Source organism: Ranitomeya imitator, chromosome 9 (genome assembly GCF_032444005.1).
Source record: "Ranitomeya imitator isolate aRanImi1 chromosome 9, aRanImi1.pri, whole genome shotgun sequence".
Lineage (NCBI taxonomy): Eukaryota > Metazoa > Chordata > Amphibia > Anura > Dendrobatidae > Ranitomeya > Ranitomeya imitator.
Window position 1 is genome coordinate 50,586,815 of NC_091290.1, and position 144,179 is coordinate 50,730,993.

Here is a 144,179-nt window from a genome sequence, read left to right on the forward strand (position 1 = left end):
TGGCACTCGGATCAAATTCTGTCACAGTTTGAGCCAAGTATCATCTTATTTTCTCGCATGAGAGAAGCGCAGCACAGGTGCGGGGAAGTTTGAGTAAAAAATTTCTCCATCTTCCCCTTTGACTCAGACTGCACTTGATGACATCCGAGTGAGGGGAACGTGTCAGAAAATGCAATGACATCCCTTCCTCGAAACAACTGCACCTGGCTAAGTGAAGGAAGCAGGCGGAAAGCTCCTGAATTAAAAAAAAAATATGCATGGCACCTACAGTGAAACATGGTGGTGGCAGTGTCTTTATATGGGGCTGTATGAGAGCTGAAGGTGTCAGGGAGCTACATATCATTCATGGTGTCATGAATTCACAAATGTACTGCTCTATATTGAAAGAGAAAATGCTGCCATCACTCCGTGCCCTTGGAAGACATGCACTTTTCCAACATGACAATGATCCAAAATACAGATCTGTTGCATTTCTGAAGAAGGACAAGGTAAAAGAGATTAAGTGGCCAAGTGTCTCCTGATCTGAACCCAACCGAACATCTATGGGAAAGTCTGAAGAGACAAGATGAGCCTCACTGTGCATCCAGCATCCAGGTGTAATGGTGGTGGACAGTGCTGTCATGTTCTTACCCCTGAAGACACCAATCGCCTTATGTGTTGTACTGTAACGTAAATAATGTCTTGCGTCTTTTGTAAATGCAGCGCCCCAGAGACCTGGTCGTTGCAGTATGGCGCTCTGCCGCTAAGGGGAGCAGCGGTACGTCCGATGGCACTAAGGAGTTCTCCTGACCAGGTATCACTAGAACACATTACATTTCACACTCCAGCCACTAGGGGGAGAAAAAGGCTTTATTTATTGGGCCACTCCTCACACTGGTAAAACTAGGGGCTGGGGAAGAAGTTAGTCAGAAGCTGACTGGGTTGGATCCAGGCAACATCCCGTGGCAGGGGGTGTTGCAGGGAGAAGGCACAGGGGGGTCCCTGTCAGGCGTGGGAACCTGGCAGGTGCCTAGCGAACAGAACAGAACGTTACGGAACCACGCCTGCACACCCTGCGGCGGTATCCTAAGAAAGAGACACGAAGGGAAGGATATTGTGGAACCGTGTAAACGAGATCAAGCACAAAGGAGAGCCAGTAAGAGTCGTGCCGAGAGAGAGAGAGAGAGAGGCAACATCTTACTGAGGCGCGTAGTCGGTGGCCGGAACACCGTAGGAGTAACTGACTTCAGGCCTTACTTCAAACTCCGCTGGACAGTTAATCATAGGTTGGCTGTCTACCTTACTACACCTACGAAGACATAGGGGGCAACATTGGGAGAGGGGCGTCTCTAGGGTCCCGGAAGACCTCCAAGTCTTCCCGTCATACGGGTGGCGTCCTAGCCATAACATACCTGGGGGACGTTAGAAACTAGTAACATCTGGAACCAAAGAACGAGAGAGAGAGCTGTAGAGAACGAACGAATGAGAACAGCAGTTGTGAGGACTATTCCGAATGCTCAGCAGGATAGGACTACAACACACAGGCGCTATTGGTGGGCAACGATTTCCATCTGCGAGGGAAACTCTGGAAGTGCCATCGGACCGGCCGGTCTCTGAGAGCCCTTTTAAACGTGCTCTGGATTGAGGATCCTGAAGCCTTCAGTAAAGAGGTAAAGAGACTGCAACCCTGTGTCCTCATTATTGACTGTACCTCACACCATCACCATCCACCTTACTGGGAAGCCCTGGGGACATACTTCACCTGTGGGAAGGTACACCATCCAGCTGCCATTCCATCGTCCCAGTGGACCCCATAGCAGCGTCGGTCACCCTGACCGAACACCACAGGTGGCGTCACGAACCACTGACAGACTGTTTCACCACTTTCATTGGACGCCCCTTAGCAGGGTCGCGGACCGGGTCTAGCCACCGTGACAGCCTCAGAACCGAACCAGAGAGGCCCGGTACCGAAATGCGTGGCCCTGTGTCTGGGGGCGCTCCATAAATACTATGTCATGTGAATAGTGTTATAATGTATAGAGTGTGATAGGGAATTTTGGTAATGTACATTGTAGGATGTGATAACGTATAGTGTTATGAGATAGATAATGTCGGGACTATCCCACAGTGGGAGGGGTTGGTGTTAGGAGAATGGACTGGTTTCCAGTTAGTTGGGGAGATAGGGTTTGGAGTGCATAATGGGCACAGGTACATAAAGAGTGACCCTGAATGAGAGGAGACTAAGAAGAAGGTATAGCGTGATCCTAAAAAAAAAGCGACAAAAGAGACAGTGTGGCCTTCCTTCATAGGACAGGACACTTAGCCTCGAGACCTAGAGCTTGTAACGCAGAAGGTAACAGGTGCTAGCCGGACTGAGAGACGGGGACTAGTGAAGGGTCCCGAGCGGTACATCCAGGGCGCCAGTAATGAGAGAAATAAACCGTGGAACCACTGAGCAAGTAAAGGAGACTGGTTAATCAGGACTGTAGCATTAAAGCTGGATTGCTGTGTAGTGGGGAGAAACAGTGTCCTCAGCGAGCCCCGGAACATATTACAGAGGAAGAATGCTGTGTGAAATGATGCTTCATACTATAAAGGAAACGTCCATAAGACTTTGTACCCACTATCCCTTAGGCCACGTTCACACATTCAGTATTCGGTCAGTATTTTACCTCAGTATTTGTAAGCCAAAACCAGGAGAGGAACAATCAGAGGAAAAGTATACAAAATTATGGAGTCACCGGCCTTGGAGGATGTTCATTCAGTTGTTTAATTTTGTAGAAAAATAGCAGATCCCAGACATGGCACAAAACTAAAGTCATTTCAAATGGCAACTTTCTGCCTTTAAGAAACACTAAAATAAATCAAGAACAAAAAATGTGGTAGTCAGTAATGGTTACTTTTTTTAACCAAGCATAGGGGAAAAATTATGGAGTCACTCAATTCTGAGGAAAAAATTATGGAATCTGAACACCCCCCCTTAAAAAAAACAAAAACAAACAAACACTCCAACACATCACTAGTATTTTGTTGCACCACCTCTGGCTTTTATAACAGCTTGCAGTCTCTGAGGCATGGACTTAATGAGTGTCACACAGGACTCTTCATCAATCTGGCTCCAACTTTCTCTGATTGCTGTTGCCAGATCAGCTTTGCAGGTTGGAGCCTTGTCTTGGACCATTTTCTTCAACTTCCACCAAAGATTTTCAATTGGATTGAGATCCGGACTATTTGCAGGCCATGACATTGACCTTATGTGTCTTTTTTCATGGAATGTTTTCACAGATTTTGCTCTATGGCAGGATGCATTATCATCTTGAAAAATGATTTCATCATCCCCAAACATCCTTTCAATTGATGGGATAAGAAAAGTGTCCAAAATATCAACATAAACTTGTGCATTTATTGAAGATGTAATGACAGCCATCTCCCCAGTGTCTTTACCTGACATGCAGCCCCATATCATCAATGGCTGTGGAAACTTGCATGTTCTCTTCAGGCAGTCATCTTTATAAATCTCATTGGAACAACGCCAAACAAACGTTCCAGCATCATCACCTTGACCAATGCAGATATACGATTCATCACGGAATATGACTTTCATCCAGTCATCCACAGTCCACGATTGCTTTTCCTTAGCCCATTGTAACCTTGTTTTTTCTGTTTAGGTGTTAATGATGGCTTTCGTTTAGCTTTTCTGTAGGTAAATCCCATTTCCTTTAGGCGGTTTCTTACAGTTTGGTCACAGACGTTGACTCCAGTTTCCACCCATTCGTTCCTCATTTGTTTTGTTGTGCATTTCCTGTTTTGGAGACATATTGCATTAAGTTTCCGGTCTTGACACTTTGATGTCTTCCTTGGTCTACCAGTATGTTTGCCTTTAACAACCTTCCCATGTTGTTTGTATTTGGTCCAGATTTTAGACACAGCTGACTGAACAACCAACATCTTTTGCAACATTGTGTGATGATTTACCCTCTTGTAAGAGTTTGATAATCCTCTCCTTTGTTTCAATTGACATCTCTGGTGTTGGAGCCATGATTCATGTCAGTCCACTTGGTGCAACAGCTCTCCAAGATGTGATCACTCATTTTTAGATGCAGACTAACAAGCAGATCTAATTTGATGCAGGTGTTATTTTTCTGTATGAAAATTTACAGGGCGATTCCACAATTTTTTCCTCAAAATTGAGTGATTCCATAATTTTTCCCTTATGCTTGGTTAAAAAAAGTAACCATTACTGACGACCACATTTTTTGTTCTTGATTTCTTTTAGTGTTTCTTAAAGCCAGAAAGTTGTAATTTGAAATGACTTTAGTTTTGTGCCATGTCTGTGATCTGCTTTTTTTCTACCAAATTAAACAACTGAATGAACATCCTCCAAAGCCGGTGATTCCATAATTTTTGCCAGGGGTTGTAATAGAAACACATCACCACTTCTGTATTTATCACCACTTCTGGTTTTGGCTTACAAATTCTGATGGAAAATACCATCCAAATATTGAATATGAGAAAGTGGTCTTACCAAGTTACCATTTAGCGACAACTATTTTGGGAAGCTGGACTCTTTCATTGAACTGCGAAACGTCTGGTCCTGACAAGCCTGCCACATCAGTTATATGCCGCCTGCATGGATGTAATGCTCGCATACCACAAGTCCAGCCAGAACCCACACTTTCATGTAAGGTGCCTCGCCCACGTCTACCGCCCAGTGCCACGTTACATAGGATCTAACAGAGCTCGTTCTTGAAGAATGGAAAAAGATAGATTTTGTCATATGTCACCAATTTGTTCATCCCGTGGCTAGAAGACTTGATGCTCTCCTTAAATGGAATCTGTCATCTTTTTTTTGCCACTTAATCTGAGAGCAGCATAATGTAGAGACAGAGACCCTGATTCCAGTGATTTGTCACTTACTAGGCTGCTTGCTGTAGTTTTGATAAAATCACTGTTTTATCAGCAGGAGATTACCTGTTGCCAGGCAGTCAGGGTATGGAAGTACTATTATATGGGGAGACAGAGACCCTGATTCCAGTGATGTGTCACTTACTAGGCTGCTTGCTGTAGTTTTGATAAAATCACTGTTTTATCAGCAGGAGATTACCTGTTGCCAGGCAGTCAGGGTATGGAAGTACTATTATATGGAGACACAAAGGAGGCAACATAGATGCATGAAGGCATGAGGGGGCATTAATAATGTATGGTAGAAAAAGGGGGAATTAATAATACTTAAAATTACAAAGGGGGCATTAATAATACTTAGTGACAAAATGGGCATTAATAATATATGAGAGCACAAGGTTGCATTAAAAATATATGGTAGCACAAGGGGGCATAATTAATATATGGAGAGTAGAGACACAAAGGGATCTTAAAATATCCTAACAGAGAATCAGGGACTATTACTATATGGAGGGACAAAAAGGACATTTTATTGTGTAGAGGTTATGTTATGTCACTTTAGAAAAATGTGGTGCAATTTATGCCATTTTCACAGATTTCGAAATTTAGGCATCTTACTGCAAGGACCATTTTGATATGTATTTAATATAAGAACCATTACCTGGTATTTTGGTATCTGGCCTGAAGACGATGAGAACGAACTATAATGTGCAGTGTCTGCGGTTCTCTTGCCACAGCTGCTTCTCATGTGATATGGTCATATGTGGGATGAGCACAATGTATTTTGTCCTTTGACTCTCAGGTGGAGCAGTGAAGAACAGGTGAAATGAAAATTATTCAATCTCCTTTGGATATTAGGTTTATTAAACACAATTTACAAACTTTCTGCCATTTGCAATAAACAAATCAAACAAGAACAATTTCAATTGCTCAACACAGCTATTAACAAAGAGCATTTGTTCTCATTTTTATATCTGTTTCTACGTTTACGTGAGGCAAAGATCTTTTCTTTTTAGGGCTCATTCATACGTCTGTGTCATGACTCTGTTGTCGGGTTTCCCTGGATCAAAGGCTCCTTCCCCCGTCCGAAACGCTAGGGGCACCCTAGCTCGCCCTGTTCCTCAAATTACTTCTGATGGAGAAGACGCCGGGGCCACATACCTTGCCTTAGCTCCTGAATCCACCTCAGTCTGTACTCTTCCCCCACCCAGGGAAGAGGGGAGTAGTAGTGTACCGTAATACACCAACCAGACTAACAAGGTAATATGAACAGGGGCAAAAGAAAATACCAATCACACAAATATAAACACATAAACAACAGAGGTAACACCAGAGAGTGATGGTTGGGGTCAAACCAAAGTAGGAGAAGAAGAAGAATTAGCACACAACCAAAACTTAGCAACAGTCTCAAACAAATCCACCAAACGCCTGCTCAAACAACAACCAGAAACCACCATTTATTAACCATGCAGCATGATCTAGCTCTGACAATGAATGCTTGCTAGGGCCCAGATGATATAGGAAATGGGAGGGGCTAACAGTGAACAGCTGAGAGCATTAAGGCAGGAAAGATTCCAAGAGCTCTCACCTGAGCAGATTAGCCCCTGTACTGTTAAAAGAAACCTACACCGTTTAATATGAATGTGAAGTGTTTCAAATCAGTGCAGGAGTAGGAGAAATCAGACGATGCGGTCTTCTGGCTCCTCTCTGTGGCTGTTAACCCCTGACAGTCTGATTTCACATACAAGTGCTATGCGCAATTTTTCTATGCATTAAAGAACAGCAGCACAATGGTGGAAATACAGTATAGCATGAAGGGGACCTGTATAAGAGACATATACCAGGATTGGGGATATATGTTCCAAGTTAGGGCCCAGAATAAGAGACATATACCAGGATGGGGGATATACAGTGGCATGTAAAAGTTTTGGCACCCCTGGAAAAAATTACTGTTATTGTGAACAGTTAAGCAAGTTGAAGATTATATGATCCCCTAAAAGGCCTATAGCTTAAGATGACACTTTTCATTTTGTATTTTAGTAAAAAAAATATTGTCATTTTTTACATTTTAAAAATTACAGAAAAGAAAATGGCCCAATACAAAAGTTTGGACACCCTTGAAGATTTGTGTGCTCAAATAACTTGGACCAAGGTTTCAGACCTTAATTCGCCTGTTAGGGTTATGGCTTGTTCACTATCATGGTTAGTAATGGCCAGGTGATGCAAATTTCCCAGCTGTATAAAAACCCAGCCTCGTCTAACCTTGTGCCAAACAACAGCAGCCATGGGTTCGTCTAAGCAGCTGCTTAGCACTCTGAAAATGAAAATGGTGGCAGCCCACAAAGTAGGAGAAAGCTATAAGAAGATAGTAAAGTGTTTTCAAGTTGCCCTTTCCTCAGTTCGAAATGTACCGTATATACTCGAGTATAAGCCGAGATTTTCAGCCCAAATTTTTGGGCTGAAAGTGCCCCTCTCGGCTTATACTCGAGTCAGGGTGGGTGGCAGGGTCGGCGGGTGAGGGGCTGAGGTCGCTGAGGTATACTTACCTAGTCCCAGCGATCCTCGCGCTGTCCCTGCCGTCCCATGGTCTTCGGTGCTGCAGCTTCTTCCCCTCTTCAGCGGTCACGTGGGACCGCTCATTAGAGAAATGAATAGGCGGCTCCACCTCCCATAGGGTGGAGCCGCATATTCAATTCTCTAATCAGCGGTAACGGTGACCGCTGATAGAGGAAGAAGCTGCGGCACCGAAGACAGCTGTCCGGGAGAAGGAGCCGGACGACGGGACCAGGTAAGTATGTCATATTCACCTGTCCGCGTTCCGGGCGCCGCTCCATCTTCCCAGCGTCTCTGCTCTGACTGTGCAGGTCAGAGGGCGCAATGATGCATATAGTGTGCGCGGCGCCCTCTGCCTGATCAGTCAGAGCAGAGACGCCGGGAAGATGGAGGCGCCGGGACCGGACGCGGGGAGCTGCAATCAAGGGAGGTGAGTATGTGTGTTTTTTTTTTTAATTGCAGCAGCGGCACAGATTTATGTGGAGCATCTATGGGGCTATATGAACGGTGCAGAGCACTGTATGGGGCTATATGAACGGTGCAGAGCACTGTATGGGGCTATATGAACGGTGCAGAGCACTGTATGGGGCTATATGAACGGTGCAGAGCACTGTATGGGGCTATATGAACGGTGCAGAGCACTGTATGGGGCTATATGAACGGTGCAGAGCACTGTATGGGGCTATATGAACGGTGCAAAGCACTGTATGGGGCAATATGAACGGTGCAGAGCACTGTATGGGGCAATATGAACGGTGCAGAGCACTGTATGGGGCAATATGAACGGTGCAGAGCACTGTATGGGGCAATATGAACGGTGCAGAGCACTGTATGGGGCAATATGAACGGTGCAGAGCACAGTATGGGGCAATATGAACGGTGCAGAGCACTGTATGGGGCAATATGAACGGTGCAGAGCACTGTATGGGGCAATATGAACGGTGCAGAGCACTGTATGGGGCAATATGAACGGTGCAGAGCACTGTATGGGGCAATATGAACGGTGCAGAGCACAGTATGGGGCAATATGAACGGTGCAGAGCACTGTATGGGGCAATATGAACGGTGCAGAGCACTGTATGGGGCAATATGAACGGTGCAGAGCACAGTATGGGGCAATATGAACGGTGCAGAGCACAGTATGGGGCAATATGAACGGTGCAGAGCACTGTATGGGGCAATATGAACGGTGCAGAGCACTGTATGGGGCAATATGAACGGTGCAGAGCACAGTATGGGGCAATATGAACGGTGCAGAGCACTGTATGGGGCAATATGAACGGTGCAGAGCACTGTATGGGGCAATATGAACGGTGCAGAGCACTATATGGCACAGCTATGTGGCAATAATGAACGGTGCAGAGCACTATATTTCACCGGTAAATGCTGCATTTCCACCCTAGGCTTATACTCGAGTCAATAAGTTTTCCCATTTTTTTGTGGCAAAATTAGGGGGGTCGGCTTATACTCGGGTCGGCTTATACTCGAGTATATACGGTAATTAAGACATGGCTGTAAACAGGAACAGTGGAGGTCAAGATAAGGTCTGGAAGACCAAGCAAAATTTCAATGAAAGCTGCTCGTAGGATTGCTAGAGAGGCAAATCAGAACCCCCGTTTGACTGCAAAATACCACCAGAAAGATTTAGCAGACATCGCCGGTGTAAACTATTATCACTATTAGTGATCGTTCTGTCCCATCATTATTCCTCAGCTGGTGGAAAGAGGCCGGGAAACAAGTGTTGAACAACTTCACTATTGTCGATCAAACTCATTTAGCGGCCTGAACTCAGCGCTTGTAAATACAACCAAAATGCTTTTGTGTGATGTGCAATATGTTAGCATTTGGGGCCCCATTATAAACTTTGCCTAGGACCCCACTTTGCCTAAAACCGGCCCTGCCTACAAATGTACAAAGATATTATACAGTCACCATGTGACAAGTGGGCCTGTGTAACCTCAAATGCCAGGGCTGAATTTTAGTCCCAGTCCGGCCCTGCCTTACTGGAAGAGTCATCAGAAGAAATCTCTCCTGATTCCTCAACATAAAATTCAGCATCAGAAGTATGCAAAAGAACATCTAAACAAGCCTGATGCATTTTGGAAACAAGCCCTGCGGTATGTGTGGAGAAAAAAGGCCACAGAATTTCAGCAAAATAACATCTGGCCAAGCATTAAGCATGGTGGTGGATCAATAACGCTTTAGAGTTGTGTTGCAGCGAATGGCACCGGAAACATTTCACAGGTAGAGGGAAGAATAGATTCAATTAAATTTTAACAAATTCTTGATGCAAACATAACACCATCTGTAAGAAAGCCGAAGTTGAAAAAAGGATGGCTTCTACAAATAGATAACGATCAAAAACACACTTCAAAATCTACAATCAATAGCCTACCTCAAAAGGCACAAGCTGAAGGTTTTACAATGGCCCTCACAGTCCCGATCTGAACATCATTGAAAATCTGTGGCTAGAACTCAAAATAGCAGAGGATGCAAGACGACCCAGGAGTCTAACAGGACTGGAAGAATTTTTCAAGGAAGAATGGCTGAAAATCACTCAAACAAAAATTGAAAGACTCATCTCTGACTACAAATAGTGTTTACAAGCTGTGATACTTGCAAAAGGGGGTTCTACTAGGTACTAACTATGCAGGGTGGCCAGACTTTTGCATCGCCCCATTATCCATTTTGTAATTCTTAAAATGTAAAAATTGACAATAAATATAAATATTTTGTTTGCCTAAAATACAAAGGAAATGCCTCATCTTTAACTTTAGGCTTTTTAGAAATCATTTCATCTTCAACTCGGTTAACAGTTCACAATAACGGTAATTTACCCAAACTTTTACATGCCACGGTATATATCAGGATGGGGCCCAGCATTAGAGACCAGGATGGGAGATATATACCAAGATGGGGCCAAGAAGGGGAATGATGGGGGATGTATATATACCAGGATAAGGAACATATATGCCAGGATGGGGGACACATGTGTCAAGATGGACAGGGCCAAGTCCAAATCTTGCACCGGGGCCCATTAGACCCTACTTACGCCAATGTTTGTTACTATTGACGATACTACTAAAAGAGAATTCTTTGGATGTGCCTGGATTATTGTGAATGTATATCTTTTTTTTTTCTTGTGCAGTCTTTCTAAAATATATTTTTACATGGCGACCACCTAGCCTTTTCTTTCAAGGCTGCGCTGTATAACCAATACATATAACTAGCCTTTATTTTCATTTTTTCTCTTAAATGTAGACCCTTTTTGTGATCCCAAACAAACCCTCAATGTCACATTGCCATTATACGATATCTATTAATGAACTGGGTTGTCCAGGTACATTGCACCGTCTGATCAGACCACAGTAGCCACGCTGGACAACTGTCCGAGGCCTACGGAGTATCACACATGGGTCCCAATCTAGGTAACCCAGGCACAGTCTTGCTAGGTGTCGGATGGTTGTATTGGTAACTGTACTGTCCACGCCCATTGGCAGATAGGCAGGGAGAGTAAGTCAGAAAAATCCAAATAAAAGGAACCTGCTACCTACAAAAATGCTATTACCTGCAGATACAGTGGTAAACTACAGGCAAATAGCATTGAAATCATGTTTGGCATCATTGCTGGAAGCACGGCTACAAGGAGAAAATGAGGTTATATGTTTCCTGTAGCCACCGGCTTCCAGTCAAAGGGGCGGTGCCAGGGGCTGCAACAGTCATTGTTCACCATACAGTGAGTGCATGGTAATCAGTCCCTGACACACTGATTGACAGCGGGCTCTGCGAGCAGGTTGTCACTTATGGTGCGGGGGGAGTGATAACAATGAACTGACAGTATAGTGAGTGGCGACTGTTACAGTCCCTGGCACCGCCTTGATAACTGGTAGAGAGAGGCTGCAGGGAGGATATAACTTTCTTTTCTCCCTGTAGCCGCCGCTCCAGTAAACCATCCTAACATGATTGAGTTGCTATTCACCTGCATATTACCGCTGTATCTGCAGGGAAATAGTGTTTTCTTTAGGCGACAGGTTCCCCTTAATGCTGTCACTTTTCCTTTGTGTCAATAAAGCCTCACCTGCAACTGATTTTTAAAAAAGTCCCCAAAAACTTTAGGCAATATGAAAACTCTTCAAATCCAAATATACATAGCTGCACCGGCGCTTCCATCCTGTTACACACAGCTGCAGTAAGTGGCACACTACCTGATCTAACTTGGCGAACTAGTGATGAGCGAATGAGCTCGGATGAGGTGTTATCTGGGCATGCTCTGGTGCTCACCGAGTGACTGCGCCATGCTCGACAAATGTGTTCGAATTCCCGCGGCTGCATGTCTTGAAGCTGCAGCACATGCAGGGACTGTCTAACAAACAGGCATGTTTTGAGGCTGTTGAATAGCTGCGAGACATGCAGCCATGGGGATTCCACTTTTTTTTTTTCGAGCACAGTCACTCGGCTAGCACTCGAGCATGCTCAGATAACACCTTATCCCAGCACGTTCACTTATGACTAAGCAGTACTGGTCCCATAATCACTTGAAGTAACACACACCTCTACAAGATCATCGGATCATCACTAGAGATGTAAGAACGACATTGGAACTGATATTTTGGCTCACAGGAGCAAGTGACATCAGTGACATTACACTGTTTTGAGTGGTGGCTCTCTTGATTGTGGTTTACCCAACTCAGCGCCACCGGCCGGGGCCCTTTGGCAAGAACCACATAAGCCACGTTTTATTTATAGGGTAATAAAATGCCAAAGTCAGGATGCAGAAGATATCATAACAAGGTTCATCCAAAACCAGGATAAATCCACAAGACTGTCACATAGTCTCCATGTAGGTTGCATGTCACACAATGCAGAAGATTCTGAGACAGGAGTGTAGGATGCAACAGCTGCAGGCTTATACTGTGGACAGTAGACTTTGTTACCGTACGGTGTGACCTCTTTGGTTTGTGTGTGTCATTTCCTTTCTTGTAATCCTCCATACGTTAGTAATGAATATAGTGGATACTGTATGTCCCAATTTACACAGTTTATTCTCCCCCAATGTGCTGAAATCTGCAACAAGGAGAATCAGATGTCCTCTTTAAAGTTACTTTAACCCCCGTAACCCCCGGAGCTTTTTTCGGTTTCGCGTTTTTGTTTTTCGCTCCCCTCCTTTCCAGAGCCATAACTTTTTTTTTTCAGTCCATAAGGCCATGTGAGGGCATGTTTTTTTCTCGGACGAGTTGTACTTTTGAACGACATCATTGGTTTTACCATGTCGTGTACTAGCAAACGGGAAAAAACTTCCAAGTGCGTTGAAATTGCAAAGAAACTGCAATCCCACACTTGTTTTTTGCTTTTTTGCTAGGTTCACTAAATGCTAAAACTAACCTGCCATTATGATTCTCCAGGTCATTACGAGTTCATAGACACCAAACATGTCTAGGTTCTTTTTATCTAAGTGGTGCAAAAAAATTCCAAACTTTGTTAAATAAAAAAATTGCGCAAATTTTCTGATACCCGTGGCGTCTCCATTTTTCGTGATCTCGGGTTGGGTGAGGGCTTATTTTTTTCGTGATGAGCTGGCGTTTTTAATGACACCATTTTTGGTGCAGATACGATCTTTTGATCGCTCGTTATTACATTTTAATACATTCTTGTGGTGACCAAAAAAATGTAACTTTGGCGTTTTTCCTTTTTTTTCTCGCTACACCGTTTAGTGATCAAATTAATCCTTTTTTTATTGATAGATCGGGCGATTCTGAACGCGGCGATACCAAATACCTGTAGGTTTGATTTTATTTTTATTGCTTTATCTTGAATGGGGCGAAAGGGGGGTGATTTGAACTTTTATTTTTTTTTATTTTTTTTTTATATTTGTAAAAAAATTTTTTTACTTTTGCCATGTTTCAATAGCCTCTATGGGAGACAAGAAGCTGCCACAACTTGATCGGCTCTGCTACATAGAGGCGATGCTCAGATCGCCTCTATATAGCAGAATTACAGCACTGCTATGAGCGCTGACCACTGGGTGGCGCTCACAGCAAGCTGGCACTGACAACCATAGATGTCTCAAGGAGACCTCAGGTTGTCATACCAATGACCCGCAATCACGTGACGGGGGTCACCGGTGCGCGTATTTTGAGCCCGATGGCCGGCATTTCACTGGTTAATATCCGCGGGTGAATCGCGATTCTACCCACAGCTATTGTGGGCACATGTCAGCTGTTCAAAACAGCTGAAATGTCTCCGGAAAGATGTGGGCTCACTGCCGGAGCCCACATCAAAGGGAGGGACCCCGACATTGACGCACTATTACGCACGATGTCGGTTAGGGGTTAATGGTAGAACAAAAGTTTCAACGTTTCAGCTGCGCAGAGCCATCCATTAAAAATGAGAGATATACAATATTTTTTTATGGTTTCATAAATGCCGAAATGTGATTTTTTGGTAAGTAGGACGTCTGGTGCCCTGGTATCTGGTTAATTTTTGTATTGCTACAACCTCAGGCAGGTTGTAACAATGCACTTACCTGCGTGGTCGGTGTCCGATGGCGTCAGCCACGGGGAATGACAGGTGGTGGGCGGCACAGGCAAGGCTGATGAAGCACATGGGCTGCGGGTGAAAGGCTATCTATATATACTCACAGGAACACTGCCCCAGTATCCCTGACGAAGCTATACGCGAAACGCGCGTCGGGGTAGTGGGCAGTGTGGCTCCAAATACATGATCTGTATTAGCAATGATCCTGGTGTATTCACACTGGCGTTTTAAGTGTGTAGGGGACTATTCCTGAGGATAGCTAATGGATACTCTTGCATTTAGCATCACTCTGATCTTTTTCTAGCTACATGGCGATGTCTTACTGACAATACCTTTATTATAAATGCTACTCGTATGTGTATTCCTTACAATTGTGCAATCATGTCTGTTAACATATAACGCATAACGTGCTATATTCACTGGTAACTCCATCATGAGCCCCAATGCCCTAAACATTGGTAAAGGGTTTTTAGGGGTTTGATTTTGCATTTAGTCTCTTGTCTGTGTGATGTGTAATAAAATCATTGTTATATAGTAAAATGCAATATATGCATGATTGATTATGACTTTAATTACTCCTAAGTGGTGGTAATGGTCAGAAAAGGTCGCACCGCGGACCTGATACCTGCAATAGAGGAATCCTGTGCACGCATTAGAGCGGTGCACGGGATCCATCCACTGCGACTATCAGCTCCAAAGTCATTTATTCCTGCTACTCCCCGGAGGATGTGATTTTAATTTTTTTTAATCCACTGTATGGTCCCAAAGATATTTTTTATTTAAAGGGGTGTGGCTCACAGGGTCCTCGGGGGCGTGTCTTTAGGCTGTTCTGCATAATTACCCTATAAGCCACGCCCCCTGGAAAATATAATTGGAATTAAATGAAAAGGCCCGTATCTCTGGAACTGTATAGCAGATTTAATATATCTATATATTTAGGGGAGCAGCGGGAATAAAATAAAAGCAAAAATTGCTCACTGGGGCCGGATCGGCCTAATAAAAGGAGGGTTGTTCCCTTGCAGGGTGACATTGCAATCATCACAGGTGGGGCTGACAGGACACTCTGCAGTCCTGACTTATTTCTCTATATTTCCCATTACTTATTCTGTGTGTGTATATATATATATATATATATATATATATATATATATATATATACAGTGGGGCAAAAAAGTATTTAGTCAGTCAGCAATAGTGCAAGTTCCACCACTTAAAAAGATGAGAGGCGTCTGTAATTTACATCATAGGTAGACCTCAACTATGGGAGACAAACTGAGAAAAAAAAATCCAGAAAATCACATTGTCTGTTTTTTTAACATTTTATTTGCATATTATGGTGGAAAATAAGTATTTGGTCAGAAACAAAATTTCATCTCAATACTTTGTAATATATCCTTTGTTGGCAATGACAGAGGTGAAACGTTTTCTGTAAGTCTTCACAAGGTTGCCACACACTGTTGTTGGTATGTTGGCCCATTCCTCCATGCAGATCTCCTCTTTTTTTTTTTTTTTGATTGCAAACATACAGAGAAGGACCTTAAATGTAAAATCATAGATGCTGTCCCGATACAGAGAAGAGGTGGTGATAGAGAGTTGTTGTTAAAGAAGAAAGAACTTATGTGGATTTATGAACTGAAAACTTTGAGACCGGCAGGACTTAATGCTGACTTTAAAATTCATACAATAATATAATATATGTATTAATTTCGTTGTATATCATATAGAGTCCCTATGAGTTAGTCATGTGACTTTTTGTTTTTAAATTTGGAGAATATTATGTAACGTATGTAACTATATTTCTCTAATTTTAGATATCGTCTGATGCTTTAAAAATGGCGGAAGACCAAGTGGAGATATGCTTGATAGGCATGGAGGATTCATGTATAATAAATATATATAAAAAAATATATTTAAAGGGGAATATAAAAATTTTTTTTCATACTGTGTTGGACCATGTATCAATAAATAAAGCAGTTGAAACATGATATACTAGTGGCTTACTAATTCTAATTGTGATAGAGTGTACATGCCGGGACGTCTACGCTATCGCTGATACAGTCTGAACCTGGGGTGGTTTGACCTGGAAGGGTTAACCCGACCCAAGGTGTGTGAGTGTATGACCTGCGGACATCGGCTAAAATATGGTTGAGCCCGCAGCGTCAGAGCGGCATCTAGCGTTGGAATGCCCATGGGGCACGATTTAATTATAATACGGTTAAGTGAAGTAATGCCCACAATTCTATATACACTATGGTCCCATAGTAACAGAATGCTTTGTTGGCATATGAAGGGTGGATTCAGCGTTGAATAGCGCTTTATGCGCAGGCGCTGTTACCTGAATGAGAATTTGACCTTCTTATATTTGATGCCACTACTAAGATGGTGGTACTTAGCATTACTGCGCAGGCGCCGTAGGCGCTGATTGGTCCGAGGTCGAACACAGGATGATGATGTAACGGACATGCGCAGTTGCGCATAGAGAACGCCGATATGGGCGCTGTTGTCCTCCATTGCCGGTAAGCAGCTCCACTTGTTTAGTAATACACAGTTTACACAGCGATATTTGCACAGGAGATATGCACTATGGCACCTTATGATATTGATTAGAATATGTATAGGAAATATTGAAGCACATGTACTACTTATTATTGGCTAATTAAGGCTTGTTATGGTGTGAAATGTATATATATGCACTCAAATGGTTCACTCACTGCTTGAGAAAGGCTCAGTCTGAGCCGAAACGTTGCTATGAAGACATGTGGGTCTGATTAAACTGCACCAAGATTTTCAAGACTATGGAGTGCTGCCTATTTTTTGGTATTTATATATATATATATATATATACAGTGGGGCAAAAAAGTATTTAGTCAGTCAGCAATAGTGCAAGTTCCACCACTTAAAAAGATGAGAGGCGTCTGTAATTTACATCATAGGTAGACCTCAACTATGGGAGACAAACTGAGAAAAAAAATCCAGAAAATCACATTGTCTGTTTTTTTAACATTTTATTTGCATATTATGGTGGAAAATAAGTATTTGGTCAGAAACAAAATTTCATCTCAATACTTTGTAATATATCCTTTGTTGGCAATGACAGAGGTCAAACGTTTTCTGTAAGTCTTCACAAGGTTGCCACACACTGTTGTTGGTATGTTGGCCCATTCCTCCATGCAGATCTCCTCTAGAGCAGTGATGTTTTTGGCTTTTCGCTTGGCAACAAGGACTTTCAACTCCCTCCAAAGGTTTTCTATAGGGTTGAGATCTGGAGACTGGCTAGGCCACTCCAGGACCTTGAAATGCTTCTTACGAAGCCACTCCTTCGTTGCCCTGGCGGTGTGCTTTGGATCATTGTCATGTTGAAAGACCCAGCCACGTTTCATCTTCAATGCCCTTGCTGATGGAAGGAGGTTTGCACTCAAAATCTCACGATACATGGCCCCATTCATTCTTTCATGTACCCGGATCAGTCGTCCTGGCCCCTTTGCAGAGAAACAGCCCCAAAGCATGATGTTTCCACCACCATGCTTTACAGTAGGTATGGTGTTTGATGGATGCAACTCAGTATTCTTTTTCCTCCAAACACGACAAGTTGTGTTTCTACCAAACAGTTCCAGTTTGGTTTCATCAGACCATAGGACATTCTCCCAAAACTCCTCTGGATCATCCAAATGCTCTCTAGCAAACTTCAGACGGGCCCGGACATGTACTGGCTTAAGCAGTGGGACACGTCTGGCACTGCAGGATCTGAGTCCATGGTGGCGTAGTGTGTTACTTATGGTAGGCCTTGTTACATTGGTCCCAGCTCTCTGCAGTTCATTCACTAGGTCCCCCCGCATGGTTCTGGGATTTTTGCTCACCGTTCTTGTGATCATTCTGACCCCACGGGGTGGGATTTTGCGTGGAGCCCCAGATCGAGGGAGATTATCAGTGGTCTTGTATGTCTTCCATTTTCTAATTATTGCTCCCACTGTTGATTTCTTCACTCCAAGCTGGTTGGCTATTGCAGATTCAGTCTTCCCAGCCTGGTGCAGGGCTACAATTTTGTTTCTGGTGTCCTTTGACAGCTCTTTGGTCTTCACCATAGTGGAGTTTGGAGTCAGACTGTTTGAGGGTGTGCACAGGTGTCTTTTTATACTGATAACAAGTTTAAACAGGTGCCATTACTACAGGTAATGAGTGGAGGAAAGAGGAGACTCTTAAAGAAGAAGTTACAGGTCTGTGAGAGCCAGAAATCTTGATTGTTTGTTTCTGACCAAATACTTATTTTCCACCATAAAATGCAAAAAAAATGATAAAAAAAAGACAATGTGATTTTCTGGATTTTTTTTTCTCAGTTTGTCTCCCATAGTTGAGGTCTACCTATGATGTAAATTACAGACGCCTCTCATCTTTTTAAGTGGTGGAACTTGCACTATTGCTGACTGGCTAAATACTTTTTTGCCCCACTGTATGTATATATATATATATATATATATATATATATATATATATATATATATACCAATGTTTTACTATTGCTGCTCCTCAATCACACACATCTTCACTGATATTATGTAACCAGCTCCCATTCTCCATCCCCATTCCCTATAAATGCTGCTTTTATTTCCAAAGTACACAATGCTGCATCCTGGATCAGCTCTTAGCATCACTGCAAACCACAAAGGCTCCTCTCATCAACTCGGACCCTACCATCCTATCTCACAGGGGGGATGTTTTGTCGTGTCTATTAGACTGCAGCTCAACTATCCACTTGTATTAACTATAACCCATGTTATTTCAATAGAAATCATTTTTTAAATGTAAAATGAAAAAGATTTGTAGAAAATTATACGGATGGCGACATATGTAAAAAAGCAATATTGCTTACGACACCCCCGGATACAGAATGGTTTCGCCCGCAAGGTGTGCGCGCGTTGGCGTGGAGATGGACGCCGGGTGCAACCTACCTCTCTGTGGTCCCGTTAGCCTAGGCGTTCGATTGGTCAGCCTCTAAATCGAAGGCGTTTGATTGGATGGCGCATGGCAGTGTTCAGAGTGGTCCCGTTTCAGGGTTGGTTGCTCTGCAGCGTTGATGCTCTCTCTGTAGAGGAGACGGAGAAACGGGGAGAGACAGCGGCAGAAGAAAGAGACGGCTGACAGACTGAGGCTGGGAACGGGAACCTGCGTGACAGGAGCCGGAGAAGAAGAGCTGAAGTTCTCGGAATAAAGAGACCGCGACCAATGAGTGAAGAGAGGATGCGAGGAAAAATAGACAGTCGCTGGTAGGAACCAAAAAAAGAGACTCCCCGGCATCGAGACACCTGTGGAATGAGATGGGAATCATGTGAAGAGCGCGAAGGGCACCCAGACCGGAGAGCTCGGTGAGAGGGGAGGGGGCGAGCTCACATGGGCCTGTGGGTAGTAATGCAGGGTGAGTGGGGGGCCCTGGGCTGTGTGCGTCCCCCTGGGCGGTGTGCGTCCCCCCTGGACGACGGTGTGCGTCCCCCCTGGACGACGGTGTGCGTCCCCCCTGGACTGTGTGCGTCCCCCCCCTGGACGACGGTGTGCGTCCCCCCCCTGGACGACGGTGTGCGTCCCCCCCCTGGACGACGGTGTGCGTCCCCCCCCTGGACGACGGTGTGCGTCCCCCCCCTGGACGACGGTGTGCGTCCCCCCCCCTGGACGACGGTGTGCGTCCCCCCCCCTGGACGACGGTGTGCGTCCCCCCCCCTGGACGACGGTGTGCGTCCCCCCCCCTGGACGACGGTGTGCGTCCCCCCCCTGGACGACGGTGTGCGTCCCCCCCCTGGACGACGGTGTGCGTCCCCCCCCTGGACGACGGTGTGCGTCCCCCCCCTGGACGACGGTGTGCGTCCCCCCCCCTGGACGACGGTGTGCGTCCCCCCCCTGGACGACGGTGTGCGTCCCCCCCCTGGACGACGGTGTGCGTCCCCCCCCTGGACGACGGTGTGCGTCCCGGGTCACCCCTCAGGGTGGTGGCTTCTGTGTACTATGTGGCCATAGATGGGAGGATTTGTCAGAGGATTGGCCCAGTGTCCTCCTGCTCAGCCTCCAGTCCCTGCAGATTGTGTCCATTGCAGCCAGGACTCACCCTATAGACACATGCAGGTCTCGCTTGTCTGATCGCTTGATGAAAGCCCTGCATGGCCGAAACGTTGTCGTTTTTCTGTATCAGAGGAGGACGTCTGGTTCCAGGATTTCTCCAACAGATCCAGTCATATTGTTTTGACCATGGCGCAGCTGAGGGGCACAGCTAGGGCATATGTCATGGGTGATGACTGCCGGGGGTCGCCACTCTGCATCGGCCAAGGGATTTGTATGCAGAGGGCACCAACCTGGGACCCTGCACTGATAAAAGAAAGCACGGCTACGGCCCCAGTATGACCAATAAATAATGGATTACATTTTCCTTGTGTAAGGGTGAGTTGTTTTTTTTTCCTGTTTTTGGTGCAGAAAGTTAACCAAAAAAAACAGGAGTTAAAAAAAAATATATATACAAACTAGTTTGGATTGGAGCGTTGGGGTATGTGCACACAAAGTCTTATTGTGGTGAGTTTTTGGATTGGAAATGCTAAGTTTTCAGGGAGAATGTGGAGTTTCCACTCAGTTTTTGCTCCCAAATGACTCAGTGTGAACACACCCTTTGGCCATGTGCACGTTGAGGGTTTTTTTTTTTTTTAGGAGGTTTTGAAGCAGATACTTAGTAGAATCTCCAACTAGTGCACAAAAATGCTCCAAAAACTTGGGGTTTGTGTCCAGTTTCCGCTCCAGACTTTGGTGTAAAGCACCTGAGAATGAGCGTGGCACGTCTCCTGACTGTTACAGGGTTTCCGAAAAGAAGTGACTTAAGACGTAAAATGTGCACAGCGACAGCGCTGTCGTTCTGTTCCTTTTTTTGGAAGCTTTTGCTTTACTCTTTTTAGGTGGATCTGAGAAGACTCCGTGTGCACCTTCTCTTGGAGTTTCTGCTCCAAAAAGTCCTGAAAAAAAAACCCTCAGTGTGAACAGTAACATATTGATCTGAAGATTAGCACTGGAGAGTGTCCCGTTCTGGGACCCACAGAGGTCTTCACAGTTTTCCGATGCTTCGCCTGCCCAAAGACAGACCTTTTTTTTTTTTTTTTTACTAGATCGATTAATATTTTTAACCAATTCCTGGCCAGTAACATTAGCCTCATCCTATGGCAGTAGCCCGGCCATGGACTTGAGTGCTTGAAGAACTGCGACGTGTCCTGCGGATGTTGTGTGTTGTGTGCATTATTACTTTGTTTCTTGGTGTTTTCAATGTAAGGTCAATATTTCCAGTTACGTGATACATTCTTCTTCAACTAGAAAACCATGTGCCACCTGACTGCGTTTCTCCACTAACACTGACAGACGTCCCCCTTTGGCTTGATGTCCTCTGACCGTGTGTGAGGGAGGCCTGCCCGCGGCCCCACCGCTGCGCCTGGTGATGGTGCCGGCAGGATGCCTTGGTTGCCAGTGAAGAAGATCCGCAGGCAATTTAAGCTGCTGCTCTTGTTGGTGCTACTAACCTCCGCCGTCTGGGTCACCTACCTACATATCAGCCTCTCACGGCAGGGCAAAGCTCTCCGGCTGCCATTCGTCTACAGCAAAGGTAATTTATTTATGACATCTTTCCTGCATTGTGTTCCCATACTTATTTTTGTGGTATTGTTCGTTTTTTTTTTTTTTGTTTTTTTTAAAGTAAACCAGATTTTAACTCCTAACACTCCGATGTTCCTTTTGCAACATAAGAGCCGATACTGGAGAAACGTGCATGCAGATGTAGCTGAGCCGACTGTGTATTGCATCAGATTTCCATGTGTAGACCTCATCCAGCACTCCGTGCTCTGCAACATGTGTAATATCAATGCTTTTCTATATGGCAGCTATGCCGAGATCCCATGCGTAGCAAGCAGGCTGCTGTATCTTGAGAGAATCTTCGCTTGGAAAAAAAAATGAGCGATTGGGATTTTGGTCACTTTTGGGCTCGGTCTTTGTTGATGGGAGGAGCCCTGTAATTAGGGATCTCAGTGGCTTGTTATAACTCAGTATTCACTTGGCGAGACCCGTCGTTCCCCTCCCTTTGCTGTTCCTGTGAATCAAGCGTGGTTCTTCCAGCTGTGGGATCCCCTCACTAACAGAGGGATGTGTGCGCCCAGGAAAGACCTGGAGCCGTGATATGGTCTCATATGAAAGTGATTAGTCACCGGAGATCTAATCCCCCTGACCTGGACACCGTGCTCTTCATACAGTTACTCTGCGCTGTGTGCTGAAGCCTCTGTATATCTTCTGTCCTGCAGTGGATTATGATAAAAAAACAAACCGGAAAATCCCTGTGTGCCCTTGTATGTGAAGTGTCCAGATACTCCATTCCTAGGGTACCTTGGTTTCCTGCACAAGTAAGATACTGCCCCTAATAAGGCCGTGTGCACAGGTTGCAGATCTGGTGCGATTTTTGTCACGATTTGTGACAACCTGATGGCAGCAAAGTGCCTGAGAAACCTGAAGTCTCGTGCACACGTTGAGTATTTTTGACTTGCAGATTTGGCGGAGAAAATAATTTGCAGCATGTCCGTTCTCTGTGCGCTTTTCGCTGTTTACATCACTCAGATCAGGCAAAAAGGCACCAAAAACACACATTTTTGCAGCTGCATTTTTCCCTGCTAAGAGGTGCAGAAAGTTTACCCAACATGTGCACGTACCCCAAGTCAGCCATTGCAGTGCCCACACCAGGGCTGTGGAGTCGGAGCCCATTTTGGTGGAGTGGGAGGTTTGGCTTACCGACTCCACAGCCCATACATCTCCATATATTCTTACTCTGACATGACGTTCCTAGTTCATGAACTAGGTAGATCAGGATGAACAACCCCAAAAGGCACCTCCAGTTATAGGATTGCTGCAGTACAAATTTGTGGCCATAGGAACAAATACAACTGAATTGAATTGGTTAAAAGTAAATGTTTGCTAATTGTCAGCTTCCTCCATGACTGTGGATTAGGCTACGTTCACACTAGCGTTGTGCGCCGCTGCGTCGGCGACGCACAACGCACCGAAAAACGCGTGCAAACGCACGCAAAAACGCTGCGTTTTTCGACGCGTGCGTCGTTTTTTTGACGAAAATCGGACGCAAGAAAAATGCAACTTGTTGCGTTTTCTTGGTCCGACGCTAGCGTCAAAAAAGACGCACGTGTCGGAAAACGCAACAAGCAAAAACGCATGCGTCCCCCATGTTAAACATAGGGGCGCATGACGCGTGCGTCGCCGCTGCGTCGCCCGACGCTTGCGCGACGCACACTAGCCGAACGCTAGTGTGAACGTAGCCTTATAGAGGCTCCTGGATTGGTACTCTTTTGTCCATACAGTCATGTGTTTGTATTTCCGTGGCTCAGACTAATTGCACATTTGCATTGAACAAGGGACGATGCGGTCTATTTGCTGTGTCTTTATGGTTTTCGCTTTGCTGGGTCAGTATTTAAAATAGGAAAAAAGACAAGGACTTGGTGGTAATCCGCTCCATTCATTGCATCTGTCCTAAATCTTATATTCCAAGACCCTTCCGATAGACAATAATCTTTAGGGTCTGGGCACACATTGCAATTCTCGTTTTTGTTGTGTTTTTTTTTTTTTTCTGCACAGATTTGTCGCAAAAACTTGAAGGATTTCCTAAGACCAGCAAAGTGATTGAGACCCCTAAAGTCTCATCCACACGTTGCTTATTTTTACCCTGCAGATTTAAATTCAATTCCTTCATCATTTTTGCTGCAGATTTCACCCAAAAGAATGAATGGAAAAACGCATCAAAAACTAATAGAGGAGCGGCAGGAATAACATGGGAGCAAACACTGGTCACTTTTCAGCTGGTGATAGGTTCTCATTAACATCCGTTTTCGATCCTTTTATTTTTTTGATGACTGATAGAACACTGTATAATCTACGGAGCTGTTCATATGTCAATTTTCTTTTTTGCATACCTTGTCCACAAAGGAATTGCGGAGTCTTTTCCATTTTCAATCCAAGGCACAAATCGAAATTACCCGTGGAAGTGTATGAGCCTCCATGTGCGACCTGTGTCCTGTCCGTATTTAATATCCTAAGGCTATGTTCACACACAGCGTTTTTTATGCAAAATTAAAAGCTTCTTGTTAATGTACCAGCAAAAGCTACAATATTTCAGAAATCTCATGCACACACTTGTTTTTTTTTTTCCTGACTGATTAGAAAGCTGCAGCTTGTCAATTCTTCTGGGTATTTTTTCACCCATAGAAAGAAAGTGAAAAAACGCTGCAAAAAAAAAGCAACAAATGTTGTTGCTGCGTTTTTGGTGAGTAAAACTTCTCCAAGAATGTGTTTTGAATGCAGCATATTTACTGCTAAGGCTACTTTCACACTGGCGTTTTTTTGAATACGTCGCAATGTGTCGTTTAGGGGAAAAAACCGCATCCTGCAAAGTTATTTGCAGGATGCGTTTTTGCCCCATAGAGTTACATTACCGACGCATTGCGACGTATTGACACACGTCGCAACCGTCTTGCGACGGTTGCGCCGTGTTGTGGTGGATCGCCGGGAGCAAAAAACGTTAAATCGTTAAATATAACGTTTTTTGCAGCCGACGGACCGCTTTTTCCGACCGCGCATGCGCGGCCGGAACTCCGCCCCCACCTCCCCGCACCTGACAATGGGGCAGCGGATGCGCCGGAGAAATGCATCCGCTGCACCCGTTGTGCGGCACAACAAACGCTAGCGTCGGAATCTCGGCCCGACGCAATGCGACGGACCGAATCCGACGCTAGTGTGAAAGTAGCCTAAGAGAACAGGTTTTTGTGGCAAAAAAAAGTGCCGCATGTGAACAGAGCCTAATGGATAAGAGAATCTTTGCACTTATTTTGTGAGCATATCGGAAAATGACTCCTGATAAAAATGTAGAAAACGGACCAAAGTCTGATGAAAATGTGACCCAGCACAATGATGGAGATTTAGTTTTTTGTTTTTGTTTTTTTTGCATGTATGAGTGAAAACGAGGCGTTTTTCGAGAAGTAGCAGAGTCGGAGTCGCTTTCTCGCAGCTCTGCCGGGAGGTTGCGGGTTACTCTCAGGACAGTTTACACTCCGAGGTGTTTTGGTTTTACTCAGCGAGCGGTGACATGTTTGACTTTAGAAGGAAGGAAAGAACTGCAGGTCTGTCTGCTTATGCTCGGACATTTTCTGCAGTCCTCCCGAAGCTGGTAGTATTCTGCCATTGAGATCTTCGCCGACGAGCTGCTCCTCTTTTACAAGTGATTGGTTTCAGGGTTAATGGTTTAGGTTTCCACACTGGGACTAGAGCAGTTTGCCATGAAAGACTCCCATTCAGAGCAGTCTCTATTTAGTCTGGGCACGCTCACAGTCTCTCCGAGTGCCAGGAAGAGACCACCTATGTTTAGGATGCCTCATTAACTCTCTCCTTGCTCAAAATCTAAAAGAAGAACAAAACAAACGGAGTAACCACAAAACACCAATCAAATGTAAAAGATTAGTTAATTGAAAATTTGTAAAAATATTACCGCTATGTGCTTGTTGGTCTAAGGAGGGGGAAATAGTTAGAATATCTATAACCCTGTATGTAACTCCTTTCTCATGTACAGCACCATGGAATTAATGGTGCTATATAAATAAATAATAATAATAATAAAATTGTAATCCAAGCATCGTATACAACACCCAGCAAAATACCTTACAGACAGTGCATATGAAGAAACGTTTCATTATGATAATAAAGTAACCATGACCTGAGGTGAAATATGCAGTTTAATATAAAAAAAAATGGGCACTTCCCCTTGAGAAAGCAAATATGCGAAACGCGCGTCGGGCAGCGTGGTGGCTCATCTTATCCTTTCACTATCGATAAACACACACATATATATATATATATATATATATATATATATATATATATATATATATATATATATATATATATATATATATATATATATATATATATATATATAATTTTTTTTTTTTTTTTTTTTTTTACATTAAACTGCCTATTTCACCCCAGGTCCTGGTCACTTGGCTGTCATAATGAAATGTTTCTTCATATGTATTGTCTTGTAAGCAGGGCTGTGGAGTCGGTAAGCCCAAAATCTGACTCCACAGCTCTGGTCACTGAGCATGTACATTAAGTGCAGCACAGATTCATCTCACCTACGACTCCACAGCCCTGGTCACTACTGAGCATGTACATAAAGTACAGCACAGATTCATCTCATCTACGAACTCACAGCACTGGTCACTACTGAGCATGTACATAAAGTGCAGCACAGATTCATCTCACCTACGACTCCAGAGCACTGGTCACTACTGAGCATGTACATAAAGTGCAGCACAGATTCATCTCCTCTACAACTCCAGAGCACTGGTCACTACTGAGCATGTACATAAAGTGCAGCACAGATTCATCTCATCTACAACTCCAGAGCACTGGTCACTACTGAGCATGTACATAAAGTGCAGCACAGATTCATCTCATCTACAACTCCAGAGCACTGGTCACTACTGAGCATGTACATAAAGTGCAGCACAGATTCATCTCATCTACGACTCCACATAACTGGTCACTACTGAGCATGTGCATAAAGTGCAGCACAGATTCATCTCATCTAAGACTGCACAGCACTGGTCACTACTGAGCATGTGCATAAAGTGCAGCACAGATTCATCTCATCTACAACTCCACAGCCCTGGTCACTGAGCATGTGCATAAAGTGCAGCACAGATTCATTTAATCTACGACTCCACAGCACTGGTCACTACTGAGCATGTGCATAAAGTGCAGCACAGATTCATTTAATCTACGACTCCACAGCCCTGCCGCACTAGATCAGGAACAGAATAGATATTAATTGGACATTTCATAACTTTCCCAAATTATGAAAACGTCTACAGCACATCCTGCGTTGCACCACTCTATATATTAGGACTCCGACTCCACAGCACTGCTTTTAAGGTGTTTCGCTGGGTGTTGCATATGGTACTTGGATGTTTTCCCAACTACTTCCGCCTTCTTATGTATTTAGTGGGAATAGTATTTAAAAAAAAATAACTTTTAATTTTATTGGTGGTATGTGGCTACTCCATTTGTTTTGCTTTTCTTTTGTGGTCATTATTTAAGGAGTACTCCACCTTGTGACTATATATGGTCCTCTAATATTATATAGGGAGTCTCTGTGCCTATGTCCCCCCAACCTGGACACTTAATAAGTGCTTTATGAATATTGTTATATTGATACATTTTATGTACTTCGGTGTAATGGGTCCTAAAGTGAAGCTTGTCATTTATAAAACCTCCAAGTATCCTGCATACGTTCTCCCATTGTGCATGACGTGTATTGTCACTGGATGTGATGACTGCACAGTATTTGCAGTCGTTTCACAGCAGCTGCAGTTTAGAGCTTTAGGCTGTGTGCACACGTTGCAGATTTGAGTGCAGAATTTTCTGCACAAAATCTGCATCTCCTGGCTGAAAACGCAGGTGCAGATTTGATTTTCTTGGGGATTTTGTGCGTTTTTGCTGCTGATTTCATGCAATATTTTTTTTTTTTTTTTAATCCCTGCGGATTTCTATAATGGAAAGGTGCAGATCTGCACAAAAGAAGTGACATGCTCCTTCTTTTGATCCGCAGCATTAGCACAGCATTTTTTTCCTATTGACTTACATTGTACGGTGTCGGCGCTGCCCCAGCGGTGTCGGCGCTGCCCCAGCGGTGTCGACGCTGCCCCAGCGGTGTCGGCGCTGCCCCAGCGGTGTCGGCGCTGCTCCAGCGGTGTCGGCGCTGCTCCAGCGGTGTCGGCGCTGCCCCAGCGGTGTCGGCGCTGCTCCAGCGGTGTCGGCGCTGTCTCTCCTGGAGATCACGTTAGAGACTGGGAGCTGCGGCTGCTCTCTCATTTCCTTTTGATGCTTGATACATCCATATGGGAGTGAGACAAGTGCTGATTGGCTGTAGGGCTCATGTAACATAACAATGTCACACCATCCCCGGAAGAGCCAGTTCCTCCACTGCTGGAACAGCGCTGGCTTTGGAATTGCGTATATGTTTTATTACATAGAGATTTAGAAGGGTTTGTCCAAATAGTGGATAGCCCCTTTAAGAGTCGTTTCACAGTATAATATTTCTGAACATCGTGGTATCCTAGAATACTATTATTAAAGGGTATTTCCAGTGTCGGAAAACCTCTGTGCCCCAGCTGCAGTTAGTTTTAAAAAAAAAAGTTGCCTTTTCTCACCCTCCCCAGGTCCAGGAGTGTTTGCTGCTGCTCCTGGAGTCTGATTTTTTTTTTTGCTGTATACGTGCTGATGTCCTGCTGATAATGCTGAGCTCAGCGGCTCCCCACCAGTTGATGGCACGGGCCGTTCATAGTTGTTGAACTACTACATAACAATAAAAGACTGGGAATAGCAGCAGGTATTCAGCGCTGGACCTGGGGAGAATAAGTAAAGCACAGTGTTTTATTTAAATAAAAAACTATAGTCAGAGACAAGTGCTTTCTAAGACCGTGTGTGTGCGGGAAGGTACAGTATTCAGAAATATATCTTGAAGATGCGTCCGGGAACTGTGGCCAGAGATGGCTCCTGGCCAGGACGTCCCGGTGCCGCGTCAGGTGTCTGGTCGGTGTCTCCCACCCGTGTTATTAAAGAGAGCGGCGCTGGGAGGAGCCGGCCAGGGGCAGAGCCGGACTAGTCGTCTTCTCCAGTTATGGTCCCGGTCTGATCTTCGCAGTTTGTTTTCTCTGAAACGCCGGAGCTGTGATTCTTGCTACTCGTGGTTGACGGCTTCGCTCTCGGGTTTTGTTACCTAGTCATGTGTTGGAAAAACTCTGGAAAACATTACTGTCTTAAATTGGCCATGGAAATGACATGTTGTTTGCAGTTCCCTAGTAAATCCAGGATATATATATATATACACACATGTGGCCGGCGAGCTGCAGGGTCTCTGCGGATTTGTGGTTGCCATTGTGTTACAGTCGCAGTAGAGTTGATGAGTTTTTACACTGAAGGAAAACATGCTCCGATTAAACTAAATCTACACGTCGTCTTATGGATTTTACTATTGTCTGCAACCGTGCTTATTTTATTGCAGATTTTGAAAACTGTTTTCTACAAAATCCCGGGTAGAAAATTCGTACGTGTGAACGTTCCCTTCAAGGTCCTAAAGGGAAAGATGCAAAAGGGCTCAGCTGAGCTTGTCCCTAAATTTTCATGAGCCATGAATGCTCCGTTCTGCTTCCCCTTTATTTCAAAACGTCACGTCTCAAGGGTTTTTTAAATGTCAGTTACGTTTTAAAGGGAGTCTGTGAGCACAAAGTGACTGTTCAAACCAAGCACGTGCCCCCTTGGTGTAGCCAGCAGCTTAGTGCATGTTCTTACCTACTTGATAGGATGCATATGTTTGCGTTTTTATCATTTAGAATGCATTCTTCAATTTTTGTGCACATGATGTGCTTTTTTCCGCAAAAAAAAACGCATCACGGTAAAAAAAGCAGCATGTTCATTAATTTTGCAGATTTTTCGCGTTTTTCCCGCTATTCTATGCATTGGGAAAAAACACCAAAAAAAGGCGTCACCAGGTTTTTTGTAATATAATCGGAAAGCTGGATGATGTAGGGGCAGAGACCCTGTTTCCAGCGATGTCACTTACTGGACTTCTTGCTGTAGTTTTGATAACATCACTCTCATTTTCTCACTTGATGACTAGCAAACCCGCTGCCACCTCCATACTCATGAGCTCTGAATAACCCCAACCCCTCCACTGATTGGCAGCTTTCTGCCTATGCGCAGTATACTCAGAAAGCTTCCAATCGGTGGTGTGGACGGGGTTATACAGAGCTCAGCATTCACAGAACTGGTAGATCTGCAATAGAGAAAACTAGGATTTTATCAAAACTGCAGCAAGCAGCCTAGTAAGTGACACTAGAATCAAGGTCCCTGCACTTACATCATGGTGCTCTAAGGTGAGGTAGCAAAAACCTGGTGACAGATTCCCTTTAAGGGGATTATCCACTACTCGGACTACCCCTTCTCAATTACTGTTTACCACCATCTAAAATGAAAACCGCCTGTACTGTTTGTCGGACCTTCTCCAGCGATGCCGGGGCTACCATGACATTGGCTGCAGGGTTCACATGACATAATAATCAGTGGCTGCTAATTTGTTCGATTTACTTGACATAACTGACGTCCATCGCGTCTTCCGAATGTCGGCTCTAGAATCCAAGCAAGGGGCGCTCTGCCGAAACAAAACGTTGGGACTTAATGATGTTGTAATTCATTGTGCTTGATTCTTCTTTCCTTCCGCGTCATCTGTCGGGGGAGAGTTGGGAGCACCGTCATACTCTTAAGAAGGTTGGCCAGTGCCGGCCAAATTGGTGGGATCAGACCCCTATAATTTCATGTACATGAGTTGTTCTATGGCCAGATCCCCAGTCTCACCAGCACTGAGATGCTCAGAAATGCTGTAAAGCGCCAACAAATCACAAGTATCTAATGTGAATCGTTATGTGTCCTATCAGACGCTGGGATCATACAGTGCTGTATTACTTAAAGGAGTTGTCCGGCCTTAGCGTACTCGTATGCAATCACTCTGTGACTGGATATTCGAGAATCCACGCTGCGTGAGCATTGTGAGGATTTCTCTATTGCTTCATTACTCAAATTCCCGATTTGCTTACTTTCAGTCACATTCTGACTAGACATGCCCGAACCTGGTCCATACACTAACCGCACATGTCCAGTAGGCATGTGGCCGCATGTAGGCAAATCACATACTTGTGGTCATGCACCTGAGAATCCTCACAGCACGCATTGTGCACGCTGTGAGGATTCACAAGTCTGCAGTCATATAGAATAACTGCATACTTCTACCCTAAGGCCGGACAACCCCTTTAAGGTATGCAAATGGCAGGACTTGCTAGAACTTTTTTGCCCTTAACAAAAAGTGCAAAGTGACCCTCCGCCCAGAGTTTCTATAGTCCATTAATGATTGTACCCACCCTGAGGTCAGCAATGTATTGGTGCATTACATGCGCATTACTGTGAGCGTGCCCAGGCTAAACAGAGCGGTCATTCTATGTTCATACTGATGTGGTATTTGGAGCAGGACATCAAAAAAAGCCTAAAATTCTCTTTGAATAAGACTCCTATTTATTTCAATGGGAAAGCGGAACACAAATATTTTTTTTTTTGTTCTGTATGGGAGAAAAAAAAAAATCAGTAAAGGCGCCAACGTTTATTTTTTTTTTCGATCCACGTCCAGATATGCTGCATGAACGTTCCCTTAGTTATATTTAGTTTTGTCTTACTGTAATTTTCCATTTTATGACCAGATGTAGAAAAACCTGAAGGAACTGATGCTGTCCGAAAAACGGGCAAGGTGCAGGCCTCTCCTCCTCACTCGCAGGCTGGAGACTCTAGCGAGGAACTTCCTACGGTAAGCAATACGAGGCGGTCCTCCTGACTGGGAAAGTCAGCCGTCAAGTGCTGAAGACGTTCTAACTCGTGATGAGCCAATATACTCGTTACTCGAGATTTTCCCAGCACACTGAGGGGTCCTCCGAGTATTTTTTAGTGCTCGGAGATTGTTTTCCTCACCTCAGCTGAATGATTTACAGTTACTAGCCAGCCTGAATACATGTGGGGATTCCCTAGCAACCAGGCAACCCCCACATGTACTTATGCTGGGTAATAAATCATTCAGCTGAGGTGATGAAAACTAAATCTCCAAGCATTAAAAATACTCGGAGGACACCCGAGCGTGCTGGGGAAATCTCGAGTACCGAGTATATTCGCTCATCACTAGTTCTAACACTTTGCTCCTTACTACAGATGGATGGCCTTGGATGGAGGAGAAGCCAGCGAATGCATCCGAGCCTAGAACAGGTGAACCTCACAGACACCCCTGTGCCCTGGGATGAGAAGGTAAGTGTTTTCGTGATTCCGTGAGGCAGGGCTGATGTGATCGGTGCAGTAAATCGCAGCTGCAGTCTCTGTGACCTAGATTCTTCCTTAGAAAGACGGTAGGAAATCTTAGAGCAGCCAGGGAGGTAATGATGACCATACTTCAAAGCACATTTCCCCCTCAATTACCAGTAAATATATGTTCCTCACAAAGGGGCGTTGGCACTAGAAAAGTACCATGCTGCTTTTTTTTTGCTCTGGACTCTGCACATCCATTTCTGGACACTGATTGGCCTGACCTTGCTGTCACTGAAAAGAACCAAGCCGATCTGACCCAGAGACAGCGGCCCGCCACATCATTCACTCGTCGTATGTATCGATGCAAGCATACTAGGTGGACTGTCATTATCGAAATCTGTGATGTAACTTAAATTGCCTCTTTTAGAAAAACCACAGAAGAAGCTTAACCCCTTCATGACCCAGCCTATTTTGACCTTAATGACCTGGCCGTTTTTTGCAATTCTGACCAGTGTCCCTTTATGAGGTAATAACTCAGGAACGCTTCAACGGATCCTAGCGGTTCTGAGATTGTTTTTTCGTGACATATTGGGCTTCATGTTAGTGGTAAATTTAGGTCAATAAATTCTGCGTTTATTTGTGATAAAAACGGAAATTTGGCGAAAATTTTGAAAATTTCGCAATTTTCACATTTTGAATTTTTATTCTGTTAAACCAGAGAGTTATGTGACACAAAATAGTTAATAAATAACATTTCCCACATGTCTACTTTACACCAGCACAATTTTGGAAACAAAATTTTTTTTTGCTAGGAAGTTATAAGAGTTAAAATTTGACCAGCGATTTCTCATTTTTACAACGAAATTTACAAAACCATTTTTTTTAGGGACCACCTCACATTTGAAGTCAGTTTGAGGGGTCTATATGGCTGAAAATACCCAAAAGTGACACCATTCTAAAAAATGCACCCCTCAAGGTGCTCAAAACCACATTCAAGAAGTTTTTTAACCCTTCAGGTGCTTCACAGCAGCAGTAGCAACATGGAAGGAAAAAATGAACATTTAACTTTTTAGTCACAAAAATTATCTTTTAGCAACATTTTTTTAATTTTCCCAATGGTACAAGGAGAAACTGAACCACGAAAGTTGTTGTCCAATTTGTCCTGAGTACGCTGATACCTCATATGTGGGGGTAAACCACTGTTTGGGCGCACGGCAGGGCTTGGAAGGGAAGGAGCGCCATTTGACTTTTTGAATGAAAAATTGGCTCCACTCTTTAGCGGACACCATGTCACGTTTGGAGAGCCCCCGTGTGCCTAAAAATTGGAGCTCCCCCACACGTGACCCCATTTTGGAAACTAGACGCCCGAAGGAACTTATCTAGATGCATAGTGAGAACTTTGAACCCCCGGGGGCTTCACAAATTGATCCGTAAAAATGAAAAAGTACTTTTTTTTCACAAAAAAATTCTTTTAGCCTCAATTTTTTTCATTTTCACATGGGCAACAGGATAAAATGGATCCTAAAATTTGTTGGGCAATTTCTCATGAGTACACCGATACCTCACATGTGGGGGTAAACCACTGTTTGGGCACATGGTAAGGTTCGGAAGGGAAGGAGCGCCATTTGACTTTTTGAATGAAAAATTATCTCCATCGTTAGCGGACACCATGTCGTGTTTGGAGAGCCCCCGTGTGCCTAAACATTGGAGCTCCCCCACAAATGACCCCATTTTGGAAACTAGACCCCCCAAGGAACTTATCTAGATGCATATTGAGCACTTTAAACCCTCAGGTGCTTCACAAATTGATCTGTAAAAATGAAAAAGTACTTTTTTTTTCACAAAAAAATTCTTTTCGCCTCAGTTTTTCATTTTCACATGGGCAATAGGATAAAATGAATCCTAAAATTTGTTGGGCAATTTCTCCCGAGTACGCCGATACCTCATATGTGGGGGTAAACCACTGTTTGGGCACACGGCAGGGCTCGGAAGGGAAGGCGCGCCATTTGACTTTTTGAATGGAAAATTAGCTCCAATTGTTAGCGGACACCATGTCGCGTTTAGAGAGCCCCTGTGTGCCTATGCATTGGAGCTCCCCCACAAGTGACCCCATTTTGGAAACTAGACCCCCCAAGGAACTTATCTAGATGCATATTGAGCACTTTAAACCCCCAGGTGCTTCACAGAAGTTTATAATGCAGAGCCATGAAAATAAAAAATAATTTTTCTTTCCTCAAAAATGATTTTTAGCCTGGAATTTCCTATTTTGCCAAGGGTAATAGGAGAAATTGGACCGCAAATGTTGTTGTCCAGTTTGTCCTGAGTACGCTGATACCCCATATGTGGGGGTAAACCACTGTTTGGGCGCACGGCAGGGCTCGGAAGGGAAGGCACGCCAATTGGCTTTTTAAATGGAAAATTAGCTCCAATCATTAGCGGACACCATGTCACGTTTGGAGAGCCCCTGTGTGCCTAAACATTGGAGATCCCCCACATATGACCCCATTTTGGAAACTAGACCCCCAAAGGAACTAATCTAGATGTGTGGTGAGGACTTTGAACTTCCAAGTGCTTCACAGAAGTTTATAACCCAGAGCCATGAAAATAAAATAAAAATTTTATTTTCTCTAAAATGATTTTTTAGCCTGCAATTTATTATTTTCCCAAGGGTAACAGGAGAAATTTGACCCCAAAAGTTGTTGTACAGTTTCTCCTGAGTACGCTGATACCCCATATGTGGGGGTAAACCACAGTTTGGGCACATGTCGGGGCTCGGAAGTCAAGTAGTGACATTTTGAAATGCAGACTTTGATGGAATGCTCTGCGGGCGTTACGTTGCGTTTGCAGAGCCCCTGATGTGGCTAAACAGTAGAAACCCCCCACAAGTGACCCCATTTTAGAAACTAGACCCCGAAAGGAACTTATCTAGATGTGAGGTGAGCACTTTGAACCCCCAAGTGCTTCACAGAAGTTTATAACACAGAGCAGTGAAAATAATAAATACGTTTTCTTTCCTCAAAAATAATTTTTTAGCCCAGAATTTATTATTTTCCCAAGGGTAACAGGAGAAATTTGACCCCAAAAGTTGTTGTCCAGTTTCTCCTGAGTACGCTGATACCCCATATGTGGGGGTAAACCACTGTTTGGGCACACGTCGGGGCTCAGAAGGGAAGTAGTGACTTTTGAAATGCAGACTTTGATGGAATGGTCTGCGGGCGTCACGTTGTGTTTGCAGAGCCCCTGGTGTGCCTAAACAGTAGCAACCCCCCACAAGTGACCCCATTTTGGAAACTAGACCCCCCAAGGAACTTATCTAGATATGTGGTGAGCACTTTGAACCCCCAAGTGCTTCACAGACGTTTACAACGCAGAGCCGTGAAAATAAAAAATCATTTTTCTTTCCTCAAAAATGATGTTTTAGCAAGCAATTTTTTATTTTCTCAAGGGTAACAGGAGAAATTGGACCCCAGTAATTGTTGCCCAGTTTGTCCTGAGTACACTGATACCCCATATGTGGGGGTAAACCACTGTTTGGGCACACGTCGGGGCTCGGAAGGGAAGGAGCACCATTTGACTTTTTGAATAAAAGATTGGCTGGAATCAATGGTGGCGCCATGTTGCGTTTGAAGACCCCCTGATGTGCCTAAACAGTGGAAACCCCTCAATTCTAACGCCAACACACCCCTAACCCTTATCCCAACTGTAGCCGTAACCCTAACCACAACCCTAACCCCAACACACCCCTAACCCTAACCACAACCCTAATTCCAACCCAACCCTAACCCTAAGGCTATGTACCCACGTTGCGGATTCGTGTGAGATTTTTCCGCACCATTTTTGAAAAATCCGCGGGTAAAAGGCACTGCGTTTTACCTGCGGATTTACTGCGGATTTCACCTGCGGATTCCTATTGAGGAATAGGTGTAAAACGCTGCGGAATCCGCACAAAGAATTGACATGCTGCGGAAAATACAACGCAGCGTTTCCGTGCGGTCTTTTCCGCACCATGGGCACAGCGGATTTGGTTTTCCATAGGTTTACATGGTACTGTAAACCTGATGGAACACTGCTGCGGATCCGCAGCGGCCAATCCGCTGCGGATCCGCAGCCAAATCCGCACCGTGTGCACATAGCCTAATTCTAAAGGTATGTGCACACGCTTCGGAAAACGCTGCGGATCCGCAGCAGTTTCCCATGAGTTTACATTTCAATGTAAACCTATGGGAAACAAAAATCGCTGTACACATGCTGCGGAAAAACTGCACGGAAACGCAGCGGTTTACATTCCGCAGCATGTCACTTCTTTCTGCGGATTCCACAGCGGTTTTACAACTGCTCCAATAGAAAATCGCAGTTGTAAAACCGCAGTGAAATGCGCAGAAAAACCGCGGTAAATCTGCCAAAAATCCGCAGAGGACCAGAATACGTGTGCACATACCGAAACCCTAACCCTAACCCTAACCCTACCCCTACCCCTAACCCTACCCCTAACCCTACCCCTAACCCTACCCCTAACCCTACCCCTAACCCTACCCCTAACCCTAACCCTAGTTCTAACTCCAACCTTAGTGAAAAAAAAAAAAATTCTTTATTTTATTATTGTCCCTATCTATGGGGGACAAATGGGGGGGGTCATTTACTGTTTTTTTATTTTGACCACTGTGATAGATTATATCACAGTGATCAAAATTCACATTGGAACGAATCTGCCGGCCGGCAGATTCGGCGGGCGCACTGCGCATGCGCCCGCCATTTTGGAACATGGCGGCGCCCGGGGAAGAAGACGGACGGACCCCGCCAGGATCGGTAAGTATAAGGGGGGGAGATCAGGGCACGGGGGGGCGTCGGAGCACGGGGGGGAGGGATCGGAGCATGGGGGAGAGTGATCGGTGTGCGGGCGGGTGGATCGGTGTGCAGGGGGGGTGGATCGGTGTGCAGGGGGGGTGGATCGGAGCACGGGGGGGGATCGGAGTGCGGGGGGGTTTGATTGGAGCACGGGGGGGTGTGATTGGAGCACGGGGGGAGCGGACAGGAGGACGGGGGAGCGGAGCACAGGACGGAGGGGAGCGGGCCACAGATCGGGGGGCTGGGGGGGCGATCGGAGGAGTGGGGTGGGGGCACATTAGTATTTCCAGCCATGGCCGATGATATTTCAGCATCGGCCATGGCTGGATTGTAATATTTCACCATTTTTTTAGGTGAAATATTACAAATCGCTCTGATTGGCAGTTTCACTTTCAACAGCCAATCAGAGCGATCGTAGCCACGAGGGGGTGAAGCCACCCCCCCTGGGCTAAACTACCACTCCCCCTGTCCCTGCAGATCGGGTGAAATGGGAGTTAACCCTTTCACCCGATCTGCAGGGACGCGATCTTTCTGTGACACAGCATATGCGTCACAGGTCGGATTGGCACCGACTTTCATGACGCATACGCTGTGTCACAGGTCGGGAAGGGGTTAAAAAAAGACAAATGCCTTTTTGGGACTCCCCTTCGTGAGCCAGAACACAAGGCCGCTCTGAAAATAAGTTATATAATGACATATTTAAAGAGGATCTGTCACTTGCTTAATAAAATGTTAAATACTTTTGTAAAAATCCCTGAGCTCCCTTGATTCTGCCGCTTTTTTCCGTTTTGACGTGCGTTGCTCCATTGCAGAGATATTCACATTTGTTGATTTTTGGAGGGCAGAATGTGAAATCTCTGCTTGTAGTGCAACTGGCCCTTTCTTGTGTTTTCTCCAGCAGTGTGCACTTTTACCACTTTCTCCCAGATGTTGCCAGTCACAGCTTGACGGCTGATCTAGCAATCTGACGTTGATTGGCAACGTATGAGAGGGAGAAAGGTGTCAAAGCACACGCCCCCCAGAAAAGACTCTAAAGAAGCGCCCAAGTGGACTGCGAGCAGAGACTTCACATACTGAGCTCCAAAAGTGACAAATGTGAATATCTCTGCAATTGAATGACGTAGCACAAAATGGAAATGAACGGCAGAATCAGAGACGCTCATGTAATTCTAAAAGGTATGTAACCCCATTGTTTGACCAAGAGACAGGAACTCTTTTAAAACGATGTCACATGCCATAAATATGTAATTGCCTGGTGTAAATACGCTGTTGTCCTGAATCTGGAACAGATTGTTCCATTGAATGGATATGCCCCCATCTTACCTGTATGTAAATCCATTATTTTCAGACAAGTGGGTGTTGTCTTCAACTGTTTTGTCCTCAACTCTTATCTACATGAGTACTCATGATGACCATGCCCGGTTGGCTAAAAATGATTAGTTGTATATATAACAAGGAGTGGCCATATCTCAGGACGTGAGAGGCACAGGAACAAAAATTAAGCAATGTCAGATTTAGGATTTATGCCAGGTAAAAAAAAAATGATGACCTATTAGTGGAAAATGACCCGTCCTCCCTAATCCTTCCTTGTGTTACAAGCAGAGGCACTCCTCTGAATTGCTGCTATATAACACTATGGGCCTGGCTGTTTGCAGCCTGGCATAGTTAACTGTTTACTTGGAGTGAGATCCCCGACAATCGGCTGACCGCTTTGGCACCTGCACTGTGAAAGGGGCGGTTTCTGGTGAGCTGACCCCCTGTAAGCCATCTATTGTTAAAATTGGAGGCTTTTATTGATATTTATTGAAAATTATTCCCTGGATTGACGCCTTGCAAAATTTGCTGTAGCAGTGGTTCATAATGGGAAATGCAAATTTTTTAAAAACTGTCACATCCAAACATAAACTAAGTGTGAACAGGTGCTAACCTAGAGTCACCAACTCGTATACATATTTGTTTCAGTTGGTGACTCTAGGTTCAGCACCTGTTCACACTTACTCTGTTTGGATTAGTTTTTTTAAATTTGTTTTCGTTAGCCTTCTGACTGAGCACTCCGCCTTTTTAGCCACAGGTGTTTTTAATCACAACAGGACCACTACCTCTCCACAGAGAGAGAGAGATTTTAGTCTGACAGGACTCATATTAGGTTCCCATTCAGATGAAGACTTTATTCTAACCGAGGAAAGGCATAGTTAGGTCCTGGAAATGAGAAACGCCTTAACGTGGCTTCCGGGTACACATGAATTGGCCAATTTATGCGCTAAGCTTTCTCAATTTTTCATATTTCTAGTGCAGTAATGTAATTCAATTTTCCTATTTGATATTTGCATGCTATGGCGCTACCGAGTGCTGAGTTTTTTGTTTGAGCGATCATAATAGAGAATGGTCATCCTTAATGCAATACTTCTTCTTTTAAAGTACAAGGGCAAAGTGAACCTCCATGTATTTGAGGACTGGTGTGGTGGATCGGTGCTGCAACTCAAGGCAAACCTACATTTCCCCCTGTATCCTCATGTAAGTATTCTCTCTCTTTTCACTTTGTCCCTTCTTTTCTTATCTTCTTCCCTTATCACTGGGTGTTTTCTTTCTCGTCCATAGACTCGCACCACCGTCACTAAACTAGCTGTATCACCCAAGTGGAAGAATTATGGATTAAGGATATTCGGGTACATTCACCCTTACAAGGATGGTGGGTGTGAAATATGGCATATTTCCATTAACCGTCTCTCTTTTATCACCTCTTCTTTCACATTGTGGAAATGATGTACAAGCCCTGGACCTAACTCGCCTATAGTTTGCAAAAAGCCCCTTCCAAAGGAGCAGTATTATAGACACTGTAATGTTCTCTTTTTTTGGGGGGGAGGGGGATTTCCTTAGAGGGTTAATCCCATCTTCATAAACGGGCATTGCTTGTTAAAACAAGCACTGTTGCAATTTCCTACTTACTGAAATTTCCAGCCGTTTGAGATATTCATATTTTTACAGATCGTTGCCTAGGAGACCGACCACCGCTGCTGTCTAGCTTTTAAGATCTTTCCTGAAGCTAGACGAGATTTAGTGATCGTGGCCTACTTGAGAATGGCGTTAATAAGCTCAATAGAAAAGCGCTTGTAAGCTCTGCTCATGTTCTGCTGTCTAGCAGTGGTGGTCGGTCTTCTAAGGTAGCTAGGAAACAAAAGTGTTAAAATATCAAGAACGGCTGAATATTTTAACCAGCAATAAATTGCAAACTTGCTTATACGTCCAAGCGCTATCCGACAATACCCATCTATGAGGCTGGGAATAGCCCTTTAAGTCCTGACGTGCCTCCAGATATATCCTCTACTGTAGTTCTGGGCCGTTTTGTAGATGTTTTCACACCACATCCAGTTGTTCTTCCCTCTCGATGAGCAGAATGTTCCTTGCGGGTGTTGAATGGATCAATATTGTAATCTCCGTTATTATCCACAGCCTGGGAAGTGTAGAGCATGTGAATGTATTTTTTATTAGGTTTACTCCCAGGGCGTCATTGTTTGTGTGCATGTTGCTCCTCCAGGAGCCATTGGCCGTTTCGGTTCTACATGAAGGAGGGGGTGGAAATGTAAAGCCGTCTCTAACGACCCCTCTATGGACCGTCTGATTGATTCTGCAGAAAGCACATATACTCATGGCCTCTTCTGCAGCACTCTGAGATTAGACCTGAACCGAGGCTTTTCTTAGCTGTTGGATGTTCTCCCCGCTTCTAACCCTATTTATATAATCCCGGCGGTGGCCTGTCGGGTTCCATTTTCTGCACATCAGTAGATCTTGTCTCACCAACTTCTTCTTCCTCTACAGGGGACTTTCAATTTGCTGTTGCCTCAGAAGATAACTCTGAATTTTGGCTGAGTGTAGAAGAAAGCCCGTCCAGTGCCCAATTGATTGCGTATGTGGGAAAGGTAAGGGCTAGGGTTTTACATGACACACAAGTGGTAGCTGCCCGGTAACGAATAGTCCATTCTTGCATATCTACATTAACCTGGCCAGATAGAATTACTGCTTCTTTATGTCTGAATTTCCTCTTATACCAAATGCAGTGCCTAAGGGGGGGTGCATAACACAGGGGATGTTCTCTCCTCAAGCACCGCCCCCGCAGAGCCTACCACAACACAGTATATACTCTCCACTCCACACAGGGTATTCCCTTACTCTTCCTGCCAGAGCTGGACTTTATATATATATATATATATATATATATATATATATATATTTATTTATTTTTGCGGGAGAAGTAAATAGTATTGAAGGAGACAATTGATTTTACCATAAAGCGTTCTAATAGACAAGTAAAAAGAATTACAAGTGTGGTTGGAGAAAAAACAACTCCCAACTAATTCTGCCATTATTCTTGGGTTTTGTTTTTTCAGTAGTTCTAAAGTTAACTACATAATTCTCCAGGTCACTATGCTGCAGTCCCTCGATATTGGTGTATAGTAAAATTCAGTCCGATGAAGGCCAGCTTGTGGCTAGGCTTCACAAAAGTACCAAGATGGTTGTGACGTGTGCCGTCGCTAGGCCCCAGCAGCCATTGTAACCCATTAGCACACTGGTATCCCAACAGGGGCAGCTGTCCTCCCTCTCCTCTGTTCCTTTCCTGTTAAATGCTGCTGTCATCTAAGAGACTCAACTGTTGCAGTCAGACTTGTCTCCAAACATCAGTTAATTTTGGGTGCCATGTGAATAACACAGCTGGCACCTGCACTTTGTACAGCTGACACCTGCGCTTTATGCACTTATTTGCCGTTGCGACAGTCACACCAGCTGTAAAAGTGTTTGATTGAAAGGGCATTACAGCAGCTGATGCACCCAGAAATTGGCACCTCGGGGTCCAAATGCTAATTGGGGCAAATGGTCATTTAAAAAAAAAAACTACAATGGAAACTTGTTGAACTACAAGTAGCAGAAGAACATATCAGCGCCATGTTTGCCTAAAACATGCACGTTGGGTAGATGTACCCCCCTCTTCGAAAGACCATAAGTTCGTGATATGATATACTTGTTGGTCAGGTGAAGAAGAGGTACACCCACAAGGCGTATGTTTGTAGCCACCGAATACGAATTTTAGCGCTGGAGCTTGGAGTGTTCTCCTGGCACCTGTAGTTCCACGACTTGTATTTTCTTACCTGAATAAAGGATTAATGGGATTGTCATTGAAATAAACATGGTGTATTTTGATAAAAATGCCAGAACCCGTTATTTATTTGTTGTGTGAGCGTGCGCTGCCCATTTGAGGACCCCCTGTATGCATTTTTCATTAAAGCTGGATAATTCCTGGAGCTTGTTTAACACCGGCATAATCAGTCCTTGTAATTGTGCATGCCTCTGTAATTGGTACTGGACGTGGCGGGGATTTATCCCGAGAGTTGATCTGATTGAATTTTTCTAGAGTAAGCCATGAATTTCTTATGTGACGGGGTTTCTCACCACTGTCTCGTTGTGCTTTTTGCCACTGCCTTAGTTTGGAGAAGTGTTAATTAAGAAGTACATCTTACAAAGCTTTGACTTCACAGCCAGCCCCGCTTACTCGAGTCCTCGCTCGGGCAAGCAGTCCCTCCGTACATGGCACGGGAGCCACCGGCTCCTCTTCACGAGGTGCACATGGGAGATGACTACAAATTTTCTAATCCTGTGTAATATACATACGAAAGTGGAAACTTGGTCCAAACAGATCTAATATTCATCATGGTAAATTTAGGGCATCTGCTCAACAAGTTTGACCCTTTCATCCAACTTTCCACCACTTTGCGCCAATATTTTGCCTAATCCTAACACAACTCTTTATTGCCTTACCTTAGGTTGGATCTGAATGGACGGCTCCGGGGGAATTTACAAAATTTAGCTCTCAGGTTTCTAAACCTTTCAGGTACGGCCCAATCTTACATCCAGTTACATGTTTGTAGGCAGACGGTGCAGTCGTATAACGATGGACTTCATTTGCCTTTGTTTCCTTGCATCTATTGCCTGCAATAACATTTTACCTTCCTCCGATGAATCTCCTGGTTATGCCGTGGTCTGCAGACATTTTTCACTGCTGTTAAAACTGACATTTGGATGGTGGTTGTCATGTTGAGATAGTGAGACAGTTCATCATTTGTGTGTTGTGGCTTCCGATGCCAAATTCTTCAAAAATGGTGCTTCATGAATCAAATATCAAAATGTAAAAGATGCTCAATTTTTCTTTGACTCGTTTTGCCACCTTTCAGCTCAAAAGGTCGCAGGTTTTGCAAAATGACAGAGTTTGCAAAAAAGTAACTAGCGAACATAAAACTAAGGAGTACATTTCTCCAAATTTAGCAATATTTTTATTTATTTTTTTAAAGTCCGGTTTGATGAATCGATCCAAAACATTTTGGAAAGCCACATTGATGTAACAACCAGAAAGCTGAGAAGTTTTATTATTTAAAAAAAAAAAAAATTAAAATTCAATAAAAACTATTTGAACAAGAAATCAGAAAGCTAACTGAACAACAAAAGACAATTTGAAAAACAAAAAAGGCGCAAATTGTTTGAATTTTGCACTAATCAAAAAGTCACTAATTGGGAGGTATTCTCATAAAGCAATGATGAAATTGCCATGATGAATCAGGTCCTGTGGATTTTAAATGTGCCTTTTTAGACAACATTAACACTAAACACCTGTCCTTTACAGTTTCATGTACTAGCTGTGTTTCCACGGTTTTGTGGGCTTTCCACCTGGTGTCTGTATACCAGGGAGTCATATGTGGTTGTTAGCGGTTTCTGTTGGAATCTGTAGCATCGTTTGAAGATGTTACTAGGAAGATTCAGCAAACGGGTCCCGCCTGTCTACAGGTCCCGCCTGTCTACAGGTCCCGCCTGTCTACAGGTCCCGCCTGTCTACAGGTCCCGCCTGTCTACAGGTCCCGCCTGTCTACAGGTCCCGCCTGTCTACTGGTCCCGCCTGTCTACAGGTCCCGCCTGTCTACTGGTCCCGCCTGTCTACAGGTCCCGCCTGTCTACAGGTCCCGCCTGTCTACAGGTCCCGCCTGTCTACAGGTCCCGCCTGTCTACAGGTCCCGCCTGTCTACAGGTCCCGCCTGTCTACAGGTCCCGCCTGTCTACAGGTCCCGCCTGTCTACAGGTCCCGCCTGTCTACAGGTCCCGCCTGTCTACAGGTCCCGCCTGTCTACAGGTCCCGCCTGTCTACAGGTCCCGCCTGTCTACAGGTCCCGCCTGTCTACAGGTCCCGCCTGTCTACAGGTCCCGCCTACAAACAAGTGAGTGATAAAGTGTTTTGATACATATGTGACTGCAAGGTATCTAACTAGTCATAATCTTAAAGGGAATATGTAGTCAGAAAATTACCTATTGTTTAAATCTGTGCTTTTTGTGCAATTTTTATTTCCATATTACAATCGTTATTAAAATGGAAACAAAAAAAATCGATATCTTGCAATTTAAACACAGACCACTGGGCTTTTTTAGAATCGTACTTCATTTTGTTTCAGGAAACAGCACATGTACATAGCTGACCTTTTCTGTCGTATTGAAGTGTCTAAACAGCGTATGCACATGTTATTGTGAAGGAAGGGGAAGCGGGAGCAGCTGTGACATCCCCTAGTTTGATTGGTGGATCCTGCGTTATCCGTCATTGTAATCCTCCCTCTGTGGATAAGGAAAACTCCAGCAAATTCTTCCTGAACAGACAGGAAGTTTGTCTTTAAAAAAAAAAAAAAAAGTTGACAAATTTTAGCGAAAAAAGTACATGTAACACAAAAACTGATTTTAAACAATACGTCATTGTCTGAAGATACATTCCATTTAAGGTATTGATGCTGTTCAGTATTTGACGGTAGAGTTATTGTCGGAGTGGTGCTAAATGAGCTCTTGGTTCTGATGTCATGAGTTTCTGATTGTTTCTGCCATTCTGTATACTTTCATGCAAAATACCCATAAAAACTATGATCAGACAAATTGGTTTTCAGTTTACCTCTATATGTGCACAACCAAATAATGCATCATTGAAGAGTTTATTATAGCTACACATCCTAAACAACAATAACCAAAATGTGACCAGAAAGGCACTAGTTAAAGGGATTGTCCACTACTTGGAAAACTACTTTTAAAATTCTCTAGCCCCTCCAGAGTAGCTTACAAACACCTTTTTTTCTTACCTCCTGCAATGTTCATTTCTCCCAGCCCTTGTTTGACATTGTTGTGCCACATGAGTGCTGCAGTCAATCAGCGCCAACTAATTGGCCACTGATTGGCTGCAGTGCTCCTGTGGCATAACCATGTCACACTCCCACAGTGAGAACAGACATTGCGGGAGCGGCACGAGTTTGGGAGGTGAGTAAAAGCATTTAGGAAGGGGTTGTCAGAGTAGGGGACAACCCCTTGGAAGGTATTTGATTCCATTGTTTTAATTAAAGAGTAGATCCCTACCAGTTATGACAGGTCAGAACCTATTAATATAAATTGCCATCATTAATTTCTAGCCTTGGTTTCAGTCCTGCTCGTGGTCACAATATCGGTATGCGGAGTCTGATGACGGCAGTCCTATGTGGACCAGCTGCTCGTGTTTAGTCATCTTCTTTACCTCAGGCTCTGTTGTTGTTGTTGTGCCTCCTTTCCTAGCCGTTCTTCGAGCGGCAGGAGGCGCTCAGCTCGGCCATTGTTTTCCTCCACAATGTCAGCGATGCGCAGAGCATGCCGGCTGAATGATAATTCCACTTCATCGAGCAGTGTTTCTGCCTCCCGAATATGTGGAGAGAGGCCTTCACGTTTCATGTCTAGTGCTGTCAGGGCTTTCCCCAGAGCATAGAGACGATCCTCTAATGGATGCCAGCATTGTCTTATCCCTTCCGGGGTTACGGAATCAACATTCACACATTCTGCAGACATCGTGGCAGGACAAATAGAGTCCATACTCCGTGCCTCCCAATCAGTGCGATCTGTTGGCACCATCCGTGTTCTGTTTATGTCTATTGTGCCAGAAGACACCATGGAGATTACATTAAGGCCGACTGTGCCAAGTGCTAATGAGGCCACAATCGCTGCCCCCATTTCCAGGCATTTGGCTGGCACTGAGGGCACGAGCCAGGCAGCACCTGCGGCAGGATCCTCTATAGATGCTGGACCCATATCACTCAGCATCTGTGCGTTGTTGCTTACCACAGAGACCCGGTGCGCTGGTCCACAATCTTCCCTCTCTGTATCATTTATGTCGGGAGTAGTAGTATTGCATGATGACAGGTATTCTCCATCTACCTGGGGCTGGATCACCTCTGCACCCAATGTGAAGGAATCGCTGTTTTCCCAGCTGAGGCTCGAAGCCTCCAGATCTCTAGCCGCGGCTCTCCGTGCGGATAAATCACTGAAGTCTCTTCTCCTGCTGGTTCTGACGTAATCTCCCCCTGCATGGCTGTCATCTGTCATTTGCTCCCACGATTCTCCACTCTGTGCTAAATCACTTAGTTCCCAGTTGGAGCTGTTAGCGTCTTCCTCCATGGAGGACTCTGGAGATTTTGTGTCTTGGTGGAAAAGGTCATTTTGCTGCCCAAGTTCTGCATCCAGTGTGAATGTCTTTCTTGCTTCTCGGTTAGCGCTGGCTGCCTCCTTTTCTAGGTTACGACTCAATATTAGGAGGTTATTTTGCTCCAATATGTTATCGGCTGTCATGTCGAAAATTCAATTTCTGTAATTTTCCAAAGTCGGCACCTCGAATGTCCTTCTTGGAGGTGGCTCCTTTTATTGCATCCATTATTCTTCGGCACATCTTTCTTGTAGATCTTCTAAGCTGCTTATGGCTTTGTCCGCAGCGGCAAATCCATGGTTAATAAGCCGGTCTGCACCCTCCGCCATAATATGCGGTGCCTCTGTCTTGGCTGACCCCTCTGTGCACTTCTTAATATTCTCGCGTTTGCGTCCATTGTCCTTCTCCAGGTATTACTTTCTACCAGACAATCCTCTTATTCTGCGAGTCATACAGATGGCGTCAGAGGGAGACACATGTCAAATAGATTTTCCGGCACTCTAACAGGCGGATGTATGCTCTGATTACTCACATATGTTTGCGTCCATGCTTGTGATCTTCTACAGAGCCGCCAGACTTATTTTTAGCTTATTTTTTTATGGGCTGTGCTGCGGTTTAGGCTTTTATTGGAGTCCTTATATTGCAAATTCCATTGTAAAACTTGGTAATGTCATGACCAGACTTAAGAAGCGCGGAAGAGCGAAGTTTGTGCAGTAAATGGCTTCAAACCATACGGATCGTTTTTAAGGCTCTGACATGAGATGTAAAGAAGGTTGTCCGCCACTGGTCAAGCACTTCTAAGGCTACGTTCACATTTGTGTTGTGCGATGGTGCGTCGGCGATGCAACGTATACAAAAACGCACGCTAAAACGCATAGTTTTGCGACGCATGCGTGTTTTTTTTTGCCGAATTTTGGACGCAAAAAAAATGCATCTTGCTGCGTCCTCTGCGCCCTAACGCTTGCGGCAAAAAACCTGCATGCATCGCAAAACGCATGCAAACGCATGTCCATGCGCCCCCATGTTATTAAATATAGGGGCGCATGCGTCGCCGCGGCTGCTCCCGACGCAGCCCGGCAGAACACAAATGTGAACGTAGCCTTAGTTACTTCAATGAGTTGTGACCTTTCCGAAAACTTTTTTTTTTCCTGCTGAGTCTCCATCGCTGCCCCCGTCTCAGTTGTTTGGCTGAAGAGGTGACAACACATCGACATCACTTGAGTCAATCAGTGACCTCAGCAGATTGTGCTGTCTAGATCATCAGTGGTTATTGATGTGACTTCACCTCTGCAGCCAAACAGAGACAGGTAGCAGTGGTGGAGACTCCACACCAGACCCAGGCAGAGTAAATAGAGAACAGATATATGTATATATTTTTTTTTTACAATGTGCTGTGCATATAGGGAAAAGGTTCTGAAAAGGAACAACTTATTTATGCGCCCCTCATAAAATAAATAAAAAAAAAATCATATACAGTAGTCTCCTCCTGGATCAGCGCCCCAGTGGTTCCCGATGGTCACGTGATAGTTTTGTGTCCCGTGACTTCTGCAACCAGTCAGCTTCCACATACAGTGTCACTTGACTGCCGGGAATTACAGTGCTGGTCTTGGAAATAGCTAGGTATTTGTTTGTTTATTGTATGTGGGACACTTAGAGGGGTTGTCCTCTACTAGGACAACCGTTCTTATGTTATGTTGTTCTTATGCTCACCTCCTGTGCCAGCGTCGTTCCCGCGGTGTCAACACTCCCTCCGAGAGCTCACATGAGGTTGTTTGGTCATGCGAGCCCTGTGCCAAATCAGCACTGGCGTCACCGTCCTGGCCCTTCGGGCTGGAGTCACGGTCCTTCCCCTTCAGGCTGGAGTCACGGTCCTTCCCCTTCAGGCTGACGTCACGGGCCATTCCCTTCGGGCTGGCGTCATGGTCCCCGCCTTCGGGCTGGTTTCACAATCCTCTCCCTTCGGGCTGGTGTCACGGTCCTTCCCCTTCTGGCTGGCGTCACGGTCCCCACCTTCGGGCCAGCGTCACGGTCCCCACCTTCGGGCCGGCATCACGGTCCTTCCCCTTCGGTTTGGTATCACGGTCCTTCCCCTTCGGGCTGGCGTCACGGTCCTTCCCCTTCGGGCTGGCGTCACGGTCCTTCCCCTTCGGGCTGGCGTCAAGGTCCCCACCTTCGGGCCTGCGTCAGGGTCCTTCCCCTTCGGGCTGGCTTCACAGTCCCCGCCTTCGGGCCAGCGTCACTGTCCTTCCCCTTCGGTTTGGTATCACGGTCCTTCCCCTTCGGGCTGGCGTCACGGTCCTTCCCCTTCGGGCTGGCGTCACGGTCCTTCCCCTTCGGGCTGGCGTCACGGTCCTTCCCCTTTTTAATAGGTTTGCTTGCTTCAGTTATCAATGTTGTAAAGAAAGTCAGTCCACTCAGAGCTGATGGTGTAAAGACACTTCCCATTGATGAGGAAATGGTAACACCCAATTGTCTATTAATATAGGCATTTCCAGGAAGGATAACAGAGGGATGACACTATGCAGATTTCTAAGAAAAGATGTCCCAGAATTTTATTGGAAGTGGGAACACTACCCAAAACCGGCTCACTGTGGTGGCTGCTGGGTTTTTCTTGAAGACAAAATATTATTTCCAATGACTAGTTCTAATCTGGTACATCTGCCTGCATGATGTCTTGGGGATAACATGGGGGTCACAATAAACCGGACTAATCTATTTTTCCCTTCTGAGTGTTACTGGCAGCAAGCATAGAATTTAGTGCATCAATATGGGGAAATTGATATAATCAGAAAATAGCTATAGTTTATGGGCAAATATAGTCTAAAGGCCCCTATACACATTAGGTATTGGTCGGTTGGAAGATTTTTTGGCCGAGTGCTTCTTCTTCGATTCCTCCATACACGGAAATCTCTGCTCGGCTCAGCACACCTGTGATCTCTGAGAACAACTTCCAGGCTCCTCAGGGGCGGGTCATCTTGCTTACAATAAAGAATTCCAACTTGCTGATCCTTCGCTCGCTGATATCGGCAGGTACTTCACACTTTATTGTACACTCCCTGACAGAAGTTATGTCGCTGATCCATGTTATGTAAATAAAAGCTTATAACCTGATGTTAAATTCATCCATTGATTGTATAAATTGTTCTTTTGAAAGCTGAAACCCTCCGAAATGTGGTTTAGGTTAAGAAAAAAAAATTGGCATCCAGGCAGAAATATTGATTAGCTAATGGACACAGAATTGTCAGATTTTGGCAAGACAAAAGTTTTGTCGCCTGGTCATATAATGCTCCCAATCCTAGTTTACATCCTCACCTGTGCTCAGTAAGGCTACGTTCACACTAGCGTTCTGCTAGTGTGCGTCGCCTTAGTGTCGGGCGACGCAGCGGCGACGCACGCGTCATGCGCCCCTATGTTTAACATGGGGGACGCATGCGTTTTTGTGTGTTGCGTTTTGCAACACTTGCGTCTTTTTTGCCGCTAGCGTCGGACCAAGAAAACGCAGCAAGTTGCATTTTTCTTGCGTCCGATTTTCGGCAAAAAACGACGCACGCGTTGCAAAACGCAGCGTTTTTGCGTGCGTTTTGCCGCGTTTTTGTGTGCGTCGTGCGTTGCGTCGCCGACGCAGCGGCGCGCAACGCTAGTCTGAACGTAGCCTAAATGATCAATTAGTGTGTGTGTGTGTGTGTATATAAAAAGAAACCCAGCACCCCAGACCTTCACTTGAACTGCAACTTGAGCTCTGACAACATGCCAAAAATCCACCCTGCGACCAAAGCCTGGATTATCCAGTGGCTGAAGACCAGATCCACTGCAGAGGTGGCTGGCACCTTTAATGTGTCTCAGCATCAACTACAAAGAATTCAAAAAAGATTTGAAGAGACTAGAGATGTGTTTGACAAGCCCAGACCCTGCAAGACAACTGCTCAGGAGGAACGTTTGTTGGTTAGAAAATCCAAAGCAAGCCCCTCTTCCACTGCAGCAGAGCTCCAACAGGCCTGGTTACCTCAAGTCCCTGTGTCAACTAGAACAGTTTGTAGGAATCTGTCTTGAAATGGCCTCCGTGGTCGAATCAGTGCCCAGAAGCCAGCACTAAACAAAAGGCAAATAAAAAACCTTGTGGTATTTGTAAAGTCCCACAGCCTGCTAAACAGATGGACGCTGGAAAAGTGGTAGAAGGTGGATTTCTCTGATGAATCTTCAGTAGAATTACACCACAGCTGCCGCAAATACTGCAGGAGACCTACTGTAGCCCGTATGGATCCAAAATACACCCAGAAAACAGTTAAATTTGGTGGTGGAAAGATCAAGGTCTGGGGTTACATTCAGTATGGGGTGTGCAAAACATTTGCAAGGTGGAAGGCAGTATCAATAGCCTAAAATATCAAGAAGTATTAGCTACCTCTTATATTCCAAATCATAAAAGGGGTCAAATTCTGCAGCAGGATAGTGCTCCATCTCATACATCCATCTCTACAACAAAGTTCCTCCAGGCAAAAAAGATCAAGGTGCTCAAGGACTGGCCAGCCCAGTCACCAGACATGAATATCATTGCGCATGTTTGGGGTAGGATGAAAGAGGAAGCTTGGAAGACAAAACCAAAGAATCAAGATGAACTCTGGGAGGCATGTAAGACTGCATTCTTTGCTATTCCTGATGACTTCATTAATAAATTGACCAACTGAATCGGTTATTAAACCGTGCGCTGAGTCAAAAAGTGTCTTGTACTTTTTTGTTTAAAAACTCATAACTTTATTGAAAAACACATTACACATTAAAAAATCCTTAAAACAATACCTCTGAACCACAATAGACAGAATAACTGACAAATACGCGTCTTAAACAAATGTTGTTTCAGCAGATCCCAAATATGTTAATCAACGAATTTATGGGTTAGCTTATAGAGTCATGCACATGTGAAAAAACACCAGGATTGCACTTGAACAAGTATGGCAATACAAGCTGCTATCAGTAACTCAATAGCTATTGAGTAAGCTTAATGCTAACGCTAAAATGCTATTCACTCAATGAGCACTGAAATCCTCTATATATACAGTGGGGCAAAAAAGTATTTAGTCAGTCAGCAATAGTGCAAGTTCCACCACTTAAAAAGATGAGAGGCGTCTGTAATTTACATCATAGGTAGACCTCAACTATGGGCGACAAACTGAGAAAAAAAAATCCAGAAAATCACATTGTCTGTTTTTTTATCATTTTTTTTTGCATATTATGGTGGAAAATAAGTATTTGGTCAGAAACAAACAATCAAGATTTCTGGCTCTCACAGACCTGTAACTTCTTCTTTAAGAATCTCCTCTTTCCTCCACTCGTTACCTGTAGTAATGGCACCTGTTTAAACTTGTTATCAGTATAAAAAGACACCTGTGCACACCCTCAAACAGTCTGACTCCAAACTCCACTATGGTGAAGACCAAAGAGCTGTCAAAGAACACCAGAAACAAAATTGTAGCCCTGCACCAGGCTGGGAAGACTGAATCTGCAATAGCCAACCAGCTTGGAGTGAAGAAATCAACAGTGGGAGCAATAATTAGAAAATGGAAGACATACAAGACCACTGATAATCTCCTCGATCTGGGGCTCCACGCAACATCCCACCCCGTGGGGTCAGAATGATCACAAGAACGGTGAGCAAAAATCCCAGAACCACGCGGGGGGACCTAGTGAATGAACTGCAGAGAGCTGGGACCAATGTAACAAGGCCTACCATAAGTAACACACTACGCCACCATGGACTCAGATCCTGCAGTGCCAGACGTGTCCCACTGCTTAAGCCAGTACATGTCCGGGCCCGTCTGAAGTTTGCTAGAGAGCATTTGGATGATCCAGAGGAGTTTTGGGAGAATGTCCTATGGTCTGATGAAACCAAACTGGAACTATTTGGTAGAAACACAACTTGTCGTGTTTGGAGGAAAAAGAATACTGAGTTGCATCCATCAAACACCATACCTACTGTAAAGCATGGTGGTGGAAACATCATGCTTTGGGGCTGTTTCTCTGCAAAGGGGCCAGGACGACTGATCCGGGTACATGAAAGAATGAATGGGGCCATGTATCGTGAGATTTTGAGTGCAAACCTCCTTCCATCAGCAAGGGCATTGAAGATGAAACGTGGCTGGGTCTTTCAACATGACAATGATCCAAAGCACACCGCCAGGGCAACGAAGGAGTGGCTTCGTAAGAAGCATTTCAAGGTCCTGGAGTGGCCTAGCCAGTCTCCAGATCTCAACCCTATAGAAAACCTTTGGAGGGAGTTGAAAGTCCGTGTTGCCAAGCGAAAAGCCAAAAACATCACTGCTCTAGAGGAGATCTTCATGGAGGAATGGGCCAACATACCAACAACAGTGTGTGGCAACCTTGTGAAGACTTACAGAAAACGTTTGACCTCTGTCATTGCCAACAAAGGATATATTACAAAGTATTGAGATGAAATTTTGTTTCTGACCAAATACTTATTTTCCACCATAATATGCAAATAAAATGTTAAAAAAACAGACAATGTGATTTTCTGGATTTTTTTTTCTCAGTTTGTCTCCCATAGTTGAGGTCTTCCTATGATGTAAATTACAGACGCCTCTCATCTTTTTAAGTGGTGGAACTTGCACTATTGCTGACTGACTAAATACTTTTTTGCCCCACTGTATAAAGTGAGCTGAGCTCCTATACAGCAAATTGCAGTTCATTTACTGCTAAAGTGTATCCACACCAACAGAACCTCTAAAGTCCATGCAATCTAGCAATCTGGCCGATTACCATCAGTGTAGTCTGCTGTTGTTTACATACAGTACATCCAACCACATAACTCTAAACAAGAGGAAGCTGTCGCGAAACGCGCGTCGGGGTCTGACAAGGAGTAAGCGTGCCACGCGGCTGTTAGCAGAGACCACCGATTATTTGGGTAATATGCATCTTATCAATTTGTTTAGAGTTATGTGGTTGGATGTACTGTATGTAAACAACAGCAGACTACACTGATGGTAATCGGCCAGATTGCTAGATTGCATGGACTTTAGAGGTTCTGTTGGTGTGGATACACTTTAGCAGTAAATGAACTGCAATTTGCTGTATAGGAGCTCAGCTCACTTTATATATAGAGGATTTCAGTGCTCATTGAGTGAATAGCATTTTAGCGTTAGCATTAAGCTTACTCAATAGCTATTGAGTTACTGATAGCAGCTTGTATTGCCATACTTGTTCAAGTGCAATCCTGGTGTTTTTTCACATGTGCATGACTCTATAAGCTAACCCATAAATTCGTTGATTAACATATTTGGGATCTGCTGAAACCACATTTGTTTAAGACGCGTATTTGTCAGTTATTCTGTCTATTGTGGTTCAGAGGTATTGTTTTAAGGATTTTTTAATGTGTAATGTGTTTTTCAATAAAGTTATGAGTTTTTAAACAAAAAAGTACAAGACACTTTTTGACTCAGCGCACGGTTTAATAACCGATTCAGTTGGTCAGTATGTTGATGTATTTAGTAAAGTGTTGCCCGCCCCAAGTTTGAGGGTATGGGTTTGGGTAATATGTTTACATTCATTAATAAATTGTATGAATCATTGCTGAACCGCATGGATGCAGTCCTTCAAGCTCATGGAAGTCACACAAAATATTAAATATGGCTAAAAGCACCACAACTTCATGCAACATATATTTGTATTTTAATTTAATTATTTGTTTTAATATCACATTACTTTCTGTGGGCGACAAAATTTTTGTCTTGCCAAAATCTGACCATTCTGTGTTCATTAGCTGATCAATATTTCTGCTTTGATGCCAATTATTTTTCTTAACCTAAACCACATTTCAGAGGGTTTCAGCTTTCAAAAGAATAATTTATACAACCAATGGATGAATTTAACGCCAGGTTATAAGCTTTTATTTACATAACATGGATAAGCGACATAACTTCAGTTAGGGAGAGTAATGTGTATGAGGGCTTTAAAGGGAAATCAGAAAATTACCTGTTGGTTTTGTTTAAATGTATTTTTTTTTTAAAAACAGATTTGTGAATTTATTTTTTTCCTTTAAAGGGACTCTGTCACCTGAATTTGGCGGGACTGGTTTTGGGTCATATGGGCGGAGTTTTCGGGTGTTTGATTCACCCTTTCCTTACCCGCTGGCTGCATGCTGGCTGCAATATTGGATTGAAGTTCATTCTCTGTCCTCCGTAGTACACGCCTGCACAAAGTAATCTTTCCTTGCGCAGGCGTGTACTCTGGAAGACAGAGAATGAACTTCAATCCAATATTGCAGCCAGCATGCAGCCAGCAGGTAAGGAAAGGGTGAATCAAACACCCGAAAACTCCGCCCATATTACCCAAAACCAGTCCCGCCAAATTCAGGTGACAGGTTCCCTTTAATAAAAATAAAAAATAGAAGTTTTGTAAATTCCACTTTGGCTACTGCAGCATTTTTAGACTCTTAACTTCCTGTTTCAGGAAATCCTCATGCACATTAACCACAATGAACAGAGTATGATCCTCTCTTTTATACTGAAGCATCTAGTGAGCTTGCGCAAAGCCTATTGTGATGGGAGGGGCAGCAGGGGCGGCTGTGATATCGCCTGTGATTTGGTGGATCCTGTGCGAGTTGCGATCACCTTTTTCTGGCAGCCCCATAGGGAATGAATGGAGAGAATAGAAAGACTCATCCGCAGAAATGAAACGATTGGGCAGATAAAATTTAACATGCCCAGTCTTCTCTCTTAACAAGGTCTGTTGGGTGAGAGTCCGTGGCCTCCATACTCTCTCCTTGCTCCTCTATATACTGGCATATCTCTCTCTCCCAACCTTTTCAGGTACAGTTTCATATGAAGTTCCAGAAATGCTCTATGTAGAAATATCTGGGAATAACTATCGTCATCTGCCGTAAATTCCAATCCCACCCTCTTGTCTCCCGCTCCGTTCCACTGTCGGATGGGTGTTTATGGTGGCGATGCATCGGTTTTATAAGAGAACGACTTTCGCTACTTTCTTGAAAAGGTTAAAGGGTTAATTCACATCTCGACCGCTCAATAAGCTTTATAATAAAGAGAATTTATTGACTCCATTCTATCCATTCTTGCAAGTTTTTATGTGTTTCGGTAATTACATCATAACATAGATTTATCTGACTTGCCATTACCAGCACATCCTGGATAAGTACTTGTGCGCTCAGAGATGTCTCTGCCCATGGGAGCAAAAAAATACTTAAAAGGGTTAAAAAAATTTAAAAAAAGTTACCGCTTTATAAATGAGTTACTTGAATGGTGGTAAGTTGGTGTAGGTAACTTCTAGTTCATGAACTTATTTCTGGCATTATGTGAGTTATGCTTTTAATATCTTTTAAATATATATTTTTTAATAATATATATATATATATGTACTTTTCATTTTGTTTATCCTCCCCAGAGAGCTTGAGCTCACTTCTGCTATATCCTATAATATAAAGCAAATAATGATCTGTGAAGTCCAGCCTGTGGTTGGGCTTCATAGCAGCACCTAGATTGCAGCAAGCATTGTGGGGTTGGGGAGCTTTTCGCAAGCCCTCTAATGCCATGTCAACCCCCTTGGCATCCTGTAATAATGATCAGAGCTGGCTCTGATCTGTATTGTCAGGGGCAGTTGTCAGCTGTATGTTACAGCCAGCACCTGCCCTGTATAGAGCAGGCTCAGGAGCTGAGCCTGCACCAAACACCCACATCCTCCCTCCTATCACTTCCTGTGGTTAATCATTAAATAAATACATGATCTATATGGTGTAACTTTCTAATAGACGTAAAGGGGTTCTCCACATATAGAAAAGTGAAATTCTACGTTATTTCTGTAATGTAAAATAACAAAGCCAAATATTACTCGCCCTAACGCGCTCCATCACCGGCCTTTGTGTTTTGACTGCGAAGGTGACATCAAGTCAACCGTGCACATAAACGCTGCATCCTATCACTGTTCAGTGATTGCCTGCAGCAGTGATGTGCACTGTCAACATCACTGGTTGAACAAGGACCCAGAGGGTGAGTACGGTTTGTCTTTGTTATTTAACATTACTGGAATCGTATTGGGTTCACTTCTTTAAAAGTGGAAAACCCCTTTAATTCTTCTCCTTTTTTAAGGTGTGTGTCTGCTGACTGTGAATAAGGATATTGTTAGTCTTCAGCGGCTGCACACAGGTATATATCGTAGCTAGTTCTGTTCTCAGCTGAACCTGTTGTATCCAGTCATAGCCAACAAGCAGAGCTCTGGACTGCTGCGCTCCATCGTAGCCAAGCAGCGGAGCTCTGGACTGCTGCGCTCCATCGTAGCCAACCAGCGGAGCTCTGGACTGCTGTGCCCCATCGTAGCCAACCAGCGGAGCTCTGGACTGCTGCGCTCCATCGTAGCCAACCAGCGGAGCTCTGGACTGCTGCGCTCCATCGTAGCCAACCAGCGGAGCTCTGGACTGCTGCGCTCCATCGTAGCCAACCAGCGGAGCTCTGGACTGCTGCGCTCCATCATAGCCAACAAGCAGAGCTCTGGACTGCTGCGCTCCATCATAGCCAACAAGCAGAGCTCTGGACTGCTGCGCTCCATCGTAGCCAAGCAGCGGAGCTCTGGACTGCTGCGCTCCATCATAGCCAACAAGCAGAGCTCTGGACTGCTGCGCTCCATCATAGCCAACAAGCAGAGCTCTGGACTGCTGCGCTCCATCGTAGCCAAGCAGCGGAGCTCTGGACTGCTGCGCTCCATCGTAGCCAACCAGCGGAGCTCTGGACTGCTGTGCCCCATCGTAGCCAACCAGCGGAGCTCTGGACTGCTGCGCTCCATCGTAGCCAACCAGCGGAGCTCTGGACTGCTGCGCTCCATCATAGCCAACAAGCAGAGCTCTGGACTGCTGCGCTCCATCGTAGCCAACAAGCAGAGCTCTGGACTGCTGCGCTCCATCGTAGCCAAGCAGCGGAGCTCTGGACTGCTGCGCTCCATCGTAGCCAAGCAGCGGAGCTCTGGACTGCTGCGCTCCATCATAGCCAACAAGCAGAGCTCTGGACTGCTGCGCTCCATCGTAGCCAACCAGCGGAGCTCTGGACTGCTGCGCTCCATCGTAGCCAACCAGCGGAGCTCTGGACTGCTGCTCTCCATCGTAGCCAACCAGCGGAGCTCTGGACTGCTGCTGATCCTCTCTCCAAGAATTGCCAACTTATTAAATATTCTGCATGCTTTATAGCGGTATTAATTATTTACTCTTCCTGCAGTAACATTACCTACTCTCTCTCTCTCTCCTGGACACTTTCTTTTATTAGATTGATGACTTCTCGGAGATATTACTTTGAACTTCTTCACAAACAGGATGATCGAGGCTCTGACCATGTGGAAGTGGCAGTGAGTGTCATTATCTACCCCAAGGTTTTGTGTTCCCCTCCATATTTGAGGCTTCAGTATGATTAGGCGGATTCTGGTTCTTCAACTAAAGGGGTTTTCCAGGAATAAAATATTTAACCATTGGCCTGCTGTAGGTAAAAATGCAATTCAATCCGCTGTACTCGCCCTCTGCCAATCTTCCTTTGCTTCTGATTGTAGTGGTGTCTCCATTAACTCATTGGTTGGCTGCAGCGGTAATGTGCACTGTTGTCTTTATGCCACCGCTGCAGCCTGTTAACGAAGAATGAGAGCTGCGGAGGGTGAGGATAGCTCATTTTATTATTACTTGGAGCAAGCCATGCGATTAAAAAAGGTATTGATGGAAAGACTATTAAAGGGATATTCTGTTAAGTTAACGTCAATCCACAGGATCAGTGATTACTTCTTACATTTGTGTCCTGTATGAATGGAGCAGCCGTCCAGCATGTACTCTAGTGCTCCGGTCAAACTTTGAGGCAACCGGTGGGAGTCTTAGTGGTCAGATAGGTGATAGCTTCTTGTTGCTGGAATACCCCTTTAATGAGGACCCATCACTCGCCATAGATATTTAAACTAGGCAAAAAGTTTCATAGCGATGTACTCCTGAATTGGGTGTTCTTTTTATTTTGTTCCTGCCCCTTCCCCGTTCCTGAGTTATGACCTCCTTTTCTTTGTCATTTTTAGCCAAGTGGGTATGGTTCTTAAACTTTTCCCCAGAGGGGTTTTTTAAGACCACGCCCACTTGGCTAATAAAGCTAGATTTGTATACAGTGTGTGTGTGGGGGTCAAATGGCCATATCTCAGGAACGGAGAGGCGCAGGAAGAAAAGAAAAACAAGGCCGTACTCAGAAGAACAGCGACATTTACACGAGGTACAAATAATATCTTTATGGCAAGTGACAGGTTCTCTTTAAGCATAATTCCTCACACCCCTTAAGACACGCTTGCAGTATCCTCAAGGCCAATGTATATGAAGTGTCAAGATGATCCCCGAAATGTGTTTTCCTGAGGAGCTGAATAGTGGCTCGACCGTGGCCTACTGATCCCTGAGAGTGATGTAGCGGCAGCGTATTAGCGCTGCATACATACGAAGAGTCACCACCAGGAATCTCACTCGGGTCTGTATCTGTATTTCAGTGGCGCCTTTCTCTCCCAGGGATGAAGTTTGAAATCGTGGATTCTCAGTATTTGTCTTTATACACAGGTAAGACAATGGCGCGTGCCATCTGCTATCACACAACTGATCACCGGTTTAGGATGTTCCTCATCAAGCTCTTCTCTTCCAGACGAGACCTCTTATAAAATGAATGAGATCTCCCACATCCCACAAACCATGTCCAGTGTGGTCGACCATCGCTTAACCAGAGAGGAACCCACGGTTGATATCTTGAGGCAAGATCCTCGAGACACCTTTTATAAGAGTAAGTTTAGCACAATGTACCGGTGTTATGAGAGCTGTAGCTAGGTAATGGTGGGTTGGGGGCATGGTTCACAGTAATAATGCAGAGCGGCCTAAAGACGCCCCAGAGGATCCCGTAAGCCAGGCCTACTTTGTAAAGACCATGAAAAGTAGCAGTAAATGAGGCCATACAACGAATACTCAGGGGAGCAAACAGAATCAAATAGTAAAAAATGACCACTTTTGTTCCAGTGTCGGGTCTCTTTAAAAGAGCATTTCTCAGCAACCTTTGCATGCCTCATGAAATAATTTGTAAACATCGTTTCTTAGAATTGGTCATTGTCATTCCTCTGTAATGCCCAGATTGACAGCTAGAGGTTTTCAGTCTGGTCATCAGCAGTGTGTGCTGATAACAGGGACTTTGCAGTGATTGAGAAGATGCAGAATTGTAGTTCTAATGATGACTCATGCAGGGAAAAGAGACTTCCTGTTTAAGAAATAACTGGGTGGAAAGGCAAAATGAGCAATTGTAAGTACACATTGCTATATAATATGATGACTGCAATATATTAAGAGGATAAAAACTTTGATGGGAGTAGGAGGGCTTCTTTAATTTCTATCGGAAAGTCACTTTGTTGTTAATGAAAGGAGACTAGTAGGGGGTAAAAAGAGGGGGATAGGGGTGCTGCATGAACCAGATCATGAAGGAAACCTCTCCAGGAAATGTTTCTGGAAAATAAAAACTTCTCCAAAACTGAGTCTCCCCCAAAAAGTGTTTCCGAAAAAGATTTTGTTACAAAAACCTTGTCGTGTCTGAACACCTTAAAAAAAAAAAAACAAACAAAAAAAAAAAAAACTCTGTCAAGATACCCTAAGGCTATGTTCATGCAACGTTTTTTCAGGTGGACAAAGCTGCCAAGTATTTCAAGAGGTGGGCCCTTCAATAAATACTGATTTATTTATTTATTTTTATTTTATTTTTTTTACTGTATTTTTTTTTTATTATTCACTTGTTTGTTTTTTATTTTTTTTTGAGTGCTTTAATTATCTTTTTCATCACTGGTGGGGGGGTTTTCAGCATTTTATGTTTTTTTTTTTTTTTTTTTTTTTTTTTTTTTTAATAACCTTCATGAAGAATCTGCTTTGTTTTTGCTTAAAAACTAAATAAAATGACTGAACGCTCCAAAAAAACGTTTGGGTGTCTTCCCATTTACTTTTGTAACGCTCAAAACCGAAGACACTTGAAGAATGGAAAGGTCACTTTTTTATCCGCTTGGCTTCTTGGGAAACCTGAAGCCGTTAATACGTTCAGTCTGAACATGTGAACAGTACGTGGTTTTCCTTAGAAACTCATATTTTCGTTCGTTTGACCGCTTTTTCAAGCCGCTTTCTAAGCCCACTTGCTCAGCTGTGCGTACAACTTTAAGATTAAGAGTGCGGCAAACTTCGGTGTCTGACATAACTTCTGTCATCTCTCTACAGCCCCTATGATTGAACAATCCAAAGTGGAGAACGTGCTGGTTCCCTGTGCGTACAATCCTACTTATGTGGTGAAGGACTTTCCCATTGCCCGTTACCAAGGCCTGCAGTTTGTAAGTGGATACTGGCTGTGTATACCGCGACGCGCGTTCCTCCACCTCTCGTCACATTTCCTTACTTCAGTCCTTTTCTTTTTAGGTCTACCTTACATTCGTCTACCCTAATGATTTTACACGCCTTACTCATATGGAAACGGAAAACAAATGCTTTTACCGGGAATCCCCAGTGTACTTGGAGAAGTGAGTCCTCCGTGGCTTGTGCCCGGCCCGTCTCTTGGCTGTGATGTCTTATATGTATTCTCTCCTGTTTTCCTTGAAATGATCGCTGTCTTGAAGCCACTGCCTCACTTCTTTAACATTCGCACGGATTCTTGTCACACATGTGGCCCACCGTTTCATGTTGTTGTGTTTTTTCTTGTCTCAGGTTCGGATTCTATAAGTACATGAAGATGGATGATGACGATTCCCCCCAAATGCCGTTCCTCTTCTTCAGTCGCCAGCGTACGTACAGACAGTCTTACTGTTCTAGTGCGGGAAATGGATGACTCATGTGTCTCGGTCTATTTCGTGCCACTGCTGGAAGTCATTTATAGCTGAACAGCGTCAGATTTTGACACTGAGGTTATTGTTATATATTAGGTGACTTTGTCATCGACTGAAGCACTTTTTAAATACCGACATCAAAAATAAGTTTTTAAGGGGGCTCTGAGGAAACTAGGTTGATAAATGATACAGACCCCCAAACCGGAGTATTCAGCTGCTTCCATATACTCTGGACTGGTCGGCTACACATGCTGTGTGTTTTTCTGCATGTCTAGAGGGCCTGTCAATCAGCAGTGTTCCCAGATGCTGATTGGCTGACAGGCCGAGCTTTAATACTATGCTGCATGTGAGTGACTGGAAGCCGTGGTCAACCCTTTTTTTGCGGCCATGTCATGGGCATGTTATGCTAACCACTTATGTCTTTGAACCTTTAATGACATCTTTTTATATTCTATAATTCTAGGACTTGTCGCTTTTTGTAATTTTATTATCTGGTGTAAATGGCGTTCTTTTCATGAAATAGAAAAAAGTCCAGCTCACCGTAGTAGACATCCTAAGGCTGCCGTCACACTAGCAGTATTTGGTCAGTATTTTACATCAGTAATTGTAAGCCAAAACCAGGAGTGGAACAATTAGAGGAAAAGTATAATAGAAACATATGCACCACTTCTGCATTTATCACGCACTCCTGGTTTTGGCTTACAAATACTGATGTAAAATACTGACCAAATACTGCTACTGTGATGGCAGCCTTAGGTGTTCGGAGCAGGGAAAACGCTGTGTCAAAGTGTGGAGCAATCAAAACATGAGAAATCCAGCTCGACGGACTTGTGAACAAACTTCTACTTTATTCACCAAAAAGTGTTATTATCCTCTGCTGAGCACTTTTTGGTAAATAAAGACGTTTGTTCACAAGTTCGTCGAGCTGGATTTCTCATGTTTTGATTGTTCTTTTCATGAATCTGGAGATGTTTCTCTGTTGTATCTTTGCCTCTCCGTTCCTGAGAGATGGCACCCTATTGTCTGTATGCACATCTAGTCTTATTAGCCAAGTAAGCGTGGTCATATAATCATGCGTTTGCATACATGGAAGAGGGCTCTATAACTCGGGAATGGAAAATCACGGTAGCAACACCTGATCCAGGAAAAAGGCGGTATTTACACCAGGTAAAATTACATATTTATGGCACGAGACAGGTCCTCTTTAAAGTGCACGTGTCTGATTGAAAGAAGAACTTAAAATAGTTTTGGGAAATAGGACAAGCCATTAACATCTCCTCTATTGAGATTATGTAGAGTTAACATAGGCTGTGGGTTCCCCGACATTTTGTGTAGTGTCTGTTGGAGACTTGGTCTGTCTCGGACCTGTCTTGGGCAATAACAGTTTTTCTTTTTAGTTTTTTTCAGCTGAATCGTGTACAGGGTATCGGGGTGTAATTGTGCTCTCTTTCACCCATGCAGTGACGGAGAGTACAGGTTGTAATTGTGCAGTCCGTATCCACTTGCGTCGAAGTGGCCGGACCAGAATGCCCTGACACTGTCAGTAGTCAGGTACTAGGGCGGCGGTCCGTAAGCCAGCCAGCTTTCCCCTGCCCACTCTACGTAGTGCGCGTGTTGCATGGAGCAGAAGATTGGTGTTCAGGACAGGTGCGCACAGCACTGTTGGGCCTCGGTGTGACTCAATCACCCTCTTCCTCACACTTTTTCCCCTCCTTCGCTCCCTGTCTCTTTGGTAGTTTGGGTTGGAGGGGGCAGCTAAAAAGGGTGCTCTTTAGTTTGGGTTGGGTTGGTGGTGACAGCTAGGACTGGTGCTCGTTGGTTTGGAGGAGAGGCTCGTGCCTGTGATGCCTGGCTGTCTGGTCCGGTCCGGTCACCGATTCGGAGCTCTGCTGTACTGTCAGGTACGGTAAGCAAATTGCTGCTGTGGCAGGGGGCTGTTTCGGTCCGCCCTGCTGGCTTTCAGAGATTGCCCACTACTCTCTCTCTGTGCTGAGGTAGCGCAATTACCCGGGTCAGGTTGGGTGGACAGCGTGGCGGAAGTTGCTTGGCGGCACTGCTGTTACCTTGGTGCGGCAGTCTTCTGTGGCTGCCATTGCAGCACTGTAGTAAATCTTTGAGTGTGCTGCTGACCAGTCAGATTCTCCAGCGTGCCGTGGCCAATCCGTGCCGCCGCTGAGCCAAGTCAATCAGCAGCGCTTCCCGCAGTCTGCCCCTTTAGTACGGTCCCTTCCTTTTTGGTGGCACTATATCGCCAAGCAGTATTTTGAATATGGTACCATTTGTAAGAGTCTCACTCGTGTCGTCCTGCTCTTATCACTCACCAGCGCTCAATGGAAACCAGCGGGCACGGGGTTGCTCTTCCGGGACTGTGGACAGGGTGGGCTCTGAACATTTGAGGGCTGATATGTGGTTCTCCTAAGCAGCTTTTCTTAAATCACTGCTCACTGTCATTTTTTCCTGTTCTCTGGCTCTTACATGAGAAGACCGTCCATGCCTATCTGCTCAGCCTGCACTACACACTTATTATGCATGGTTAGCCTATAATAATCCGTTTTCCCCTGGGCAGTCAGTGGCATACTGTACCTCCTGTACTCCTCCACCTCCCTCCCTCCTTTTTTATACCTGTTTCGGGGACCTCTGTAATGTCAGATGAGTGTAGCCCTGCCTTCTTAGGTTCGTAATTTTGCCCATTCAGTAGTCGAACTAACCAAGGTGTCCAGGACCATGGTTACTGTTGTTGAGCATTTGCCAATGGCAGCTGATGACCCAGGAGCTTCGAACGCCACTGCGAGTCAGACCCTACCCATCCACGTCGCACCAGTATGGCCAGTCTCAACAGAGATCCAAGTGGCCTCTCTACCTCATCCTTCAGGTCTCATTCTCAGGGACGACATACAAGATCCTTCTCCACCTCTCAGGAAGTACACTCCTCCCAAGTCTTGAGGTCGGTGTTAGACCTATATTGGATGGGGAAATTCAGGAAGATGGTGGAAAGTCTGGTGTCAGCTGTTGACTCGTCTCTAGAGATGATGTCAGAGGATCCCACGCCCTTCACTAAAACAGATTTCTTTAGTAGAAACAAGCACATGGCTAGGTCTTTTTCTAACCAAAAGGAATTTGGGGAAGTCCAATAGAAGGCATGGGACCACCCTGATAGGCGTTTTCAGAAGCACAGTTTTATGGAGGTGTTTCACTCGTTTCCAGCAATGTTGGTGGCATCCTAGTCCACTCCTCCTGTGGGGGATACTACCGGATCTCCCTTATCTAGGACAAATACCTTACATCGTGCTGATGTAGCGACACTTGGAGACCCCACAGACAGAAGTATAGAGTCTGTGGCTAAGCCCGCATCTGAAGCAGCAGGCTTTGCTATCTGCCCCCCTTTTTGCTTCTACTTGTCAAAGGCAGTTACTGCTTGGGCAAACATTTACGGCACAGTATTCTGGCTGATTCCCAGAAGGTCGAGCTTGCGGATTAGATCGCACAGGCAGATATTTATGTTCAGCATTATTAGATGCAGCTGGTTGCAAGCAATTGTGTGGCAGTTCATCGTATCTTATGGCTCAAAGTATGGAGTGTAGATCTGGTTTCGAAGTAGTCTTACAGGTTTACCCTTCCAGGGGTTGTGCCTGTTGATGCCACGTATGGCAGAAGCACACTGCTTCCCCAGGCCATGCCCATCCGTCCATTTCAAAGTTGAGGGGGAAAGGGGAATTGAAGTTCTGTACATTTTCTCAGTTTCCAGCACTGGGGGATTCCGGCCTTCAGGTTAGACCCAGAGTCTCCTAGAGGTCAAAGAGAGCATCTTTTTAAACGTGCTCCCACTGGGCATTGCCTTGGTTAGGGTGGTGAGCTCTCTGTTCCAGAGGCAGTAGAGGAGTTAACCTCAGACTAGCGGGTTGGCGCCTCCTCCTTTTCAGGGAGGCATGGCTGGGGGAAGCCAGCGATTTATGGGTCAGAGGTTGTCTCTTCTGGCTACAGGATAGAGTTTGTCGCTCTTCCGTGAGACTGTTTTATCAGATCTCGTCCCCCAAGTATAAAAGCCATTTTCAATCAAACCATAGCATTCCTACGTTGAACAAATGAATGCAGCTGCTTCATTTCAGGATGGAGTTGATCCGGTCAGTCACGACATTCATGGGGGCCGGGGAGTTTTTGTCCTCTGTAGACATAGAACGCCTATCTTTATATACCTATGTTTCCGGCTCATCAGTGAGTTCTTCGCTTTTCCATTAACTAGGATCATGTTCAGTTCAGGGCCCTTCCCTTTCGTCTGGCAACCACGCCTAGGGTGTTTACTAAGGTTCGGGCCCCAGTTATGGCTTACTCTGGACCAGTGGGTGGTGGTAATCCCCTATTTGAACAACATTCCGGTCAAGACGCCTTCCTTTTCCCAGAATTTGGAGAGTTTGCAGATTGTTCTAGTTTCCCTTGAACAGTTCGGATGGATTGCCAACAGGGCAAAATCAGCAATAATTTCAACACAGCAACTTTGGTTTCTAAGGATGACATGGTTCTAGCGTCAGTCTTCCTTCCAGAAAAGAAGCTAGTGCTGCAGTCATCTGTCCAAATTCTGAAGCGGTGGTGGTTTACCTCGCCCCTATTAATCCTGGGTTGCTCCTTCCACCCCATCCAGTGGCAGGCTCTGACCATGGATGCCAGCCTTATTGGATGGTAGAAGGAAATTTTCCGCCACTTGTCTGTTCAGGGATCGTGGATCCGTGAGGAGAGACTCCTTCCCATCAATCTACTGGAGCTCAGAGCCATCCGTTTGGCTCTTCTACAACCCTGCAATCAACACAAGCTCAGTGACAGACTGACAGTTAACACATTTCCAATATTCTACAGTCTGCTATGTACAGTGATACACAGAGGCTGCAGAAACCAAATGGCTTAACATTTCAATTGAAGTTTTACAAGGACCACACCTTGGCTTAGGAAGCAAGTCTTGGCAGGAAGATTTTGCAGGCGGCAGTTGCTCAGGCTTTGGCTTGAGCAAGAGTGGATAATTTGCTGGTAACAGTATATTATTTATTTTCCCACCCCAGGGACAGCTTTCCGACTTCCCATGGTTCTCTGTGTCTCCCAATGAAGTGGACAAGAAATTAAGATTTTCGATACGCACCGTAAAATCTGTTTCTCAGTAGTGTTCATAGGGGGACACAGCACCTACCCTTAGTTGCCCGGTTGGGCGTGCATTTATGTTTTCCTCTCTGGGTGCAATTTAATTATTTTTCCAAATGCTTTAATGTTAACTTTTGCTGTTTTTTTTTGTTTTGCTTCTACTGCTTTCTCACTAAACTGATGGAGCCTGAGGCTAGCAGCCCTCTTTCTCCTGTATACATTGCACTTATTTGACGTATGCAAGTTTACTAAACAAGCTTCTCCCAGGTCCCCCTTCTAGTGATCTGGTACATCAGGATGATGGAGATTTTGGTGTACCTGCTCCTGTAGACTACTCTTCTCTCCTGTCGTGATCGCTCCTGTGCACAGGATGATGGAGATTTTGATGTACCTGCTTCTGTAGACTACTCTTCTCTCCTGTCTTCATCGCTCCTGTGCACAGGATGATGGAGATTTTGATGTACCTGCTCCTGTAGACTACTCTTCTCTCCTGTCTTGATCGCTCCTGTGCACAAAATGCTCTGTCTGTTTCTGGTGGCCACGTGTCATCTTTCCCACCTCCAAGACTGTGTGTCTATATACGGGCTTGTTTATAGCTCTGCATCTTCAGTTTGTGTTAACTCCGTATATGTTTAGCTTAAGACCAGAACAGATCACAGGAGATTGCTTTTGCAATTGTTTTCTTTTCCCCTCCGTTGGAATTAAACCTTTTTTTGGCAAAAAAAACCCCCAAAAAACTGGAGAAAACACTGACTAGAAGAACAGCTGTATGCACGCAGATATGTTTGGTATCGTTGAAGTGTGGCCATCTGATGGAGGTAAAAGGGCCCCACTAACGCATCTGTTCACCACCACTGTTAGATGTAACGGGGCAGATTTATCTACCGGTAGATGGGGACAAAAAAGACCTTTTGGAGTAAATTGCGCCAAAGTTATTAAAACTTTTTTTTTACTTAATAGCTTTGTCACGGTCTTAAAGTTAGAAAATGCACTTTACACCTTCAGAAGATTTGTGCCCAAATTTTCAACCGTTCCTGGCGCACCGCTTGACAAAACTAAAGTTGGCTACGTCGCCTGTCCACGTTCAATTTTATTCAACGGTTAGTGAGGGTGAAGCAAAGATGGATCATTTTGCGCAATTTACAGTTTTTGCAAAAATTGCTTCTTTTTTTCGGACCTTGCTTACAACGATTTTGGAAATTGGCATAAACTTTTTGATAAATGTAGGCCGCTATTTATTTATTTATTTTTTTAGTTTTGGTTCCAGGTGGTGGAGAATCCATTTTTGTAATGCAGATCATTCACGGATTAACATTTATTCAGTATTTGGGTGCAGATCGGAAATAATTTGCAACACATTGTGTGATTTTTTTTTTTTTTTTTTTTCAGAACACAAATGTGTTTGGAATTTGTTCCTTTTTTTTTTTTTTTTTTTTTTTTAGGAATCGCGGGTACATTTTTGAGTTTGTTTCATCTGACTTGTTTGCTGGATATATTGAATAGTGTCATAATTTAATATTTTGGTGTTTTAGGTGTCACACGTAGCTTTAGGCTGTGTGCAGCACACGTTGCGTTTTTCGCTTTTTTCCCGTTAAAAACGCTATAAAATCACAAAAAAAACCCGCATACAATAAGCATCCCATCATTTAGAATGAATTCCGCATGTTTTGTGCACATGATGCGTTTTTTTCTGAGGGAAAAAAAACAAAAAAACGCATCGCGGTAAAAACCGCAGCATGTTCATTAATTTTGCGTTTTTTTTTTTTGCGGATTTCCCACTACTAAATGCATTGGGAAGTGTCCGGAAAAACAAACCGCGGCAAAAAACGCATGCGGATTTCTTGCAGAAAATGTCCGTTTTTTCTCAGGAATTTTCTGCGAGAAATCCTGAACGTGTGCATGTAGCCTTAGGCCGTGTTCCCGCATAGCATAAAAACTTCATTTTTTTTCCTCTCTGCGTTTTTATGTAGAAACAGTTGCAGTTTACACAAGGGATTATGTGCTGCCGACTAATGAAAATTTTTTGGCCTACATAAAAGCCGCACTCAGTTGTCAAAAGAGCATTAATTTGTAGGCAGATTGCTGGCATGGGGCAGTGGTGGAGAACAAACGTTTGTGCTGCCAATCATCTGCCCGTGTGAAAAGGCCTTTTTATCAGTGAATTCACTGTAGAAACTGTAGTCACAAAGCTTCCTTTCTCGGCTAAGGCTGGCAGCTGACATGACTATGTACAGTCATGGCCGAAAGTGTTGCACCCTTGATTTTGTTCCAGAAAATGAAGTATTTCTCCTACAAGATTATTGCAATTGCACGTGTTTTGTTATACACTTGTTTATTTCCTTTGTGTGTATTGAAACAACACAAAAAAAAAAACTGTGTAGAAAAGCAAATTTGACATAATTTCACTCAAAACCCCCAAAATGATCCAGACAAAATTGTTCCCACCTTTCCAAAATTGTGTTTAAACAACTTTGTTTCAAGAATGTGATGCTCATTCAAACTCACCTGTGGCAAGTAACAGGTGTTGGCAATATTAAAATCACACCTGAAACCAGATAAAAAGGGAGAAGTTGGCTCAATCTTTACATTGTGTGTCTGTGTATGTCACACTAAGCATGGAGAACAGAACTTTCTAAGGAATTGAAAACGAAAGTTGCCAACACTTTCTGTATACATAGAGGAATTGGAGCTGTGTGGAAGAAAAATAGAGGTTTGTGCCCTATAAAGGAGAATCTTCTGAGAGGTCCTCTATTGTAACTCTCTCCTCCTGTACCAGTTATGACTTGTATTGTTTAAGATTATTGTACTTGGTTTTTATTATGTATACCCCTCCTCACATGTAAAGCGCCATGGAATAAATGGCGCTATAACTCTAAATAATAGTAATGACCACATCAAAGTTAAGCTAAACTTTGATATGGTCACAAGTTGTTGAGGAGAAGGTATATGAGAGTTGCAAACACTGCTGTCAACACAAGCTCCGTGATAGACTGACACTTAACACATTTCCAACATTCTACAGTCTGCTATGTACGGTGATACACAGAGGCTGCAGAAACCAAATGGCTTAACATTTGAATTGAAATCAAACGGTAAAAATAACCTTCATAGCCAAAAAATGTGTGTATGTAGGTTAAAAAGAATTGTCTTCGAAGGTGACTTTTTAGAACGGCCGATGAATTGCTTAATTAGCATTCATAGAAACTTTTTTTCCTGATATTATCAAACATGCCAGCGATCAGCTGACGAACGGCAATACATTCACTCTTATCACTCACCTCTTTTGTGCGGGACTAAAGATTAATGATAGCAGCACATCATTTCATAGTACAAGGATGAGCGATCCCAACTAATGGTCTTTTCTCCCCATATAGTTTTGCAAATATAAAAAAAATTTCTGCATGTAACTCAAAGTATAACAAGCACTGTTTGGCAATGATGTATTTGCCATCATCTCTCTTTATGGGCACATTATCTGGCTGTGTAAAATGACCCTTACATCAGGCATGCAAAATGTTCGCAAATATTATAAACGGATTAAGTTTTGTAAGTGAAATCCGCTTCTTTCTAATTCTTCCTCCAGCACTCCTGCCTGCTGACCTAATGAACTGCTAATTAGCGTGATTGTGTCATCATGATAAATGGTTAAAATTTCAAATTGCTTGCATTTAATTATTAAAAATATTTTCTGTTCTAAAGAACAGAGGATTCTGTAACGTACTGTTTCCTAGGTTAGTGTCCACCTCTGCCATCTCAGTGGTGGCCTGTGTCCTAGGCAGTGAGTGCACTGCTGACAAGCACTTTACTATAGAGCTTGTGAAGCTGGCCAGGTCAAAGGATCCAGCCGGTTCGAGTGCCCCTACATCCTTCCGATGCCAGAGAGACGGAATTGGGAGTATGCTCCGTTTGGGCCAGCAGCTTAGCTATCCTTCTAGCTCAAACTGTCAATCTTTAGAAGTGCGCCACCGCCTGGTACACGGGAAGTCGGGGGCAGCTGAGCAGTGCGCTAGTGAAGACAGATTTTGAGAAAACCCCTTTAGCTCTGAAAAACTGCTAAAATCCATCTTGCTCAAGAAGTCTATGGAGAGAGGAGTGAGTGAGAGAAGCAGAGACACACAGATGGTGATACTGCTTTCTAGCCTTTTATCTTACCCCACAGCTGGATTCACAGTTGTACTGCTCAGTACTACTGTATAAGGTCCTCAATTCTGCTGCTGCTCATGAGCATGTGTTTCATAGAGGCATGAATCTTGTGTGCTGAGGGAACATTGTAGCAGCTAATCTCCACCCACCCACCAACTGAAAATTGCTCATAGAACATGCAAAAAATTGGTGTACATCTGTGTCTTGAGAAGGTTTTGCCTTTCTTAAACCAATTACTAATATTTTTTCATGTGTTTTTTTTTTTTCCGTTAATCGACACTGATTAAATCTTGCCTAATTTCATAACTATTATTTTGCTCTTAGATTTCATGGATGAAGATGAAGACGAGGATGACTCACTGCTGCCTGGCACATTGAAGAAAAATATTCCAGAAGAGATGATGACTGCTGCCATGTCACCTGCCCCTGTGGTTCCTCAGAAGACCAACATCCGCTATAATGATTCATTGGAATCTATGCCTGTAATAAATGATAGCACGAGGTCTTCTCTCAGATCCCTCTTATGGGCACCTCGGGAAAGCCCACCTTCTGCTCGCAGAGGAAGTAGGAAACGCTTAATGCCATTGCTTGGTGGGCAAGGAATTGGTGAGGAACCCACCGGAGGGAAATTTTCTTTAAGAACTAGAGAACGAAATCATATTGATCATAGGACAAAGGGAAAGAATTCGGATAGTAAATCAAGAGTCAGAGGAGGGTTAGAAACTCGGAGGCAGGATGAGAAATCCATGAGGAGAAATAAACATGGGAAAATAGAAAAAGAGACTGAAAAGCAGGACAATGTAGACGTAAGACCTAGTGATGAAAGCAAAACAGAGGTCACCACAAAAGTAGAGAATGTAAAACAGAACTCAAATAAGCAAGAATCTGATAAAGTCTATGTGACACGACTCCTCTCTGGCGTTAAAAAGTCTCGAGGTCCAGTCTTCCCTGGGATGTTGTTACCGAAACCTAAACCACGAAGAACCTCTCGAGTACATGCAAACCGTCATCTCCCTACACCTCCAAAACTGTCACATGGGACAAAGCTATCTAAACCCTGGACTCCACCTGATACCTCAGAACTTGGACTTTTCAGTTGGGAAGGTCAAACTGAAGTCCCTGGAATATCCCTCCCTACCTCACCTAGTCTTCCTGGTGGCCCTCCCTCGCTCAGCTTATCTTCAGAAGCCCCAGCAGAAGAATTACAGGACTACAGCTATGAGGATGCAGAGCCCCGGCAAACCTGGCCAGAGGACGCCATTAATTGGCAACGTACGTTTAGCGTAGGAAATGTAGACTTTGAAATGTTAAGGTCAGACTGGAATGATCTTCGCTGCAATGTGAGCGGCAACCTGCAGCTTTCTGAAGCGGAAACTGTGGATTTGGTGGCTCAGTACATGGAGAAGCTGAATGAGAAGAATGGAGGGTGAGAGAATTGTTAATTGCTTCCAATGTACTAAAATTTGTATGTATTGTTTGTATGCTGTCTTCTAACTTTCACCCATGTACCTAATTTTTTTTTTCTAAAATGTTGATTTTTCCAATTGTTTTATAGCATTTACACTCTACTCCGAATAATCAATGTGGAGAAGCGTCGTGACTCTGCGAGGGGCAACCGATACCTCATGGAACTAGAGCTGGAAGAACGAGGACGTAAAAAAGTGAGACTGGCCGAGTATGTGTATCTTCTGGTGCACCGTGGCGCCGGCGGTGACAGCGATGAGAGTCCTCCTGCAGAACCACCTGAAGTTTCCCCCAGTCCTTCCATTTATACTAAACCAATCTTGTGCCGACCTGTCAGTCTGAGCTGGAATTCTCACGCCACGGTGCACTTTGTAGTGCCTGGTGAGTTCTCATTACCCTTGAATGCAGGGCTGTGGAGTCGGTAAGCCAAACCTCTGACTCCGACTCCTCAATTTCCATGACATCGACTCAGACTCCACAGCCCTGCCAGGACTGTGGAGTCGGTAAGCCAAGCCTTCGACTCCTCAATTTCCATGACACCGACTCCACCAAAATTGGCTCCGACTCCACAGCCCTGCTTGAATGCATTATCGGCATGTTTCTTTTGTTCAATTTTTTTTTGACAAACTTATATTTTTTTTATATATTTTACTAATCACTATATATATATATATATATATATATATATATATATATATATATATATATATATATATATATATATATATATATGATAAAAAAAAAAAAAACGTGATGTTGCATTTTGCAAAAGTAGCTACAACCACATTGGTTTAGTTGTTGCATCATTTTCTGGCATAATATTGCTTTGTGCGGTAATCTTGCCTGACTGTGTGGAAGCATTGCGGAGAATACCGGGACTTCAGATCACGGCCAGATATCTCATTTTCTGCTGTTTATTTTCTGTGTTCCTAAGCAGTGAGTCTCTTTTGGATCATAAGATGGGTCAGTAGGGAGGCAGCGCGCAGAGTTTGCTGTGTCCTTTTGTTGTAGCAATGTGTCTCACATCATCTATTTTACAGCAGGATGGAGCCGCTTTCCAAATGGAAAATCCCAAGTTTATTTAATCGGAGTTTCCACGTGCACAATCTGTTTTTACAATAAAAAATTTTCTGAATTTCCTAAAAGGGATTCTTTCTATTTTACAATAATGTCTCCCATTGAGTGAACTTTTAATAAACGTATCTCCAACTTAGCGAACAGGGGTCACTTTTAGAAGTACGTGCCCACGACATCATTTTCAGGCTGATTCCACCCGGAACATGAAAGGGTGACTATATATAGACGCCTATACATTGGGACATATCTGCCATTTTCTGAGAAAAAAGGATCAGACCTGCTGGATTTGAATTTGTCTGATTCCTTGTTCCCCAAGAGATGAACGCTCTTGGAGATGTCTGTAAGCAACTTACTTCTTCCACCTATGTTTATAGGGTGGTTGGGAGCTGTTGACAATCAGTTATGTATTGTGTATGACCATCTTATGGCCCACCAATAGACTTTAAACATTTGGGGCGGTCCACACTTTACTCTGCAGTGATATTTTAAAATCTCATTGCAGCGTAAGCAGTTGTTCAAGATCATGGAGCCTGCGGGAGCCAGTAGTTGGACACAGCCAGACTTCACATTGAGAAGGCAGAGATGATAATAAACCATCTCTACCTTCCTGATTATTGTATCCACGGTGCTAAACAAATGCTGTGTATACAGTGTAGGAACCTCTGACAGCACCTCATTCTCCGGACCCAGGGACCATGTGAAGAGTTTTTGGGTCTTGGCAGACCCAGATCAATTCTACTGTGAAGCCAGGAGGCTGAATTTGCCGTTATTGGAGCTAATTTACCTGCCACAGTCCTAAGGAATATACAAATGTATTTCAATGTTAAAATGTCCCCTAAAGATCTTTTATGCCCTCAAGTGGGGGGCACAATTGCTTGAAAATAAGTGAAAAAAATAGATATATTTACAAATATTTTTATGAGATTAGATAGTGGGCGTTGGATGGAATAGGGTTTAAAAGATAAAATGATATACTCCTTACTAAGTAGTGCTGTGCAAATACACGTTAGATGGCTGTTGACTGAACTATGATTCACCTGATTGTTTGTCCGTCTCTCCCGTACACAGGAACGCTCGCTCTGCCGAATGCTCCTGTGCTTTCTTTGAGAGAGCCGCTGCCAAACTCCTTGGGGGCGGGTTATCTCTCCGAGAATAAAAAGGATTTACAGCGCAAAACTGGACATCCTGGATCCTTATCTCCTCCAACATCATCTGTTACGGGCCCCACAGTGTCGCCAAAAGCATAGGCCGCTTAGGCCAACATTAGTCTTGTGTATGGGGGGCTTAATACTGCATGTGGGGTTTTGTCCTGTTGTGGTTTTTCCTGCACTTCATCTGCTGCGTCTGAACACGCACTAATATCCAGGTGAATTCAGTAAATGCGAATAGGTCTGACAATGTATTTATGAAGTAAGATTTGTCCAGCATTTTCTTCACCTCACTGTCTATTTATGGCCCCGTTTTCTCCTCCGTGTCCTGCTTTGTTATCTTGCAGTTAAGAACCAGGCCCGTTGGGTCCAACAGCTGATCAATGATCTGGAGTTTGTGTATCTCCAGACTCGTGATGACCAGTTCAATCTCATTCTAGTGGATTACGACAGCGAGGACATGGATGTAGAACAGGCTTTGCGTCGTGCTAAACTGCCAAGGTATTTACCATATATCTTCTAGACGAAGTTGTGAATTATTAAAGTGCACCCCCAGCTCTTGAGAGTAAGAACGTGACTGTGTTTTTCCAATTCCATATGCGTTGACTCTCACTCCTTCTTACACCCGTCCTCGTGTTGTGTAGTATTACTGTATTTCAGGCATCTAGAATTAATGATATTCTTGATGGTTCTGATTTTTTTTTTTTTTTTCATCATCCATGGATATGTGCATTTGTGCAGTAAATGTCTACAAATGAGCCCCCAAAGTGGAGTAGAGATGTAGTACATGGGCTGACGGGAATTGTAAGGTTATGGTCATTACAATATTCTGATTGCCCTTTTCAAGGGTTGTTCCAAAAATATAAATAAAAAAGTTATCCCCGATCCATACCTAGCTGATCGCAGAGTGGGTCCGACCACCAGCTGCTTGGGGCATGAGAGTCTAAAGCGTGAGGTTCTAAAGCCCCAATTTTAGAATCGCTGGGGGTCTCAGCAGTCAAAACTTTCTAAAAAGCCATTGGGTCTCAAGCAGGAGTAGAGAACCTTATTCTTCTGCAAGGGCCATTTTGATATTTATACTATTATTCGCGGACCATACAAAATTATCAACTTGAAAGGGAACCTGCTATATTTGGTTGCACAGTTAATTAGCTGACCCCTAATGTGACTTCTGGGGCTGCTGCTTTTTGGTGCGGCTGTGATGTTAGATGGTATAGGTGATGTTGCTTCTCGTAACTTATTTAACAGATTTGCGTTGGTCTGGAGTGCAGTCAACTCTTGGCGATAAGTTTTGTAAAGAGCTTGCAGCAATATGCTGTCCCAAACACAGATGTATATGCTCCTCACAGTGGGAAATTCATCTCACATAGAAAACTGGGACTACTGTATATACATCACATAGGGTGCACTGAGGCTGGAGCATAAATATCACATAGCAGACTGTTATGCTAGTGTAGTTGCTCACTCAGCATAATAGGTAAATCTTAACTACTGCGACTGACCCTGCCGATTCCTGTACAGACTAGAGATCCTGACCCCGCAGTCCCTAGTGGTTCCTGCGTGAGTACAGATTGCCCTAACCACAGAGTAGAGGATGACAACTCGGACCTATGCTGCCTAAAAGGCCGTTGAGCGCATCACGTTTCTCCTTTAGAACCGGAGGGCAGAGCAGAGTGTGAATGACTTAAAAAAGGGAAACTGTGCTGAAAAAGGAAAGATCCCAGAGTGAGTGAACCACAAAATAAGCCAAAAAGTACCTGTTGTTAGAAAATATGCCGCCTACTTCCTAAAAAAAAAAAAAAAAAATAGAAGCTAGGTATAGATCAAAGAACAGAAACCACAAATACATAAATCCCTAGCTGGAAATACACTGATTGGTTTTAAACTACAGCAGTATGGCTAAACATCCAAATGAGATTATGACTAGTAGGAAATGTCAGCAGGGGGACAGAATATAAAGCTGTACCCTAAAGGTGATAGAAAAACACAGGTGTTTTCATTTGTTTTCCCTAAGCAAAATGCAGCCAGAATAGCAGAACCTAAACACCTGGAAAAAGGTATGTCTGCTGAGGCTCAGTGGACAGGGAAGCCGAATATAAATAACAGGCTCAAGGATTCGAATCCAGGAGCATAACGCAGATACTGCGACTAGTGCATGTACATCACATAGGAGACACTGGAGCTAGAGCATGTACATCTCATAGGAGACGCTGAGGCAAGAACAAGAGATCTGGAAGAAAGAACAGGAGCAAGACAACCTCTGCATGGGTTGTACCATTGACAGATAATGGAGGTGGCTGACATGGAGAAATCCTACCAATGGCTGGAGAAAGCTCAACTCCGAGACAGCACAGAGGCACTAATCATAGCGGCAAAAGAGCAACCACTAAGTACCAGATCCATAGAAGCAGGAATCTACCAGACAAGACCCAAGGTGCAGACCATGCAAAGAAGCCACAGAAACAGTCCAACACATAGTGACAGGATACAAAATGCAAGAACAGCGTATACCGATCTGCACAACCAAGTAGCGGGAATTGTATACAGGAACATCTGCACAGCATATAAGCTATGTCCCACTAAGTCCAGGCGGGAGACCACGAAAAAGTGGTGGGGAATGAAATCCTGTGGGACTTCGAGATCCAGACATTGTGATAGTAGACAAGGATCAGAAGACGGCAATGATGTGGCAGTGCCAAGTGCCAGCAACATCAGAATGAAGGAATATGAGAAGCTGGAGAAATGCCAGGGCCTCAAAGGAGAACTGGAGAAGATGTGGAAGGTGAAGACAACAGTGATTCCAGTGGTGATTAGAGCACTTGGAGCAGTGACCCCCTAAGTTGGAAGAATGGCTACAACAGATCCCAGGAGCAACATCTGAGCTCTGTCCAGAAAAGCGCAATGCTGGGAACAGCTAAGATCCTGCACAGAACCCTCAAACTCCCAGGCCTCTAGTAGAGGACCCGAGAATGAGGAAGGACAACAAAGACCATCCCCATTGGGGGTGAGAAGGAAGTTTTTGTTTTATATAGATATCCATATCTATCTGGTCGTTAATGAGTTAACTGTAGCACTGCTTGAAAGTGCTGAAAGTATACTTGGCAATGCTTAGCAGCTGCTGTAGAAATCATTTTTTAAGAAGTTTTGCAATCAATAGCAATCACATTGGGTTCACTTGGTTTTATGCATTTTTAATAAAGTGGAAGCCGGTAGCTGGCGACCGATTTGCTTGCGCACCACTTTCCACGCACGTATCTCTTGTTTTTAAGATGAGGGTAGTTTTATATGAATAGTTAGTTGAAATAATGTTGTTCACCATCGCCCTTAAGCCCAAATTCATGAAGTCTGGCATTTTGCATGTCGGGCCTAAAGGGAATCTGTCAAAATGTTTTTTGCTCCCCCATCTGAGAGCAGCATAATGTAGAGGTAGAGATCCCAATTCCAACAATGTGTCACTCACTGGGCTGCCTGCTGAAGTTTTGACGAAATCACAGTTTTCTCTGCCGCTGATCTAGCAGAGCTCTGAATTCTGAGCTCTTGTGTAACCCCGCCCACAGCACGGATTGGCAGCTTTCTGTGTACACTGCATAGGCAGAAAGCCGAGTTGTTCAATATGTCGGTTTGGCCCTCAAACCAGAAATGTTTGTGCACCCCTGATGTATATATGTTTATTGTGCCCAAAAATCACTTGTAAAACTCGTTTTATGACGACCTCAAGGTATTGCTTCTAAGAGTACGTTCACGTCTGCGTATATAAAGAGGCTGAAAGGTTGGCGAGTATCAGGTGAACGTCTTCCGTTTTTTTGTTTTTTTTTTCTCACCGAGGATCTGTATGACGTGCGTATGCAATGCGTTTTTAACATCCGCTTCTACATGCAGTCATTTTCTGTGATTTCAGGCTAGTTTTCTAACTAAAAAAAACAATCTTATATATAGATGGATAGATGATAGATAGAAAGTGATATGTCAGTAGGATACATAATCACTGCATTGCACTAATTGTATATCTCACTGATGACATCTTTATTCTAACAGTTCACGCTGTAAATTTTGCACTCGGCTGATTAAATGTCAGATTTCCTGAGATGGGTGTGTAAAAATCACTCGGCACATGCATGGTCCATATATTGTCTGATTATTTTTATTTATTTGTTTGTTTTTTTTTTTTTTACTTTTTTTTTTCCCCTCACACCCATTGACTTTTACAGGCGAGTCTCGGATGTTTTTAACATGGCTACTCACGGCATGCTGCAAATTTTTTATTTTTTTTTCCCCTAACCCCAATTCCAGGTGAGGAAACCCTCGCAGATGAACACCGCCTCATTGAATAACATTGTCGCGAGTGCAACGCGATGTCGTTATTCACATTGCACTCCCCGATTTTATAGGCGCGAACCCTTATGACAAACTTCCTGCTGACATTTCATTTCTTCTTAGTTATCAGTACCTGAAGAGAAGTGGGAATTTTGAGCGGTCAGCAGGACTTCAGGCCGGCGTCGATACCATACAGGTTAGGAATGAGTACAGCTCGGAGCTCTGTCTGATTTTTTTTGTATGTGGATGGCGCCATTCATCAGCTCACCGGTGTGTTTCTGCAGGACAATCATAGCATTGTGTTCCTGTGTGACCTGCACATACACTTCCCTCTTTCAGTACTGGACAGTGTGAGGAAGCATTGTGTGGAGGGTCGCTTGGCTTTTGCCCCTATTGTAATGAGACTGAGCTGTGGAAGCTCGCCGCGGCAGCCCCGAGGTAAGACGGACTGGACGCTGTCTCACCATCTGTGACATTCAGTCTGTGTGTCCACATATATTTTCATATTGACAGGCTCCCTCTTGTCTTATAAATTAGCTTTAAAGGGGTTTTCCGACTTATTAAGAAATTAGGCCTTTGCGGGAATATCCTATAACAGTGAGACTATTTTCCTGACCACTCGGCGCTCCATGATGGTCTGCTGATGATTTATTATTATTATTATTATTATTATACATTTTTATAGCGCCATTTATTCCATGGCACTTTACATGTGAAAAGGGGGCAAATATAGACAAATACAATTGAAGATGAGCAAAAAAAACAAAGGCATACAGCTACATAACCCTGCCCGCGAGGGCTCAGTATTTGGTCAGTATTTTACCTCAGTATTTGTAAGACAAAACCAGGAGTGGAACAAATAGAGAACGAGTATAATAGAAACATGTCACCACTTCTGTATTTATCACCCACTCCTGGTTTTGGCTTACAAATACTGAGGTAAAATACTGACCAAATACTGATCGTGTGACGGTAGCCTCACAGTCTGCAGGATTAGCTGCAGCAGTCACGTGGGCAGTCAGTCTTCCTCAGACCGGTGAGGAGCGGTGGCAGAATTATTAGGCAAGTATTGTCTTACATTATTTCTGTTATTTGCTCCCCTCAACCCAGTTAATACATTGGAAATAAGACGATTTAGTATCATGGCTTACCCGCCATGTTTCAGTTTTCAGTCAGGACTGGAACCGCTGGATATTCATTGTGATTGATAGCATTGGGGCTGCGCTGAACGCATTCGGGGCAGGTCCTATTTAGAGAACTAGCTGTGAAATAATGTATAAAAGATTTGGGAAAAAGCCATAATGAATAGTTTCAAGGCAAAGCGCAGCTTTTCTTTTATGGTTTTCATTTACAGGAGTCAGGACTGGTGATTAGGGAGGAGCGGTCCCATGGATGGTCGGGTTCGACCAAACTTTATACTAAAGTTCAGTTCACGTTAAAGTGTGGGTACAGTTCTAGTACCCGAAGTCAATGGGAACCCGAACTTTGGTTCTGTAAAATGGTTTTACTAAGGGCTAGAGGGCTGCCAAAGGTAGCAGAGTAACCCCACAGAATCTGTCCCCTTTCATTCTGTCCCTTCTCTCCGTCCCTCCATCTGAACTCCCAGGAGAAGTGTTCGGAGTTCATAACTGGGTGTCTGGTACGAACCCCGAACCTCACATTTCAGATTCGCTCATCCCTCCTGGTGATCTCATTAGGATAAACATCAATATATCATTGTTGTAGGTGTGCAGACTCCCCAGGATGTCCACCAGATAGCGAAAACAGCAGCCATATTGTCTGCATAATCTCGTACTGCAGCTTATCGCATACAAAGAACAGGCCTGAGCGGCAGTATCGGTCCTAGTCTTGGACCGCCATATTTCCTGGAGTTAAATAATAGATGAACATCTCTGACCACCTTTCTGTTTTGTATCCAGCTGTCTATAATGCTCCAGTTTGTAAACCGGTCTGCTTTCGCTGTGTAGGCTACTGGGAAGTTAATGGCTTTGGGCTGTTTGGCATTTACAAGTCGGACTTTGATCGCATCGGTGGAATGAATACTGAGGAATTTAAGGATCGCTGGGGCGGAGAGGACTGGGAGCTGTTGGACAGGTAATGGTCATTCAGTTTCTTCTGTGTGAATGTCCTCATTTACAAATCCCCCGAACGCCCTGCACCCCACATTCATCCACTCATGACTGTTATTACATTGTGACCGCAAGTGGAAGCACTCGCCCTGAATCTGGGTGTACGTCCCCAGCTTCTTTTACTGTGTGTGCATGTTCCGGAGCCACTGCAAGTCACTGGTCTTATGTCCTCACAATTGTGAGTGGCGTGAATGTGGTGCGCGTTGTCTACCCGCCGCATTGACTGTCTCCGCCGCTGAGACACTGCCGATTCCCCCGGAGCATGCACACATAGTAAATGAAGCTGGGGACGTACACCCAGATTCAGTGTGCATGCCGGCGGAGCTGCTCGTCACTGCGCAGGATTACAGCGAAGATTCCCGTGACGTCGGGTCAGTACTACAGATGAATCTAAGGGCATGGATAAGATGACGAGACCGTCACTGAAACGAAAAGATGCCCACCCTCATGACTGAAAGGCAAGGTGGAATCTAACTATACACAATGATTTTTGGAATGAATACTGCGCTGTTTTTCTTGAAAACAACCTGTTCGAGATGCACATTGCCTCACTAACAACACACTGGGGCCAGTTTAATAGGAAAAAACAACATGACCGGATCACTTTTAAAAAGCTTGCACCATTTGCCTTCTAAAGTCTCTGTGTTGCAATGTGAAGGCTTTCGAACAGTCCGGCTTGTAACTTTTACATGTCTTTTCCCGGGCTCTTCTCAGCCGCCCACAGATAACGTCAAAGTTCATTGTGCAGGGAATTTTTTAGCCCCAAATAAACGCATCCATGTAAAACCTAAAAAGCCCCAAAGGAAGACAACCACTTTTAACTGCCAGTGATATGGATAGCACCCTGGTGCCATGTTTTAGTAATCCCATACCACTCCTTTGCCCTGGGGCATAGACTACGAATAGGGAGCCTTAAGGTACCGTCACACTAGACGATATCGCTAGCGATCCGTGACGTTGCAGCGTCCTCGCTAGCGATATCGTCCAGTGTGACAGGCAGCAGCGATCAGGCCCCTGCTGTGCTGTCGCTGGTCGGGGAAGAAAGTCCAGAACTTTATTTGGTCGCTGGACTCCCCGCAGACATCGCTGAATCGGCGTGTGTGACACCGATTCAGCGATGTCTTCGCTGGTAACCAGGGTAAACATCGGGTTACTAAGCGCAGGGCCGCGCTTAGTAACCCGATGTTTACCCTGGTTACCATCCTAAAAGTAAAAAAAAAAAAACACTACATACTTACCAACAGCCGTCTGTCCTCCAGCGCTGTGCTCTGCACTCCTCCTGCTCTGGCTGTGAGCGTCGGTCAGCCGGAAAGCAGAGCGGTGACGTCACCGCTCTGCTTTCCGGCCGCTGTGCTCACAGCCAGTGCAGGAGGAGTGCAGAGCACAGCGCTGGAGGACAGACGGCTGTAGGTAAGTATGTAGTGTTTTGTTTTTTTTTTACTTTTAGGATGGTAACCAGGGTAAACATCGGGTTACTAAGCGCGGCCCTGCACTTAGTAACCCGATGTTTACCCTGGTTACCGGCATCGTTGGTCGCTGGAGAGCTGTCTGTGTGACAGCTCTCCAGCGACCAAACAGCGACGCTGCAGCGATCCGGATCGTTGTCGGTATCGCTGCAGCGTCGCTAAGTGTGACGGTACCTTAAAGGCCGAGTCCGGCGACCAGGTTAGGGATAAAAGGCAATTGATAACCAATTTGTAAAAGAAATATGCAAAATAACTTATCTGATTAGACTTTTGTATTGTACACATTTATATAGCATTGTAAAGGAGGCAAAGTCTCAATTTTCATTTCAGGAAACCTGACTGTTTTATGACCACATGTAGGCTGTGTTCACACTGCTTTTGAAGCAGAAACTGAGCTTAAACTCTCCACATCTTCCGCCAAGTTTCAAAGCTCCTCAAAAACAACGAGTTTCCGCTTCTAAAACTCAACAAGAAACCTCTGATTGCACATGGCCTTTCAGCGGCTCTATGGACAGGTTACAGGTTGCCATAAACAGGAGCCTATAGTCACATGATACTAGCCGTGAGCCCTTGCCTATAGTCACATGATACTTGCCGTGAGCCCTTGCCTATAGTCACATGATACTAGCCGTGAGCCCTTGCCTATAGTCACATGATACTAGCCATGAGCCCTTGCCTATAGTCACATGATACTTGCCGTGAGCCCTTGCCTATAGTCACATGATACTAGCCATGAGCCCTTGCCTATGGTCACATGATACATGCCGTAAGCCTCAGGGCTCATTCTGCTGAGCATATTAGGTGGACGCACACTGTGTTCAAATTTGAGATCACACAGACCGCACTCGGACCAATGTTATTGAATGGGGCTGTTCAGATGATAGTCTCAGTGTGATAAATAATTTCACCATGCGCTGTTGGAACACCACTGCCTGCGGCCCGGCATGGCACCCTTCCCACTGCATGCAGGGACGCTGACATACTCCGCTTTGCGGCCGCATTGTTACCTCCCGTCACTGGGCGTGTCTCTTGGCGTGCTTCCTGGTTCTCTAGTTCCTTTAGATGCGCCTAGTGCGTGCAATGCCCTGTTCTTAAGGCCTAGCGTGCACACCTGTAAGATGGCTGCCAATCAATAGGTGGTAGCCATCCTGTATAAAAGGCACGCTCCAGAATAGGAAGGTGCCGAAGAAACATGAATTCATTAGTGAGTTGGTCCCTGGTCCTTGTGTGGCCAGTCCCGAACCCTGAAACTACTGCAGCGGTACCTGAATTTATATCTGAGATCTGGGTGTCTAAACGTGTGCCTTTCCGAGAATTCTGTACATCCAGACTGCTAAACCATTCTCTGAATCATCCCTATCTGAGGTTCCATGTCCGTAATTGTTCTACATGGGGATCCAGAACCTAGTAGTCTGAACGGAGCCAGAGTCCATGTCCATAACAGCTCAACCTGAGGATCCAGAACCTAGTAGTCTGAATGGAGCCTGAGTCCATATCCGTGGCCGCGTACCTGACCCCTCAGGTCAGCCGCAGTATTGGGGACTGCCTAGTAGTGGTACATGGCGGCTATCTGCAGCTCAAGCCCGACTCCACCATCAGGAGCTCTAGTGAACACCAGGTAGCCCCTCAGCTACACCCCACCTAGGCAAGCCCGGCCCCGTGGCACAGTGACTCCATGAACCACGTTTGCCACCTGCATGCGTAACAACTATTCCCTTCTGTATTTTGGATGAGATTCACCTATACAAACCTGGTGCACAAAAAAAAAATAGGATCCCAAGCGTGTCAACTATATAACATTGATTTTTTTTTTATTTTTTTTTTTGGGTACATTGCCATTATTAACATAGGATTCTGGTTTTGATCAAGGGTATCTTAAATTCTTAATGTATAAAAACAGATGTAATAAATGAGAACATATACAACAAGTGAATTGCAATGAGGATGCAAATTGTGCTTGTTTTCTGGAGGACAAATTTACAACATATCCACCGTGTGCCACGTATCCACCTTACCGCACTATAAACCCGCCAGCCCCATCCTGAGCCCCTGTTCTTGTTTCGGATGGGTCTTCCAATTCTCATATCCTTGTGCCATATTTTATATGAAGCGGTTTCCACTTACTTCTGTTGTCAGTAGCGCCGTCCATCCATTACTTGTAAATGACGTGGACGCCTCTTTAGGCCTCAGTCATTCGTTCACGAGTCACGCGCATGTTCTGTGGATTTCGCGGATGGAACAGGTACCTTTATATTCTACGGAGCTGTTCACATGTCTGTGTGTTTGCAACCCAAGCGATCTGCAAAAAATCACGGCGATGGGTCTAATATTGATATGACCAAGGATCAAAATTATACGCACAAGTCTATGGGGCTGTGAAAATTTTGGCTAGCACACAGATGGCATCAGTGTATATCCTTGTGCTGCCCATGATTAACCCTGTCATGGATAGGAGAAGCTTTGCAATTGAATTATTTTATCATTCGTGAAAAACTCTGTTTATTACATTGTATTAAATTGTGCATTCAGTAGGAGGCATCGGCCGATAAATTACCGTAAGATGATTTACATTATTAAGGAGTTGTGCAGCAGTAGTAGCTTTTTTTTCTTTTTTCTTCCAGTCTCTTTTTTTGCTTTTTATGAAATATTTATTTGATTATAGGGGTAGTTTCATCTCCAAAATGTAGTAGGTGTAATAATATTAGCAAAACTTCCAATTAGAATTGTCTTGTAGTTCTTCCGATTCGCTGTCTCTTTCCTCGGGCATTGCAGGACTTCTGTAATGCTTACTTTCACCAGTGGGGGAGCTGCTGGGAAATTGAGTACTTGATTCATTCGAAGATTGAAAATGATCATGTAGGTTCTGATAGTAAGATCATTAGGCCCTTCTGTTTCTAAAAAAAAAAAATAAAGTCCTGTGATTATTCTGGCCTTTTGTTATAATGATTAACTATATCTAAACCATTGTTCCAGGGTGCTGCAGAATGGATTGGAGGTCGAGAGGCTGCGCCTGAGGAACTTCTTCCACTACTATCACTCCAAGAGGGGCATGTGGAACACTCAAAGCCAGGAAAATGCTACCAAGGACTGACATGGCGCTGAGCCGGACTGTGTGAGCATAGTCCGCTATGGAAACCTCCCTCCGTTGTGTTGCACAGAGAGGTTGGCCGTTCTGTCCCATACACGCGGTACTGCCGGAGTATCCTGCAGAGTGCGTCCTTGCACCTACCCTGCAGAGTGCGTTCTTGCACCTGCCCTGCAGGCTGCTCTGGTTGTGTTCTGAGGAGGCTGTGATACTCTGCAGAAGATTCCAGAAAATAATGCATCTGATTATTCCTCCGCTGCAGCAGAGTAATCTTGGGTGCACGAGCTGAGCTACTTGTAGGAACATAGTTTTCTCTTGTTCATAGGAAAAATGCAGTCTGTGATCTGCTGCCAAAAGTTAGTGTTCATGTAGGATCCTGGTTGCATCAAACACAGGTACGAACAGAAAAACTGTTTGTTTAATGCACCTACAAGTGTACTTGAATTAAATGTCAGTGGTAGGAATACGTGCTGCACTTCCCCAACTGACCACTGGGTGGCGATCAATGATTCTACTTGTTTAGTTTTAGTCTCAAGGGCCCATCAGTCACAAGGGGGCGCTCCATGATTTAAAAAATTTGGATTTCAATTCAAACAAGGGGAAAAAATAGTCGCTATCCATTTCAAACGTCCGACTCTACGAGCCATTGTACGTCTTTGGTGCTACGTTGTTATTTTAGAATTTCGTCCTCCCTTTAAGCGTTAGTTCTTAAAAGAAGATAGGCAATTTTGACCTCTAGGAATGATGAATTTGGCTGAGGATTCAGGATCTCCGGTCAGAGTTTAACGCCGCTCTCGGTTTGCACTTAACATTATTTATTACAAGGCTCAATGCCAAATCTAAAAGGTATATTCGTGTGTTTCTATAACGTTTCACCAGAATTTGGAAATCTGCCCAGCAGTTCCTTAAGAAAGCAAAGGGGTCCTGGTGGTAATAACATTGCTGCTAGGTTAAAAAAAAAAAAAAAAAAAAAGTTCTAGGCACAAAGTACCAGTAAACCTGCTGCTGTCATCTTCTGCAGATATCCGGCCAGGCTCAGCATTTACAATGATTTCTGTGAAATTAAAAAATGTAGCAAGAGGTTTTTAGAAGTTTTAAAATTTTTATTTTTTTTCTTTTTAAAACTAAAATAAAACCATTTTCAGTTTGGCTTTTATTGTTGTCTCCTGTTGATTTTATTCATGCCGTATCAGCCGGCAGTGAGTGTAAAGGCCCCTTCACATTAAGCGACGCTGCAGAGATACCGACAACGATCCGGATCGCTGCAGCGTCGCTGATTGGTCGCTGGAGAGCTGTCACACAGACCGCTCTCCAGCGACCAACGATGCCGGTAACCAGGGTAAACATCGGGTAACTAAGCGCAGGGCCGCGCTTAGTAACCCGATGTTTACCCTGGTTACCATCCTAAAAGTAAAAAAAAACAAACACTACATACTTACCTACAGCCGTCTGTCCTCCAGCGCTGTGCTCTGCACTCCTCCTGTACTGGCTGTGAGCGTCGGTCAGCCAGAAAGCAGAGCGGTGACGTCACCGCTCTGCTTTCCGGCTCACAGCCAGTACAGGAGGAGAGCAGAGCACAGCGCTGGAGGACAGACGGCTGTAGGTAAGTATGTAGTGTTTGGTTTTTTTTTTACTTTTAGGATGGTAACCAGGGTAAACATCGGGTTACTAAGCGCGGCCCTGCGCTTAGTTACCCGATGTTTACCCTGGTTACCAGTGAAGACATCGCTGGATCGGTGTCACACACGCCGATCCAGCGATGTCAGCAGGGAGTCCAGCGACGAAATAAAGTTCTGGACTTTGTTCAGCGACCAACGATCTCCCGGCAGGGGCCTGATCGTTGGTCGCTGTCACACATAACGATTTCCTTAACGATATCGTTGCTACGTCACAAAAAGCAACGATATCGTTAACAATATCGTTATGTGTGAAGGTACCTTAAGGAAGACGGGGCAGTGACAATGCAGAAATGGTAGGTCTGTTTTTTTTATTTAAAGAAAAATTAGGAGGCCCTTAGGCTGCACTGCGGAGAGATTCTGGTGACCATTTCCAGTTTTGGTCGGGACACTGTTTGGATGTCCACATTGGACATTGGTCGAATGTATGTTATATTTTTGAAAAATTCACTCTATTTGCAATGTGGTTTAACCCCTGGAGGTATTTTTGTTTTTTGCTCCCCTTCTTCCCAGAGCAATAACTTTTTTTACTTTTCCGTCAATATGGCCATGTAAAGACTTGTCTTTTGCGGGACAAGTTGTACTTTTCAACTACACCATTGGGTTTTAGCATGTAATTTACTGGAAAACAGGAACAAAAATTCCAACTGCAGTGAAATTGCAAAAAAGTGCAATCCCACAGTTTTGTTTTTTTGTTTTTTTTTAACCATGTTCACTAAATGCTAAAACTGACCTACGATTATGATTCTCCGGGTCATTATGAGTTCATAGACACCAAACATGTCTAGGTTCTTTATTATTTAAGTGGTGAAAAAAAATTCCAAAGTTTATTTAAAAAATAATAAAATTGCACCATTTTCCGATACCCATAGCGTCTCCATTTTTCGTGATCTCTGGTTGGGTGAGGACTTAATTTTTGCGTGCCGAGATGACATTTTTATTGATACCATTTCGGTGCAGATACGTTCTTTTGATCGTCCGTTATTGCATTTTAATGCAATGTCGCGGTGACCAAAAAAACAGGATTTTTGGTTGCTTACCGTAAAATCTGTTTCTTGGAGCCTCCATTGGGGGACACAGGAACCATGGGTGTATGCTGCTGCCACTAGGAGGCTGACACTATGCAAATAAAAAAGTTAGCTCCTCCTCTGCAGTGTACACCCCACCGACTGGCATTATACTCTTCAGTTAGTGAGAAAGCAGTAGGAGAAAAATAACAAGGTTGAAAAACCATAACCACAAACTTGAGAACTGTAAACGTGAGAACAGTCATAGAACATATAACAAAAACATTGGGAGGGAGCTGTGTCCCCCAATGGAGGCTCCAAGAAACAGATTTTACGGTAAGCAACCAAAAATCCTGTTTTCTTTATCGCCTCTCATTGGGGGACACAGGAACCATGGGACGTCCCAAAGCAGTCCCAAGGGCGGGAAAAACAGACTTCCATCAGGTCAGAGGACTCACCACTGCCGGCTGCAAGATCCTTCTGCCTAGGCTGGCGTCCGCCGAAGCGTAGGTATGGACCTTGTAAAACTTGGCGAACGTGTGGATGGAAGACCAGGTTGCCGCTTTACATAGCTGTAGGGCGGAAGCCCTGTGGTGCACCGCCCAGGAGGCGCCGACTGCCCGGGCGGAGCGAGCCTTGATCCCAGAGGGAGGCACTCTGTTCTTGACCAGGTAAGCCTCCAGAATAGCCGTTCTGATCCAGCGAGCGATAGTCGCCTTAGAAGCGGGCTGGTCTCTGCGCGAGCCATCAGGAATGGCGAAAAGAGAATCCGTCTTCCGGAAACTGGACGTTCTATCCAGATAGATCTTCACTGCCCTGACAAGGTCCAGCTTGTTCAACGATCGCTCCAGAAGATGAGTCGGAGCTGGACAAAAGGAAGGTAGAACGATGTCCTCGTTGAGGTGGAATGTGGAAACCACCTTAGGAAGAAAGGAAGGCGGAGGCCTGAGGACCACCTTGTCCTGGTGGATAACCAAGAAAGGAGGACGGCAAGAGAGAGCCGCCAACACGGAGACGCGGCGGATAGAAGTGATGGCCACAAGAAAGGCCACCTTCAAGACAGAACTGATAGGGAAACCTCCCTGAGAAGTTCAAAGGGGGGAACCCTCAGAACGTCCAGTACCAGGTTTAAATCCCATGAATCCACAGGGGCCCTGTACGGAGGGACCGCGTGGGCTACTCCTTGAAGGAAGGTCTTAACCTGTGGTCTGGAAGCTAAAGTCTTTTGAAAAAGGATGGAAAGCACAGAAACCTGGCCCTTCAGGGAACTAAGAGCATGGTCCGAATCCAGTCCTGCCTGAAGGAAAACCAAGATGGAAGGCAGGGAAAAGGACATGGTGCGAGTCCAACCGCGTTTCACCTAACGGAAGTAAGCCTTCCAGGCACAATAGTAGATCCTGGAAGACGAAGGCTTCCGAGCCTGAATCATGGTGAAAATCACCCGGGCCGAAAGGCCGGACGCTCTTAGAACTGCGGTCTCAACAGCCACGCCGATAAACCGAGCGACTGAGAATTTGGGTGGGAGATCGGACCCTGAGACAGCAGATCGGGCCAGACTGGAAGGCGCCAGGGAGCGTCCGCGAGAAGATTGATGAGCTCCGCGAACCAAGCTGTCCAAGGCCAATCCGGGGCGATTAGAATGACCGGCATCCCTTCTGCTTTGATCTTTTTCAGCAGTTTGGGAAGCAAGGGAAGGGGTGGGAACAGGTAGGGCAGCCCGAACTGTGACCAAGGAATGGCCAGAGCGTCGACGTCCACTGCGAGAGGATCGCGAGACCTGGAGACGAACCGCGGAATCTTCCTGTTCGTTCGAGACGCCGTGAGGTCCACGTCCGGAGTCCCCCATCGAAGACAAATCTGATGGAAGACCTCCGGACGCAAGGACCATTCCCCTGCCGCGAGACCCTCGCGGCTGAGGAAGTCGGCGGCCCAATTGTCCACGCCGGGGATCTGCACCGCGGATATCACCGGAACCGTTGCCTCTGCCCAAAGGAGAATCCTGGATACCTCGGCCAAGGCGCTCCGAGTTCCCCCCTGATGGTTGACATATGCCACCGCCGTGGCATTGTCCATCTGGATTCGGATAGGAAGGCCCCTGCGAATCCTTTCCCAGTGACGAAGGGACAGAAAAAAATGGCCCGGATCTCGAGGACATTGATCGGTAAGGTTGACTCTTGCGCTGACCAGCGGCCCTGTACAGTCAGGTGGCGAAACACTGCACCCCAGCCGAGCAGGCTGGCATCAGTCGTCACCACTTGCCAGTGAACTGGAAGGAAGGACCTGCCCTGGGACATGAGACCGTTTGACTCGGGGGAGTCGGATCGGGCGGTCCATGGGGAAGACAGACCTGTTCCACTGAGACAGGATGGCTTGCTGAAGAGGTCGAGAATGAAATTGGGCAAAGGGAATCGCTTCCAATGTTGCTACCATCCTCCCCAAAACCTTCATGGCCGATCGGAGGGAGGGAGGCCGAGGGCCCTGGAGCACGCGTACGTCCTGACGAAGAATGGATCTCTTGACTTCGCGGAGAAAGACCCTGGTCCGACGGGTGTCGAAGAGCATGCCCAGAAAGATGATGCGCTGAGAAGGAATAAGACAGGACTTCTTCCGGTTGACCAGCCACCTGAAAACGGGCTAGGGTATCAACGATGGACAGGCTTTCGTGGGCCTGAGAAAAGGACGGAGCCTTGATGAGGATGTCGTCGAGGTATGGAAAAAGACCCAGACCTCTGACCCTCAAGATGGCCATCAGTGCCACCATGATCTTCGTGAAGACTCTTGGGGCGGTATGCAAGACCGAACGGCAGGGCGACGAACTGAAAGTGTTCCTGGAGCACCGTAAAGCGCAGGAATCGGTGATGTCCTGGAAATATCGGAACATGGAGGTAGACATCCTGAACATCTATGGAACACAGAAATTCGTGAGCCTCCATAGCGATTACCGAACAAAGGGATTCCATCCTGAAGTGCTTTAGACGGACTCTCCTGTTCAGTAATTTGAGATCCAGAATGGGACCCACTCTGCCGTCTTTTTTCGGTACTACAAAAAGGTTTGAGTAGAAATCTGAACCGTTCTTTTTCTTGGACGGGAACGATTACCCCGTCTATGAGGAGAGACGCGATGGCTGCGAAGAAACCCGGAACTAGAGCGGAATCTCTTGGAGGTCGGGATTCGAAGAAATGATCCCGGGGTCGAGAAAGGAACTCTATCTTGTATCCCGAGGATACAACTTCCCTGACCCAAGCGTCCTCTCCTGAGGAGATCCAGACGTCCCTGAAGAAGAGACGGCCGCCCAGCCTGGGAAGTGGCCTGGCTACTAGTCGAGTCATGCCGAGGAGGTCCTTCCAGTCCTGGACCTGGAGGATCTACCCTGTTGCTGCTGGGAGAAGGAATTTGATGCCGCGAAGCGCCAAAAGGACCGAAAAGACCAAAATTGACGTCTAGGAGGAGGGCGTCGAGGCTAGGCCTGGGGAAGAAGGGAACTCGTACCCCCTGTAGCGTCCTTAATGAGTTGGTCTAGCTTAGAACCAAAGAGACGAGACCCCTGAAAAGGAAGGCTGGTAAGGGACTTTTTAGAAGACAAATCCGCCTGCCAGGCCTTAAGCCAAACGGTTCGGCGGATGGCAACCGCGTTGCTGGACGCCTGAGCCGCACAAGACGCGGCGTCCAGGGAGGCGGAGACCAGATATTCACCCGCGTGAGAAATCTGGTAGGCAAGTTCCGCCAGCTGTCCGGATTGAACCCCGTCCAGGATGCCCTGACGGAGCTGTTTGGCCCATTTGGAAATGGATTTTGAAACCCAAGTGAAAGCGAAGGCCGGGCAAAGACTAGCTGAGGCCGCCTCAAAGGCTCACTTCGCGAAAGATTCTATGACCCTATCGTTAGAATCTTTCAGCGATGCTCCGCTGGACAGTGGGAGAACCGTGTTGGTGGACAGTCTGGAAACTGGAGGGTCCACTGAAGGAGAAGCAATCCAATTAGCGGTGAGCTCCGAAGAGAAGGGATATAACACGCCAAGTCGCTTTCCTCTCTGAAAGCGTCTGGTCGGGTTCTCTCTTTCTCTAGCCATAATCTCCTCGAATTCTGGGTGAGGAGCGAAAAACTTGGAAGGTGGTTTAGCCCGTCTAAACGAAACCGCCTGATCTGCGGGTTCCGTAGAGGACTCTGATGCCACAGGTTTGATTTATCGCTCCAATAAGATTCAGAACCATATCCCTCATGGTAGCGATTTGGTTCGAATCCAGCTCCGAAACATCCTCCGAGGGGACATCAGAAAACGCCTCGCCTGACTCAGGGGAGGAGGATCGGGAGGACCGAGTGGCGAGATGGAACAAGAAGAGGACTCAGACCGGCGTTCCTGTCTGGACCTTTTGCGGCTAGCCGTGGATGGCTCGGACGGAATTTCCTGCGTCCCGCTGGCTACTGCGGGGGTCTGCAGGGGTAACCGATCCAGCACGGACACCAGGGTTTGAGACACCCGTGTTAAATCAGCCACCGATTGGGACAGAGAGGAGGCCCAGCCTAGGATGGGGGGGGGGATCACTCTCGGGTGGATCGCCCGGGGGATCCTGGGCAGTGGGAACAAACGGGTTGCTGCAGGACTGACATATGCAAAGTACTTGACTAAGACAGATGAGGAAGAAGCAGGAGGACGAGAGCGGCCCCCTTTAAGAGGTAGACATTTTGAGAAGGTCCCTGAAGAAAATGCCGGCGGGTTAGGGGACAGTGGGGCAGAGGGGATGTCAGTCTGCAGTGCAGCTACTCACGGACCCTGGTCCTGGAAGATGTTCCGCTTGCGGTGGGTCTCCGATGAAAGAAGGTGGAACTCCTGCCCTGAGGTGCTGTAGTCCTAGTGCGGTGGCGATGTGAGGGTCGCGCTGCGTGAGCACCTGCTCCTGAGGAGCGGTGAGGGCCCACAGACGTTGTCCCTGGAAGAAGGGGGCGGAGTCAGCAATAGAAGCGCCGGTGGGCAGGGCACGGAATGTCGGGCGGGAAAAAGCCCGCCCGCAGAAGCGGTAGTAGAGGAGCGCGGGACCGGAAGTAGGCCCCGGCCTAAGCCGGGACCTAAAGTAGAGGCCGGCGCCGCCGGAGAAGGGAACCGCGGCGCCGGAGCAGTGCACCGCAGGCACTGAGTAGAGCCGCCCGGGAAAGTGGAAGTGGCGGGGTCGCGGCGCCAGAAGTAGGCCCCGGCAGAAGCCGGGACCTAAATTAGAGGCTGGCGCCGCCGGAGAATCGTGGCGCCGAAGTGCCGCCGGAGAATCGCGGAGCCGGAGCGCCGCAGAAAGTAAGTGGCACGGCATCCTGCCAAGGATGCCGTGCAGACACAGGACACATTGTGGCCGCCGAGAAGTGAGACCGCAGGGGGGAGCGGCGCGGCAGCCTGCTAGGCTGAGACTCTATAATGGGAGACATTGTGGCTGTGCGGCCGCCAATGAAGGAGAGCTTAGGAGGAAAATGAGTTACAGCCCTTGTGGCTGTCCCTGGGATCCCTCTAAAATAAACGCCATGAGGGAGGACCGGGGGACATCTGGAGAAAAGATCCCGGGGGAATGGAGGGGAAATACTCACCTAAACATCCCACGCCGTTACTAACCTGAGGGGAATGAGACGTCCACGGAGCTGTGATGGACGTCCTCGTCTCCTCCGACCGACAGGCTCTGGTAGGCGAGTGGGTGGGGGACGGGGCCAGGACCGGACTTCTGAGCACGCTTGTGTGCTAGGATCTTAGTCCTGGAGAGGGATCTATGAGGATACGGGGTGGCAGTACACGCCGTACTCATAGTCCACTTTGTGGGACTACAGGTGTGACTGCTCACCCTGTATCCCTTCCGAAAAAAACCTGAAAGAAAACGACGCACATTGAGGTAGATAAGGGTCTAATAAAAGACCCGTGTCCACCTCCTACTGACACTAAGCTAAACTGAAGAGTATAATGCCAGTCGGTGGGGTGTACACTGCAGAGGAGGAGCTAACTTTTTTATTTGCATAGTGTCAGCCTCCTAGTGGCAGCAGCATACACCCATGGTTCCTGTGTCCCCCAATGAGAGGCGATAAAGAAAAATGTAATTCTGAAGTTTTTAATTTTTTTTCTCGCTACGCCGTTTAGCGATCAGGTTAATTCTTTTTTTATTGATAGATCGGGAAATTCTGCACTCTGCGACACCAAATATGTATAGTTTTGATTATTGTTCTATTTTGAGTCGTGCAAAAAAAGGGGGGTGATTTGAACTTTTTATTTTTTCATATTTTTAAAAACTTTTTTTTAACTTTTGCCATGCTTCAATAGTCTCCATGGGAGGCTAGAAGCTGGCATAGCCTGATCGGTGCTGCTACATAGGGGTGATGCTCAGATCGCCCCTATGTAGTAGAATTACTGCATTGCTATGAACACTGACCACAAGGTGGTGCTCTCAGCAATTTGGCATCAACAACCATAGAGGTCACCAGACCTCTGGTTGTCATGCCGATGCACGATTGCGTGACAGGGGTCAGCGGTGTACGCATTTCCGGCCCAATGGCCTGAAGCACTAGTTAAATGCAGCTGTCAGAGTTTGACAGTGGCACTTAACTAGTTAATAGGCGCAGACAGATCGGGATTCCGCCCGCGCCTATTGCAGGCACATGTCAGCTGTTGGCCGGAGCCCACCTCAAAGCGGGGGTACTGACCTCAGAAGTACTATTCCGTCCGAGGTCAGTAAGGGGTTAAGTAGCTTAAAGGGAACCTGTCACCTGAATTTGGTGGGACTGGTTTTTGGTCATATGAGCGGAGTTTTCGGGTGTTTGATTCACCCTTTCCTTACCCGCTTTCTGCATGCTGGCCGCAATATTGGATTGAAGTTCATTCTATGTCCTCCGTAGTACACGCCTGCACAAGGCAATCTGAAAACTCCGCCCCTATGACCAAAAACCAGTCCCGCCAAATTCAGGTGACAGGTTCCCTTTGATATTCCAAACCATTATTGTCTGTCCTTGTAACACAGGTATAATCTCAGTCCTTCCACCATTGTCGGGCTCGCTGTTGCCATGGAAATCTATCAGCACCCTGCAGTCACATCAGAGAAAATGCCTGCGCAATGTTAAATGGGGTCGCTCATTTACAGTAATGAATATGTGGCTCCACCTCCCATAGGGGTGGAGCAGCATATTCATTACTGTAATCGGCGGCCCGTGACCGCTCATACGGGAGAAGATGCGGCCAGAACAGGAAGCAGCGACAGCCAACGAGGGAGCTGGGTGAGTATTTTCAGACCAGCGGGGAAGGGGGGGGGCTCACATAGATCTTTATTTTAAACACTATTATTCATATCTTCTTTCCAGCGAACGCTGCTGCAGGGAAGATATGAATCACGGCTTCAGCACCAGTGGGGGGGGGACAGCGCTTAATGTAGCGCTGTCTCCTGCACGGCACACGGACTGCACACGGGCAACGTCCGTGTGCGGTACGTGTTTTACACGGACCCATTGACTTTAATGGGCCCGTGTAATACGTGCGCTCCCACGAACACTGATATCTCTCCGTGTTTGGCACAAGGAGACACGGTCCGCAAAAAATCAATGACATCTGCACAGATGCATTGATTTTTATGTGTCTACGTGTGTCAGTGGCTCCGGTACGTGAGGAAACTGTCACCTCACGTACCGGAGCCACTGACGTGTGAAACCGGCCTTAAATATACCTTAGTGGCTGTTGTGTTTGGGTCAAGAAACCAGCAGCCAGTCCTGATGCCATGAATGTTGGATCTGTGAAATTGGCCAAAAGGGTTGAAGGGGTAACTGGCGTCTTCTTCCCAGTGGCATGGGCACCGCTTCTTTGCCGCTGCCATCCACTAGACGTGCAATAATATTCTCTTACCACTTCAGACATTCTGATTTGTGGATTTGCAGAAAGGGGTTAAAGGCGCTTTATAAAATATTGCGGTCCTGTTTTGATCAGCTGATTAAATCTCAGGGGCTGACGACCCTTCCTTTTCTGACTTTTGGGCCACATTCACACTGTCTGTATTTGATCAGTAAACCAAAACCAGGAGTGGAACAATCATAGCTATAAAAACACATCACCACTTCTGCGTTTTTTTTACTCACTCCTGGTTTTGGCACACAAATACTGAGGTACAATACTGAACTTGGCTTTATTCTCGTTCAGTGATGTGTTAGGTGGACAGAGATGTCACCCTGGGAGAGCCATTCACAGGGTAACATTCAAGCACATGGCCGAGATAAAAAAAAAAAAAAAAACTTTATTTTTAAGGGATGTGGTAACCAACATTTTGGGTAGCAGGAGGTGGAACTGTTTAAAAAAAAAAAAGTAAAAGCATGTCCCCCTTTCAGGTGTGGCAATAATAGACATGGTGAACTACAATCTCTCTTTTGATGTTTTAGTTATTTTATTTTTTTGCCCGTTTTCTTGCTTTCCCACATGTCTCCTCAGCCCCAAGGTGTCCGAGGCAAAACCACTACAGACCATCTTAGAAAGTGTCTCTTCCTTAAATCAGCCACTGACTTAGACTACAAAGAGTGGGAGGCAACGTGGTTCCACCTAGAGCCCCGTCCCATAGGCTGACACCTTTCCATTCTGCATTCTTACTGTTCTTCCATCACTCATTTGGGAACACTGCCACTTCTGTCAGTCTATTTGGCTCCTGTTCACAGGCATCACAGTCTGAGATCGCAGCAGTGCTAACTTGGGGAATGTGTCCCATACCTAGGAGCCATGGCGTCAGTGAGTATTGCAAATGCGGGGGGGCCGAGCGACGAGAGGTGAGTAGGTCATTTTTTATTTTTTTTTAAATGGCAGCAACAGCATGTGGGGCAAATATGTCGATGGAGCATCTTATGGGGCCATATTCAACATTTGTGCAGCACTATATGGGGCAAATATGTTGATTGAGCATCTTATGGCGCCATATTCAATGTTTGTGCAGCAGGTTCCCTTTAACAAGAGGCTCCACTAACCAAACACCATGAAGACCAAGGAGATCTCCAATTAAGTCAAGGAAAAAGTTGTGGAGAAGTACAAGTCAGGGTTGGGTTATACAAAACAAAATCCTAATCTGATGATCCCCAGGAGCACCATCAAATACATTATTATACAATGGAATGAATGTGGTACCACAACAAACCTGTCAAAAGAGAGCTTCCCACCAAAACTCAGCAAGGGCAAGGAGGGCATTAATCAGGTAGGCAGTACAGAGACCAAATGTAACCCTGAAGGAGTCGCAGAGTTCCCAAGCAGAAACTGGAGAATCTGTCCATACAACCACAATAAGCCGTATACTCCATAGAGGTGGCCTTTTATGTAAAAGTGGCCAGAAAAAAAAGCCTATACTTACACTCAGAAATTGTAAAGGTACCTTCACACTAAACGATATCGCTAGCGATCCGTGATGTTGCAGCGTCCTCGCTAGCGATATCGTTCAGTTTGACACCCAGCAGCGATCAGAATCCTGCTGTGATGTCGTTGGTCGGGGGTAGAGGGCCAGCACTTTATTTGGTCGCTGGATCTCCCGCTGACATCGCTGAATCGGCGTGTGTGACACTGATTCAGCGATGTCTTCGCTGGTAACCAGGGTAAACATCGGGTTACTAAGCGCAGGGCCGCGCTTAGTAACCCGATGTTTACCCTGGTTATCATCCTAAAAGTAAAAAAAACAAACACTTCATACTTACCTACCGCTGTCGGTCCCCGGCGCTGTGCTTTCCTGCACTCACTGTGAGCACAGCGGCCGGAAAGCAGAGCGGTGACGTCACCGCTCTGCTTTCCGGCCGCTGTGCTCACAGCCAGTACAGAGAAGCAGAGCGCCGAGGACAGACGGCTGTAGGTAAGTATGTAGCGTTTGTTTTTTTTACTTTTAGGATGGTATCCAGGGTAAACATCGGGTTACTAAGCGCGGCCCTGCGCTTAGTAACCCGATGTTTACCCTGGTTACCGGCATCGTTGGTCGCTGGAGAGCGGTCTGTGTGACAGCTCTCCAGCGACCAAACAGCGACACTGCAGCGATCCGGATCATTGTCGGTATCGCTGCAGCGTCGCTTAGTGTGAAGGTACCTTTAGGCTAGTTTTGAGTGTGCCAAAAAGACATGAGTCTCTCCAAGTGTTTAGAAGGAAGGTGCTGTGATCGGATGACACTAAAGTTTTACTTTCTAGCCATCAAATTAAACACTGTGTTTAGTGCCAATCTAGCACAGCTCATCACCCCAAGCCCACAGTTCCTGTGCCTTTGCTGTGCCCCTATAACCTAATCTCTCCCCTCCCCCACCCATGGTAGAGGGAAGCTAAAGTGTAGGAACATACTAAATAAACCAACCACACAAAATACACCAAACAGAGAGGGTCACAGGAGTAAAAGGAATAAGAACCCTAAAAGGAGAGGATGAGGATGTGAACACAGACAAAACTCCAAGCAACAATCTCCAAAACCCCAACCACTTACTACACCTCCAATTCCTAACCAAGCAGTAAGAACTAACACAGGCAATCCCTAAGAGCCAGAGGCGAGCATATATAGCAGAAGGGAGTTGCCAACACTGAACAGCTGAGACCATCCAACTAGGAAAGCTCCAGGAGCTTGCACTGTTACCGAAGAAAAAACCTGCATGGTTTAATACGATGGTGAAGTACTTCTAACCAGTTCAGGAGTGTGTGAAATAAGACCCCGCGTCTTCTGACCCCTCTGTTGTGGTATCTCCTTGACACCGAGGCAAAAGCTTTACATACGGGAGCTCTTATTACCTTAAGTTCTAAATACATATACATTAATATGGAATAGGTCCACCCTTTGCAGCAATAGCATCTTCCACCCTCTTAGGAAGACATTCTACAAAATTTTTGTGCATTCATCCAAAACAGCATCATCAGACATTGATGATGGAGGATAGGGCTTGGGTTGTAATCTCCGTTCTAATTATCCCAAAGATGGAGGGGGATGAGGTCTGGGCACTGTATGGCCAGTCATATTCTTCCACATCAAACTCATCTAACCATGTTTTTGGGAACCTCCCTTTGTGCTCTGGGCACAGTCATGGGAAGCAGAAAAGAACCTTTCCCAAACTGTTCCAACATAATTGGAAAAAAACAATTATCCCATATGTCTTGTATGCCGTAGCATCAAGATTTTCCTTCACTTGAGGGGTCTAGGCCAATCCCTGAAAAAAAAATCCAGGTAATGTTCTCCTGGCATTTGCCAAACCCAGACTCATCGAACAGACACCAGATAGAAAAGTGTGCTCAACACGTTTCCACTGGTACAGAGTCAAGTGGTGACAGGTTTACACCACTCCATCCAATACTTGGCATTGTGCTTGGTGATGTAATGCTTGAATGCTGCTGCTCAGTCATTGAAACCCATGTCATGAAGGTCCTGGGAAGTTTTTGTGCTGATGATGCCAGAGGAGGATTCGGTATTTGTGGAGTCAACAATGCACTTTACATGGTCTCCAGTACGAAGTTCCTGTGATTCCTAAACTCTTACACTTTTCAATAACACCTCTCACAGGTCCTCCAGGAATCGACATGAACTGACTTGTTACACCGGTGGTGTCGTAGTACAGTATCAGTCTATGTGCACACGTCTGGAATTGCTGCGGAAATTCCGCATCTGTGCCGTAGGTAAAACGCATGCAGAATTGGCATGCATTTTCCCGCTAATCACTAGCGTTTTACAAGCGTAATTAGCTTGAAGGATGCAAGCGTTTTCCAAGCGATCTGTAGCATCGCTTGGAAAACTGATTTGACAGGGTGGTCACACTTGTCAAACATAGTGTTTGACACGTGTGACCAACTTTCTACTATTGATGCTGCCTATGGTGTGCATAGCCCCATGCGGAGAGTAAGCTGATCAATGCATTCCTATGTGTGCGGAATCCCCGCGATTCTGCACAAAGAATGAACATGCTGCGTTTTTTTCCGGAATGCGATTCCGCCGTGGAAAAAATGCACACAAATTGCAGATTGCATTCTAATAAAAGGATGCTTAATGTATGCGTTTTTTCGCAGTTTTATCGCGTTTTTATAGCAGAAAACCATGAAAAATCCTGAACGTGTGCACATAGCCTTACTCTGGTATCGGTGAGATCTTTCCAATGAGGCATTTTGTCACAAAAGTTAGTAAAGGCACATGGCACGGCGAGGGAACAGATTTTATACACCTGTGTTTGAGACTGGATGGAAAGCCTGAATTTAATAAGACATGTGATCTCAATACTTTTGTCCATATACGGTGCCTGTAGTGTACTTAACCCTATTCAGAGTTATAATATATAAATGTTGATGAGTTTTCAGGTTTGCATTCAGACCAAAATTAGGAGGAGACATTATGAGAATCTGTTTTCAGACAGATGTGTAAGACATTATGAATTCTTTGTCACTTTTTTAAAGTATTTCAGTCCCTGACTCATACTGTACATACGTATATCAGTCATAGAGCAGGTCTGGGGTGTTATGAGACTGTGATTTGTACTTGATACTTAAGTGCTGCAGCATATAATGCAAGTGATCAAACAAACAATGACCGGTTTACTCCCATATGGAGCAATTTAAAGGGAACCTGTCAGCAGGATTGTGCTCCGTAACCTACAGACAGTGTCAGGTCGGTGCCGTTATACTGACTAAAATGATACCTGGTGATGAAATCCGTCCTGTGGTTGTTTAATCTTTAGTTTCAGTTAATGATATGTTCATGCTCTGGGGTGACCTGTGTGTGGGGGGTGTTCATGTGGTGCTCTGCTTACATATTCATCTGTACGGGCTTCTTGCAGGTCACTGATCCCTCACTGACCTACCCCATATTTCATAATCATACTGAAGATTATATATATATATTGAAAAAAAAAATCACCTTCAACAGGCTGGCAGCGGTGCCTCTGCTGAAGCATGATAGCATGTATAACATGCATTTAAGTATTTTATTTGCTGGTATAAACTGTCTCAAAATGGCGCCGGCCGCGCTTGCGCAGTAGCACCTATCAGCAATCCGATGGATGCTACTGTGCAGGTGCTGGCCGCACCATCTTGCTAGAGAAAAAAAATATTGTCTCCATCAAGATGGCGCAACCGGTAGCATCTCTCAGAACGCCTGCCTGCTGAAGGTGAATTTTTTTTTTTTTTCAATATATACATCTCTGGCAAAAAGTAAAGACCGCTGCAAAATGTTCAGTTTGTCTGATTTTTCTCTTTATAGGTATATTTTTGGGTAAAATGTAAACTGTTCATTTAGTCTATAAACTTCTGACAACATGTCTTCGAACTTCCAAGCAATACGTTTTGTATTTTTTTTCTGACAAAAAAAATGGTAAAAATTAAAAAAAAAAAAAAAAAAAACACCCAGTGCTTTCAGACCTCAAATAATGCAAACAAATCAAGTTCATAATCATTTAGAAGCAACAATACTAATGTTATAACTCAGGAAGAGTTCAGAAATCAATATTTTGTGGAATAACCATGATTTTTAATCACAGCTTTCATGCATCTTGGCATGCTTTCCACCAGTCTTTCACACTGCTCCTGGCGCAAAAATGTAAGCAGTTCTTCTTTGTTTGCCGGTATAAATCTTGGAACAGAGGAAGGAATAAACACAAGTGCAAAAATGAAAAATGTCCATGTCTTTAAAGGGTTTTCCGGTCAAAAACAATTTAAGAAAGTTTGCTGTCAACATTAATTTTACCATATACAGTTATGTGAAAAAGGGTTTGCCCCAATTCCTGCTTTCCTATTTTTATTTTTCCCTATTTGTCAAACTTACCATCTTTACTCTTTGCTGGAAAATTGGGGCAGTAACTGCTGACATCACCATTTCCCTCCCCTTTTGGGTGGTCTAATATCCCGGGGCCAGAATGAAGAGCAGCATCACAGGGCAGCACCATTTTGTGTGTGACTGCCCTGTGACCTGCTATCACCAGCAGTTACTGCATCAGAGGCACAGCTTGTTTACAGAGGAGCAGTACACAGTGGGCTCAGCAGCATTTTTTGTGAATAACATTCTTGCCATCCCTCTTCCCCCACCTTAATCCTTGTCCTGTCAGCTGCCCTGCTCTCTCTCTCCAGGTGTTACCTCCCTCTCTGCAGGCTGTGAGTGCAGCTTACCAGAGATCACAGGGACTGTGTGTGAGGGGGAGGGGGAGACAGCAGGAGAAGCACACAGGGCAGCGTGTGAGGAGCAGAGGATGTCTGCCCACTGTGCCCAGGACGTGCCTGCCTGGAGTATAGAGGAGCAGTGAGGGCTTCTTCTGTCCTGCAATAGAGAGTAAGTGGAGCTCGACAGATAGCACTGGGCTATAATAAAATGGCAGCTAGTCACACCTACAGCAGTGAGTTGTGCAGCCCACAGAGGCGTGCCCAGCTCACTGCTAATGCTGCTGCAATGTTACAGATAGGGTCCGAGCCGGTCTATTATCTCCTATGTCCATGGGGTGCCGTAATCTGACACTGATAGTGCCCTGCTACTGCTGCAAAACCAAGATGTCAGCCCCCAGTGCATTCTTTAAACTCATATAACACATGAAATCTGTTTCACATGCATTTCAAACTTGCTTATAGCAGCATGTTATGCTACATTACAGTGATTTATTAATGACCTACAAACGCGGTACCTTCCCTTTAAGAAGTTTATATTGGGTCAACATTTCTTCACAATGTCTCATCTGGGTCTGTATTCATTATGGGGTATAGTGGAATATATCCATAACTTTTTATTTCACATGTGAATCGGAGGCTCTATTATGCACCTAGGCTGCACTTTCCTTTGCTTTTGGCGACAGAATAGCGCTGAATGAATTTTCGTTTTTCCCTTTAAATCAAGTGGCATTGCTGTGGAACCTGACGGACTTCATGATAAGGTAATAGGGGCCATGAGTTTCTGTGGGTGTCTGATATAGGATGTATCCAACATTCCTTTATGGTTTAAAGGGAACCTGTCACCTGAATTTGGCGGGACCAGTTTTGGGTCATATGGGCGGAGTTTTCAGGTGTTTGATTCACCCTTTCCTTACCCGCTGGCTGCATGCTGGCCGAAATATTGGATTGAAGTTAATTCTCTGTCCTCCGTAGTACACGCCTGCGCAAGGTAATCTTGCTTTGCGCAGGCGTGTACTACGGAGAACAGAGAATGAACTTCAATCCAATATTTCGGCCAGCATGCAGCCAGCGGGTAAGGAAAGGGTGAATCAAACACCTGAAAACTCCGCCCATATGACCCAAAACTGGTCCCGCCAAATTCAGGTGACAGGTTCCCTTTAATCTAGTGATGGAAAACACTAGTTTCAAACAGAGAATTATGTAAAATGTTTTTGTAAATGTGAATAAAATGAGTGAGTTGACATCGATGGTTGGGGTAATAGGTCTTCTATACAGGAAACAACCTGTCTTGGCAAGGGAAGCTGTGTGCAGCCTATTAGGAAACCAGCCAGTGTTAAAGGCCTACAGATGTATCACACAGCTCTGACATAAGCTTCCATCCGCTGAGTGCACATTTTATCTTTCCAGGGCCTGCTCCAAGCCAGCGGGCATGAGAACAATGACACTATATCCTCTGATATGAAATACAACTTCACTCTGATGATCAGTCCCTTGAATTATTGATATGCCTGATGAATATTACATTACTGGAGTCAATGAGTTCCAGAAGTACTGTGGTTTATAGATAGATGCAGCCTCCACACAACACTAATGATTGAGGCCTGTACGTTCATTAATTTGATATATTTATGGAGAAGGGAGAATTTTTTACATAGACGTTAAAGGATGTTCAATCAAAGCTTAAAGGAAAGCTGTCACTTGACATTATTTAGGTGAGCCAGCCGCTGACCATAAGGATTGATGAGACTAGTCCAGTGCTTCCCCCGGCCGGCTTCTCCCGTTGCTGTTCCTATGAGAGAGATCTGTCAATCTGCACCGGTTCTGGAAAAACTGGCCAGGTGCGGTGCTGGACTAGTCTCGTCTCTGGCTTTGGTCACCAGCCTAATCTTCTGTCTATATTTTCTCTGAAATACCAGAATGGTTCAGAAAAAAAAAATCTACCTGTCTGCATTTATGGCTCAGTTCATGATATTAGCAAAATGCATGGTATTGACAGAATGACTTCGCTGTGCGCAGGTTCCGTATTATGTCACAATGTTCAACCACTTCAGGCACAATGGGATGGAACTAATTTGCACTGTAAGGTTTGCAGGGGGAGCAACTTAGTGTTGGACCTGAGCAGGTGACCGGTAACCCAGAGTTCCTGAATATAAAAGGCTTGAGCTCCAAAAGACAGGGACATTTAGCGCCAGGAAAGAGGGCAACGCAGATGCAGCCCAGAGGTGGCACTGAAGCCAACGAGACACACCTCAGCAGGAAATCCACGCTGTTAACACGCCGACCACTGTCTGACGGGGTCCAGACTATGGCCGAGAAAACCTAGAGTTCAGACTATGCTGTTCAAGGCCAGGATCTGTGCCTCATGCCATCCAGGCCCAGAGACCAGACGTCGAGAGCCAAGGGTCAGCACTTTCCGCCCTAGGCCCAAGAGACTGCCGCAGAAAGTCAAGCCATGAAGATCTGCAATGACTAGGGAGGCACACCTGCAGTTGCAGAGGAAGAGCGTGTGAAAGCAGGGCTGTCACTTCCCGGTCTCACAGAGGGTATCGGGAAGGGTCTGGATTAGGCAACAGGTTGGGATGGGTCCAGTTGTTGTGAGCAGTGATGGAGGCTATCACCACCTCTGATAGTATACTACAAAGGAAAAACAAACAACTGATCAGTACTTCTGAATAGAAAAAAGCAAGTGTGCACCCGTGCAAGCGGCTATGACTTCATACTGTGCAAACAATAGAAAACAGCAGCCTCAATAAAAGATAGGTACACTTTTTTTTTTGCTGGGACCCTAAACCCAGGGCTGCCACTAGGAATTTTGGGGCCGCATACTGGCAAAATTTTCGGGGCCCCCTTGAGACTCCACCCAGGCTCCAACTCAGCTTTGCCTCCACCCTTCGAACTGTCCACAGTCCCACCCCATCTTGGGAAAACTCCATTTCTGCACCATGTCCTCACCAATCACACATTAACAGTTCCCATCACCAGATCACATACATAGCCAGCAGCTTTTGTTTTGGCCAAAAGATTTTTTAATCCGCCACCACGACAAGGTAGACTCTTTTGACCGAGTCCTACTCTACTCTATCCTATTAATCATTTGTTAAAATATCCAATACAATTTAGGTTTATTTTTATTTATTTTTCAATGTTTAAAATGACCAATAATTCCACATGCAAGGGACAAATACCACCGCACCATGACCAGACACCATATTACCACCACAGTGACCAAATAATACTACATACAAGGAATAAATACCGCCACATCATGACCAGACAATATATTACCACCACAGTGACCAAATAATTCCACATAAAGGAATAAATAGCACCACACCATGACCAGACAGCATATTACCACTACATAGTGACCTATAATACCACATAAAGGGGAAAAATACAGCCACACCATGGACGGACCCCATATTACCACCACATAGTGACCGAATAGTACAATACTGATCATCAACAAAAAAACACAATACGGGCTCTGCTCATCGGGCCCCATACGCCAGTCAAGGCAGTAATGCCCCGATGGCGGCCCTGCCTAAACCTAATATTTATTGAACATGCCTCTCCGAGGTGACAACACTTCTATTCTTAATGTAAATTACACAATAAAAACTCCCTTGAGCAATCCAACTAGATAATAAGATATCATGACCTCACAAAATACAGTGAAGTAGAAGCAATTACAGGGTTTTTTGGTAAATAATTACATATTATTAGAACCTAATTCCTGGGACCCGCACCAATCCTTAGAACAAATGGGACACTGGTCCTTCATATCATCTACCTGCATAGTATTGCGCCCATCATCTGTGCAGGGAATTACAACACATCTCCATGGGCTTAAATGGTGGCAAAGGAGAGTAGTGTATAGTAAAATTCACTATAGTGCAATAATACCGTCATGTCCCTTTAAATTATCAGTGACTTCTGTCACCATGGCAATAAACAACCAATAGGATTATTCGATTTGAATTTGAAAAAAAACACAACCGTCAGTTCTGCTCAGTCTGTTCTATCTCAGCAGAGAGTGAAGACGGACACCTGCGGCCACCGCGACATATCAGGTATAAACCTGTAATATTATATCAGTGACGGCTGATTATCTCATCACATATTCACACAGAATAACCCGAGATGTTCTGTTACTAATTGTTCTTATTTACCCCAATACGTCACATAGAGGCATGTACATGAGGAGGAGCCGGCGGCCGATACTCCGCTGTCACCACTTGTCACATCTTATTGGATGGGTCCAATATTTATCATCAGCTCCGTCCTCCATAGAGAACGGCGCCTGCAGAGCGGAGAACGGAGCGAAGTCGATTATTCCGAATATTCCTCCATATACAGCACAGAATAATGGGGGAGGGCAGAGATTGGATATAGAACCGCCATATCCTGCACATTGCCCAATGTTGCCCCGGCAATCCCTCCTAAACACACAGACGGGGTTTCCCAAAGTTTCCAGTAACAGTACACCCGGGTCAATGAGCCCAAAACCTATTCTGACTGTTCTGCTATTTTGCAGGATTTTGATAGATTTCGACACGAGTGAAGCCCACAGCGAGATCATGTGGACCGGACCTTCATCCAGTGTTGGATCCGGTGAGATTCCTCACACTGTTAGACGACCATTCTCTGTGCTGTGGTCAGACGGCTCCAGCACTTAGCGGGATGGTTAGCAGTATGGCGGTCAGTAGTGCCGCCTGTCACATCCTCTCTGTATGGTTATGGGGGATCCTTATATCACACCGGAGGAGGCATTCAGAAGACTGGCCTTCTGTATGAAGTTTCTGCCGTCACCCCTCTACAAGATGGAGGTCAGTGAGAAGACTATACTGCTGCCTTTAATTTTACAAGGGTGTATAGGAATGTCTTATTACATGAGTAACTTCATCTGCTGTCGTCTTAGCGCCTCATGCCGACCAGCCCAGAAGCCCAGAAGAAATACACACCAAGGCCTGAATATGAAGAGCAGCCTGCACCATCCATGAAGACCAGGACCACAGAACAAGAAGCAAGGGCAATGCGGGCTAAAGTGCTGTGTATGGACCTGGACGAAGAGCAGGGAACCCAAAAAGAAGAAAGGAAGAAAAAAGAGGTCAAAATCACAATTAAGATCGGCGCCAGAAAAGAGACCACAACAGAGGCCGGAAGAAGCAGCACAGAGGCCAGAAGAAGCAGCAGGACAGAGGCCGGATGAAGCAGCAGGACAGAGGCCAGAAGAAGCAGCAGGACAGAGGCCAGAAGAAGCAGCAGGACAGAGGCCAGAAGAAGCAGCAGGACAGAGGCCGGAAGAAGCAGCAGGACAGAGGCCAGAAGAAGCAGCAGGACAGAGGCCGGAAGAAGCAGCAGGACAGAGGCCGGAAGAAGCAGCAGGACAGAGGCCGGAAGAAGCAGCAGCACAGAGGCCAGAAGAAGCATCAGGACAGAGGCCGGAAGAAGCAGCAGGACAGAGGCCGGAAGAAGCATCAGGACAGAGGCCGGAAGAAGCAGCAGGACAGAGGACAGAAGAAGCAGCAGGACAGAGGACAGAAGAAGCAGCAGGACAGAGGCCAGAAGAAGCAGCAGGACAGAGGCCGGAAGAAGCAGCCGGACAGAGGCCGGAAGAAGCAGCAGGACAGAGGCCGGAAGAAGCAGCAGGACAGAGGCCGGAAGAAGCAGCAGGACAGAGGCCGGAAGAAGCAGCAGGACAGAGGCCGGAAGAAGCAGCAGGACAGAGGCCGGAAGAAGCAGCAGGACAGAGGCCGGAAGAAGCAGCAGGACAGAGGCCGGAAGAAGCAGCAGGACAGAGGCCGGAAGAAGCAGCAGGACAGAGGCCGGAAGAAGCAGCAGGACAGAGGCCGGAAGAAGCAGCAGGACAGATGCCGGAAGAAGCAGCAGGACAGATGCCGGAAGAAGCAGCAGGACAGAGGCCGGAAGAAGCAGCAGGACAGAGGCCGGAAGAAGCAGCAGGACAGAGGCCGGAAGAAGCAGCAGGACAGAGGCCGGAAGAAGCAGCAGGACAGAGGCCAGAAGAAGCAGGACAGAGGCCAGAAGAAGCAGCAGGACAGAGGCCAGAAGAAGCAGCAGGACAGAGGCCAGAAGAAGCAGCAGCACAGACGCCAGAAGAAGCAGCAGGACAGACGCCAGAAGAAGCAGCAGCACAGACGCCAGAAGAAGCAGCAGGACAGAGGCCAGAAGAAGCAGCAGGACAGAGGCCAGAAGAAGCAGCAGCACAGAGGCCGGAAGAAGCAGCAGGACAGAGGCCAGAAGAATCAGCAGGACAGAGGCCAGAAGAAGCAGCAGGACAGAGGCCAGAAGAAGCAGCAGCACAGAGGCCAGAAGAAGCAGCAGGACAGAGGCCAGAAGAAGCAGGACAGAGGCCAGAAGAAGCAGCAGGACAGAGGCCAGAAGAAGCAGCAGGACAGAGGCCAGAAGAAGCAGCAGGACAGAGACCAGAAGAAGCAGCAGGACAGAGGCCAGAAGAAGCAGCAGGACAGAGGCCAGAAGAAGCAGCAGGACAGAGGCCAGAAGAAGCAGCAGGACAGAGGCCAGAAGAAGCAGCAGCACAGAGGCCGGAAGAAGCAGCAGGACAGAGGCCAGAAGAATCAGCAGGACAGAGGCCAGAAGAAGCAGCAGGACAGAGGCCAGAAGAAGCAGCAGCACAGAGGCCAGAAGAAGCAGCAGGACAGAGGCCAGAAGAAGCAGGCCAGAGGCCAGAAGAAGCAGGACAGAGGCCAGAAGAAGCAGCAGGACAGAGGCCAGAAGAAGCAGCAGGACAGAGGCCAGAAGAAGCAGCAGGACAGAGACCAGAAGAAGCAGCAGGACAGAGGCCAGAAGAAGCAGCAGGACAGAGGCCAGAAGAAGCAGCAGGACAGAGGCCAGAAGAAGCAGCCGGACAGAGGCCAGAAGAAGCAGCAGGACCACGCAGTGCCACATCCTCCAATATATCTACCAGTATTTGAGAGGAAAGAAGAACATCATCTGGACAATCCTGCTAGGACCTCTCAGCCGATAACATCATATACGGCGAATACTGGGAGGTAAGTATAAAAAAAGAATAGCAATAAGAGCGGTATAATAATATTAGTATATTAATATTAGTAGGAAAAACTGTAATAGTAGCTATCATAGTAGTAACAAAAGTAGCAATTATAGTAAAAAATAGTAGGAATAAAAATGTAAAAGTAATAATATTAGTAGTTATAACAGAAGGTTTGATGTAGCAGTAAGTAACATAGGGACCTTATTATTGGTAGGGGCGTAGCATTAATAATAATTAATAATATAAACAATTAGTTACAGTAGTATAAATAGGATATAGAGAAGTAGTTGTCATAACAAGGTAGCTAGTATTACCCACTATTCTATTAATATAACACAATATACACATTTTATTAGAATTAGGCGGCTTGATCCAGGGTTCTAGGACTGATCGCCTTTTCCCGGGGTCAAGAAGGAATATTTCCATTCAGACACAAATTGGCTGAAAGTGTCCAAAGGTTTTTGCCTTCTTCTGGATCAAAAGCATGTACATAGTATAGTAGTAGTATTTATAGTAGAAAAGGTGCAATAGTCGTTTTATAGTAATAGCAAAAAAATATTTAAATATGCAATGATAGAATATTTATAATAAGGAAGAAAAAGTACAAAAAGCATAAAATAATTATAATAGTTATTAAACAAGTATTCTAATAATAAAATAAAGTAATTTTAGTTTCAATATTAGAAATTACATTACTTAAAATAGAAACAATAATAAATCAACAATAGATAATGTGAGATATTAACAATAATAATAGTAAAAGCGTAATGCTAATAATAACCATAGTATGAGTAGTAGGGTTTGATCCAGGGTTCTAGGACTGATCGCCTTTTCCCGGGGTCAAGAAGGAATTTTTCCCTTCATACACAGATTGGCTGAAAGTGTCCAAGGGTTTTTGCCGTCTTCTGGATCAAAAGCATGTACATAGTATAGTAGTAATATTTATAGTAGAAAAGGTACAATGGTCGTTTTATAGTAATAGCAAAAAAATTATTAAAACTGCAATGGTAGAATATTTATAATAAGAAAAAGGACAAAAAGCATAAATTAATTATAACAGTTATTCAATTAGTATTTTAATAATACGCATATAGTAATGATTTTAGTTTTAATATTAGAATAAAAACTACTTAGAGTAGAAACAATAATAAATACCGTATATACTCGAGTATAAGCTGAGATTTTCAGCCCAAATTTTTGGGCTGAAAGTGCCCCTCTCGGCTTATACTCGAGTCAAGGTGGGTGGCAGGGTCGGCGGGTGAGGGCGCTGAGGCATACTTACTTGCTTACAGCGATCCTGACGCTCCCCCTGCCGTCCCTTCTGTGCTGCAGCTCTTCCCCTCTTCAGCGGTCACGTGGGACCGCTCATTAGAGAAATGAATAGGCGGCTCCACTTCCCATAGGGGTGGAGCCACCTATTCATTTCTCTAATCAGCGGTGCCGGTGACCGCTGATAGAGGAAGAGGCTGCGGCACCGAAGACAGCTGTCCGGGAGAAGGAGCCGGACGCCGGGAGCAGGTAAGTATGTCATATTTACCTGTCCCCGTTCCAGCCGCCAAGCGCCGCTCCATCTTCCCGGCGTTGCTCCGCTCTGACTGTTCAGGTCAGAGGGCACGATGACGCATATAGTGTGCGCGGCCCCCTCTGCCTGATCAGTCAGAGCGGGGAGACGCCGGGACCGGACGCTGGGGAGCAGCAAGCAAGAAAGGTGAGTATGGCGTTTTTTGTTTTTTTATTGCAGCGGCACAGATTTATGTGGAGCATCTATGGGGAAATATGAACGGTGCAGAGCACTATATGACACAGCTATGGGGCAGTATGAACGGTGCAGTGCACTATATGGCACAGCTATGGGGCAGTATGAACGGTGCAGAGCACTATATGGCACAGCTAGGGGGCAGTATGAACGGTGCAGAGCACTATATGGCACAGCTATGGGGCAGTAAGAACGGTGCAGAGCACTATATGGTACAGCTATGGGGCAGTATGAACGGTGCAGAGCACTATATGGCACAGCTATGGGGCAGTATGAACGGTGCAGTGCACTATATGGTACAGCTATGGGGCAGTATGAACGGTGCAGAGCACTATATGGTACAGCTATGGGGCAGTATGAATGGTGCAGAGTACTATATGGCACAGCTATGGGGAAATAATGAACGGTGCAGAGCACTATATGACACAGCTATGGGGCAGTATGAATGGTGCAGTGCACTATATGGTACAGCTATGGGGCAGTATGAGCGGTGCAGAGCACTATATGGTACAGCTATGGGGAAATAATGAACGGTGCAGAGCACTATATGGCACAGCTATGGGGCAGTATGAACGGTGCAGAGCACTATATGGCACAGCTATGGGGCAGTATGAACGGTGCAGAGCACTATATGGCACAGCTATGGGGAAATAATGAACGGTGCAGAGCACTATATGACACAGCTATGGGGCAGTATGAACGGTGCAGAGCACTATATGGCACAGCTATGGGGCAGTATGAACGGTGCAGTGCACTATATGGTACAGCTATGGGGCAGTATGAACGGTGCAGAGTACTATATGGCACAGCTATGGGGCAGTATGAACGGTGCAGAGCACTATATGGTACAGCTATGGGGCAGTATGAACGGTGCAGAGTACTATATGGCACAGCTATGGGGAAATAATGAACGGTGCAGAGCACTATATGACACAGCTATGGGGCAGTATGAACGGTGCAGAGCACTATATGGCACAGCTATGGGGCAGTATGAACGGTGCAGTGCACTATATGGTACAGCTATGGGGCAGTATGAACGGTGCAGAGTACTATATGGCACAGCTATGGGGCAATAATGAACGGTGCAGAGCACTATATGGCACAGCTATGGGGAAATAATGAACGGTGCAGAGCACTATATGGCACAGTTATGGAGCAATAATGAACAATGCAGAGCACTATATAGCACAGTTATGGGGCAATAATGAACGGTGCAGAGCACTATATGGCACAGCTATGGGGAAATAATGATCTATTTTTATTTTTGAAATTCACCGGTAAATGCTGCATTTCCACCCTAGGCTTATACTCGAGTCAATAAGTTTTCCCAGTTTTTTGTGGCAAAATTAGGGGGGGGTCGGCTTATACTCGGGTCGGCTTATACTCGAGTATATACGGTAAATAATAATAGATAATGTGGGAGGATAATAATAACCATAGTATTAGTAGCAGGGTTTGATCCAGGGTTCTAGGACTGATCGGCTTTTCCCGGGGTCAAGAAGGAATTTTTTCCCTGAGTCACTAATTAGCTGAGTGTGTCCAGGGTTTTTTGCCTTCTTCTGGATCAACAACATTAGACATAGGGGCTTTATTAATACCGGTTAGTGTAGTGTTAGTGTAGGGTCCCATCTGAAGAGTTCGCCTTGTCGTTGGCAGATGGGCTCGCACAATTTGATCAATATGTGCGCTAAGAACCTCACGTTTCTCGGAGCTGTGTAATAAATATGGCCGTTTACATATTCGCGGTTGCAGAATTTTGTTGCCTCTTTTCTTTCTGCTTTTGCATTGCGTCTACAGCAGCTGCTCCTGCACATTTATTTCAGTTTGTTTGTGTTAGTTTACTTTCTTTCTGGATTAACACCTTTAGACGTTATGACCTTACAACTAGTTAGTAATAATTTAAGTACGGATGTAGGGTAAAATTGGTGATAATTTTAGATACTGAGAGAAATTATGCTACACTTCGTGTTATTTTATTTTTTTACGAAAACCACATTCACCCGTTTCCTTTATGCTTCCAAGTTTGATATCAAAGGCACCATATGAACATTTATATTCATGTTCAGCTTTTGATTCTTAGCTAGGTCTGCCTGATCCCTACAGAAATGTCAGTAGTAAACGGACAAACCTTACATGTACCACCCATATGCATAACTGTAACAAGTAACCATATAGCCCAGCGCTGGAGTTATACTCTACACTATCTTCACATTCAGAAGTAGGACACGAAATACTCTCCTCTGTCTAATATGTCTTACCCTCCACAGTTCTGGATTGGTCTGGTGTATAGCGCCACTCTTCTCTTTAGGCTGTGTTTGGTATTGCAATAATAAATGTATTGTAATTCAAAGGAAGAAGGAACAAACATTGCTGGACGAATCATCAGCAATCTGAAATACGCAGGCAATTTAATATTGATAGTAACAAGCGTAGATGGACTTATGGAATTATTACGGAGTGTCCAGAGGGAAAGCTCAACCGGGGACTCAACATAAAGAAGACAAAGATATTAATGACTACTGACAGGTACAACCGGACACATTTGAGATAAACGGCGACAAACTGGAAGTTGTAAAAGACGTCCGCCTACTCAGATCGATGATCACTCAAGATGAAACGACAACACCAGAAGTGAATATCTGTCTAGCTATGGGCAAATCAACAATGAAGACACTGGACAAGGTCTTCAAATCGAGGAACATTTCACTGGCGATGAAGACACGACTTATACATAGTTTTATCTTTTCTGTGGTAACGTACAAATGGGAAAACTGGACGATGAAGAAGCAAGACAGAAGAAGAATCAATGCCTTTTCAAATGTGGTGCTGGAGAAGGATGTTATCAATACCAGGAATGGCAAGAAGAACGAACAAATCAGTTTTGGAACAAATCAAGCCGGACACGTCACTCAAAGGACTCATCACCAAGCTACGACTTGCCTACTTTAGGCACATCATACGAAGCGAACAATCACTGGAGAAGGACATCATGATTGGAAAAATAGAAGGAACAAGGAGAAGAAGAAGAACCAAATGGCTTGATACAATCAAGATAACGGCAGAAAAGACCCTGGTGGACCTATCTAGGCTTGCACAAGATCAATCTCCGTACAGATTGTTCATCCATCAAGTCGCCATTGCCCCACACTGAGCTGAAGGCCATGAATTAATAATTAGTGATATACTGTAGCTATAAATTCAATGGTAGAGGTGACAATGTTATGGTGGTACAGCTGTATCATATAAGAGGGGTGACATATCTGCAGTTATTTGGCCGTACAATAAAAGGGAGGAGGTGATGTCACCACTGTAGTGATACAGCTATGTAATAAATGGGAAGAGGTGATGACAAAACCCCCAAACATAGAACTGACAGTGTCCAAATAGTCACAAACGCTCCCTCCTCACATCACATACAAACACATTGCTCTTCTCAGCCAACGAAAGACCCTGCCACCTAGGAGAAGTAGCTTCCCTATCAGTCAATGTCTGAACATTTAAGAAGTTTTGTGATGACCAGAGAGAAGTTCCTGGTAAAAACTGACTCGGGGTAAATCTGCGTACATTCCCAGTATGGAGCATTGCCAATAAGACGCCATATTCAGCTGGTTTCTTTACGGAAAACCAGTGCTTCCCTCAAACTAGCAATGTTAGATGTCTTAGAAAAGCAGTTTGTGCAGATCAGAAATTGCTGAGCTTATAACAGACTAAATAGAAACCTGCAATACAGCATAAAATAGTGTCGTAATAAACGTCCAATGGTGACATCGTGTCAGACTTCTGTACAGAAAGACTCAGGAATGAGCTGAAACATTGCAGTGATAGATACAAGTGAGACAGTTTATCACTATCTTGAACTTAACCCCTTCACCTGTTGGCAATTTTCTGTTTTTTTTTTCATTTTCATTTTTTCTTCCCCTTCTTCCAATAGCCATAACTTTTTTTTAAATGTTTCCATCCATATAGCTATATGAGGGTTTATTTTCCGCTAGACGAGTTGTACTATTGAATAATACCATTCATTCTACCACATAGTGTACTGGAAAATGGGAAGGAAAAATCCAAGTGCTGTGAAATTGCAAAAGAAGTAAAATTACACAATTTTTTTTTTTTTCTTTTACTTACCATGTTCACTATATAGCAAAACTGACCTAGCAATATGATTGTCCTGGTCAGTTCAATTACACAGATATGAATGGAATGAATGAACTCGAGCGTGGGAAAATATTCTGAAAAGTTCCCAGGCTCAAGTTCATATGAGGACATCCAGCAGAGGGCGCATCACCACGACTCGAGGTAACTACAGGTCATTCCCCTGCATTCCATTCATTCCCCGGGTTTTTACAGCCATGAGCACAGCTGCATTAGCAGAGCTCCTGGGTGTAAAATGATTTAACCCCTTCAGATGGATTTACAGCGTGGGACAAGACTGAACGTCGGAAGGTATGGAATATTGTTGTTTGTTTTTTTTTTAACTTTGTTCCAGGTGACAAGGGTCTTCAGGTGGATTAAGAGTATAATAAAATATTAAAACGCCCTGTGTCTTTATTGCATTAAAATACTTTGTAATAATGTGTGTGTGTGTGTTTTATTAACCATTTCGTACTATTGGATTAATAATGGATAGGTGTCATAATTGACGCCTCTTCAATATTAATCTGACTTAATGTCACCTTACAATAGCAAGGTGACATTAACCCTTCATTACCCCATATCCCACCGCTACACGGGAGTGGGAAGAGAGTGGCCAAGTGCCAGAATAGGCGCATCTTCCAGATATGCCTTTTCTGGGGTGGCTGGGGGCAGATGTTTTTAGCCAGGGGGGGGGGGCAATAACTATGGACCCTCTCCAGGCTATTAATATCTGCCCTCAGTCACTGGCTTTCCCACTCTGGCGGGAATTTAACCTTTTCCGTGATTTAACCCTTTAATTTAATAGCTAGAGCCCCCAAATTTTACACCAAGACACTTCTTACATTACTAAAGAGGAATATGTAATAAAAAAAAGGGATATGAGATGGTTTACTGTATATAAACCATGTCTCATATCATGTTGGGTTTGAGAAGGAGATAGGAAAAGTTGGCAATTGAATTACCGGCTTTTCTGCTATCTAGCGCTGTATGAAATATTAATATATATACATATATGTGTCTCACTGACATATATATATTTGAGTTTATATAGACAGTATATATGTTTTAACAAATATTTGAGCCCATGGATCCATTGTATGTCTGTTTTGCAAACCTGCGAGAAAATCTCGCAGTACGGATGCCATACGGATTACATACGAAGGATGCCATGCGCAAAATACGCTGACACACCCTGCCTACGGATGGCATACGGATCCCTATTTTGGGAACATTTCTGCATATTACGGACCGTATTTTCATACGCTGAGTGTGACGCCGGCCTTAGGGATTTGGGTTCTGAGACCCTCAGTGATCGGTCAAGGGTATCGGACCGAAACTATACGCTGTTTGATGCTGAAAGCAAAGGCAGCACTGAAGCTGGCTAAATCCATGAGTCCAGTCTCATTCAGTGCAGCTATTCCAAGTGCTATAGCAAAGACATTGGAAGCTCTGCGCTCCTTGATGAGGAGACCGGTCACCTCCGATAGACAGCAGCGGTAACCGATAACCAAGTCAACAAATAATACCCAACAAAATGTAAAATTCCTCTGTTTTTGAGAACGGAGAAGATAGTTTATAGCAAGTGAATTGCAGAGATCCTTGTTTTTACAAGCATATTGCAATATTACTCATTTATGAAGATGAGACAACCCTTTTAAAGAACTTAGGTCTGTGGTCTATGAGTATTAAATGGGGAGTTATCATAAAATAAAAACTAATAAAAATGGGTGTGTGGATGAGCAACAGGTTAATGGAAGGAATTTAGCCATCATTGTCATCGTTTAGCTAAATATGACTGCTGCTTTCCCTAAGGAAGCATATTTAAAAAATCTCTCTCAATCTCCCCCACTGCCACAATTTTGCTGTTACAGGGACATGAAACGGGGAAGGATGAAAGTAATAGAAAATATGGTTGTCCTCACTTTGTGTTCATCTGCGGATCCTGCAGGATCATGAAGCACTCATTCTTCTCTAAACCCTGCAGAAAACACAGGGGTTAATCCCCTGCCGAGTGTCGCAAGTGTCCTCAGGATAGGCCATTAATTTTAATGTACCGGACCACCCCTTAAGAAGGTGTTTTTACAGTGACGTAAGCTGGGCACAGTATATCGGTAACTGCAATTGCTTGGATATGTAAAAAACAAATGCAAATATCACCATGATCTAATATGTAGAAAACACCTGTAGAATCTAAATGCTTTCAACACTCATGTGAATTCTAGGAAGGGTGTAGTTTCCAAAATGAGGTCACTGTATGTGTTCCTCAGGAGCAATGCAAATCCAACAAGGCTCCTGCAAACTTCCAGAAAAATATTCTGTGCTACCAAAGCCAACAGGGGCTCCGACCCGTCTTAGCCCAACTGCGCCTAAACAGCAATTCATGGCCACACATTGGGTACCACCTTACTTGGCAGAAATTGAATAACAAAAAAAAAATGTGAAATACATTGGACCGTAGTTACCCATCCCCCATGGCAGGATTTGGCAATAAAATGCCAAGTTGTTTATTTTGGGTTACCAACTAAATATTACTTTAAAACCTCCAAAATTCATCTCAATCTCAATAAATAACTCATTAAATTCACATTAAGACCGATGTCCACTTAGCGTTAGTTAGGCGACTACCCACCAACAAACACCGCGACAATACATTTTTCAACCATGGAAAGAGAAGGTGGACGATGATCTTCTTCCAGGATCCCAAGGTATACTGCCCGGGAAATGGCGTGCAGAGGGGTTAAGTAGTGTTTGAGCCCACCCAAATACCCCCCTGCCAAATCAGAATCCTGTCGCCAGGCAGAAGCCAACATGTGACCCCAGGAACGAAGTCACCTGTAGATGACAAATCTTATAACACCCTGTAGCCACAGAACAAGGTGACATATAGCAAAAATAGAGAGTAGGGGCAACACGATCCCACGAACCCCTAGCAATACTTTAGCTGGGGCTTTTCATTATTTCCCATTACCTCTTGTGAAAATCAATAATTTGGGGCTAAATAACATTTTATTTGAAAAAAATATTTTTTCATTTTAACTCCTTAATGACAGAACACTCTGTGAAACATGTTTGAGGCCAAAATAATTATTACACAGATGAATTCCTTGAGGAGTTTGGTTTCCAAGATGTGGGGGGCTTTTTGGGAGTTTCTCGCTGTTCTGCAGAGCTGAATAAAGCTTATATATATATTTTTAAATTTTTCATCTCTGTTGTTAATGAATTGATGTTCATTCCAGTGGGGCATAACCAGAGATTCATCTCTGGGGAGTGCACTTTTTCTCCTGTTTGACCTTGCCAAACCATAAGCAGGCAGCAAAATACACTGGAAAAAATAGAGCACGCCCCCACAATAACTTAAAAGAGGTTTCTCCTGTGTGAGACATGGATACCTAGGGAATAATTTTTATGGTATTTTCATATTTTTTTTACTGATCTGATTCTACTAGGATGCAGTAGCTCCCGCACTCTTGGCACCCAACAATTGCTCTCAGTGCTTTCTATAGTTTATATATGGTGCTTGTTCAGTGTTTCGTATAAAGTGATCAGGAAGGCAGAGTTGGTAATAAACCATCTCTGCCTTTTTTGTTGCATGTCCAGCTGTTTCTGTCAGCCGGCTCCACACTTCTAAACAATCTTGTCCAGCTGCTTACTCTAAAATAACATTTTAGAGATTGTTATTGCAGAGCTATAGGTGGATCACCTGGATGTTTTAGCTCTATGGGCAGTACAGAAGTAGTTAAAAAGCACTGTTCTCGGCAGCACATCGTCCTGTGTAAACAGAAGATGTGCTGCTGATAACATGCTATTCTATGCACACAGAACAATCTTATTAACCATCGTTCTGTGAGCTGTTATGGACCTGGTGGTTAGGAGCACCAGGAACGACCCGATGGTTAAACCCACACAAGACAAGCTCTGGGAAGTGGGAACTCTGCCGACCGCAACCCCCAATCCTATCACACAACAAGAAATAGCCATGGAGCGTACCTAACACGGCCTAGACGCCTCTTCACAGCCTAAGAGCTAACTAGCCCTAGAAATAGAAAATAAAGCCTACCTTGCCTCAGAGAAATTCCCCAAAGGAAAAGGCAGCCCCCCACAAATATTGACTGTGAGTAAAGATGAAAGTCACAAACACAGAAATGAAACAGGTTTCAGCAAAGAGAGGCCCGACTTACTAAACAGGCTGAAGATAGGAAAGGTATCTTTGCGGTCAGCACAAAAAACTACAAAAAGACCACGCAGAGTGTGCAAAAAGACCTCCGCACCGACTCACGGTGCGGAGGTGCCAGTCTGCATCCCAGAGCTTCCAGCTAGCAAAACAAAATGATGATAGCAAGCTGGACGAGAAAACAATGAACAAATAATAACTAGCAGGGACTTAGCTTCTGCTGGAGTAGACAGGTCACCAGAAAGATCCAAGAGCGAACTGAACCAGTACAAGAACATTGACAGCTGGCATGGAGTAACGATCTGAGTGGAGTTAAATAGAGCAGCCAGCCAACGAATAAACTCCTTCACCTGTGGAAGGAACCTCAGAAGCAGCAGCACCACTCACAGCCACCAGAGGAAGTCCATGGACAGAACTCGCCGAAGTACCATTCATGACCACAGGAGGGAGTTCGATAACAGAATTCATAACAGTGAGCACAGAATTGTAATTGGAATATCTATAAGCAAGTCATTAACAAAGCGTTCCTCCCGACAAGTTTTTATCCCCTTAATATATTGCAATCATCATATTATATAGCACTGTGTACTTACAATTGCATTTTTGCCTTTCTACTTAGTAAATTCTTGTCTTTGCTCTATGTGGAAACAGGAAGGCTCTTTTCCCTGCATTTATCATCCCCCTCTTCAACTCCAGACCCAACTGCTCACCTCTTCCCCCTGTCAGGGACTTTTGCAGTGCCTTATGACTCTTACAGGGAAACTGACTTCATGTTTCTACATAGAATAGAGAGAAGTTTGTTATTTTTTAATCACATGATGTCATAGACCTAATGTAAAGGACAAGAATTAGCTGCATAGAAATAAAAAATTAGCAAATGTAAGTACACAGTGCTACATAATATAATGATTGCAATATATTGATGATAAAAAATTTTGATGGGAGTGCTACTTTAACCCCTTTCTGACATGTGACATACTATCCCGTCGAGGTGGGGTGGGCCCGAATGACCACCGACGGGATAGTACGTCATAGCGATCAGCCACGCTCACGGGGGTGTCAGCCCCCGGCACATTAACCCACGGCACACTGCGATCAAACATGATCGCAGTGTTCCAGCGGTATAGGGAAGCATCGCGCAGGGAGGGGGCTCCCTGCAGGCTTCCCTGAGACCCCTGGAGCAACGCGATGTTATGTTGCAGGACGAGTTGTACTTTTGAATGACACCATTGATTTTACCATCTAGTGTACTGGAAAATGGGGAAGAAATTCTAAGTGCAGCACTGTGGCGCAGTGGTTAGCACAGCAGCCTTGCAGCGCTGGAGTCCTGGGTTCTAATCCTACCCTAGACAACATCTGCAAAGAGTTTGTATGTTCTCTCCGTGTTTGCGTGGGTTTCCTCCGGGTTCTCCGGTTTCCCCCACATTCCAAAGACATACTGATAGGGAATTTAGATTGTGAGCCCCATTGGGGACAGTGATAATAATGTGTGCAAACTGTAAAGCGCTGCGGAATATGTTAGCGCTATATAAAGATTATTATTATTAAGTGCGTTGAAATTTCAAAAAAAGTGCAACTCCACATTTTTTAAAAAAAATTTTTATTTAACATGTTCACTAAATGTTAAAACTGACCTGGCAATATGATTCCCTAGGTCAATACGAGTACGCAGATACCAAACATGTAGAGTTTTTCTTTTGTTTAAATGGTGAAAACAATTGGGAAATTTGTAAACAAAAAAATATTTTGATTTTGCTGCCATTTTCCAAGACCCGTCACATTTTCATTTTTTGGGGATCTGGGGTTGTGTACATGCATAATTTTTTTCCAGCCTGAGCTGATATTTTTATTGATACCACTTTGGGGCAGATATGATGTTTTGCTTGCCTGCTATTGCATTTTATTGCAATGTTGCGGTGGCCAAACCCCCCCCCCCCCCCCCCCCCCCGTAATTCTGGATTTTTTAAATGTTTACTTCGTTAATCCTGTTTACTGACCGGAATAAGTTCCTTTATGTTTTGTTAGATCAGACAATTTTTGAACAAAGCGATACCAAATTGTCACCGGTTTGCCGTAACAGAGAGGAGCCCGAAGACTGCAGCGTCTGATTTCTCCTACTTCTGCACTGATTAGAAGCACTTCACCTTCGTATTACATGGTGTAAATTTCTTTTGGCAGTGCAGGGGATAATCAGCTCTTTTGAGAGCTCCTGGAGTGTTAAGGCTCTCAGCTGTGTACTGCTAGCCACTCCCATCCCCTATATAATCTAGGCCCTGGCTAGCATTCATTGTCAGAGTTAGCTTATGCTGCTTGGCTGGAGGTTGTTGGTGGTTATTATTGGAGAAAGGTGTTTGGTGGATATATCTGTGACTGTTGCTAGGTTTTGAGTTTGTGATAATTTCCTTTCTTCTCCTACTTTGTTTTATTCCAACCCTCCACTCCCAGGTGCGTTCCTCTGTTATTTGTGTGTGTATATTTGTATGTTTGGTATTTTTCGTTACCTCTCTTTATATTACCTTTTTCGTCTGGTTGGTGTATTACGGTACACTACTACTCCCCTCTTCACTGGGTGAGGGAAGGGTGCACACTGAGGGTGGATTCTGGAGCTAAGGCAAGGTACCTGTACTATCAGAAGTAATCCAGGAAAAAGGGCGAGCTAGGGCACCCCTAGCGTTAGGGACAGGGAAGGAAAACTGACAAGTCCCACAGTGGGTGTGGAGAAGCTACTGGGGACCAGCCTGTCCGACTAGTCTCCTGTCGACTAGGCTTTTAAAGTATGTTTTTCTATGAAATGCTGCCGTTACCATCTAGTCACTGGATGTAACTGTTTAAAAAGTAATAATAGTAAAAGAAATCAGTTACCATGTTTTTAGTATGTAATTTGACCATAGTTTAATGTAGGGGCTAAGACTCTGATCCAAGTGATGTATCACTTATGAGGCTATGTGTTGTTAAGCCAATAAAATCAGTGTTTTAGCAGCAGAAGATTATCATTGCAGGGGTAAGTTTCATGTACCATGTATATAAACATAAGGATGAATGACCTCGGGGAGATCAAAACATCCAACACCGCGGAGACACCATCACGTGTTTCTCAAAGCAGTGATCCAGAATACTGCCCCCATCCCTTATGGGAAATATGCAAATGCTTGTAGAAAAGCCGCGGAGACACCATCACGTGTTTCTCAACGCAAGCAATAAATAGCCAGGTCTTTCACAGGGAAGGAACAACCACGGGAAGGGCAGCATCCAAAAAGGAAAACCACGTATGCCAAAACATGGTATCCATCCACAGACAGCTGTTTCGGGGTATTTGCCCCTCATCAGTGTGGACATGTACCATGTAGGCCTCCTGCACTGTATAACACTGCTCCCAAGCTTGATTAGAAAGTTTTTGTCAATGTACAGTGTACACAGAAAGCTGCCAATCAGTGGTGTTGGCGGGGTTACACGGGGCTCAGCATTTGAGCACTGCTAGATCTGCAGCAGAGAAAATTGACAGCATGCAGTCCAGTAAGTGATAAGTCGCTAGAATCTGCTCTCTGCCCCGAAATTGTGCTGCTCTCAGATTACACTGCACAAACCTGCTGAAGGATTCCCCTTAAAGAGAAAAGGAACAGTGCATTATGGCAGCACAGATGACAATTACACTGAGCTAATCTTATAGGACACATCTGAAAGCGCAGAGCTAAACCGCTACCTGTTTCCAAGAGCAAATAATAATAAAGCAAATTATGTAAGACTAGATGGTGGCCCGATTCTAACGCATCGGGTATTCTAGAATATGCATGTCCACGTAGTATATTGCCCAGCCACGTAGTATATTGCCCAGTGACGTAGTATACAGCACAGAGCCACGTAGTATATTGGCTAGTGACGTAGTATACAGCACAGTGCTACATAGTATATTGGCCAGTGACGTATGTCACAGGTTAAAAAATAAAAAATAAACATACTCACCTAACGATCCGAGGGCCCCTTGTAGTTTAACATACTCACCATTCTGGTCGCTGCTCCTCAGCGTCCTGTCTCTCCACCTCCTGGGATCCAACGGCGCTGTGCCGATGGGCGCGCGGCTGCCGCCTTCTGGGTAATTTCGCAATGCATCGCTGGGAAAGGAAGATGGCGGCAGGCGTGAACGCCTCAGCGGACAACGGAGGGTGAGTATAGCAGGTTTTTTGTTTTTTTAACATTACTTTTTTTAACTATTGATGCCGCATAGGCAGCATCAATAGTAAAAGGTTGGGGACACACAGGGTTAATAGCGGCGGTAACAGAGTGCGTTACCCGCGGCATAACGCGGTCTGTTACCGTCGGCATTAACCCTGTGTTAGCGGTGACTGAAGAGGAGTATGGCGCGGGCACCGGGGACACTGCGGGGAGTATGGAGCGGGCGCCGGGGACACTGCGGGGAGCGGGGAGTATGGAGCGGGCGCCGACCACTGACTGTGGGGAGTAAGGAGTGGCCATTTTCTTCCGGACTGTGCCCGTCGCTGATTGGTTGTGGCTGTTTTGCGGCGACCAATCAGCGACTTGGATTTCCATGATAGACGGAGGCCACGACCAATGAATATCCGTGACAGACAGACAGACAGAAGGACAGACGGAAGTACCCCTTAGACAATTATATAGTAGAAGTTACTAAATCTTTATGCAGAATTACCATAGACATAAATCCTGACTCTTTCAGCTGGAAGATTTTGCTGCTCTTATGTAGAGTAGTACATTATCGTTATATTCATCTATGGATTATCCTGGGGCTTATGTTAGGCCATACGCCACTGCTTTATAGTTGTGGTGGGTGCTTAGTGTCTTTGCCTCCAGCACCTTGTCACACCACTGATAGGGAGCTAAGAATAGTAAACATTGTATGTATATTCATGTCAGGAGAGCCTGGGGATATGGTGGGAATGTGCGCATGTCACTAAAAGACACCTGGAACCACTGGTTTAACCACCGACAAATGATAAGACATCACTTTCAATGACACTTACTGGGATTCGAACCAATGTGTATATGTGCCAAGAGTTTCTTTGTGTAAGGTTTATTCTTTATGTGTCAATCGCTCCCATTATACAATCACTGTGTGCAAGCTAAATGGCGGTCATTTAACCCCTTCAACTACCTTTGACATACATGTACGTCAAAGGTAGTGTCCCTGCCTTTGATATGGGCTCACATGCCTAACCAGCATCTTTTCCTGTACATGATGACTGATTTAATCAGCCATCAAGTGCCTTAGACATCTGCAGGTGGAGCGGTGTCATTCATCCCACCCATCGGCACCCCTGTCACATGATCGTGGGGCGCCAATGAATTGTCATGACAGCCAGGGGTCTGCAGAAAACCCTTGTGCCTATCATTACGATCCTCCGGTAAACTCTGGCCCGTGGTTGGCGTTCGGCGGAGATCATGATTTCTGTTATACATGGCAGCACTGAAGCCCTGCTATGTTTAGCACAAGTGATCGGACAATTACAGCTTCAAGTTACAGCCCCCACTTCAGATGCATCAACTTATTACAATAAAAGGCTGAGTGACGTCAGGCTGTATGAGAATCGGCGCAGATGCATAACACTCCTACAAAGTATTGAATGCCCCCATGCCCAGACTGGACCACTTGGAAAAATCTGTCCTATTCTTGGTCATATCCGTCAGAGGTTTGGCCACTACCGAAAAGTTTTTGATGAACTTACGGTAGTAGTTTGCGAAACCCAAAAACCTTTGTAACGCCTTCAAATCCTCAGGATGATCCCAATCCAGTACAGCCCGGATGGTAGACAATAACACATATCCTAGAAAAACCCCCGAGGAAGCCAGCTTTACTGGCAACATGCGTTGGGCAACCTGGGCCCTGTTCTCTTCCTTTTTCCCCCACACCTTCACCACAGGTCCTTCTAGCATATAGGGTTACATAATCCATTCTCAGGCTCTGCTTTGCATACAGGTAGTATCACGATCTGTGGTCCTAATTTGGGCTTATGCTCTATTTTTAGTATGCTCCATACAGCTATATGCAAGCCTCTTGATTTGTTTGGGGCAGACTGGACCAGGTCAGCACAGCAGCATTTTATCTACCTTATATTTCCCAGTGCAATTTGAATTACTAGTGTCTGTGATGTTTTTTATGGTGTGTCTTATTGGGCTTAATTAATAGGGCCTTAATCTGTGGCAAGGGAGAGAGAGGATAAAGCCTTGTCATGGGCTTAAATAGATTTTTCTGTTTTTAATGGTTTTAATGTTTGTAGTTTTGTATGCATTAATAAAAAAATGTGATTTATTTACTGTGATCCCTGTATGTTACATGTTTCTTTTTCTTAGTTTTTCACCCAGCATTGCCTTTGGCATGAAACAGGTGATCCTTTCGTTATTGGTGGTACCCTTCTTTTTTGTTTGTTGACATATCCTAGAAAAGGAATCTCCTCAACCGAGAACATACATTTCTCTGGTTTGACAAATTATAATTATTTATTGTCTCGGAGTATCTGTAAGATCTGCCTGACATGTACCTGATGTGACTCAAGGTCAAGTGAATAACTTAATATGTCATCAAGATAGTCTTTGACCCCCCCTGGACCTCTCCCTGGGTTTGCACATCTTTTTGGACATGATTCGTGAGACATATGTTGTGGCTACAGTTAGGGCCAGAAATATTTGGACAGGGACACAAGTTTTGTTATTTTAGCTGTTTACAAAAACATGTTCAGAAATACAATTATATATATAATATGGGCTGAAAGTGCACACTCCCAGCTGCAATATGATAGTTTCCACATCCAAATCGGAGAAAGGGTTTAGGAATCATAGCTCTGTAATGCATAGCGTCCTCTTTTTCAAGGGACCAAAAGTAATTGGACAATGGACTCTAAGGGCTGCAATTAACTCTGAAGGCGTCTCCCTCGTTAACCTGTAATCAATGAAGTAGTTAAAAGGTCAGGGGTGGATTCCAGGTGTGTGGTTTTGCATTTGGAAGCTGTTGCTGTGAGCAGACAACATGCGGTCAAAGGAACTCTCAATTGAGGTGAAGCAGAACATCCTGAGGCTGAAAAAAAAGAAAAAATCCATCAGAGAGATAGCAGACATGCTTGGAGTAGCAAAATCAACAGTTGGGTACATTCTGAGAAAAAAGGAATTGACTGGTGAGCTTGGGAACTCAAAAAGGCCTGGGCGTCCACGGATGACAACAGTGGTGGATGATCGCCGCATACTTAATTTGGTGAAGAAGAACCCGTTCACAACATCAACTGAAGTCCAGAACACTCTCAGTGAAGTAGGTGTATCTGTCTCTAAGTCAACAGTAAAGAGAATACTCCATGACAGTAAATACAAAGGGTTCACATCTAGATGCAAACCATTCATCAATACCAAAAATAGACAGGCCAGAGTTAAATTTGCAGAAAAACACCTCAAGAAGCCAGCTCAGTTCTGGAAAAGTATTCTATGGACAGATGAGACAAAGATCAACCTGTACCAGAATGATGGGAAGAAAAAAGTTTGGAGAAGAAAGGGAACGGCACATGATCTAAGGCACACCACATCCTCTGTAAAACATGGTGGAGGCAACGTGATGGCATGGGCATGCATGGCTTTCAATGGCACTGGGTCACTTGTGTTTATTGATGACATAAGAGCAGACAAGAGTAGCCGGATGAATTCTGAAGTGTACTGGGATATACTTTCAGCCCAGATTCAGCCAAATGCTGCAAAGTTGATTGGACGGCGCTTCATAGTACAGATGGACAATGACCCCAAGCATACAGCCAAAGCTACCCAGGAGTTCATGAGTGCCAAAAAGTGGAACATTCTGCAATGGCCAAGCCAATCTCCAGATCTAAACCCAATTGAGCATGCATTTCACTTGCTCAAATCCAGACTTAAGATGGAAAGACCCACAAACAAGCAAGACCTGAAGGCTGAGGCTGTAAAGGCCTGGCAAAGCATTAAGAAGGAGGAAACCCAGCGTTTGGTGATGTCCATGGGTTCCAGACTTAAGGCAGTGATTGCCTCCAAAGGATTTGCAACAAAATATTGAAAATAAAAATATTTTGTTTGGGTTATGTTTATTTGTCCAATTACTTTTGACCTCCTAAAATGTGGAGTGTTTGTAAAGAAATGTGTACAATTCCTACATTTTCAATCAGATATTTTTGTTCAACCCTTCAAATTAAACGTTACAATCTGCACTTGAATTCTGTTGTAGAGGTTTCATTTCAAATCCAATGTGGTGGCATGCAGAGCCCAACTCGCGAAAATTGTGTCACTGTCCAAATATTTCTGGCCCTAACTGTATATATGCCGGCAGCCGTCACTAGTTGCCTCATGCTGCATCTCTACGTTTGTACAGGTCATGTATCCACCCTCCTCCATGTGTATGGTATCTCTATCTTTAGTCGTATTGTTGGACATTTATTTATACAGCAGTAACACATGTTTTTCCATGGATGGTATGGGCGGTTACATGAAACCTATTTTTTCTGTCTATGTAATATGACACAACAGATTTAATTGTGTCAGGCACATTCATCTTTTTAGGCAGAGGGGTTGTGTCTCACACACCACTTGCATGTCTGCTTCATACACATCCACTATTTCTTGTTGGTTGCTGGACAGGTTTAGCCCATTACCTACTGACCTCTAGTTGTTAGATTGTTATTATGCAGTTTGGCTGGTTATATAGGGTTTTTCATCAGCTCTATAGAGTTTATTAACTTTTATTATGCCTTCTGTATATAAAAAAGTTTATTTGGTCATCTTGTGATATCACATTGTTTATAGTATTGGTCAGTAATGTTGCCTTATATAACTTGTCTGGTGGGCATATTATCACCATTATGATTATCATATCTTATCATGTCCTACAATTCTTATTATAGATTGAATCTATTTATTATAATAGTATATAATACCTTTGTTATTGGTACCAGACCATTGTTCAGGGGTTCTAGGGGGCTTCACCTCCCCCTTTCTTTGTGGGGTTGTCTTTTTTGTTATTGTTTTTAATGCTTATGTTTTTATACAACTATCTTTCTTGTGGTATGTGTTGTTTGGACTAAAATAAATTATTTCTATAATCGTATTTGATGCATTCAGGGTGTTCCCCATTTTTTGTGGTATGTCTCTCTTCTTTGTTTTTGATGTCCTATATTGACATACTCTACCTTGGGTAGATCCTCTTAAATTACGTCTGGTTGCTATTGTTGATGGTGCCCTCCATCTCTGTCTTTGTTATCAAGATAGATTACCACATATCTACGTACCAGGTGACTAAAGATGTAATTTACAAAGAGCTGAAAGATGGCAGGAGCATTTGCCATCCCAAATGGCATCACAAGGTTCTCACAATGTCTCTCAGGCATACTGAGAGCCGCTTTCCACTCAACCCCATCTTTAATACAAATGAGATTATATGCCCCCTTGAGATCCAGTTTAGAAAACCACTTTGCTTCTACAATCTGATTAAAGAGGTCCGGGATGAGAGGGAGAGGATACAGATCCCGGACCGTGATCTGATTGAGTTCATGGAAATTTAGGCAGGGTCATAAACCCCAGTCTTTATTTTTAACAAAAGAAAAACCCCACAGCAATGGGGGATGAGGATGGTCTGGTATGACACTTTGCCAAACTTTCTGCAATATAGTCCTTCATGGGCTGCCTCTCTGGACCAGACTTATTATATAGTCTGCTCTTTGGGCAGCTTTGCCCCAGGGACAAGATTTATGGCGGAGTCATAAGGACGATGGGGAGGAAGTTCTTAGCACCCCTGCTCCGAAAAGACATCCCCAAGGTCTGACAGATATTTAGGCACAGACCGGGTATCCATCCTTGCAAGCCAGGTGACCAAGCAAAGTCCGACAGGTACAGTGGGTACGGAAAGTATTCAGACTCCTTTAAATTTTTCACTCTTTGTTTCATTGCAGCCATTTGGTAAATTCAAAAAAGTTCATCCTTTTCTCATTAATGTACACTCTGCACTCCATCTTGACTGCAAAAAAAAACCAAATGTAGACATTTTTGCAAATTTATTAGTGATGAGTGAGTGTACTCGTTGCTCGGGTTTTCCCGAGCACACTCGAGTGACCTCTGAGTATTTGTTAGTGTTCAGAGATTAAGTTTTCATCCCGGTAGCTGAATGATTTACAGCTATTAGCCAGCTTGATTACATGTGGGGATTCCCTAGCAACCAGGCAACCCCCACATGTACTCAGCCTGGCCAATAGCTGTAAATCATTCAGCTGAGGTGATGAAAACGTAATCTCGAAACACTAACAAATACTCGGAGGTCACCCAAGCGTGCTCGGGAAAACCCGAGAACCGAGTACACTCGTTCATCACTAAAATTTATCAAAAAAGAAAAACTGAAATATCACATGGTCATAAGTATTCAGACCCTTGGCTCAGTATTGAGTAGAAGCACCCTTTTGAGCTAGTACAGCAATGAGTCTTCTTGGGAACAATGCAACAAGTTTTTTTACACCTGGATTTGTGGATCCTCTGTCATTCTTCCTTGCAGATCCTCTCCAGTTCCGTCAGGTTGGATGGTGAACATTGGTGGACAGCCATTTTCAGGTCTCTCCAGAGATTCTCAATTGGGTTTAGGTCAGGGCCCTGGCTGGGCCAATCAAGAATGGTCATAGAGTTGTTCTGAAACCACTCCTTTGTTAGTTTAGCTGTGTGCTTAGGGTCATTGTCTTGTTGGAAGGTGAACCTTCGGCCAAGTCTGAGGTCCAGAGCACTCTGGAAGAGGTTTTCATCCAGGATATCTCTGTACTTGGCCACATTCATGCTTCCTTCAATGGCAACCAGTCGTCCTGTCCCTGCAGCTGAAAAACATACTCGTAGCATGATGCTGCCACCACTATGTTTCACTGCTGGGATTGTATTGGGCAGGTGATGAGCAGTGCCTGGTTTCCTCCACACATACCGCTTAGAATTATCACCAAAAAGGTCTATCTTTGTCTCATCAGACCAGAGAATCTTATTTCTCATAGTCTGGGAGACCTTCATGTGTTTTTTAGCAATCTCTATGCGGGCTTTCATATGTCTTGCACTGAGGAGAGGCTTCCGTTGGGCCGCTCTGCCATAAAGGCCTGACTGGTGGAGGGCTGCAGTGATAGTTGACTTTGTGGAACTTTCTCCCATCTCCCTACTGCACCTCTGGAGCTCAGCCACAGTGATCTTGGGGTTCTTCTTTACCTCTCTCACCAAGGCTCTTCTTCCACAATTGCTCAGTTTGGCTGGACGGCCAGGTCTAGGAAGACTTCTGGTGGTCCCAAAATTCTTCCATTTAAGAATTATGGAGGGAACTGTGCTCGTAGGAACCTTGAGTACTGCAGAAATTCTGTTGTAACCTTGGCCAGATCTGTGCCTTGCCACAATTCTGTCTCTGAGCTCCTTGGCCAGTTCCTTTGACCTCATGATTCTCATTTGGTCTGACATGCACTGTGAGCTGTGAGGTCTTATATAGACAGGTGTGTGCTTTTCCAAATCAAGTCCTATCAGTTTAATTAAACACAGCTGGACTCCAATGAAGGAGTAGAACAATCTCAAGGAGGATCACAAGGAAATGGACATCATGTGACTTAAATATGTCTGAGCAAAGGGTCTTAATACTTATGACCATGTGATATTTCAGTTTTTCTTTTTTAATAAATTTGCAAAAAAATCTACATTTGTTTTTTATTCAGTCAAGATGGGGTGCAGAGTATACATTAATGTGAAAAAATGAACTTTTTTTACTTTACCAAATGGCTGCAATGAAATAAAGAGTGAAAAATGTAAAGGGGTCTGAATACTTTCCTTGCCCACTGTATTGAGGCACAGACTGCGTATCCACCCTTGCAAGCCGGGTGCCCAAGCAATGTCCTTGACAATACTCACTCCGCTTTACCACCTCCTGAGTCTGCCAATCCACCACAGCGCAGAGTAAGCCAAGGAAGTCCAATAACCACAGGAGTGGGCAGACACTCTAGCACATAACAGTCAATACCTTCTGACTGCATGTAGATGTAACCCCTGGACAGCTTAAGTGAAAGACCCCTGTCTCAAGGGTGAAGTGTCGATGGCAATTATGGGTCTAGGTCTCGACATTGTATGTGGTTTGAGCCCTGGACGAGTCTAGCATCGATCAAGTTAAATCCCATGCCACTGTCCATAAAGGCAGAACTAACCACCTTATTTTTGTCCAGATGGTTTTCAGCAGGCAGAAAAAATTGTGTTCTACAAAGAGGAGATATGTACACCCTAGTTGCTAACGTCCCCTCAACCCGAGTTCCTTAGTTTTCCAGTGGCTGTTTACAGTGAGATAGGAAAGGACACGTGACCATGAAATGGCCCTTTCTAGCACAGTAAAATATACTCCCCCTTTGCCCCGAACAACAGACTGCATTCCAGTACGAGTTGCCCAACCAAACTGCATTGGTTTCTCAGATGCCTCAAACCAGGTTTCCCTTGGCCCCGGACCTCCCGCACATTAGAGTGTCTTTATGCCTCTGGTGAAGACAATAATCCATCGGGATAGCCACAGACATGGCTGGCTCAAGGGAAACTGGAGTCTCATACAGGGATAAGGCTTCCTTCACCCTTAGGGATAGCCCTTCACATGCTATGGAGTGTGGGGTCATTCCGCTTAGTGTCAGTGGATCACAAGCAGGCCTTTTACCTACTCCGGAGACATGCCCTCTTGTAGGCTGTGGGCTGATGGCTCTTGATCCTGCTGCAGGCTTTACCTTCATCTGCGTCTTGAGGACTTAAGGTACCGTCACACTAGACGATATCGCTAGCGATCCGTGACGTTGCAGCGTCCTCGCTAGCGATATCGTCCAGTGTGACAGGCAGCAGCGATCAGGCCCCTGCTGTGCTGTCGCTGGTCGGGGAAGAAAGTCCAGAACTTTATTTGGTCGCTGGACTCCCCGTAGACATCGCTGAATCGGCGTGTGTGACACCGATTCAGCGATGTCTTCACTGGTAACCAGGGTAAACATCGGGTAACTAAGCGCAGGGCCGCGCTTAGTAACCCGATGTTTACCCTGGTTACCATCCTAAAAGTAAAAAAAAACAAACACTACATACTTACCTACAGCCGTCTGTCCTCCAGCGCTGTGCTCTGCACTCCTCCTGTACTGGCTGTGAGCGTCGGTCAGCCGGAAAGCAGAGCTGTGACGTCACCGCTCTGCTTTCTGGCCGCTGTGCTCACAGCCAGAGCAGGAGGAGTGCAGAGCACAGCGCCGGGGGACAGACAGCGGTAGGTAAGTATGTAGTGTTTGTTTTTTTGTACTTTTAGGATGGTAACCAGGGTAAACATCGGGTTACTAAGCGCGGCCCTGCGCTTAGTTACCCGATGTTTACCCTGGTTACCGGCATCGTTGGTCGCTGGAGAGCGGTCTGTGTGACAGCTCTCCAGCGACCGAACAGCGACGCTGCAGCGATCCGGATCGTTGTCGGTATCGCTGCAGCGTCGCTAAGTGTGACGGTACCTTTAGATAAAAACTGAAAAGGCACGCAGTGTGCAATCTATATGGGACCCATCGGCAATTTACCTGTCAATCGCAAATAACAGATTGTAAATCACTAGCATATAGGACAGACATTTATTTTTCTTTGATGTTCCAATACAGGATGAGTTGAAAAAGAAAATGTCATGTATTTCATTTTTTGTTTCAAGTTTGTAGAAGAGAAAAAATGTGGTGATTTTTTAAAAATGTTCTGGCTTTTTATTTTTTGCTCTATTGGCATCACCTCTTGGCACTATATAAATAATAATAATAATCTTTATTTTTATATAGCACTAACATATTCCACAGCGATTTACACAGTTTTCACACATTATCATTGCTGTCCCCGATAGGGCTCACAATCTAAATTCCCCATCAGTATGTCTTTGGAATGTGGGAGGAAACCGGAGTACCTGGAGGAAACCCGCGCAAACACGGAGAGAACATACAAACTCCTCGCAGATGTTGTCCTAGGTGGGATGTGAACCCAGGACTCCAGCACTGAAAGGCTGCAGCGCTAACCACTGAGCCACCATTGACCACATTAATGCCATCATAATGCAGGACTAAGTGGTGATGCCAGTAGAGTATGGCATGTGACCTTTGCTGCCAATGATTGGCTGCAGCAGTCACATGTAGGCTGTTTTTAAACAAAGACCATGGGGACCAGCCAAGCATTAGTGCTGGATCACTGGAGAAAAAGGAGTAGTTAGTGTTTATTTTTTGTTTTATAACATTTACAGATATTTTAATCACCTCTCACACAAAATCTTGTCATAGACATTAGATATCTGGTACATCCCACCAAAAGTGTATGGATCTGCCAACAAATATCTGTAGGTCAATATCTGACATGTTGGCATTGTTGGTTCTATCCCAGAGAATTGGTTTGTCCTGTTCTGGATAGAGCTAGTAAAGTTTAGGTGTGTCCAGGGGGCACATAGAGATCTTGGGGCCCCATGGCAGAATTTCAAATTACCCTCCGCCCAACAACTAAAAAATAAATGACATTTTTATTGGGTCACAGAAGAGAAAATCTGACAACTTTGCAGCTTTTACAAATTAATTTTCCTCTTACTGAAGGCCCAGATTCCCCTTTCTTTGTACCCATAAATTATGATGCCAACTAAAGTGCCACACATATTACACTCCCACAGTGAGTTCCTCCATAGTACCCTCCACACACACAGTATGATAACCCTACTGTACCCCACCTGAACTCTCCCAGTAAAGTGTGGTGACCCCAACACAATATTATCCCCCAGCTGTGATCCCCACACAGACATCTATTCTGTATAATGAGCCTACATACAGTATAATGGCCCCACACCTCATTAAACTGAGCAATGACCCCCATTAGCCCTCCAAACAGTATAATGGACCCCGCACAGCCCTCCACACAGTATGATGGACTCCAGAGAAACATTCACACTGTATAATTGCATGCATACAGTATAATAGCCCTCACATGGCTCCTCCGTAAAGAGTAAAGGCTCCGATGTAGCCTGTGCTTGGTTTTCCTTTTGGCACTCGGGTTTCGTCCCATGCACCAAAATTGGACTTCCTACGAAACCTGTCCTGGTGTGTGGGCATTGGGGTGTGTGTTGTTTGCAGATAAATTAAATGAAGGCAAATAAATAAGGAGTAATGGGAATTCATTAAGTAGTTGTTTAATACAATAAGAGCCGCCCCATTAATCCGCTTATTTTACGGTGAAATTTGAATCTGATTGCTGCAAAGGAAGATGTTGGATTACGTAGGGCTTGTGCTAATGCATGGGTGATGGTCATCTCATTCATTGCTGGGTCTGTGGGAGCTGCTATACCACGTATCCCCCTTCACTTATAGGCTGCAGCAAATTTGTAAGGTTGTCAAGGGCATGGGGGGTTGTTGTTATTATTGGCTGCAATATTTTCCATTTGGAAATCTTCAAATTTGTCGCCCCCCAATTTTATAGATGAACATGATAATTGCTCCTAGTACCTCATCAAGATACCAACCAACATATTCTGTGGCACTATCATCGCTCACATCAGTTCTTGTCGCTATTGGAACTCACAATCTACTAGTGCGTCTCACTAAATTAGAATATCATCAAAAGTGGGGGGCTCATAAATATGGAGGACTAACTGGCAGCAAGTTTACAAGTCCTCCAGTGATAAGATCACTTATTTATCAGCAGGAAATTATCAAAACTGCACCAAGCAGCCCAGTAAGGCCTCGTTTACACGTGTAGAATTTGACATCAGTATTTGTAAGCCACAACCAGGAGAGGAACAAATCAGAGGAAAAGTATAATACAAACACGTCACCACTTCTGGATTTATCACCCACTCCTGGTGTTGGCTTACAAATACTGATGGAAAATACTGACCAAATACTGAACTACTGAACGTGTGAACATACAGTAGTCTCAATGACACATCGCTGGAACCAGGGTCTTTGTCTCTATATCTTGCTGCTCTCAGATTAGGTTGTGAAAATCTACTGACAGAGTCTGTGTAAGTGCAGGTTCACACTAGGCTTTTTTAGCTTTTTTTTAGAAAATGGTGCGGCAGGTCAGATGTCCGAGCATGTGCGCTGCCAGAAAAAAGTCAAGCATAGCGCTCAGCAGGGAATGAATGGAGTGGCGGGGGAGCATGTGCGCTGCTGGAAAAAAGTCAAGCACAGCACTCAGCAGTGAATGGAGTGGCGGGGTGAGCATGTGCGGTGCCGGAAAAAAGTCAAACATAGCGCTCAGCAGGAAATGACTGGAGTGGCGAGGGAACATGTGCGCTGCCGAAAAAAGTCAAGCACAGCGCTCAGGAGGAAATGACTGGAGCGGCGAGGGAGCATGTGCGCTGCCCGAAAAAAGTCAAGCACAGTGCTCAGCAGGAAATGAATGGAGTGGCGGGGAAGCATGTGCGCTGCTGGAAAAAAGTCAAGCACAGTGCTCAGCAGGAAATGAATGGAGTGGTGGGGGGAGCATGTGCGCTGCCAGAAAAAAGTCAAGCACAGTGCTCAGCAGGAAATGACTGGAGTGGCGAGGAAACATGTGCGCTGCCGAAAAAAGTCAAGCACAGCGCTCAGCAGGAAATGACTGGAGTGGCGAGGGAGCATGTGCGCTGCCGGAAAAAAGTCAAGCACAGTGCTCAGCAGGAAATGACTGGAGTGGCAAGGGAGCATGTGCGCTGCCGGAAAAAAGTCAAGCACAGTGCTCAGCAGGAAATGACTGGAGTGGCAAGGGAACATGTGCGCTGCCGAAAAAAGTCAAGCACAGCGCTCAGGAGGAAATGACTGGAGCGGCGAGGGAGCATGTGCGCTGCCCGAAAAAAGTCAAGCACAGTGCTCAGCAGGAAATGAATGGAGTGGCGGGGGAGCATGTGCGCTGCTGGAAAAAAGTCAAGCACAGTGCTCAGCAGGAAATGAATGGAGTGGTGGGGGGAGCATGTGCGCTGCCAGAAAAAAGTCAAGCATAGCGCTCAGCAGGGAATGAATGGAGTGGCGGGGGGAGCATGTGCGGTGCCGGAAAAAAGTCAAGCATAGCGCTCAGCAGGAAATGACTGGAGTGGCGAGGGAACATGTGCGCTGCCGAAAAAAGTCAAGCACAGCGCTCAGCAGGAAATGACTGAAGCGGCGAGGGAGCATGTGCGCTGCCGGAAAAAAGTCAAGCACAGTGCTCAGCAGGAAATGAATGGAGTGGCGGGGGGAGCATGTGCGCTGCTGGAAAAAAGTCAAGCACAGTGCTCAGCAGGAAATGAATGGAGTGGTGGGGGGAGCATGTGCGCTGCTGGAAAAAAGTCAAGCACAGTGCTCAGCAGGAAATCAATAGAGTGGTGGGGGGAGCATGTGCGCTGCTGGAAAAAAGTCAAGCATAGTGCTCAGCAGGGAATGGAGTGGCGGGGGGGAGCATGTGAGCTGCCAGAAAAAAAGTCAAGCACAGCGCTCAGCAGGAAATGAATGGAGCGGAGGGGGAGCATGTGCGCTGCTGGAAAAAAGTCAAGCACAGCGCTCAGCAGGGAATGAATGGAGCGGAGGGGGAGCATGTGCGCTGCTGGAAAAAAGTCAAGCACAGTGCTCAGCAGGAAATGAATGGAGCGGAGGGGGAGCATGTGCGCTGCTGGAAAAAAGTCAAGCACAGCGCTCAGCAGGGAATGAATGGAGCGGAAGGGAAGCATGTGCGCTGCTGGAAAAAAGTCAAGCACAGTGCTCGGCAGGGAATGAATGGAGCGGAGGGGGAGCATGTGCGCTGCCACACCCTTCTGACAGGGATAAAAGTGCGCTGGACCGATTGGCGCAGCTCCCAGAATCCAGACCCCCGACCGATCATCAAGGTGATAAATTGTCTTCACCAGACAACCCCACTGACCTACCATGTTGCCATAGTATAGAGTACCAAGATGGTCAATATTCTTACATAGTTACACAGATTGAAAAAAGACCTGGGTCCATCAAGTTCAACTTTTCTCCACTTAATTATCTAGGACCCTCAATATTATGTGTCATTTTATTTAGTTATTTTGCCGTGCTTCTTTTTTTCTTTAAACTCATTTCAGTGTTTGAAGGGGTACTCCAGGAATCCTACAAAAATAGCCTAAATCAATCAATCTTCAGGTTAATCTCATCAACCCTTCTAACTCCGATTGTTGATGTGGTGTGTTACAGCGTGGTCCATACGCCACCCTTGCGTTACTGATGCCCTCCCACGAGAGCAGTAAAGTGCTGAGTCCTGTAATTCTAGGTGGATGTGTAGCATTTACTCATCCTGCTTGCTAATAGCATTTATTAGCCGATGGTTTATTGATACAACGAGTCTAATCTTTCAGTGCGGCTCTTTTTATGTGATTGATGAGAACCTTGCTCTATAGAAGGTGTAGTCACAATGAAGAAATCAGTGCAGTGATTCACAATGCAGGCGGCTCCTCGGTACTGACAGGTCCTCACAATTACCGCCGTGTGTCTTACAATGCAAACTTTATTGCAGCCAATGCAAACACTTCTTTTTAGTTCAAGTTGAATAATAACAGATCTTCATCCAATCAACGCCCAGTGATTGAAATCTGATGACACCTGAACAAGCGACCTGGATTAATAGGTGCGGACAGCCGGAGTCTGTAGCTATGAGCAACTGTAGCAATTGTTACCATCCACCTCTCGTGTCTCCCCTTTTCCTCATAGTTTGTAAGCTTACGAGCAGGGCCCTCACTCCTCTTGGTATCTGTTTTGAACTGTATTTCTGTTATGCTGTAATGTCTATTGTATGTACAAGTCCCCTCTATAATTTGTAAAGCGCTGCGGAATATGTTGGCGCTATATAAATAAAAATTATTATTATTATATTATTATTATGAGCAGCTACAGCTTTCAACTGCGCGGCTGCCAGAGATACAACAATATTATTAACAGAAATCATTGAGTTCATTTCTAGAACATAGTTAAAAGCTCTCTTGTCCACCTCCGGGTGCAATTTTATTTTTTTACTTAATTTATAATAATAATAAATGTACCTCATTATAACAATAATGCCCTCATGCTTCCTTATGACAATAATGCCCTTATGACTCCTTGTAATGCTAATACTGCCCTCGTCCCTCCTTTTAATAATAGTAATCCCTTTGATTCCTTGTAATGATAATACTGCCCATGTGCCACCTTTTAATAATAATTCCCCCTATGACTCCTCATAGTGCTAATAATGCCTCTCTGTGCCTTCTAACAATAATAATGCCTCATTTTAATATTGGACCTCTTCCTCCTTTGACCCTTTTAATAATAATCCACTAAGTCTGCCTACTTTTAGTAATTCATGACCCCCGTATGCCTCCTTGTAATAATCATACCCCTTCTTGTAAAACTGATTCAGCGTTGTGCCTCTCCATAGTAGTAATTTTACCCCCAATGTACCTTCCCATGCCGAGCAGTGATGCGCTCAATGTGTTTGCCAGATGACCAATATAACCCTATGCATGTACCAAGAAAAAATAATAATTCTCTCAATATCTGAGGGCTGATGAGTCTGCTGAAAACTGCAACATGTTCCATCAGATTAAGCACAAATTTTCCCAAAGAGGATATCAAGAAAAATTATAATGGGGGAAACTCAAAATATCAATACCACACAACAAACCCTACTGGGTATGAGAGGCCACAAAATGGGTCAAGAGTATATTTACCAAAATGTTATCATTTATTAATAAAATTATACAGAATTACATCAAACAGGAGTAGCACTACCAAAACAGGTACCATGGGGATTTTTGTGATTATATATAACAAAAATTATTAGTACAAAAAATACAAATACTATACTCTGAGAGCAATGTAAGAAAACACTAACTACAAGGGAATCGCATTTACCACATTCGTATTAGTCCCATAAGGGGTCAAAACTCCAATTGGAGTGGAGATATGGATATAAATCGCTCCAATGATAAAGTGCCACAGTGCAAGTTAGTGCGTACTATGGAACAGAGTATCTATGAATAAAGTGCAAATGTCAGCGCAATAACATACATGGTGCATCGCAAAAATTAAGCCCAGGCAGTTCCATCACATGCCGTATTACAGTAAAAAAAAATTTCTTCAAAGAATGTATGCTCAAATCTACTTTGCCACAATCGTTCAGTAAAGCCACTAACTGGCCCAAACGAGCATGTCATTATGTAAGACACCATCAGCATGTAACCATTATCATCAATTCTCGCTTACACCATGTCTGCAAATTTACAATAGCACAATATTGTGAATATTGTCAACTGAGAATCATGAGGTGTCAAATGTGAAAAGTTGTAAAAGTGATGTCAGTGCTTTTTGTGGGTGATGTCCATGCCTACAAAAATGTACACCTTCATTAATGGAGTTTTCTGACCCAATAATCAGCTGAAAACGTCCCTGAACTTAGCGATGTGTGGAACTGCACACCAATGTCCATCTTGACGTCGGTCAGTGAGCGACTAATAGGTTTGTTCTTCATGCAATGTGTCCATAATACTGACAATACTTTGGTAAATGTAGTGAGGAGTCAGAAATGCAATTAAACTATGTCTGCACTGAGTTTTCTTGAGCCAATCCACTAAAAAAAAGCCACAAAAGTTGTCTAAAAACACTTGAAAGATTTTTCCTATTAATTTCAATTTTAATCCCCTTAGTTGTTAATGTGAGTTTAAGAATTTATTTTTGCTCCAGATTTTCAAATATGACTAGTGGAAATAAAACACTTTAGAAAAAAACTAGGGTATGTGCAAACGATCCAAGAATGGTAGAGCTCTGGATGCAGCGCATGTACCAAATACCTACAGTGAAACATGGTGGTGGCAATGTCATGGTTTGGGACTGCTTTTCTGCGTCTGCCGTTGGCCCTCTGCATAGAATTGATTAAACTATGATTGCTACCATGTGCAAGTATGTACTAGAGAACGTAATGTTGCCGCATAGTCAAAACGAAGTAGTCACGGGCTTGAAATTCCAGTAAGAAAATGGTCCTAAGCACATATCCAATTTAGTAAAAAATTGGTTAGCAAACAAAAATGATCGCCTGTTGCAATGGCCAAGCTAGTCGCCTGATTTACACCCTATAGAGCACTTTTGGGATGAGTTAGGATGACGATCTGGGATCCGTACTCATCGCTATAAAGATGAATTGTTTGCAGATTTGCAAATGGAATGGATCAAGATCTAGGATGCCTTTACCTGAGTGCCTTCAATGCCCCATCGGTGGCGTCCAGTAATTAAAGGAAGAGGTTATGCTACAAAATAGTAAACTATGGCATTGTAAACAATGAATTACTCTCTATGTTGTGATCAATAAATCGTAGATGCAAAACTTTTGACAGTCAGTTTTTGGCAGGGTCTTGGATGATGACAACTTCATCTACTTTCAATTGATCATCACCAGGAAAATAGTGTCACAGCAACCAGATAGAAGGAATCACACTTTAAAAAAATGCTAAACTTTTGGTCGCCACTGTATACGTACACATTTTATATAAGCTTGTCAGCATGTTTGAGCTATGTATGAGTCCATGTAATGTGTTAATATGTGTATGATGTATTAGCATGTGCATAGATTATATATATATGTGTGTGTGTGTAACGTAAATATGCAAATGAAGCTCGGTTGAGGGCGGGCCAAGATGCAAGTTTTAGAAAGGGTCCCTTTACTCTCAGTGTGCAACCATACTCTCAACAGTCAAGTTTTTTTTCAGGATTGTCCTGCCATTGGGAGCCCAAAAGGACATTGGCTACACATTTGTTAAGACGATTAAAATGATGCATGATTAGAGGGGTGAGCACACGCCACCAGTTCTACATAATTTGTGTGACAAATGTGGGAAACCATGAAGACCCCTCGTCGTCACATGCTCACGGTGTCCTCTGTTCCTAAACAGCAGTATACACATATTTGAGCTGCCGCTTAAGGTACCATCACACTAAGCGACGCTGCAGCGATATAGACAGCGATGCCGATCGCTGCAGCGTCGCTGTTTGGTCGCTGGAGAGCTGTCACATAGACAGCTCTCCAGCGACCAATGATGCTGAGGTCCCTGGGTAACCAGGGTAAACATCGGGTTGCTAAGTGCAGGCCCGCGCTTAGTAACCCGATGTTTACCCTGGTTACCAATGTAAATGTAAAAAAACAAACACTACATACTTACATTCCGGTGTCTGGTCATGTCCCTCGCCTTCAGCTTCCCGCACTGACTGAGCGCCGGCCGTAAAGCACAGCGGTGACTTCACCGCTGAACAGTGTGCTTTACGGCCGGCTGGCGCTCACAGTCAGTGCGGGAAGCTAAAGGCGAGGGACGTGACCAGACACCGGAATGTAAGTATGTAGTGTTTGTTTTTTTACATTTACAATGGTAACCAGGGTAAACATCGGGTTACTAAGCACGGGCCTGCGCTTAGTAACCCAATGTTTACCCTGGTTACCAGTGAAGACATCGCTGGATCGGCGTCACACACGCCGATTCAGCGATGTCAGCGGGTGATACAGCGACGAAATAAAGTCCTGGACTTTCCCCAGCGACCAACGATCTCCCAGCAGGGGCCTGATCGTTGGTCGCTGTCACACATAACGATTTCGTTAACGATATCGTTGCTACGTCACAAAAAGCAACGATATCGTTAACGATATCGTTATGTGTGACGGTACCTTTAGTAATTATTACTGCAGAAGAATGAATCATTCCAGACTGAAAAGCTCCGTAGTAAATAATTACGATGGGAAAAAAAAAAATCATTTTTAAACTTTCCATTTACTGTAACGTAGAAGTACAAAGGTGGGTGCAGAGAGTTTTATCAAGATATTTGTAGTTAGTCATACATCACTGAGCCAGTCTTACTGCATTGCTGGACTTATGAACTTGTCTCATATTTAGCCCCTGCAGGCAGAGCAAGAGGGGACACAACTTGTGTCACTGGGAAATCATGTTTAGACACCAACTTGTCATCAAGTGATACTTGGGAGTAATAGTGATGGTTAGGAGGTTTGATATGAGTGACAGCGTGTATCTTCATGATTAGGCCGTATGGAATCCATTTTTTTATTAAGACTTTTTTTTATTAGACTGTTCCCAGAGGGCCTACAACATCCAGTATGACAGGCTAAGGCATCACCGAGCGATGCGTCATGAGTCATAGAAGACTAGTCAGCTGTCATAGGGACCATGGAAGGTAGGCCATAGATCAGGTTGTTCCCAGTGAGCAAAAAGTTCCTCATGGAAATGGGGCCTTCTCAAATCTGAATGCGCTTTTCTGTGAGATTGGCTATTTGGCCACCAGGGTCAGGATACAAAAGTGTAGTGCTAATGGTATTGTATATTTCTTAATCATCTACAGTGGGTTTATTGTCTACTGCACACCTTGTCTGCTGTAAAGCCTCCATACAGCTTAGATGGTTTAGCCGATCAATCATCAGTTAGCCATTTCTCCTAACTCTCCCATACATAGGAATGTGCACCATTGTTTTCTATGAGAGAGCCACCGACATACATCTCTGGCGGTGGCTTATCTCTTGGGAAACTAAAGGATTAACCGTCCAAAAATCGGTCATGCCGGATCTTTATCTCCCCCAGCTGGATCCTATCCATCCTCACCAGGGTGGCCTCTTCCTCACCGGAACCACAATGTTGGCAAGGACTACTCCCCTTATACAGGATTCAATAAGGCATAAACGCGTTGAGTATTCCTGTCTCTACATTATGGGTTCCTGAACAGCTCCAAAAGTGGAGAAAATATTATTTTTTGATCTGGGTTCCCTCTTTTTTTTTTTTTTTTCTGAAATCACCAATTTACAGATCTTGTATAGGAACTTGGAGAATGATTAAACAGTTCTGATATGTGACACCCATGTGGTATCATTTAACAGTTACCATATGATTATCCCAGTCATGCAATAATTATATGAACAATTTGTAAACTGTGTGTCCCAGGCAAGCAATAATAGAAATAGGGTGTACCGTCATTCCAGGCATTGTACTGTACTTTCTGTAATGGATTTGATGATGATTAAGCATTGCGCACTAGTCTCACAGAGCAGGATTTAGGGCCTGGGGTCAAACTCATTCTCGGGTCCTGAATGGTAACCAATCAAAACTTAAAGCAAAAATCAAATCACTTTTTCAAACTAAAGGTGGGTGGATGAATTTTGAAAGTAAATATACAAATACTGCAAAAAAAGATGAGCGGATAGTAAAAAAATACACAGAGAGGAACTTCTAGTACCCAGCCCCTTCTTGCTGTTGTTCTTCCATTCCACTCCTGGGTGAGGTTCCTACTATGCAGAAATCAGAACAGCAGAAGACATGGTTATGGTACCAAGCTGTAACATACCTAAACAAAAAAAATGGCTATCTCCAGTAAGGGTTTATTCACGCTTCAGGGATTTTTCTTGTGTGCAAAAAACGGAAGGAGTTTAATCAGTGTTTTTTTATCAAAGTGACAACAGACTTTAGTCAGGGTCATATAGTAATCATAAAGAAAGACAGAGGAGCCAGAAATTCCCAAGTATAATTACCTATTTAAAATACGCAACATATACCATGAGAAACCTTCATATAAAAAAATTACAAAATTTTATTAGATCAATAATGCACAAACGTATACAAAAAATACATATCAAAAAATAATAAATCAAGGACAGGTAAGTTATATGACAATGCATACAGGCAGTGATAGACTATCCACAATTTCAAGGGTTCTCAATAAATAACCACATTTGTACATATATTTAAAACGAGGTGGCATGAATATGAGTAACCTAATGAAGACCATATATATATATATATGGGTGAGCTAGGAATATCATGCTTACCACATAGTAAAATTTCATAGAACAATCACGACAGAGAGTGTAATCATGTAAACATTAATTTATTAGGTATCATTAATTAGAACATACAATGCAATATTAAAAATAAAGAGTAATAAAATATATATGTATAAAATATACAAGTGCCTGTAGCTAACTGGTTGCCATATTGAATAAATCAAGTATCCATAAGGTCATTGCGGCCTGCACACTTAAAGAGTAAAAAACATGTGCATGTGTTTATATAAAAAGGAGATGAAAAAGTATATATAAAAAATAAAAAGTGGTAGTGCAATAATAATACGCAGTGCAATATGCGTGGAGTAAAAAGAATTGCGTAGTGCAATGATAGTGCACTAAACCTAGGTAAAAGTGCTAATTAATGGGCAATATGGAGACACTTACTTCTATGTACACGTAGATAGGTGGACCACCAGTGCTATTCAGGGCACCCCGACGCGCGTTTCAGACGCACTG

General features: G+C 44.7%; 1 protein-coding gene across 2 annotated transcripts; it reads left to right on the plus strand.

Annotated features, from left to right (window-relative positions):
• Nucleotides 1-18,999: 18,999 nt before the first annotated feature.
• B4GALNT4 (beta-1,4-N-acetyl-galactosaminyltransferase 4) lies at nt 19,000-86,232 on the plus strand. Of its 2 annotated transcripts, none has more exons than XM_069739765.1 (21): nt 19,000-19,328; nt 21,301-21,586; nt 31,332-31,435; nt 31,831-31,923; nt 39,184-39,279; nt 39,364-39,454; nt 40,582-40,682; nt 42,579-42,646; nt 57,550-57,628; nt 58,784-58,850; nt 58,933-59,067; nt 60,528-60,637; nt 60,723-60,823; nt 61,008-61,084; nt 70,718-71,819; nt 71,949-72,238; nt 74,430-74,583; nt 78,520-78,592; nt 78,681-78,834; nt 80,364-80,490; nt 84,965-86,232. In XM_069739765.1, exons 2-21 carry the CDS (start codon nt 21,436-21,438, stop codon nt 85,080-85,082), a joined length of 3,291 nt encoding a protein of 1,096 aa, XP_069595866.1. In that variant the 5' UTR covers nt 19,000-19,328; nt 21,301-21,435; the 3' UTR covers nt 85,083-86,232. The 2 variants fall into 2 exon arrangements, with proteins under 2 accessions (XP_069595866.1, XP_069595867.1); XM_069739766.1 differs by having other exon boundaries at nt 19,031-19,328; nt 21,346-21,586.
• Nucleotides 86,233-144,179: the final 57,947 nt, after the last annotated feature.

What these genes read in the sequence shown, in the direction of transcription:
- B4GALNT4 (XM_069739765.1), top strand. Translation starts at nt 21,436, where the DNA reads ATGCCTTGGTTGCCAGTGAAGAAGATCCGCAGGCAATTTAAGCTGCTG. An exon ending in ATTTCCCCCTGTATCCTCAT is followed by an intron (nt 39,280 to 39,363) that starts GTAAGTATTCTC and finishes TCTCGTCCATAG; the next exon opens with ACTCGCACCACCGTCACTAA. An exon ending in GGTGCACTTTGTAGTGCCTG is followed by an intron (nt 72,239 to 74,429) that starts GTGAGTTCTCAT and finishes GTTATCTTGCAG; the next exon opens with TTAAGAACCAGGCCCGTTGG.